Source organism: Opisthocomus hoazin, chromosome 5, assembly GCF_030867145.1.
Source record: "Opisthocomus hoazin isolate bOpiHoa1 chromosome 5, bOpiHoa1.hap1, whole genome shotgun sequence".
In the NCBI taxonomy this organism is placed as follows: domain Eukaryota; kingdom Metazoa; phylum Chordata; class Aves; order Opisthocomiformes; family Opisthocomidae; genus Opisthocomus; species Opisthocomus hoazin.
Window position 1 is genome coordinate 85,223,703 of NC_134418.1, and position 106,164 is coordinate 85,329,866.

At 44.3% G+C, this 106,164-nt stretch overlaps 4 protein-coding genes across 18 annotated transcripts; 2 read left to right on the top strand and 2 right to left on the bottom strand.

Annotated features, from left to right (window-relative positions):
• Positions 1–20,730: 20,730 nt before the first annotated feature.
• SPATA18 (spermatogenesis associated 18) lies at positions 20,731–40,351 on the bottom strand. Of its 2 annotated transcripts, XM_075422002.1 has the most exons (12): positions 40,131–40,351; positions 36,457–36,562; positions 36,230–36,345; positions 34,618–34,745; positions 29,657–29,791; positions 28,759–28,996; positions 27,580–27,738; positions 26,853–27,028; positions 24,823–24,946; positions 24,403–24,471; positions 23,535–23,580; positions 20,731–23,206 (listed from the first exon to the last, which is right to left on the bottom strand). In XM_075422002.1, the coding sequence occupies exons 1-12, from the start codon at positions 40,215–40,217 to the stop codon at positions 23,199–23,201; spliced, it is 1,392 nt and encodes a 463-aa protein (XP_075278117.1). In that variant the 5' UTR covers positions 40,218–40,351; the 3' UTR covers positions 20,731–23,198. The 2 variants fall into 2 exon arrangements, with proteins under 2 accessions (XP_075278117.1, XP_075278116.1); XM_075422001.1 differs by lacking the exon at positions 20,731–23,206 and having other exon boundaries at positions 23,518–23,580.
• Positions 40,352–40,426: 75 nt separating this feature from the next.
• Positions 40,427–49,929, top strand: SGCB (sarcoglycan beta). Of its 2 annotated transcripts, none has more exons than XM_075422003.1 (6): positions 40,427–40,506; positions 43,279–43,488; positions 44,400–44,585; positions 44,698–44,889; positions 46,102–46,233; positions 47,108–49,929. In XM_075422003.1, the coding sequence occupies exons 1-6, from the start codon at positions 40,483–40,485 to the stop codon at positions 47,309–47,311; spliced, it is 948 nt and encodes a 315-aa protein (XP_075278118.1). In that variant the 5' UTR covers positions 40,427–40,482; the 3' UTR covers positions 47,312–49,929. The 2 variants fall into 2 exon arrangements, with proteins under 2 accessions (XP_075278118.1, XP_075278119.1); XM_075422004.1 differs by having other exon boundaries at positions 40,428–40,506; positions 43,282–43,488.
• A 161-nt stretch (positions 49,930–50,090) lies between these two features.
• LRRC66 (leucine rich repeat containing 66) lies at positions 50,091–62,192 on the top strand. 3 transcript variants are annotated; one of them, XR_012764115.1, is made up of 7 exons: positions 50,091–50,194; positions 50,404–50,904; positions 53,851–54,020; positions 54,557–54,890; positions 56,997–59,551; positions 60,929–61,162; positions 61,706–62,192. XR_012764115.1 is itself a non-coding variant. In XM_075422000.1 (6 exons), exons 2-6 carry the CDS (start codon positions 50,409–50,411, stop codon positions 61,001–61,003), a joined length of 3,630 nt encoding a protein of 1,209 aa, XP_075278115.1. In that variant the 5' UTR covers positions 50,091–50,194; positions 50,404–50,408; the 3' UTR covers positions 61,004–62,192. The 3 variants fall into 3 exon arrangements, 2 of the variants coding, with proteins under 2 accessions (XP_075278115.1, XP_009938889.2); XM_075422000.1 differs by having other exon boundaries at positions 60,929–62,192; XM_009940587.2 differs by lacking the exons at positions 60,929–61,162; positions 61,706–62,192 and having other exon boundaries at positions 56,997–59,963.
• Positions 62,193–63,946: 1,754 nt separating this feature from the next.
• On the bottom strand, positions 63,947–101,683 carry DCUN1D4 (defective in cullin neddylation 1 domain containing 4). 11 transcript variants are annotated; one of them, XM_075422006.1, is made up of 12 exons: positions 101,584–101,683; positions 93,146–93,216; positions 92,169–92,208; positions 86,185–86,214; positions 84,822–84,936; positions 74,517–74,608; positions 72,047–72,117; positions 70,354–70,445; positions 69,507–69,615; positions 65,815–65,919; positions 64,941–65,043; positions 63,947–64,799 (listed from the first exon to the last, which is right to left on the bottom strand). In XM_075422006.1, exons 1-12 carry the CDS (start codon positions 101,606–101,608, stop codon positions 64,744–64,746), a joined length of 909 nt encoding a protein of 302 aa, XP_075278121.1. In that variant the 5' UTR covers positions 101,609–101,683; the 3' UTR covers positions 63,947–64,743. The 11 variants fall into 11 exon arrangements, with proteins under 11 accessions (XP_075278121.1, XP_075278131.1, XP_075278130.1 ...); XM_075422016.1 differs by lacking the exon at positions 101,584–101,683 and adding an exon at positions 100,906–101,016; XM_075422015.1 differs by lacking the exon at positions 101,584–101,683 and adding an exon at positions 100,879–101,016.
• Between the last annotated feature and the right edge of the window lie 4,481 nt (positions 101,684–106,164).

The window sequence follows — 106,164 nt, forward strand, 5'->3', positions numbered from 1 at the left end:
TTCACTGAAACATATAAAGTCCTCAGGAAGGAAGTTCAGAGTTGAAAACACAGATATGCTTTATAGCTCGATAGCTCTCAGTAAGGGCTGTTTTAATTAGAGTGTGACTTCTAGACTTTGTTTTGCTGGAGTCTGGCCAAAACCAGAACAAGAGTACCAAGCAAATTTTAATCTGTTTTCTAAAGAAAACAAAAGCCTAGGGAGGGCAGAATTATTAGCTGTGGCCTAATATCTCAAAGCAAATTAATAGAAAGTATGGTCATTGTTCATTTCTTGGGAAAGAGTAGTACTGTCAACACAAGCACCAGAAAAGAATTCATCACCAGGATTATGATCACTAACTCATACAAACCGTACCAAATGACTAATGCTGTTATTAGCCCAGCACACAAAGAAGAGTCTGACTTTAAGTCAGTAATGACAGTAATGAATTTGGGGTTGCCGAACAGCCCGTAGGATGTTGGCTTATGCCATGGTTGGGAAATTGGTAATATGTGAAAAACGGGGCTGGCAGGAGATTCCCTGAATTTTACCTTCCTAGGGCTTGAAGGGGCTGATTTCTCAAAGCCTTATTTCACGTGGGATAGCTTGGTTTGCAGATCCCAGAAGCTGCAGGGGTGTACAGAAGAAGAATCATTCCTCTTCCATGCCCTTTCCTTACCCAACTGCTCCGAGCACGGTTAAGAGGGAGACCAGCTTGGCCTTGGTTTCATCAGGTGTAGCTGTTCTTCAGCTCCTCCCCAAACACATAGCTGAGGATGCTCACGTAATCATAAAACTCCTCAATGATGCAGATGGACGGATGCTGCTGAGTAGCTCCACATTCACATATCTTTCTATCCTAACAGTGTCTTATCATGAAGTTGAAGACAGTTGTAGACTCCTGTCCTTAAGACAGCAAGCACTGTTTCATTTCCTGAAAACAAGTAGTCAACAGAGGTCACCTGAAGCCTCAGAGAGTGTCTGCCTGCCCAGGAAAGGACACAGCAGAGGTTACTCCAAAATTTGAAACATGTGGATGTAGGGGCTTAGCATTACCGGGGTGTTACACAGGCAAAAGAAGCACCAAGGGAGAGAAAGGGAGCAGCCATAATGCAGGCACTGTCACAGAGTCACTGGTGTGTGACCCTGGGAGCAAGCCACAAGAGAGTTTTCTGGGATAAGTGCTAGAAAACGTGGTTTGGGACTGTAAAAAGAAATAGTCATCTGTTGTTGGACTGCTCTTTTGTTGAAGCCGATGACCTTTGTAGGCTCTTCAGAAATAAGGGGATTTCACCAGAGCAAGCAGTAAGGCAGGTAGGCGTTATAGCTTTCTATATTCGAGGAGAAAGGCAAATCACTGGCATGATCAGAGACCTAACTGTTGAGGAACAGACCTTCCAAGAAACGAAGAAGGCCAGGAACTTCTATGTCAATATGGAAGTTGCTCACAAGAGTCTTGCTGGAGTAACTGATTCCTCAGGCAGCCCTTCCTCTACCTTCAATACAAGGAGAAATCCTCTGCAAAACAGCAGCTGACTGTGACAGCAATGGCAAAATTAATCTTCTTGAGAGGTTTCTGTCTGCCCAGACCCTGTCTCCTTGCTCTGATCTTCCCTCTTCCCGCCTTTGTGCATCAGACTTTCCTGAGCCCACTGACTGAGGCTCTGTTTAGCCTTTACTGCAGCATCTAACACCCTGGCCTTCAGGCTGAATGCTCACCACCTCCTTGCTCTAGCCGGAGCTCACATCTCTCCTAGTCTCCCTGCTGCTGTCTTCATTACCAATTCAACCCCAGCCTGCCTGTTTGCTGGGCTGCTCCGCACGCAGGCCAGAATTGAGCTGCTGGTGAGATGATGGAGCTAAGAGGCGTTAGATCTGCAAAGAAACTGAAGTTAAGGACCCCAGTCAAAAGTCACCACCTGGGTAATGAATTGGACCCACCAGAGAACTTTGGTATGACAGGAATTTCACAATCTTTTTGTAAACTATAGAGATGCAGAAAGTAGAGATCAGATTGTTGCAGCTCAAATGAGCAAAACATCTGCTAGTTTAAGGAGATCATTTGCTAAGAAACTTATTTCTCTCAGTTTGTCATCCAGCCCACATAAATTACTGGGTAGATGAACAGAAAGGCGTTTCCATCTTGAAGATGTCAACTCTAACAAATGATAAAGGAAAAAGAAGACAGAATATTCCAGGGTAGAATCTCCCTGAGTTTAGACTCAGTTTGGCTCAGTATAGCATGGGGTGAATCTTCAACAAATGTCTTCAAAGTAACTTGAAGGTACTTTTTGTTTAGGAATTGTCCTTATCTCAGATATTCTCAACCATAGATAGAGCATCCATCCAGCAACAGCTGATGCAGAGGGAAGAGGCTCGGTAAACAACCGCTTATCATTCGGTAACTGCAAAGGACAAAGTCATCTTACAAGCCAGTAAAAATTGTTCCAAAAGCCTTTGGCCGTTACTTTGCAAAGAGACATCAGAGAAGGTCTGGGGCTGGCCACAGAGAAGTAAGCAAAGTCACTATGAAGGAATCGCACCCTGCACCGCACATGGATGCTACCCTGGGTGCTGTGGTGGACCCACTTGTTCTTCCATGCTGGATTTTAAAGGCAAGTAGTAACAAGTGGACCCAGAAGATAGGGGAAAGCCTATAGCACGGGGTCTGAGCCAACAGAAAAGACCGGTTGCGACAGCTGGTGGGGCACAGAGATCGCTTTGGAGTAGCTGACAGACCTCTCTAACCAACTTTGTTGCATCTAAATTCTAACTTGTGGCCAGCTTGAAAAAAAAACACATTCGGAGAAGTATAATCAGCAAGGAGGGAATTTCCAGCAACAAAAGCAAAACAAGACTGTGCAAAACCGGCCAAATTTCCAGCTTTACTCATGTGCAGAGCTTTGTAGTGCTCTGCCATGACAGAAAGTTCATGTGGGGCTTTCACAGGATCCTGGCAAAGCTGCACACACTTAGTGAAAATGGGAGAGCATTCCTCTGGTCGCCTGAGTGCACTGGAACTTTTCTGTATCTCAAATCTTCTAACACTGGACACTGATGCTGCTGCGTATGGTTTGAGGGCAGCATTATGACAAAACACAAAAAAAAAACCCCATGAAAGAACAGTGGACTGGTACAATCAAACCTAAGACCCTGCAGATAAATAATTACGCCAGCGATGAGAAGCATCTGAGTATAAATTACCCTTGGCACATCTTTCCTGGAGCGTCTTCTGTTCTGGACGGAGTCTCTTTCCCTGCTAGGGTTCTTTGTCTTCAGAACAAAGGGACAACTTGCAACCTGTCTGGAAAAGCTGGAGCATTCTGATTTTGGGGTCACATAAAGGCTTTGTTATAAGCAGAAGCAGCCATACAGTGCCGGTAAGAGCTGAGAGTGCTTTTGCAGGAGGGAAGGAACCGATAGGTTTCTCAGAGGAGCAGGCAAGCTTGAGAAGAAATGGTTCCTCTTTCCCCTGACGCTATTTGTAGAACTAGAAATTGCTCCTGGCAATTGTTCCTCTGGTGCTTTCTAGTAGGCAATGGGCTACTTCAGAAAAAAGCCTCAAGTACTGAAATTGGGAAATAGACTCTGGCAGCAGCTGAAGTTCCCGTGAGTTAATGCTGTACCTGTCCCAGGGTCCTCCATGCATTCTCCCTTGGTCTGTGTGCACACTTTGCATTTTAATAGGCTTATAAAACTTGATGATTCAGAAACCTCACAACTTCTTTTTGCTCTAATTATTTTGCCTCAGAAGCCTAACAATGCACCCAGAATCCAAAGGGAAGTGGTCAGCATTCAGATCTGAGCTGTAACCTCCTGCCATAGCGTTTCTCAGTGATTCATCTCTCTGACCAGCACTCTGCACAGCTGGCTTGCAGTAGGTTTGCAAAGCGGTGACACCAGGACCTCTTCTGCCACAGCAAGGACCAAGGGCAGGACGCTTGAGTGGTTGGATTTCCCGGGAACTGCTGGAGCTTCGTAGGAAACATCATCTTCATGGGCTTCTAAGAGTCTTCCTGACGCACCCGGCAAGTCAGGGCTTCCGGAGGATGTTCTACAGACTTCAAGGTTGTGAGCAGTGTAAGCCCACCATGAAGACACCCTCTCAGCAGTACTTCTAGTTACATCAGACCATCTGTTCTGCTAGCAACAGCTGAGTTTTCAGCATCACCACAGCTTTCTTGACAACGCTGCCCTTGGGCTGGTACCTCTCCTTCAATACCCGAGTGCAAGCAAGCGGAGGGGGGACAGAGTTTTTGCTCACAGAAGAAAAATGCTGGGAAGGAATAGGTTTTCAAATGTTCTGACTAAGCAAGTTTTAACAGCTCTGCTCTTGTCAAAGATAAGACATGGGAACTTCTTTCATGGGGAAAAACAGATTAATAAAAAATGGCATACCTCTTCATTCTCATAATACTGCAAGTTTTACGGAAAAGACAAAATCATTTCTTTCATGTTGCTGAAACCATAAAGTCTTTGTTCTTTCACTCCCCTAAACAAAGATAGGAAAAAACATATCAAAAGACCTGTCTGCGTTGTCTTCGGTCTCCAGCATCTTCCCCTGCTTCTCTGTCTGCGGCCACGTGGAATCCCGCTAATCCAGCGCTTTGCATGGAGGTGAAGCGATCATTCATAACCATGCACTTAGAGCAGCCCTCTCAGAATTTTTCCAGCAAACCATTCACTATAGCCCTCTGAAAAAAGGTATGAAATAATCTCCCCATGTTAGTATTACATTATTTATGCTTCATTCCAGCTATCTGCTAGTTTCCTGTAGACAACATGTTGATTTATTCCTGCTGTCAGGCAACCTCCTCTGACTGTGTTTCCAGTAAAAAACTGAAAGGGAGATTTAGCCGCCTACTCCCCAGATGTGCAGCGGCTCCAGCTCTATGGCATCTGTGTAAACATCAGCAGTAAACTTCTGACTTTGAGATTAAATAGGGGGAGGCTTTCCTTTTACCCCGTGTTCAGGCGCCTTGCTTCGAAACATTTTAAAGGCATCTTTGGCATATTTTGTTATGAAAGCATTTTGCACACTATTCATCAATGAATAGTGTCCCCAGGAATGTCCCCAGGAATCCAGCCACCGCTGGGAGACGTCAAGCCATAGGACAACCCCATGAGAGGTCAAAGCCGTGATGTTGGCATCGCGGAACACGCCAAGGAAGGGCACAGCTCTGAGCTGCTCAGGTGTTAAACAGGGCTGCAGATGCCTGGTTGGGCTGTGGAGGTCTCACTGGCATCACGTAAATGAGCATGCGGTAAGAGGGGTTATACTTGGGTATTTAAATATCGGCAAGATAATTATGCTAATTCACTAACAGTAATTACTTAAATATAAGAAGAAAAAAGCAAAACAGAACAACAAAAATATCACCAACATGATGCTTATCAACCCAGTGATTAATTCCCTGAAATCAGTGATGTAGTTTAATATTTCATAGGAGTCGAAGCAATGCTTCTGTTCAACAACGTACTCCAGAAATGGCCCAGAGGAAGGGCACCAGTGGAGCGTAGCTGCCTTCAGTGGGAAGTGCATGGCCCGGAAAGCTCCTTTCCACATGAGACAGGGTCAGTTCATTACCCTAATTACCCTTTGTCAGCGAAGGACCCTCTGTTACCTCCCCTATCACTCACTTCTGCTGGAAACGGGGGCTCTGGCTGGGGGCTGCGCTGGCTTTCCTGATGCTCGAGTGCTTGGCTTCTCAAACACGGCAATATTCTAATGTATTTTAATATAAGAGCTGGAGCAATTTCTCATTAAAACCCACTGAAATTGCTCTTCTCCAATGATGAGTTTAATCCTTGAATTTTTAATACCCACCAATAAATGGCTGTTACTGCCCTGAATTGGTAGCGCTGCTGGAAGAAGAAAGCGCTGCCTGAACAGGCAGACAGACCAAGGGCTGTAGACTTAGCTTGTGTGGTTGGCTTTTCAGCTCAGCAACAGCTGATTTCAATCACTTCTAAACAAACTTCAGAAGTATTTTGTATAACCAGCTAATGTCGCCATAAATATCGTCTGTTTAACTACGGACAAATTATCTCCCAGCTTGAAAAGCTAACCAGGGTTTGTTTGAGGGGGCGTTTCCTTCATCTGTCTGTGACAAATAATTATCAATAAAAGAGACAAAATGTTGCTTTGGAGCTCACCCAGCTGAATCCCACCATGTGTGCTGCGTAGCTATACGGCACAGAACCACAGTGTCCTATACAGCTTTCTAACTCTGGAAAACTTTAGGAGCTTTACAACTAACCCGCCTGTCTTGCCAGGGGTTACTTTCTGAGTCAAACCTCGAAACCCAAGAGTGCCACAAACCTCCAGTTAATAAGAGAGGAGTCTTTTGACCCTACTTCACTTTAGAGCGGAATCCAAGTTCTCGTGCAAGCATGGTCTCCTTGAGCCAGAGCACGTCCCTGGCCGGCAGACCAACCCGGCAGAAGGGGCTGCTCTCCATCTGCATCCCGTTGAGGCCCGTTGGGAATTATGCGGGATAATGCGCTTCCCTGAGTTAATCTCAGTTCTGTGGAGCAGCCCCTGGGCTGAAGCAGGGGCTCCTGGGAGCACTGGACATGCTCATCCCTCAGCTGTCCTCTCCCCACCCATGTGTCCATCCCACAGGACACCCCAGCACTGGGCAAGCTGTGATCAGGAGTTTTCCCTGAAGACAGGGAGCCAGGATTTGGCTGGCTGGTGCTGGGCATGTCTCAGAGCCCAGCTCGGTGGCCAGCAGCCATGGTGACCTGTCCCCTTTCACAGCCAGAAACCTGCTGCTTGTACCGTCCCGGCAGGAAGATTCCCGGTGGGAAAGGGAAGATGATGCAAGGCAGGCAACAGCCTCCTGCCACCCCTTTGCATTTAGCCTTGTCCCCCTCTCTCCCCTCCTGTCGCGTCAGACAATACAACATAGGTCAGACTTTCCAACTCAAACACAAGTTTCCTGGCATGTTTTGGAGTAAGCAGGATATTTAAAACTATTTTCATAGAAGCTGATTTGGCTGTGAGTGTCGTTACATGTTTTATTTGAGTGAAAGCCATTTCTTCCTCCTAAGAACTTCTGGTAAACAGAAATGTCCTTCTAAATCCTGATGGGAACTACTGTAAGGACACTGGTGCATGGCACATACCAGCCAAACCAGAAGGGGCCTGCACAACCATGGCTCCGAACAAACAACCCAAACCATGGCTTTCATGGCCACTGGGAATGGTGGCTGCACCATAGAATGTGGCTCCTGACAAAGGAATTCATCATTAAGGAAATCCACTACTGGAGCTAAAGTCTGAGATAAAATTAGATATATTTCTGTCTCTCCTAAATTCAAAATACATGGTGTTTTGAACGTGCCACATCCAAATATAAAGGAAATGTCAAAATCTCGATTTATGCTATAGTTAGACCCATCTTTGGAACATCTGCCTGTCAATGGCCATATCATTATAAGCAGATGCTGCCTTCAAAGAATTAGACAACGTAGAGGAGGAGATAGTTCTTTTTCTCTCTCTCTCCTGTGAGTATGTTTATGTACACACATACACAGCAACCAAGAGAAATTGCATTTGAATAAAAATATGGAGCTGTGCCACATCACCCTGGCATAATAAACATATATATGTCTGCAGACATCCATTGCACACGGGAGCTATGGAATAGGTTCATAACTTTACCACCGTGCAGTTCCCCTTGATTATACTGACAGTCCTAACGAGTTCCAAAGAGTTTGGCCTTCGCTATATCCTGCAGCTGAAAAAGCTTGGCAAGAAATAGCTCAGCAGAGAACTTCAATTTTCCCCTACATATACCTTACTTTAAAAAAAAAAAGAGAGAAAGAAAGAAAAATAAAACTTTGGCATAGTATCCAGGTTTAAAAATAAAATAGCATAGCAGTAACGAAACCTATGTCTTGCTGTTATCCACTGGCAATCAGACAGAGGTAGCAAAAATAGAGTCTGTGTATGTATCACCTTCTGTTTTCCTCCTTTTACAGACGTGTAAGAAAGACAATCCTCCCAGTAAGACAATAAAGAAAAAACATTCCTGAAACTCCTTCATTTCAAGCCATAAATTCTCATGTAGTTGAAAGCTTCTGTGCACTATCAGTATCTAGAATTTTACTAATATTATCACTATCAAAGAGCTATCTGAGGAATGCAGTGACTCCCAAGCAGCAAGGAATACATCCGGGGTACGTCTAAATAAAAACTCCAAAAACCACATACCTTGATGCTCTGTGTCCACAGAATCACAGAACTGTAGGGGTCAGAAGGGACCTCTGGGGATCATCTGGTCCAACCCCCTGCCAAAGCAGGGTCACCCAGAGCAGGCTGCACAGGACCTTGTCCAGGCAGGTCTCAGTCTTCTCTTCTTCTGGCTGAACAAGCCCAGCTCCCTCAGCCTCTCCTTGTAGGACAGATGCTCCAGTCCCCTCATCATCCTCGTAGCCCTCCGCTGGACTCTCTCCAGTAGCTCCTCATCTGTCTTGAACTGGGGAGCCCAGCACTGGACACAGCACCGCAGATGGGGCCTCACCAGGGCAGAGCAGAGGGGGAGGAGAACCTCCCTCGACCTACTGGCCACACTCCTCTTGATGCACCCCAGGATCCCACTGGCCTTCTTGGCAGCCAGGGCACACTGCTGGCTCATGATCAACCTGTCATCCCCCAGCACACCCAGGTCCCTCTCCACAGAGCTACTCTCCAGCAGGTCAGCCCCAGCCTGTACTGGTGCCTGGGGTTGTTCCTCCCCAGGTGCAGGACCCTGCCCTTGCCCTTGTTGAACCTCATCAGGTTCCTCTCTGCCCAACTCTCCAGCCTGTCCAGGTGTCGCTGAATGGCACCACAGCCTGACGGTGTGTCCACCACTCCTCCCAGTTTTGTGTCATCAGAAAACTTGCTGAGGGTACAGTCTAACTCTTCATCCACGTCATGGATGAAGAAGTTGAACAAGACTGGGCCGAGTACTGACCCTTTCTTGTTGTCTTTGACATCTCTTGCCAGATTTAATTCCAGGTGGACCTTAGCCTTCCTCGTTGCATCCCTGCATGCTCTGACAACATTCCTGTACTCCTCCCAAGTGGCCTGTCCCTCTTTCCACAATCCATACACCTTTCTCTTCCACCTGAGTTCCACTAGAAGCTCCTTGTTCAACCATGCGGGGTCTCCTGCCTCCTTTGCTAGATTTCTTGCTCAGGGGAATGCACTGATCCTGAGATGGAGGAAGTGATGTTTAAACAGCGATCATCTCTCTTGGACCCCCCTGCCTTCGAGAGCCCTGACCCACAGGATTCCTCCTTCATTCCTTGAAGAGGCCACAGTTAGCTCTTCTGAAGTCCAAGATTTTGATCCTACTTATTGTCCTGCTTCCTCCATGCAGGATCAAAAATCCGTGGGGTCCTCTGTGTAGCCAGGTGCACATGGACGTGGAATACTCTCCTGTGGACCCATTTTTATGGATATTCTACCCAGCCAAATTTTTTGCAAATGAAACCCGTAATATATGGAGTTCCACTCTTTCAACATTATTGGAAAATGGCTTTTCTTTTATTAAACAATAATAAAATGATTTGTGCTCTCTGTGAGCCTGCATTATACAAAGTTCAATGTGCACCTGTAAAAACGTCTTCTGCTCTCTGTACTGCCCTGGCATCTTGAGCAGCGAGAAGGCACCAGAAGCCAGGCCATAATTCAGTCGCTGGCGAGACCCTTCAAATGTTGACCAAAATCATGCATCACTGGGCACTACAATTTTAATAAGTTTACATTTTATTCAAGTCCAGCACAACAACCACCATTAAAGCTCCTAAAAGTTTATGCAACAAAAGAATAACACGATTGCCTCTGTCTGACTCTTTTTTCCTGTCCCGAGTGTAAGGCAGTCTTGCTAAAAAGCCTTCCAGAAGGTTCCAATTATTTCATCTTCTACATGGAGAAGTAAAAAACCCCTACCAAATCCTGATGTTTTTCAGTCAGCTATTACTATCACTTTGTCTGCTTATAACTGCAAAAAGAGACAGAAATTCCTGTTTCCGAGAGTCATCGTGACAGCTCTAAAACTGGACAGGCTGAAAGATTAAAATGAAAGCCTAAAAAATGATGCTGTATAAATGGTCCATCCAAAAAGACTTTAAAGGTGGCTTCAGAAAAGGTCAACACATCCACATTTTAGAAAAATGATGAAAAGTCTAAGTATCTAAAAGCTTTTGATTTATACTCTGTGGGTGTTCTTATGCCAAAACTGGATATTACTCATAAGAACAAGAATAAAAGACACTTCCATACTTTTAAAGCAAGATAATGTTTTATCTATAGACATCCACCCTTCTAAAAGCAAGTTTTACCGTAATGCTCTGCGCTGAGAGACACCAAACCTGGAAAACATATCAAAAGGTTACCACATACTAAAAAAAAAATTTCAGTGATAATGCTCTGCAGAGAGCAGTGAAAAAAGATTACTGAAGACAAAATACCTGACCCCATGCAGTGAATGACATTGGTCTGTGTGCTGGCTATGTATAAAGTAAGAAGCACAAAAAAATTCCAACGCCTCTCAAAACATCTCAGACCCTGAATCAAAACCATGGATCTGAACACTCTGAAAGAGTGTCCATGGAAAAAAAATCACAGTCTGACCTTCCCAGATCAAGTTTTTCTTTACCTTCCACCCAGTGCAGGTCACCAGATAAACAAACCAACCCAAACAAGTTCGTTACCAGTCATACACCCACCCAAAAAACCCTACGGTGATCGAATGCGACCATGTCAGGCAATGCCACAGCTCCATCTCTTGGTCCTGTCACTGCCCTCCATAGGAGATGTTCTCCTGCATCCTGTGCCAGAGGGACTTCAAATACCCCCAAACCCAACAGCCCAACGGGACATGTTCCGCACCATGGTAATGAATGGGCGCTGGTTTTGAAAGAGCCAGAGAAGACAATTTTTTCTCTAGGATCAGACATTTCCTTCCAGACCACTGGGAGACAGCAGAGAGGGGGTCTCAAATCCCCGTGTCAATAGCCACCCTTTGGACAAGCACAATGTTTGAAGGAATCTGAGCCCAGGAGCTGAAATCTCTCCTCTAGGCAAATTACAAAAGGTGGCTGCAAATAATGTGGGGTTTTTAGGCAAAGGCAACCATCATCAACCCTAAAATCACGAAGGCAACACAGTAAGTGCTAACCTGTGGCTTCAGCATGGAACAGCTGGTCTTTATCAAAAGGCAAAAGGGTGAAGAAAACCAGGTGGACCACACTCTGCAAGCCGTGGCCAGTGCTGTCTGTCTTCTGAAAGGTGAGAGTTTCAGTCACGCAACCATTTAACAGAGAAATGGGAAACACCGAAAGCTAACTTCGAGAAACACCGAAAGCTAACTTCGAGAAACTCCCAATATAAAGCTGCTCGAAGCTCTCTCCAGCTTCAGACAAACAGAACGTCTTTGTTAGAAGGTGAAGGAAGGCTAAGCACCCTGATGCCTCCCAGATGGGGACAGGATTTTTACCATTCCTCCAGCTTGGTCCAGTTCTCCAGATTTTCTTTCCCTTCCTCCTCGTTTTGGGCAGAGTGCCTTCTTCACAGCACCTTCACGCCGTCTGGCCCAGCCCGAAGGTACAGCCCTGCTTTATCAGTTCAGCACCTCTTTCCACATGTCACTTGAAAATGCACATCCTAGATAAGGAGAAATCTCTTCCAGATGTCAGGAACTGAACATGAACATATCCTTGTACAGAGGGAGGTAATATGATGTGACGGGAACACTGTGGGGTAATTAGAATATAGTCTTCTCCAGAGGTCAGTGTTTAACTCTCCGTCAAAAGATCTGAAGTCTCCAATGTCTCCGCAGTATTCTTTACCCTAATCATGCCATCCAGAATTTGTCTAAATAAAGGAAATCTCGGGCACTTGGCAGAAATATGGTCTGTGCATTGGAGAACGACAAACTGTGAAGGTGGTAAAGAAAAATCTCCTTCCAATCCAGCCTGGTCCTAGAGTTTGCGCTGTTGAGCTCCGAGGGGGCACCTTCCCCTAAGCAACCTGGGTACCCCTCACCTCGAGACATCAACTCAGCCTCCCCTCCGTGTTGTAGCTACAAACTCCAAGCCACACATATGGGGCATTTTCTAGACGCAAGGCGTGTTTACTTGGCTCCTCGCCACTACAACTTTCCTCCTACAATGGGAATAAAACAAATGCTACCCTTGTTCCAAAATCCAAGCGTGGTAAATGCACATGGTTGAGTGATTGCTGCCATAGCAGTGGTTTATGACTTACTACATTTAGCCCGGTTCTTTGTAGCTGTGTGAATATATATGATTCTGCTTCGTGTAAGTCTGGTTTTGATTAGGTTTGTAGAGAGCTGTCAGAAAGTCAGACTGGAGCAAATAAGCCCCTGTAGGTTCAGTTGGAAAAGCCTATAAAATGTCTGCTGTTCATTTAAATTAGGCTCAGAAAGAAACACAAACCTGAAAGCTGCCAGTGTTTATATATTTGATTCAGATTTTTTTTTTTCTTGATGGGCAGAGGAGGCTGGGGGAGGAGTCATTCTGGGAATGAGCCTCGTCAGAGAGCAGTGGGCCCAGACCCTCATTCCTGCACACAAAGCAAAGTCAAAACCGGCTTACGCGGGCACCCTGAGCTACAGCATAGCCAGAATAAATCCCTCCCTTGAACCAAAGCCCGGCAGTGGAGCAGCAGCACAGCTACTCCACAGTCATTTCCAAAACCATGCGGTTGCGGCAGTGGCTAAAGCAAGTTCTGGGAATACTTTCCTACACGGGGCTCGCTTAATTGCAGTTTTTCTACATATTTCTGAGCCTGGGTTGAGGAAACAGCACAGATCTGTGAGCCTTGGAGGTACCTCGTCCGTGACACGTGACGTACGTGTATTGTGGAGATGGCAGCGATGGCCCTCAGCAAATTTTAGAGATGGACAAATACGGCTGAGAAAAAAAAGCATTTCTGAAGAAGTGAGAGCCACGTCATTGATCAGTCAAAAGGTCAGGAGTTAGATGACTTATAAAACATTTCAATTTTATTTTAAGCTCTTCCTGCGAATCATCAGGTACATCAACCACATTCCTTCCAGGAGGAATTTCTAGGATTTCATTCTGTTAATACCGACAGGGACTTTCTGCCTGTTGAACGGTACCCAACACTTCAACAAGTTTATGGCGATGCTCTGAGCATTTCTTCCTTCTCTTGGCAAAGTGGATATAAACTGAGATAAATAAGCTATTTTCCTTTCTACCACCAAGCTCCAGGCAGTTTCTTTTGTCGCTATGAAAAATCTGCAAGGTTGATTGGCCAACTCTGCCTTAAAGCAAGGCAAGGCCCTGGGGTAGTTTTTAGTAATGGAGGAACAAACCGCGACGCATTACAGCACAAATAACCATGCCACCCACATGAAAGGCATTTCGAGATGGAAAGTCAAGAGCCCACAAAAAAGTATGTGGGTGAGTCGACGTTCTAGGGGGAAAAGGCTCATCAGTCTGAAACAACTGAGGGTAATAAAGCTTATTAATTGATCGCAGATATTGAGCCGCTTCCCACAGAGACGCTACAATGGCACAACAAAGCTGATAAATGCATGACACGAAGCTCTTGCCAGGCCTTCTCCTGAAAACAGAATCACACAAAATGGTCAGAGTTGGAAGGGACCTCTGTGGGTCACCCAGCCCAACCCCCTGCCCAAGCAGGGTCACCCAGAGCAGGCTGCACAGGACCGCGTCCAGGCAGGTCTTGAATATCTCCAGAGAAGGAGAATCCACAGCCTCCCTGGGCAGCCTGTTCCAGGGCTCCGTCACCCTCAGAGGGAAGAAGTTCTTCCTCATGTTCAGCTGGAACTTCCTCTGCTTCAGTTTGTAACTGCGCAATACGTCTAGTCAAGCAAGATGGATGGAAACAGAAATCCACCCAGGGCCACCCAAACGGGATAATCAAAGGAATGAAGAGCCTCTTTCTTCAGAGGAGATGGAAAGATTTGGCTTTTTTAGCCTAGAGACACAAAAACCAAAGAAGAGATGATTACTCTCATCAGCAGGGCAAATACCGAAGCAGGGAACAAGGACTTCTGCAGATAAAGAACGATACTGGCAGCAGAACAAAGAGATATAGCCTGGAAGTGAATAAAATCAGGCTGGGAATCGGAAAAAAATTTCCACACATCAGAGAAGTGACATTCTAGAATGCCGCCGTAACAAGAGATAGGCCGTGGTGCAAAACAAACTGGTTTTTAAAACAGCAGTTAATAGGATTGAGAACGTGATTACCCAAAGCAGTTGCTGCGACAGCAGGGCTCCATCCAGCTCTGTCCTGATGGTTCAGATGTGACCGACCCTGTCTTTGACTGGAAAATCAACCAAAGGTGCAGCTAGAGGCAGGGAGCATGTCCCCGATTCTGTGACTTCGCAGGATCTATTAGGAAAACACTTCTTTCAGCCATAGACAAAGGGAAAAGTGAAGCAACTTGCCAGCCAGCCATCACAACCGACCAACCTCTTAAAACAAAACAATTTTGCAAACTGACACTTTTTTGAACTAGAAATAACAAAAAATGGACACTTGTTACAAGTAGCTAATTTTCATTGTGATTTTCAGTTTGTTTGTTTGGTTTTTTTTTTATAGTAAAAGTTCTTTGAGAAGATCGGTCAGAATATGACCAGGCAAACACCATTCACTTTAGAGAGCCACATTAATCGTCAAAAAATTGACCCCAAAAAGCCCTGAACTCAAATCAGTTTCTGCAATAACGGATCGATAGCGATGTTCATCTCACCAGCCATATGTCAGGATTTTCCATGTCCTTATCAGGCAGCAACCTTGAACGGATCAACCAGCAAGCTAATTCCCCACTTGGCATCTGTTGACACCGCTCGGATCTGCAACATTTACACATTTATTTGCAAACATCTCTCTGGCAAGCGGCTTTTGGAAGTGCAGCTGAAGCCCAAAACTCCTTTTTCTGTGCATAAGCCAAGAGTGCCATCTCGTGGGAAACACTCTGCTTCGGGCCGTACGGTGGGCAAAGCACCTTGGAGCCTTTGTTCACGCAAACAAAAATATGTTTGGGGTTTTTTGGTGGGTTGTAGCTTTTTTTGTTTCATTTTTTTTTAAGCTTGTTCCCTCCAGTTAGCACCTCAACATTCACCTAAAATGCCCACTAGCCTTTTTTAGGCGTTGTGATGTGCTTTTGTAAGGTTTTTGCTCCGTTCCAAGCTGTTCTCCTCCAAATCATGGCCCAGCACCCTGCTTGGGTGCAGCCCTGGAGACCCCAGGTCCCACACCCTTCCGGAAGGTCCCATGGGTGAGATGGAGAGCGCAGGTCTCACACCCTGCTGGAGGCTCCCACAGGTGGTATGGAGAGCCCAGGTCCCATGCCCTGCCGGAAGGTCCCACAGGTGGGATGGAGAGCCCACGTCCCATGCCCTGCCAGAGGGTCCCATGGGTGGTATGGAGTGCCCATGTCCCACGCCCTGCCGGAGGGTTCCACGGGTGGGATGGAGAACCCAGGTCCCATACCCTGATGGAAGGTCCCATGGGTGGGATGGGGAGCCCAGGTCCTGCGCCCTGCCGGAGGGTCCCACGGGTGGGATGGAGACCCCAGCCCGAGCGACGTCACCCAACAAGACCAGCCTCGCTGGACAAGCACTTGCCACCAGTCCTCGGGTCCTCTGCATTACACACACATGATTGCCGGTCACACCTCACCCCTGCTTGGCCTATTGATGTTTTTGGCCCGTTTTATCCGATTTTGTGCCTCCTTACCTTTTGAATAGCGTTTTCCTTCAGCCTCTGCAGAGCCAAAACACAAAGAGCACATCACACACCGGGAAGCACTAGAAACTTTTTTTACATTTAAAGCGTCACCCGTCCTACGGAGGGGTTCCTTCCACGAGCAGCGGAAGGTGTGCCTGGACCAAGCCCCTTTCTTCCAGTGAGCCCCACGCGCATGGCTCCGTGGTGAAGCAGGGAACCAACTGACCCAGCTCAGCGTCCTTTTACACAAAGCAGGGGCTGAACAGCAACTCCAGCTGCCCTGCCATGAGTCCTCAACGGCGTTAAGGGCTCTCCTGCCAAAATTCCAGCAGGCTGTATCCCCACCTGGGCTCTGCCCAACCTATTTCTTTGTAAGCAAATAAAGGTAAATCCCAGCACAGTTTTCCTAGATCCCTGATAAAGGTGGGGAGTTTTAGAGCCATCAGATAGCTATTAACCAGAAATAGGAATTAAGTAGAACCCTGTAGTCACAGCAAGCTTCCTTTTGCAGCCTGCACTCAAGACACGCTCAGGAATGAATCTCACAGAATCAGGAATGAACTTCCACGATGCCGTCGGTTCAGCATTACCAATGAAGCCAAGCATCAGGAAAAAAGGTAAAAGATTACCTTCATTTATCATTTGTACACGCAGTACCTATATACCTGCCAGTATCATGGAATCATTAAGGCTGCAAAAGACCTCCAAGATCATCAAGTCCAACCATCAACCCAACAGCCCCATGCCTGCTAAACCATGTCCTGAACTGCCACATCCACGTGTTTTTTGAACCCCTCCAGGGATGAGGACTCCACCACCTCCCTGGACAGCCTGGTCCAATGCCTGACCACTCTCTCAGTAAAGAAATGTTTCCTAATAGCCAATCTAAACCTCCCCTGATGCAACTTGAGGCCATTGCCTCTCGTCCTATCGCTGGTTACCTGGGAGAAGAGACCAACACCCGCCTCACTACAAACTCCTTTAAGGATATACAAATAGTAAAATAAGGAAATAAAATAGGATAAAATAAAATAGAATAAAATACAAACAGGAAATAAGGAAAACACAAATAATATACTAGTATTATAAAATGAGAAGAAACTGTCCCACCTATCTGTTTTGCCTTCCTGGACTAGGTTCAAGGCTTTCCCCGGACTGTTACACATGTAGTGTAAGACACACACGCACTCCCAAGCTTGAAATGTCCATGACGGACAATCTATGGCAGTTCTCGATAAACTGTGGCAGCCCAGTTACAGCAGTATCACCAACAGAAGACCACAAGCTTCCAGAGAACAGATGTCACTTCGAGGTTCAGCATCAGACGTCCATTTGCAGCAATTGAGACCTGGTTTAATGCGGTTCAAGCTGAATTCAGAGCAGGTCAGGTGCTGTTAGTGTAAGATGCAAAGCGCCTAGGCTTGGTATTTTATTAAGTCTTTAATGAAATAACCAATTTACAATATAGTTTTGAGGTACTAGTTTTAACACCCTCTGTTTATTCAAACTAATTGAAATGGACGTTACTGAGATTGTATTCAGTCACCCCTGAAACTCCAGCCTGGGTGAGATAGACTTATAGCACTAACTGGTATTATTCAACTGAAAATAGTTGAATTCAAAATTTCATATGCATTTCATTGATTTAATAGCTGAAAAATGTGAAGACAGTACTTTATTTAAACCACGAGCTCTTCGGGTCGAGCAACACACCATACACTGTCTGGAAATCAAAACACTAATGGTATTTCTATATTAAAGGATTGGCACAGCTCTGTCTGCGTCTGGTTTTAGCTGGGCAGATTCCCGACCAAATTACAGTGGCATGTGGGAACAACGGAGTTTCTTTTTCTGAGCAGAGCTGGGATGCTCAGCGTAAAGTTGGAGGCAGTGCCTAAAGTGCTTTTAAAGAATAAAAAATTTTATTTCTGATCGAGACATAAAACTATACATAGAGGTTCAGGGGAAATAAAGTCTGGCTATGCAACACACACTAAATGTAGTCTTACAATATGAACAAGTTACCTTGAAAGCAGTCGTAAAAGCTTAGCCCTGGGAAATAGAAAAAATTGATAAAATAATCCTTCAGATTGTCTTAATTGTACATTTGCATCACAAGAGATTCTGGTAAATCCCTGCTGTAAGCTAGTAAACATGAAAACTGAATATTGCAGTATTTTTTAAAAATTACTATATTCATTTTACACAATAAACTTTGAGTGATTTTCCCAAACTGCAACATTTGGCCTTATTTTTTTTCATTAACTACATACCCAAGAACCACACTTTACCAGAAAATAGACAAAACCTGGAAAACTACTTGTCACTTGTTTAAAACTCTGTTTATTTTTTATTAACTAAAACAATTCAGCCATGAAAAGTGCAAACTGTAGAAAAGGTCATAGGGCAGAATGGTTTCTGTGACCAGAAAATGCTGCTTCCAAACCGTGTTTGCCTTGTCCGCGCTGTCCCGGGGGTGCGGGTACCATCAACAGAGAGAGGTTCCCATCATGGGGCCTGAAGGCAGCTTACAAAGGTGCAGTGTTACATCTGCTTTACGTGATTGATGCACAAGGACGATGGGGCCAAACTCTCTTCAGTTGTGCCCAGCGACAGGACAAGGGGCAATGGGCACAAACTGAAGCAGAGGAAGCTCCAGCTGAACCCGAGGAAGAACTTCTTCCCTCTGGGGGTGACGGAGCCCTGGCCCAGGCTGCCCAGGGAGGCTGTGGAGTCTCCTTCTCTGGAGATATTCAAGACCCACCTGGACAAGGTCCTGTGCAGCCTGCTCTGGGTGACCCTGCTTCGGCAGGGGATTGGGCTGGGTGACCCACAGAGGTCCCTGCCAACCCCAACCCCGACCAGTCTGTGATTCTGTAAGACTGAATGCCAGCTACTGTGAAGAGAAGGAATTATCCTAAAGAGATCTCTTTTCATCAAGTTTTTCTTTTAAAACAACGAACACTGAAAGCAGGCCAGAGCCCTTTAGGAAAAACCACTTTCATGGGAAGCAATACGAACAGTGGCAAACAGCATCTTTACAGCCACGTGTTACCCCCAAACAGGGAGCGTTCCTTCTCAGAGGAACCTTCTCGAAGCCGTACGAAATGATGCACACACCGCCCACTGCACCCGTGCTCACGCTTTTGCCACCACGTGCTCGGCGTTTGCGCTCCGTCTACCGAGCGAGAGGTTCGGCTTCTACACAAACACCACACCTGGGTATCAGCAAGAGCCTGACAGATACATGAGCTGTTTTAAACTCTCAAAAGCCTGTTTCCAACTTCTTAACCATCAAATGAAATGTGCATTTCTTTAGCCTACTTGATTAGTATGCTGCATGACTAAAAGAAATGTAGGGCTGACATTTTAAAGCATTCAGTCTGAACATACGCTAATATAGCTGCAAGCCACAACAAATGCGTTTTCATTTCCTTAATAAAAGCTTAATGCTACAGTGAGAAGAATCACCTTGTAGTTAACACCAATCAAAAATGGCTTTCAAAGGTTACATAAAGCTGAAGGACAGTATTTAACTCTGATGGCACTTTTACAGGATGACAAACTTCCAGAGTACATTTATGCAATATAAAAGTAAAGTTAAAAGGCTCAGATCCTGGAGGATGTACAGGAATATGTTTTCCAGGGAGCATTTTGATAATTTTTGGCCTTCACATTAACTTTTTTCAGGCTGTAGAGTATCTTTGGTTTAACTTCTCACTCACCTCCACAGCCTCCTACAAGACTGAATCAGCACCACAACTCACCGACAGCCAGATTAGATGGGAGGACTCCACCAACCTCCTGCTCCCAACCTTCGTTCTCCTATCAGGATGCTGGGAGAATTCATCTCAGATAATTTCTGAATTTAAATCTCCATCGTGCAGTAGCAAATTCAGCTGAGCCATCTACCCTCAGCATCTGCTAAGTCTGCATGAGCGTCTACTTTATCTTATTGAGCTGCAAACACTGAAGAAGGAAGACCAAAGGTATTTTGACAACACTGTATTTTCCCAGAAATAGGTGACAAAACATCCACACATTTAGACTGACTCCAGGACAGCCTCTGAATTGAGGCAAACCTCAGCAGCCTTCAGAAAGCTAAACACACAGGAGCCATTCTCCAGCAATCTCAAAACCCCTCACAAGCACGGGCTGTTCTACATGAACACCCTGGCCCAGACGTGGGGTGTTCTTACATCCCGTGCGGTCTGACTTCCATCAGTCCATCTGCAAAGAGTTTACACTAGCTCAAAATCTAGCCACCTTTTTCCTGGTATTAACACTTCAGTCATGATCATACTGTTCTAAAACTGTCTTGTAACAGAAGCCTTGCTGGCTTTTTTTTTTTTATTATTATTTGTCACATATGAGAATCCACCCTTGCTGTTTCCACTTTGCTGTATTTACAAGTGTGGCATTACCCAGGCTTGCGATTTAGAGAAGAAAATAAATCTTACTTCAGATCTGAAAAACTCTTCTTAAAATACCAAGTCATCAATTTCACATTCCTGATCCATTCTTTCATGGGGTCTTACAAGCAAGTCCCTTTTTATAAGTTATTTTGCATTGGCTGGTTAATTCCATCTAATCTTTGTCAGTATGCATTCTCTGCACTGTTGTCATGTGGATAAAAAGAAGCACAGGAGCCATTAGCCTCTAACTTGACACCAAAACCAATCTTTGGGACTGGAGCATCTCTCCTACGAGGAGAGGCTGAGGGAGCTGGGCTTGTTCAGCCTGGAGAAGAGAAAGCTCCAAGGGGACCTAATAAATGCCTACAAATATCTGCAGGGTGGGTGTCAGGAGGGTGGGGCCAGACTCCTTTCAGTGGTGCCCAGCGACAGGACAAGGGGCAACGGGCACAAACTGAAGCAGAGGAAGTTCCAGCTGAACAGGAGGAAGAACTTCTTCCCTCTGAGGGTGCCGGAGCACTGGCCCAGGCTGCCCAGGGAGGCTGTGGAGTCTCCTTCTCTGGAGATATTCAAGACCCACCTGGACAAGGTCCTGTGCAGCCTGCTCTGGGTGACCCTGCTTCGGCAGGGGGGTTGGACTAGATGACCCACAGAGGTCCCTTCCAACCCCAACCATTCTGTGATTCTACCTGACCTATAGATTTAATTGGCTCTAAACGAGCTGCGCAGGCAATCAGTGCAAAATAGTATATTCCTATAAGGAGGCTGCAGAAGACATACCTGAATTAGTTAAAGACCCCTGAGTAGAGGAAGGCATGCTTAACTAATTCAGTGTGGCCACACTGTGGACTGACTTCCTATTTTGCTGAAAATGGTTTGCTCTGGAACATCACGCAAAAAAAAAAAACCCTAGAGTTGCCTTCTCATTACCAAAACAAGTCACTGGCTGTCATCACACTTCATTAGTTTTCTCTTTTATTTTGAGACTAACTAGTTCTCTAGGCACCTGCTGGGGGTGTAAGATGAGATGGTCCACCAAGCACTGCGAATTTGTCTTTTAGGGCAATTTTAGATGTTTGACAACACTCGTTCCTAGCAGCATCACAGGTGTGTGCACATCTGGAACCACCCTGCCTCTCATGCTTGTCAAGAAAAACATACTTCCTTGATGAACACTTAGTTTTCCCACAGTTGGTATGGAAACTTACTTCAGCTCAAATCACAACACAGACGTGTCTTGGCAATCACATGCAGAAGACAAACATACAACACCTAGTTTTTAAAAATCCTACATCTCTAGCCCTTGGTAGATTTTGAGAAATCCTTCATTTTTCTGCTCAAAAGCATACTCGGGATATCTAATTGTCTTCTGTTGCCACGCAAGTTGCAGGTGCTCAGTTTTCCCAGAACCGTGGTATTTTTAGTCACAGGATTAGTACAGAAATATGCAAGTTTACTCCAAGCTCAGATCCGTACCTGTGACCAACAATCAAGTTCTTAGAGGAGGAACTCTATTGGACCTCATTTTTGCTCTCATTGGTTGTTAATTGGCCTAATTCCAATGAAAATACATCCGTAAAACTAGAGTCGCACCTGAGCCATGGCTCACGGGGACCAGCGCTGAAGTCTGCCTGAAATCTGGTCAGGCCTTGTGCCAAAGTCTCAAGCCACACAAGAAGTAGAGGGAAAGAACATGGATGTGTAAATCTGCACGAGATTCCTGGAAAGGGTTCACAAAATCTGCTTCTGTAACTTAATTTTCAGGACTAAATAGTTTCAGAACTAATATTTTTGCTCATGTTATTACAGTAGTACTAATGAAATGCCAGCACATCGGCTGACTAATAGGAGGCAGAAAGGAGTTTTTCCTCCTTCTGATTGTTTATATTCCAAAATTGTGGAGACAAATCTGGGGAAAGCTTCACATAACTGTGAGGCATCAGGTATTGGCTGGAATGAGATAGTGGAGTCACCTCCATTACAACAAATCCTGTGTTTTGATGCAAAAGCACAAGGCCCCAAGCAGTCACTTGTGCGGCTCGTGTTTAAGGCTGGACCCTCAGCATCAGTTCTCTCAAAAACAAAAACGCTGGTATTAAAATAAACATTTACAAGGGGAACAAACTATTTAAAGTGCCAGAATAAAATCTCTTCAGGTCTATAATTTTTATGCTTAAAATGTAATAAACGCCCACAGTAAGAGATAACTGGACCGTGGGGTTTTTTCCACTGTGCTGAAAAGAATTACTAAATCTATCAATCTGGTATGAAAGCCCATTAAAAGTGAGACCGAACAGGCCACCTCAAGCAAATATTTCAACCCTACAAATAGTGGCACACTTTTAAAATATTCGAAGTTTGAAACTACAAATTTTTATGATATTCATTTCTAAGTAACATTGAATTTAACAAGGACAATTACTGCCTTGCTAAAGCACACACGTGCTTTCGTAAGTAAATGGTAATAAAGCCCTGAGGATTGCTAGAGTATGGGTAGTTTATGACTGTTCTGTGCAACTTGTGTTGTAGTTAGAAAATTCAGTTTACCGCAAGGATGTATTTAAAAGGATGCTGTGTGAGACTGGCACATCCTAAGATTATTGCTGTTGTCTAAAATTGCAAATAAGCAGCAATTAACGAAACTGTTTTCAAGTAACAGGTAACCTCAACATTCTACAACATACATAACATTAGATGAAACATCCTATCAGGATAAACTGCTTGGTTTGGTATCTGTGGAAAACATTCTAGATGCAATAATTCTATCTCCACCTGCAGGATTACAGCATGGGTTCCTCAGCACTCTGTAAATTTTGCCAAGTAAGTATGATCCTGTATTGCATACATTTTCTTTTTTAAATCAGAAGGGTTAAATTAGTTTCTAAGATCATAAATAACCCTTCTATAATTGTATAAAAACCACACTGAACACAAACTTCATTTGGAGTGACAACTGCCGTTCACATTATTGTGAGGTTGGAGGTATTCTTGAAGAGAAAAGGCACCAGTGAGTTGTTGGATCGGGATGTGCTGAATCACAGGAACGTGTTCAGTTAACACCCTGTTGAAGAAAAAAAGACACATTTCAGTGCAACTATTTTTTTCTAAATCTCTAAACTTACTTACTATAGAACGGGCCACAATAAAGGCAACCAGCAGAGAGAACTCACGACAGCAGTCTGAGCAAAGTGAAGAATAAGCTCTCCTCCAAGTCGGAAATTTCAGCCTTTTTCTACACATAGAAAAGAAAGGGGCTATCCATTTTAACAATAAGACTTGGACAAGTATTTTAGAAAGACCTTCAGCACGTTTTTTTGTCTCTTCGCTCAGCCGTTCAAGGGCTTAATGTGATAAAACACGAGTCATTATGAACTAATACGCCCACTTACTTGGGCTTCCACTCCTCAGTGGTGAAGGACTGCGGCTTCGAGACAGCTGCAAGCCAAACAAAAAAAGGAAATTCAGGTGTGCTAAAAAACTGTACCCAAGAAAGGCACCTGGGGACCCATCAACATTCAGAAAATTTGCACGCGGTACTCTGTCCATGCAGCTCCGCTGCTACAAAGTCAGATTCAACAGCTCTCTAGATTTTGTTTCACACCCTGCGCACACACAAAAAAGGGAGTCTCAGCCAAAGCCTCTCACATCTCAATATTCATATTTGAAGCTGAGGGCACCTATGTCAATTTAAGAAGATGGGCTAACAGTTAGAGAAATAAACATTATTTTTACCGAAATAATTGAAAATATTGTGTAACTATACCACACGCAAAACTCTGTTAAGGTTTCACTTCTTATTAGGACCATCTCAGCTCTTCCTCTCCTACCCACCCTACACTGATTTTCTCCTCCTTTAAGGCATTAGAGGGCAAATTTAGATTACTAATTCCAGGAGGCAGGAACCAAGTGCTGTATATGTACTGCGAGATGACTTCCAGATGATGCAGTTCATGATCAGATGTTATTCAGAAGGGTACTAAAGCAAGGGGGAGTAGGAGGAAAGCATTCACAGAATCACAGTTGATACTTCTGAGAATTTAACTATGATCTACTTCTCACACAGTGCCTCCACTGATAATTATACCAGGCAATAACTATCTGTCAGTTCAGCTTCATCTCATTCCAGACCCAGAAAAGGCATTTATTCCCAATGCTAAAACATACACGGGGCACAGCAGCATTTTTAAAAGGTTGCCGACACTCTGAGTTTAAAATACCTGATGCTGTTTATACTACAAGCATTCAGCTGGGGCTTACGTGATGAGACAGAAGAGGACTGGTGCTACGGCTGCGGCTTCTGCTTCTACTTCGACTTCTGCGAGACCACTACAAGAGAAGAGTTTGGCAAACCTCTCTTGAGAGAGGGCATTTAATAAAGACAGACTCGGCAAGCAGACTTGCCATGCTGGAGACAAGGCTTGAGGACTGAGAGTAAACACAGTCAACTTTCTTCTTGGAACAGGCTCTGCCAACAATCATCCATCTGCATAATGAACACATTAAGGCAAATGGAACTATTCATCCTAAATACAGGATGAAGCACTAAAATCTAACTGGTATTTGATATAGGCAACTCCAACCATATAGGAAACAATCAAGAATTTATCTTCTTAAATTTTAAAACAGTGTTTAAATCCAACGATTTCCCTTAACGTGTTCCTTGACAAAAGTCCGTACCAGAGCTCCTCTTTTTGTGACTGCTTCTCCCTTGACAATTACAACATCATTTTCCATCAGAGCAGGCCATACATGATAGGCCACCAAGGCAGCTGTGAAATCAGAGTCAATACTACGATGGTACCTGTTGAAACACAGAGCACAAGAAATGCCTGCGTGTAAGTGCCAAAAGATAAATATGATGCTTCAAGTCATCAATGCTGATAAAAAGCAGAGTACTAGTCACAGCTTATAAACATCTTTCTTGACAATATTTCCATATCACAAAAATAAGTACTCCTTCAGTGAACCTGTAGGAGAAATGCATTTGTAAGACCGACTCGGCAGAATATACCGCCTGCTTGTACTCAGAGACACTCCCATAAAGCCATCTCGCACTTCAGAAGGCCACTAGACCACATTCTTGCATAAACCCCACACAAGTCACGTTCCTTGGGTCCACTGACAGATTAAATCTCCTGAGCAGCGCTTTGGCAGGCATAGTCACCCCATTTTCCTGAAATACCCTGCTAAAACAAGACCCCTACAAAGGATATTACAGAAATACTCTGTCTCAACTATAAAGTCACATCCTAGTATCTTAGGAGACATAAGAGGCAATTTTACTAGCAAGATCCTCAGATATTGATAATGAAACAGTGACTTCTTAGCAAAGAAAAATTATTTTGAAGGCCTATATTAACATGCCAGATATGTATTACCTCCCTAAGTCGGCAACACTGGCTGAATAATACGTGTCTGGTTTTGATGATTCAAATTCAAAAAAAATACCGGATAACTGAAATTAAAAAGAGCAATGCATCTACACATTAGTAATGTATATACAACAGCAATTTATATAAAACAATGCTGTAAACAGAGGCATGCATGGAGGAAGGTACAGGGTATGACAGCCCTTTTGCAGAATGATATCACACAGAACTAACAGAGCTATTTCAATTTCTACAAATCTTGCTCCATCTCTGCGTACCACATATACATGCTATACATGTAAACATACATATGCCACATTTAACTACATAGATGGGCAGATGTGTGTATATATGTCTCCCACAGCAGCACATATAAACACATTACACCTGTTTTTTGAAGGCCACACACATCAAGCAGGTGGAGAAAGCACCCCCAGCACCCACAGCATTGCTGCCTCCTTAATTCAGCATATATCTGTGGGTATCAAACAGCCAACTGCCCAGTGTTTGGACTAGGTTTTTAAGTAGTCATGTATGACTTTGTACTCTCCTTTATCTGCTCTATTTCTCTCCTTGGCTTCTCAAGCTCTTCCCCACCTTGGTTCCATTCTATTTTAAATCATTATTAGAAACCTCCTTATTGGTGTGGTTTTTCTTGCTTTTGAGGGCAATTTTTTTTGGAGCTATCAATCCCGTGAATTTTCTTGAAGGCATGGAAGTACCCTACAGTTCTCTGGCAGCTAACAACGCAGTCAGTCCTGACCCTATGGAAAAAACTATGTTATGGTGTCCACTTTTTACACTAAATTCCCATTTTGAAAAGGCATTTTTCTTTTTGTTTAGCTCTAAACCAGAAGAGATGGGAGTGTATGAAGATCCATATGCTGTACAGCAGCCACAGCCTGGAGGTCACAGCACGCATGTTGACAATCCTGGTATCAGACATCAACTGCCAGATCTCAGTAAACCTGACTTTTACTAAACGGACCAGCAAGGAGGAACAAAGATGCACACATTTTACAAACACTGGAGACAGAGAGAGACTAAACAAGGAAAGGAAAGCCGATGATAATTTTCCTCTTAAAGGATAAATTAAATATGCTCAAGAGACTGAAGTTCATCCAGAAAATTGCTGTTAACACTGGTCTGTATCCCAGCACTTATATACCATCATAAACCTTAAAGACGTACCAAATTCACTACAAATCAGGAGTGTTTGCCCCAAATTCATCTTCAGCATCAAGCTTAAAGCTTTACATTAATTAGGAAGGAAGAAGACTATACAACCTGCTGGATTTTTTAAACAGTAAGAATCTGACTGAAAATAAGTGTTCTTACTTGGTCTCACTGAAAAGTTCTCCATCAGTACCGATGGCAACATCAAGAGGAGGAACAAGAGTCTGCATTGAAAAAGCCACATGGCACAGTGCTCGAATCAAAGTGCTGATCACAATGAAATCGATTTCTGGTGGAAATGAAATCTTTGGGCTGATGTTCATGGAGCGAATCACTTCCTGGAAACAAATACAATTGAATCATTTGAGCTCACCAACACTTTTATTCACAGGAAAGTAGGGAAACCCCTCCTTAATATGCCTTTCAGCTTTCTACATTTAAAAATCAGTATGAGAAGCTCCCAGCAATGTTGTCTTAGGCTATCCCAGTAAATATTCACTTCAGAAAGAATATGTTGTTATTTTACAAATAAAGTATGAGCTATATCACTGACATCAATCTTAGGAGGAGATTCGTTTTTTTCAGTAGAGCACAGAATTTAAGAAAAATAAGAAATTTAGCTTACATTTATTTGATTAAGACGGTTACACTGTATTTTGCCAAAAATACTATTCTGGCAGACAGACATTCTAGTCACAGGCAAATAAAACAAGTGATTATTGGGCCATACCACAATAGTATTTCAGAAAATAAACTGCTCCAAGACATAGAATCCTTGCAATAAACTTTTTCCTTCTTCAGCTTTCAGTGCATTTCTAGTTTACACACTCCAAATTTACTAGCTACTGAAATAGATCAACACCTCCCTTCCCCATTGCCCTTGACTTACATTGACACTGGCTTGAACGTCATACAGGTCCTCGTGGCGAAGTATGTAATCCAGGACAGCATCTTCAAGCGACTCCGGCCCCGAGTGACCTAGAGACAGTGTCTCTCTCACACGTATTTTGAACTGCCTGTAGGCCATCTTTGCTGCATGAAAAGACTCCTGCAAACATAAAGAACGTCTAGTTAAATCCGGGAGACTGAGATTAATTTTTTCTCAATTATCTGAGAGGATGAATTAACCCAGTATCATCATCGCAAGGAGGAATATAAAACACTGCTGTAGAAGTGAAAGTTAAAAATAGTATTCATCTGGGAGGACCTCTCCGATTAAATCAAGTGTGATTTATTTGCAGAAGACAGGACTGAAAAGTTTCCCCACCTAACCTATTTTTATGTAGGATTCCATCACACACCCACGATCAATGGAATCGCATTCAAAGATATCAAGAGCAGAATTCAGTAACAGCATTGTACGTGCCACAGCCTAATGTGTCAGACAGGAGCACCTCATGTGTGTTCAGGAAGAAAGGTTGAATTGGAGAGTGTAAACTGAATGACAGTTGGGGGGAAAAAAAAACCCACTCCAGTAAGTTAAATGTGCTTGGGATCACACACCTTGAGAGACACACTGCCTCTCTGACACAGGTATGTACTACATCAATTTTATAGGACAGAAGATTAAGTACAGAAAAATTAAAACAAGTTTCTTCAGACTGAGCTCACAGTAAACATGAGGTATCTCAGTAACTTCAAGAGATCCAATAGAACTAGAAAAGCACATAGCTACGGGCAAGAGGGAAGCACGATACAGAAAGATTTTTAGCTTTCTGAAATGCTGTATTCCCAAAAGAATTCATCTAAACAAGGCAGTGTGGTTTCGTGCAGGAACCATCTACCTTTCAGAGCCATTCAGTCTTCTTCTGCACCCCTTTTAGCACCCGTACTGTAGATCACTGACCCTCTTCTAATGTTGGGACAGGACAGTCAGAAGAGGACACTAAATTGAGAGTTCCATGTAAAAGTGTCAGGGAAAGAAAGGAAAATAAAAAGGGAGAAAAGCAGCGAAGCTTTCTTCTCCATACCTCACAGAAATGCCAATTTACACACAATTTCATCCAGTCCAGCCATAATATTTTATAAAACACTTCTGGCCTGTAAAACAGGACGTTTTTTTTCTTACCAAAGCTGCAATGTATATTATCCTCTGCACCATCTCTGTGTCACTGATGTATGTCCTCAACAGGGTCTCTGCATCCAAGCGTTCTTGAGCATAGATGTCACCAAAGCGAGCTACCAGGCAGGCGCGACGCGAAGCATTCATACGCCTGGCTCGGCCAGGAGAGCAGCTCCTTGGGTGAAGTGGACTAGGTGACAACTTCTCTCTGTGCCTTGGGGAAGGAGAACGGCTCCGTGCAAGCCTACGACAGACGTATAAAGAAGCGTGAGGTCACTGCACCGTCCTCAGATACTTTTGCCAAGTGCACAGTGTTTTGTGTCAATTTAATTATCAGGGAAAGCTGAGATTTTTGAGCCAATATAATTAAAGAAGTAAAGCTGCAGCTGGTTAGTCTAATATGAAAGCATTTGTGTCAATACATTTTATGAGTCTGAACAATAAAATTAGAATAATTCCCAAAAGTGTGTAGAGCTAAGCAATTTGTTCTGGGGAAACACACTTTTAACAAGTAATACTTAGGAGATGTGTTCCTCTTTCAGTACCACTGAAAAGTTGTAAAGTCAAACAAGTGAGAATATAACCACAAGCTCTGCCCTGTAATAGTACAGCATTCAAAGAGGACTTAAAAAACCCTAACCATCTCTTTTTATCTCGTGCATTTGCTTTCAGTGTATTTTGTAAAGCTGCTCTCTTTGCTGTTTTGCCAGAAACTCAACAGAGCTGCCTGAAATTAAAATATTTGGGCACTAGGAGAAACCAGTTAAAGAGTTTATGTTCCTTCACAACAAAGTACAAAAGCTTAGCTTTTATTTATACTTGAATTTCAAATGAGGTGGGAATTGATTCTAATCAACATGAACAACTTCTCTGATTCAGTGACGTCTCTGAATAACGCCTCTACCTGCTCTGGAGAACAGACTTTTGGGCATCCAGGATAGAAATCTCATCCCGCAGTATTTCAATCTGCTGCTCATAGTCACTCAGACGATCTAACTTCCTCAGGGCATCCTTTCCTTGGGCACGGGAAGTCTTCAGCCTTAACCACACAGAATAAAGTCAGTCACAAGGTGTCCTTCTATCAACGCAAACCACCTATCAATTAATCCTCATCATCAAACAAAAAGAACAGAAAAAGAGGAGAAATATTGAGCAAGCTCCTTATGCCGAAATACAGGGAAATCAAGAGTTTAAAAAAAGCAGCATACTCTCAATTACACTTTAAAATGTGAACATGTATTGTGGCAGGAGACTGGATACACCACATTACAGGAGAGATCACTGGTTAATATTTGGTGTCCTTGCACCAGCTCAGATGCTGAGGTCTCAGAAAGAAACCAGTTTCTTTCTTATATTCAAGATGTTAACCAAACCAGCTCAGTTTTCTCTCCTACAGTGTAAGACTCCAGGTATTTTCTTACATCAGGTCCTCTGGTTCTTTTCTTTGCTGAAATATATTAGTCAGTCAAAGGATATCACCAATGACGTTATTCAAGTATTGCCAAAAGGCAACGTTTCCTCCCCTGTTCTCCCCAAGAGAAGCAGTGCTTCTTAAACATTGGCAGACAACAAGATAAGCAAGTTTATCTTCTGTCCTTTACTCTTACTTAATATTAGAAACAGTGTTTTTAACAACAACATCTCTGCTTTCCCTCCTAACACAGATATTACTGTTGTTTTCCTCAAAAGGAAAAAAATAAATGGATGCTTTCTATTAATTTTGGAGGCATTCAGTCTGTCCATCCTTTGCATTACAGAAGGACCCCAGTGAGATTTTTGAGGACCTGAACCAATGAAAGCTGTAACACCTATCAACTGACAAGTTTTCTGTTCCAGCTCTTCAAGGAGTAGGCTGTCTGAGAGGACCACAGGTAATAAGGCCAGCACATCTACTAAAAGCAAAGACTGTCCTCCTAATCCGGGTGGGAAAAGCTGCAGAGACTATTACAATCCCATGGACATCCTTAGCCAGCTCCTCCAGCAAGGTCTTCTAGCAGAGAAGTAGTAAAAGAGGGCTAAAGAATTCTAATATCATGAACAACAAGGAAAGGAAAGTAGATTTGGGAAGACGAGTTCTAGAGATAGAGGAAAATCATTATGTAAATATAAATTATCATTATATTTACAGACACCCCCCCCCCTCAAAAAAAAAAGGTGGAAAAAGTCCTATATAATATACAATGCACTAGTTAGGCTTGCCTTAAATTGCCACAACAGACAATGCAGTGTCAATAACTACCGAACAGAAAGGATAAATAAACTGTAATCATTTCACTACTGCATTATTTTCTTTTTGCCATTTAACCCTGTTCACATGGGGATGTTTCAGAAAGTGTTAAAGCACTTTTTGATGGTCTTTATGTCACTGTTGCAAGATCCACAAAGCTTTCATCTTTTCATCGTAACAGCAGATAATGATCACAAACACAGCCAGATGTTTAATTACAGGTCTGCCTTTCTCAGGAGAGGGGAAAAAAAACAAAAGCAGGAGAGCACACGACCGACTGAAAGCAGCAGCAATACCTGCGTCTTTCATTGTTCATCACAAGTCCTATGGCTAGTCACAAACATAAGAAAAGCCACCACTGAAAGTGAATGTTTCTTTCTTTGCAAGAAAAACTAAATACCAAAAGGAAAAAAACAACTTTATCACAGATACGTTTACAAATTACCAATGCTGATTTTTGTAAGCCTTAACGCTCATCCTTTCCATGCTAATCCAAACTATGTAGTAATTAGAGTTTCCCTGGTTTTATTGTTCATTCAGTCTACTGCCAAGTATTAATCTGAAACAAAAAGAGAGCACTATGACTTATCTGTTAAAGAGACGTAGATGCTACAAAACAAATAATGGGAACAAACATAGCAAACTAGTTCTTAGAAAAATCAGAACAGTTTTTATAACCCACTTTCATTTTAAAGCTGTAACTAGTGTTTTAAACTCCACCATCTAAACATTTAAAACTAAAATAGGCATCTTCGGCCTGTTTCTCAGGAGAAACTACAACAGCCTGGAGAATTTGTGTCACGTATCTGCTTAATGCTGTTTGGATAAAGCAGCCCACCACTACCCTCCAGTTTCAAACAATTCATTAACGACAAAGTCCCTCACAGCTCTCCCAGCCCTTGGGTTGAGCCCAACTCATTTGGTCACATTGCCTTGAAATTCAAGGCAAGAACAACTCCACCTGTGTAATTTTTGGCCAGTTGCCTGTTTAACTTATTTTTAAGAGCCCCCTGCACCAAGGACACTACAAGGTCTTGAGGTAACTGATTCAAGCTACCATATTGGCTTTTACTAATTACAACCATGTTTATCAAAATCTCTTCCTGCCAAGCTATGTAACAGGTCCTCTGTGCAGAAGATCAGAAAAAGTCCCCTTGACCTCATTTACTTCAAAGGGAGTCATTTGGCTTTGTTAAGTTTGATTAGACCTTGGCACAAGCCTAAACACCCTAGTAGCAAGCTTCCATTTAGAGTAGTACTCCTATAACTTTTCTCCATAGTTAGAATTCTCAACAGAAGACAACCCCTTGACTTATTAAACCTTCCAGGCTGGAATTATTTTGCAATATTACCTAATTCTGGCAAACCAGTTGAAATGCCAAGAACAAAAAACCTCTCTCTCCCCCAAATGTTGTGGGGTCCTTCTCTGTCCCACCTTGTCCCTTTCGCTATTTAATGTATACTGTGAGATCAAAAGATTTTATTGTCCTCTTATCTTCTTTTCAAAGGGATGCACGATCTTTAACTCAGAGTTGACTGAGAGACTTTTTTGATGGTGACAAATTAGAATGCCTGCCTTCGTCCAAGATGAGACATAACAAATACTAAAATGCATTGGTAAATAAGGAAAGAGCAACTGATGTCATCTGCCTCGCCTTTTCTGTATGGCCTTTGACATGGTCCCACACAACATCCTTGTCTCTAAACTGGAGATATGAATTTGATGGCTGGACTAATTGATAGGTAAGAAATTGGCTGGACTGTCATGCCTAAAGAGTTGCAGTCAACAGCTCAGTGTCCAAATAGAAATTAGTGACAAGTGGCATCCCTCAGGGGTCTGTATTGCGACTGGTACTCTTCAGTATCTTAATTAACAACACTGGCGGGGGGATTGAGTGCACCGTCAGCAAGGCTGTGGGTGACACCAAGCTGAATGGGGGCAGTTAATACTTTTGAGGGAAGGGATGACATCCAGAGGGACCTTGACAGGGTCGAAGAGTGAGTCCATGTGAATCTCATGAACTTCAACAAGGCCAAGTGCAAGGTGATGGATCTGGATCAGTGCAATCATCAGTATCAGCACTGACTGGGGGAGAACTGGATTAAGAGCAGCCCTACAGAGGATGACTTGGAGACCGTGGTAGATGAAAAACTAGAAGTGAGCTGACAATGTGCATTCGCAGCCCAAAGAGCCAACCATATCCTGGGCTGCATACATAAGCACGGCCAGCAGGTCAAGGGAGATGAGTCTCCTCCTCTACTCCCCTTTTGTAAGACCCTACCCAGAGTACTACATCCAGCTCTGGGGTCCTCAGTACAAGAAAGATATGGACCTGTTGGAGCAGGTCCAGAGGAGGGCCACAAAAGTGATCCGAGGGTTGGAACACCTCTCCTATGAAGAAAGGCTGAGAGATTTGGGGTTGTTCAGCTTGGAGAAGGCTTCAGGGAGACCTTATTGCAGCCTTTCAATACTTATAGGGGGCTTAGAATAAAAGCTGGAGAGAGACTTTACTTTTTACCTCTGTCCTAGTGATGGGACAAGTGGTAATGGTTTTAAACTGAAAGAGAGGAGGTTCAGATTGGACATAAGGAAGAAATTCTTCACTGTGAGGGCAGTGAGGCCCTGGCCCAGATTGCCCAGAGAACCTGTGGCTGCCCCCTCTCTGGCAGTGTTCAAGGCCAGGTTGGACAGGGCTTGGAGCACCCTGGTCTGGTGCAAGGGGTTCCTGCCCATGGCGGGGGGGTGGACTAGATGATCTTTGATGTACCTTCCAACCCAAATCATTCTGTGATTCTACAACTCTTCAAAAGAGGGAGATATCTGCAAGATTAGGATACAGGATGAAGTATTCTGTCAAACCTCTTTAATCTACCTTCACAGTTCTGAGAACTTGATATTCTTGGAATCGCTTAGTAAGAGCATTAAATTATATCACTTATTGTATTTGACCCGAGAACTGCAAACATCTGCTGTTCTCACACTAACAGGATGCATGAGAATGTCTGTCACTCAGAGCTACCTCTGAAATGGCTCTGGAACTGTCACTAACTGGAAAAATTTGTTTCTGAAGCAATTAAGTCACATCAAGACTACAGTGCTCCACAAAATGTGTTTTATGCAACTGGACAAAACCTGTTCAGTCCTAGTCACTTATTTGAAAATCTGTCTCTCTTCCTCCACCTTACCACAGTAGTTTTGATCTTCTCAGACGTTCACATACCAATTACATACCATAACTAGTTATGACATGTTGCAGGTCCTTCAATAAGTGTTGCACTATAGCTGCTCAATCGATTTTTATCAAGGTTTGCTCAGCATGCAACAGTTCATTGGCCACAGTTCCACTAGGATGGTCATGCACTACACAAAACCCTTTTGTCTAGAATACTGGCATGTTTTCCAGCTCCTCTGTCAGCAGCAAAACCTCCCAAGTCAATTTATGAACGTGGGTATGAGCATATCGTTTGCATCCCACTTTGGACACACACAGACAATCCAGAACCTAGATGTATTCCAAAGCTCTGATTTTAAGCCAGAAATGAAACATTTTACAAATCTCCATCAGTAGTTAGATGTGAAGAGAAAAATACTGCTTGTTGAAAACCAAAAACAAGCAAGAATCAGTTAGTTCCCCTACTCTTGTTGCACGTGGTTGAGCTGCAGACGAGTTGAAGTCAGTTCTTCCTGCAGCTCCTGCAGCTGAAGAGTCTGATTGCTGGCCAGCTCTCCCAGCTCTCTCAGCTGCCTCTCTTTCTCGATTGAATCCTACAACGAAACACAAAATCACACTGCTTGAATGTTCCACCTTACAGCATCCTTCAGCAATGTAGGACAGCATTATCAGCAGCTGTATTTCTAAACATTTCAGTAAAGGCCATTTCTAAAGTAACTGGAAACAAAAGCAACTGCATACCTTCTAGAAACATAAGCGATGGCTTCCAGGCACAGAAAACAAAGACTCAATTATAAATATTCATTTCATTTGCACCTCATGATAGAGAACGTGGAAGGTCTGCACATGCAGACTTACTACTTGTATACACCTCACCTGAATAAAGTGTTCTTGCAGTTGTGTTCCATGGGCTTTTTCCCAGTCAGTCATCTTCTGACTGACTATATCACAAAGTAAAGTTTTTGGGAATTCATGCACACAAAGTAAGATAAAGTTATTAGAACAGAGGAGGCAACTTTTGTCATTGCAGAAAGCACACTATCACACATGCAGCCCTGTCTTTAACAGTCTACAGATTTGCTCGGTACTACCAGAATTAAATAAGTAACTGTGCAGCAGGCTTTTCTTTAAATTTTGAATTTCACATGCAATGACAAATCCATAACTGGTGTACCAGGTGTACTGTCATTTAGTAACAACATTTTGTGGGGTTTTTGGCTGAAGCCTACTCCTGCAATACACTAGAACCTGACTGTTAAGGAATATCATTTTTCATTTGTCTTTATGTTAATTGTGAAAGATTTTGACAGAAGAGGTATAAAAATGAGAAGTTGGAGAACACGAAGACATCATTGTCAAATCTCGAAATCTTCAATATTTTCCCCTAATCTGCCTCAACCCACGCTCTTATTTTCTTTCAACCCACGAAGCCCCAGCAGATCTGTCTTTTCTGCCGAACTGTTAGTACTACAACCCCTTCAGTAAATGCCAAACACCTACAAACTCCAAACATCAAGTCAGGTGTATGGTGGTATCACGATGGACATGAGCACCTTCCCCACCCCCCCACCCCCCTTCTGGAGATACTATAATACTCAGATACAAAACAAAGATATTTTTTTTTTTCTTAAAAAAAAAATAAATAAAAGGAGCTCACAGACAAATGCATGGAGTTTATACAATCTTTGGCTTACACATGTATTTTCACATAGCATTAGGTTTTTATTAATAGTGATATGGCATAAATACCTCTGTGATGCCTTTGCAAGTGTAAATGTAGTGTAATTCTTTACCTAGAAAAGCAAAGCAGTACAAGAACGTAGCTTCTCTTACAAAGAAAATTCCTCCATGTTGTCACTCATTGTTGTGAAACAGCACAAGCCCCAGAAGGCCAAAAGTAACTTTAATGACCTCTTTGATTTCCCTTTCAAAGGAAATGTCTCCATGAGTACCTAAGGACATATTTCATTAAGCCAAAAACAGGGAGGGAGGCTATTATTAACAGAAAGTCATTAAAGCTCTCCTGCAGGTACAAATTCACACCATTCTATCTCCTTAAAATCTATTTCCTACATACCTGAGCAAGAGAGAAGTTGGTTTCAAAGGGCCTTCCTGAAGTAGCACAGGAAAAACAAGTCCCTAGCCATGGCAGGAGACGAGTTTTTATTGTTTCCACACCTGCATAATGCCCACCTAAGAAAACACACATGTTAGGAAATAGTGATAAAACGTCCAGAAAGAGTCAGAGCTTGAAAAGATGACACATGTCAAACCTGTTAGTAGTAAGACAAGGCACTGATTTACCTTCTCGAGATGTTTCATTGAGAATTGTGAAGAGCTGTCCTTGAATCTCAGAGGTCAATTCTATTATTTCACAGCATCGGTTCAGATTCTGATCGCAGGAATTAATCTGTAAATGAATGTGTATTAATACATCTGCCTGGGCTTTCTTACTTAAAATTATTCCTTTTATGATCATGACTTTTTTCTCCTATAACTACATCTTCACAACCTTTTCTTATTGCATCCGCTAGAATATTCATCTTTAAAAGGTTCACATTGTTAATAGGCAAACAAAGACATCAGGACTTCTACCACCCAGTTAATTCACTACTTGAGAAGACTTATTTCCTTCCCCATTCATAAAGGAGATGGAAGCACAAATATCTCTAAAAGAAGAATTATAATAATCGTGGATCCGTGTTAAAATCTTTCAAGAGAGTTTTTAAAATAAGATAGGAGACTGTTAGATGAAAAAACATGTTAGTCCAAAATCTGATTTTCCATATTAGCTGAAACAATGCATATATGGTTATTATCTTGCTTTGTCAACAGCCACATGAGGCCTTCATCCAATTTCATCTGATTTTTGGGAGTTACCAACTGAAACAAATACTCCTGAAGAATGGGCAAGATCCAGCATTACACCTAGGAAACAAAAGAACAGCAAAACTACACCACTTTCAGCAAACACAATTCTGAAAAGGAGGAGCTGAGGGGGTTAATCTGTCCACGATCCTACCGCACCCACCAAGAGAGAGCATGCTTCGTACCTGCTTCCTTAATCTTTGTCCGTAACCTGAGCACCATCTTCAGCATAGATCACCCTCTAGGTCTTCAGGCTTTAACGGCTCCATATGGTTTTTACAAGCTTCCAAAACAGCTAAAACTCCCATTCGTGCCCCTGTCAGCTTGCATTCTGATTGTTACAGCACGCTGTTCTCTGGCCTCAAGGAGCACAGCCTCGCCCTGCTAACCTCCACCAGAACACCACTGCAAAGTGCATTTTTCCAGCTCATTACACCGACACGACACCCACGGTGCTTCCATCTGCCAGCTCCTCCTGCTCTGCAACAGCAGCCTGAAGCTGCTCACCCTCATCTCCCCAGAACTCAGAGACTACCCTCACCTCACTCGTCACGGAGAGTTCAGCTCCCACCATTGCTCAGCCCTCCTGAGCTCCAGCTCCACCAACCATTCGGAAGATTTTGAAATGAGTGCCTCTGTTCTACATCCTCTGGTAGCTTTACAAGCTACCCCCATACTCCTCCTTAAAATTGTCCTTTGCCATGTATTCTGCAGAGAGTGTGACTGGCAATTAATACGCTGTAACTCATACATACGATGAAGTAAAAACCAGAACTGACTTCCCTTGAAAACACTGCACTCTCTGCTCAGCACATGGTAGATGGTTACAGGCTCACAACCAAATCAGCTCTCCTGAAGCTAGTGAAACCTGGGGACACAGGAGCAAGAACCCTGCCAAGATTTTCTGCTGAGAAAATTCACAATTGTCTAATCTCGGTTTCCTTCATCTCCTCTTTCCTTAGATATTACCCCTTCTCTCCTGCTTCCATTGTTTTGTCTCCTCAAGTCTCTTATTACCTCTTCCTCCTTCACACATTCCATTGCATCCTCGTCCAGCATTCTCCTCACCCGTACCCACACCTCTCTGCTCCCACCTGCTTGTGAAGACATTCTGCAGCCATACTGTCTCACAGACTGGTCGGGGTTGGCAGGGACCTCTGTGGGTCACCCAGCCCAACCCCCTGCCCAAGCAGGGTCACCCACAGCAGGCTGCACAGCACCGCGTCCAGGCGGGGCTGGAATATCTCCAGAGAAGGAGACTCCACAGCCTCCCTGGGCAGCCTGGGCCAGGGCTCCGTCACCCTCAGAGGGAAGAAGTTCTTCCTCGGGTTCAGCTGGAGCTTCCTCTGCTTCAGTTTGCGCCTGTTGCCCCTTGTCCTGTCGCTGGGCACCACTGAAAGAGTCTGGCCCCGTCCTCCTGACACCCACCCTGCAGATATTTATAGGCATTGATAAGGTCCCCTCTCAGCCTTCTCCTCTCCAGGCTGAACAAGCCCAGCTCCCTCAGCCTCTCCTCGTAGGAGAGATGCTCCAGTCCCCTCCTCATCCTCGCAGCCCTCCGCTGGACTCTCTCCAGTAGCTCTTCATCTTTCTTGAACTGGGGAGCCCAGCACTGGACACAGTACTCCAGGTGGGGCCTCACCAGGGCAGTGTAGAGGGGAAGGAGAACCTCCCTCGACCTGCTGGCCACACTCCTCCTAATGCACCCCAGGATCTCATTGGCCTTCTTGGCAGCCAGGGCACGCTGCTGGCTCATGGTTAACTTGTCATCCCCCAGGACGCCCAGGTCCCTCTCCGCAGAGCTGCTCTCCAGCAGGTCCGCCCCAGCCTGTACTGGTGCATGGGGTTGTTCCTCCCCAGGTGCAGGACCCTGCACTTGCCCTTGTTGAACCTCACCAGGTTCCTCTGTGCCCAGCTCTCCATCCTGTCCAGGTCTCCCAGCAGCCATTCTCCACGCTAACAGATTTCCCACCAGAACAGCTGGGAAGCTGGATGACCCCATTTTCACCTTCAACACCTTTTTTCCCTCACATTTTGCTGACCGTGCCCAGGCAATTCCCTCTGAGCACACACGCCCTCATCCACAGCCCCCCCATACGCTGCTCTTTCACCTAGCACGCCCCAACAAAGCTCTTATCTGACCCACACTCGGTCCTTACACCTCAAACACCTCAACGCCTGGTGGATGAGAAGCTCAACATGAGTCAGCAATGTGCACTTGCAGCCCAGAAAGCCAACCATACCCTGGGCTGCATCAGGAGAAGCGTGGCCAGCAGGGCGAGGGAGGGGATTCTGCCCCTTGACTCCGCTCTCGTCAGACCCCACCTGGAGTCCTGCGTCCAGCTCTGGAGCCCCCAGCATAGGAAGGACATGGATGTGTTGGAGCAGGGCCAGAGGAGGGACACAAAGATGATCCGAGGGCTGGAGCACCTCTCCTACGAGGACAGGCTGAGGGAGCTGGGGCTGTTCAGCCTGGAGAAGAGAAGGCTCCGGGGGGACCTTAGAGCAGCTGCCAGTGCCTGAAGGGGCTACAGGAAGGATGGAGAGGGGCTTTTCACGAGGGGGTGTAGTGATAAGACAAGGGGGAACGGCTCTAAACTAAAAGAGGGCAGATTTAGATCAGATATGAGGAAGAAATTCTTCCCCATGAGGGTGGTGAAACACTGGCCCAGGCTGCCCAGAGAAGCTGTGGCTGCCCCCTCCCTGGCAGGGTTCAAGGCCAGGTTGGATGGGGCTCTGAGCACCCTGGGCTGGTGGAAGATGTCCCTGCTCATGGCCGGGGGGCTGGAACCAGACGATCTCTAAGGTCCCTTCCAACCCAAACCATTCTATGATTCTGTGAAGCACCACTTCTAACTTCCCACCCTCACATTCAGCAAACCGGGTCATGAGGAAAAACGGGGAACGGCTGCAGCCCTGGGATCAACTGCTGCAAAACCGGTCCCCTGCGCGGCTCAATGGCCCGAGGGGGCTTTTCGCAGCCCCGCTGCGGCTCTCGGCTGCGGTGGGGTAAAGGCTGCTCCTGCCGTCACCGTGAAACCGCCTCACGACCCGGGCACCGCGGCCTCCCGCTCCGCCCCCCCGCTCCCCCCCCGGCAGATGCGGCCCACCTCGTAGTCCCGGTACCAGGCCTCCAGCTTGTCCTGCAGCACCCGGCCGCTCCCCGCGCCCGCCAGCCTCCTCAGCCCGCCCGCCATCGCCGGCTGGCAGCCCGCTCCCGGGGGTGCGGTGGGCCACGCTGGTCCCCCGGCTCCGGGCCGCACCGCCCTTATAGCCGCGGTTGTAAGGTAGGCCCGGGCCCGGCGCGGCGGCGGTTGCCATGGCGACGCAGGGCGGGGCCGCGCGCGCCTCCGTTGTGGTAACGAGGCCGCGTTACCGAGCAGCGACGCCGGGCTCGCTCCCTCCCTCCACGCGCCGCTAGGGGGCGCCCGAGGGCTCCTCAGGAGGAGGAGGAGGAGGAAGATGGCGGCGGCCGCCTCCGAGCAGGTCTGTCCCCGCCGGGACGCGGGCAGGGGGAGGCGGCGGGGCCGCCCCTGCCGGGGCGAGGAGGAGGAGGAGGGAGGGAAGGATGAAGCCGGGGGGCGGCGAGCCCTACGAACACCCGCCCCGCCCGCGGGGCGCTGCCTGGGGGGGGGGCGCCATGTTCCCGGCGGTTGCTGAGGCCGGGTTTGCCGGCCGAGCCCTCGGGCGCGGAATCCCTGACAGGAAAAAATAAAGAATAATCCTTCCCGTTGTAGGAAATAAAGCGTTCCGCGCGGGAGTGTGGCTGTCTTGCGGCAATAGGCACTTCTCGCCGCTAATCGGTGAGGCGGGAGGCAGCTGCCCTATTTATAGGGCACAGCCCTCAGCCGCCTCGTTGGGTATAAATAAGGCTGGAGCTCGGGTTCGGGCTCAGCATCCGAGGTCTGGCGGGGGGGTGGGAGCCGAATCGGGTGTCACTGTCACCCAGACGGAGGGCTCGTCGTTGTCAGCTCCTGCGTCTCCACGGGACTTTGGGCCCGAGTGGGTCTGGAAGCCCAGGCCGCTGAGGGGTCCCGTGGCAGCCCCGTCTCGGTGCCTCAGGAAGCGCTGCCGTTCTGCCTGGGTGCTCCAGCGCTTGTTCCAGCCACCACCGCCTCGACCGTGTGCTCCCAGTCCTGGTTGTCCTGCCTTTTGAGGTGAAAAAAACACACTGGAGATCTGTCTTGCCTTCAGATCCGCTCAAGAACACGTTGTCCTCTCCTGCTGCATGAGATTTCTGTTGCCTTTTCCCCGGAGCGCAGGTCTCTTCTCTCAGTTTCCCTGCCTAGCCAATGCTGAGTTTGTAACATCGTCGAGGAAGCCCTCCGTAAACCTGTTCAGGTCAAGAGCCTTTCTCAGTACCATTTCCTCCTTGTTCAGTCACAGAAGAGAACAGAAGACGGTTTTAACCATTACATCAGTGTTGATGCGTGCAAGTGCAGTAAGCTTAAGGTGCAGCTTCAGCATTCATTTTGGATGAGCAAACCTAATCCCATCAAAACCATCAAACCCCTCCTTTGAAGAACTGAACCCTTAAATAGCAACCTGTTCCATTCAAAGGAGGTGAAACAACATTTTGGACAAAGTTACAAAAATATATCGGAGATTTATTTTCCCTATGAATACCTACAAGAGTTTCTTCTGCGTGTTAATTTGTCACATTGAAAGGATATCCCTTGCAATCTAGTAACTTCAGATGATTAAATTAAAGCTGGGCTGGCCGAGTTCGCTATGCCAGGTTTGAAGCCTTAGAGTATGCTGCATGCAAGTAATAGAAGTTGAATGCAAACCCTGTGCTATTAAAAGTCACTTTAAAACCATATCCACCGCACTCCTTTTGGATAGATTCATTGAGAATCCATCCTGCATTAGCATGGAGGGAATTAAAATCCTGTATATTGGTGACTGAGCTGCAGGATTATGTTCTGTTTTGTCCCCAAGAGGTAAAAACTTGATGAAGTTCTTTGCAGCTGATTTTTCTTACTGCAGCTATGACATTAATGATTCACCTGCCACGCGTTCCCCAGGACTTGGTTTTGGGGCCAGTCTTGTTTAACATCTTTATCAATGATCTGGATGAGGGGAGTGAGTGCTCCCTCAGTCGGTTTGCAGATGACACCAACCTGGGTGGGAGTGTCGATCTGCTCGAGGGTAGGAAGGCTCTGCAGAGGGATCTGGACAGGCTGGGTCGATGGGCCGCGGCCAACTGTATGAGTTTCAACAAGGCCAAGTGCCAGGTCCTGCACCCGGGTCACAACAACCCCACGCAACGCTCCAGGCTTGGGGAGGAGTGGCTGGAGAGCTGCCCGGTGGAAAAGGACCTGGGGTGCTGGTCGACAGCCGGCTGAACATGAGCCAGCAGGGTGCCCGGGTGGCCAAGAAGGCCAGCGGCGTCCTGGCTTGGATCAAGAATGGTGTGGCCAGCAGGAGCAGGGAGGGGATCGTGCCCCTGTACTGGGCACTGGTGAGGCCGCACCTCGAGTGCTGTGTTCAGTGTTGGACCACTCACTACAAGAAGGACATTGAGGGGCTGGAGCGTGTCCAGAGAAGGGCAGCGAGGCTGGGGAGGGGTCTGGAGAACAAGTCTGATGAGGAGTGGCTGAGGGAGCTGGGGCTGTTCAGTCTGGAGAAGAGGGGCTGAGGGGAGACCTTATTGCTCTCTACAGCTCCCTGACAGGAGGGTGTAGTGAGGCGGGGGTTGGTCTCTTCTCCCAGGTAACCAGCGATAGGATGAGAGGCAATGGCCTCAAGTTGCATCAGGGGAGGTTCAGGTTGGATATTAGGAAAAATTTCTTAGCTGAAAGAGTGGTCAGGCATTGGACCAGGCTGCCCAGGGAGATGGTGGAGTCCCGATCCCTGGAGGGGTTCAAAAACCATGTGGATGTGGCACTTCAGGACATGGTTTAGCAGGCGTGGGGGTGTTGGGTTGGAGGTTGGACTTGATGATCTTCGAGGTCTTTTCCAACCTTAATGATTCTGTGATTCTATGATTCTATTGTATCATTGTATAAAAACTGTGTAGAAAAACATGTCTGGAAATACCTGGATTTTAATTTTAGTCATCGCATTAGCAGAGATTGCAGTGGTTGTAAATGTGTCTTCAAAGTACAGAGTGGCAGACTGAAATATAATATTGAATATAATATGTAATATATTCCACTAATCAATTCAAATCTGTGTTTTTTTGCGTACATGTATGTGTGTCATTTTGGTGGATTTACATGCCTTGTAACAGCTAATCCATGCTTGCTATTATAGCAGAGTTCTAACGGCCCGGTGAAGAAGTCTATGCGAGAGAAGGCTGTGGAACGCAGGAACGTCAATAAGGAGCACAACAGTAACTTTAAAGCGGGATACATTCCGATCGATGAAGACCGTCTCCACAAGACAGGCTTACGTGGCAGGAAAGGCAACCTGGCCATCTGTGTGATTGTTCTTCTTTTCATTTTGGCTGTCATCAATCTGATTGTGAGTATAGTACTTAGGCTGTAAGCAACATTAGGATGTATTTCATTTTGACTGTTTATTAGAGAAATAAAACTTCTTCCGGTATGACTGAGAAGGACTTTAAATGTCCCGAAGGAGGTTTCTTATTCTTCTCCTCTCTGTTTTGTTCTTTCATAGTCTGAGCAAGGTTAGATGGAACAATCTGACCAGTTCTGTCATGGTATTTCAGTTATCGTGGTCCCAGCAAGGAACCTACCATTTATGCAACACAGGAGTAGGAACCTTGAAAGCACCTGCTCCATTCACAAAACTCAACAGCAGCAAATGTGCAAAGTGTTGTTAGTGCGGTACAAAGGCACTCGGGATAAACTGTTACGCCAGGAGCATTTTACATCTAGTAACAGAGCTGCACGTGAGCATTGAGAATTAACCAGCCACTGCACTTCAAACCTTCATTGTTGTAACTACTATGTCTTTATTGCTCAATCAATGAGAAGTAATGAATTATTTTTCATGATATAATTATTTTTCATCCATATCAGCTTTCTTATAGCTGAAGAGTAGTACATCCTGAGCTGAGCTACTTTGTTGAGGAAATTTGTTTACCTTATGATACCACAGTTACCCTTAAACAGGAAAAAGATTTAATTACAGACATTATTTAACTTTGAATATATGTATGTTTTTATATATGCAAATTATTTTAGTTACCATTTCAGATGAGTCTAAAAATGCAGAATGCTTTTCATAATTAAAAGTATTCTGATGTTTCCAGTAGGAATTGAACATACTAAAGTAAATACACACCTAAAGCTCACTTAATGACCAGCGTTAATAATTATGTCAAATCAAACATCCATTTAATACTATACTTGTGGTGGGAAGATCCAAACGATCAAAGTAATCTCTGAAAATGTGGGTTTGTCTTTCAGATTACACTGGTTATCTGGGCAGTGATCCGAATTGGTCCCAATGGTTGTGACAGTATGGAGTTCCACGAGAGCGGCTTGCTGCGCTTTAAACAAGTTTCTGACATGGGCGTTATACATCCATTATATAAGAGCACGGTAGGAGGCAGACGTAATGAAGATTTGGTGATCACTGGAAATAATCAGCCTGTAAGTGCCATCGTGAATTGAAAGTTTGCGAGCAGTGCTATGGAATTACGCTCGCGTTATTAATAAGCGTCCTGTTTGCAACGTCATTAACTTAATGACTTTGTTTCTGAAGATTGTATTTCAGCAAGGAACAACCAAGCTTAGTGTGGAAAAAGACAAAACTTCTATTACCAGTGATATTGGGATGGAATTTGTTGACCCACGGACACAGAATACCTTGTTCAGCACAGACTATGAAACTCATGAGTTTCATTTGCCAAATGGAGTTAAAATCTTGAACGTGCAGAAGGCCTCTACAGAGAGGGTATGTCTCTCTTAGCTACTGCTTACTTTTCGTAAAAGCTCGTTACAGAATTGCCATAGCTGTAGAACAAGAAAAAGGTTTACTAATACAATCTTGCAAGCATATTTAGAAATTTGACTAAGCATAGATAAAAATCCCACTCTGATAATGTAAATCACCCTAAAAATTAGAACAGAAGTGAAAACTGGTATCATTAAATGAGTGTAATACCTAGAATACCATGCCAACTAGGCCATTGTGTCGTTTTATTAAGCATTTATCCATTTGTTTGTGCCTAGAGAACTGTTTCAGAAATAAAATTTCTATTAAAAGCTTTTCTGTTTCTAGTAAGGACTAACAAAAATATTACCAGAACTTCATGTATCGTTTTCCTTCTGTTGGAGCTAGACGTTAACACAGTCAGTTTCAGAAGTCTAAGTAAAAGTGTGGAGAACAATTGCATCATTGTAGGAGTTCTGTCCGTTCATGGCTTCTAGGTTAAATAAGTTCTTCTTTCGTTTCTACATTAAATATGCTTTATTTATCAGAAAACTAAAACACCTCAACGTCGGTGTGTGTATATTTAAAATGTTGATCTTATTGTCAGACTAAAATTTCTTTCTTGCATGTCATCACTTGTAATGAAGGCTTTACAGGTAGAGTACAGTGCGTAGTTCTTTTGTATAGCTGTAGTAGAGTAGCATCAGTGGTTTTATGGAGGGTTGAGTGTGCTTTAGGAAGCACTGAGCAGTCCTGTTAAGAATGAAGAGAGTTTAGTGTGCTCTTCTTCATGTTTCCTCTGCAAGGCTAACAGTTAAACAGTATGTTCCAGAAAAAAAAAAAACCTCAAAACTATAAACACAGAGGAGGAACAGATTAAGTGAAAGCAGAGGAGTAAGTTTACATAATCAGTCCTAACAGGAAGCCTGTATTTGCTACAAGTGTTAACTGTCTGTCCCATGAAATTGTCATACGAATTGTTACTTTTATCACAAAAAAGAAAAAAACTTTACATACCTTCCAAATTAAGTAATCCTTGTTTTTAAGTGTGAATGTTGAAAGTAACAAGTGGGCAGAAGCTTCTTAGGCGTAATGGCAGAAAGGCAAAAAGTACATTGAAGTTTTTTATTAAACTGTGTAGCAATATTTTCAAGGCAATTAAAGTTACTTAGACAAACCCAGGTGACACATGTTCATCGGTCTGTAATACTCTTTTTTTGTTCATGTTCTTAGATTACCAGCAATGCGACCAGTGATCTAAATATAAAGGTCGATGGCCGTGCTATTGTCCGTGGAAACGAAGGTGTTTTCATCACGGGCAAGACCATTGAGTTTCGAATGGGGGGTAACATGGAACTTAAAGCAGTAAGTATTTCAAATCAGCATTTTTTTAACAGCTTAGGTTCAAATTCAGGCTGATAATAAATTGATGTAGCTTTGTATGGTTTGACATTTTACATAAAGTAGTCATGCGTAAAAGTTTAGTTGCAGTCAGCGTGTTTAGTAGGATTTTAAAAGGTAGTTTATTACTTTGCTGTTAATTAGTAGTTCAGTAGTTCTTGGGGAACGACGATTTACTACTGTGAAGACACTAAAAACCCACAGTGCAATTAAAGCCAAGCTGTTGGCCTCTGCACTGAAACGAATGCCGAAGGGAATTAATCTCCTCTTGGGAAGGCTTTACTGGGGTCAGCAGCCTTTGCCAGAGGAGCAGAGCATACCGTTCGGAGCGCTGCCTGCTGTGCCGCCGCAGTACGACTCGCCAGCGTTCGTCTGAGGTTTCTGGAGATTGTTAAGATGGCAGGGCGTATGGCATGATGGAAAAGGTTGCAGGAAGTTAAAAAAATAGAGATGCATGCACTTTTATTTCATGTGTGAATGAATTTCATGTATGAATTCAAACACTGATTCCCACTTAATGTCCTTATTTTTAGATTTAATGCATTTGCTGATAGGTCTGTAAAGAGAAATGTCACACTAGTGCTGTCTCTCTCAATATCGATCTGCCACTGGAATAGCAAAGTACATTGCTGACTATAATTGGGAAATTCATGGGCATTATTCACAAATTTAATTTAAAAGTGAAACCTTGTCGTTTGTACTTTTTTTATTCTGTTGATTTCTGCATCCCCGCTAAAGATGTCATTTATTCGTTAAACCAGCTTGTCATTTTCAAAAACAGCCTGCCTTGTTTAAATTAGAAGTTGTACTTTTTTTTTTTTTCCCCCCCTCTTAATAGGAAAACAGCATTATCCTGAACGGAACAGTGATGGTCAGCCCATCGCGTCTGCCAAGTTCTTCTTACGGGGAACAGTTTAATAATGGGAACTGGCTGCGTTTCAAGCTCTGTATGTGTGCAGACGGGACGCTGTTCAAGGTTCAGGTGACAGGTCATAACATGGGTTGTCAGACGTCTGTCAATCCCTGCGGAGCCACGCACTAAAACACAAACATATTTGTATGAAGTAATTGCATGCCTTCAAGGATTTCTGGTTTTACAGCAGTTTCTACTAGCATTTATTACCTAATATTTTTAAGCAAAGGCTGTTACGTTCAGCAGTATTATGTCATCATCCTGTTAGCCGCAGCAGCGGCACTGATTCAGCGAGCTTTCAGTCTACATGCGTACTGAAGTACCTTCCTGAATTGGGATCAAGATATTTAAAGAACATGAATCTTGGCAGCAATCCTGACTGCCTGCAGTTGCCTTTAGAGGAGGTTTTCGTCCTACGTCCCAAGACCTTGAGGGCTGCCAGGAACACAGCTGCGGTCTGGAGTACTTCAACGGAAACGTCGATTTGTTGTGGGAAGTGGATTTGCCTCGGATGGCTGAAGTGGCGGATTTTTGTCTTCATTTCTTGCCAGAGGTTGATATAATAATTTCCCCCAAAATGACGTGGTTTACCGTATGTGCATTGAGAGGAGTAGTGGCAGATTTGCTTTGAAATACTGCGTTATTTCTGCCATATATTCTGATGTAGGTAAAAAAAAATATGCTAGCATAACTGATATTTGCAAAGTGATATAGAGTGTGGAAATGTAACTACAGTTTTGAAATAGTCTTGCGATTATCAAAGGGTTGCTTGAGCTCCCATTCTGTGCAGTTTAGGCATGTGAAGTATTCCTAAAACGTGTTTGTATTAGAAGTACATTTTTAAGGATGTACTTACTATTTGTTCACTACCCAAAAAATGTGTTTTCCGAGGTGCTTTAGTGCGGACAGTATAGGAATCCGTTATTCAACAGGTAATCATCTAAAGCATGGCTGGCGCAGCAGTCTTGGAGATCAGATCTCTTTTTCCCCATAAATGTCAATACTGATGCCTCCCTGAGAGCCTCAGAACTAAATTCTGAAGTTAAACTGCAGGTCTGCGATTCTAAACGTGACGGTGTTGGATCCTGTGATGGCAGGGTGAATGCGCGTGTATCTGAAGTTGTCAGCAGTGAAACTGTGCCTGTGGTGACCTGGGGGCTTATAGAAACGGGTAGAGCTCTGCTTTTGCAGAGGTAAGGTGTTCTGTCCGAAAAACAGACCAGCTCATTGCAAGGTTCCTCCTTCCCCCACCCCACGTGTTTCTTCAGTTTAAAATAGTTTTGATTTGCAGTAGCACCGAGTAACGTTAGCAATGGAGGCCACAAAGGTGACTCTGCAAGTAGCTTTTTGATGAGTTTTTCTACATAAGCGCACACTTCCCTGCCTAAAAGTTGTGCAAATGTTACACATTAACTTCAGAATTGGGCATCTGTTATGGGAAGATAAACTACCTACCCATGTTTGATAGCTCTCCCAGTGCACAGAACTCCACAAACCGTTGGCTCCTGCTGCAACCAGAACTCCCTCTCTAAGGTCCCAGTGCGTGCAGTTGGTTGGAGTCAGCGCGTCCTCACGCAGGGTGTGCACTGGGGGAAGTGATGGCGAGAGGGGATCCTGAGGTCGGGCGTGACGTCACCCGCGAGGTCAGAGGGGTCACGTTCCCCTCACCGCTCGAGGGCAACGCCAGATCTTGGTGCTCAGTGGTCGGTGGGGTTTTGGGGGTGGACAGCAGCGGAGCTGTTCTAACAAACACAGAATAAGCGGAATAAAATGTAGCAAAAGCCATTGAATTCCTCACATTAAAGATTATAGGAAGGTAGTAACATTTTGCATACTGCCTTCGTGAACTTCGTCATTTTACCAGAGTTAATAATGATTAAGCACTTCAACACACATTTTGCTGAAAACAGGCACACATCTTTGCTGCTGGGTAGTGCCTCAATTCGTGTCTGTTATGGTTAAAAGGAGGAAATTAACATTGTTAGAATTTTCACTGTCATGCTAACAGAAGTTTGGTACTATATTTTTATATACATAAATACACACAGGTATAAAAGTACAAGCAGTAGCATCCTCAAAGCTGAAACAGATCTCGAAAATGACAGATTTCAAGCCTCAGGCAAGTGGATGACACACGGAGAGCGTATTAAATCTCTTCTCTGGCTAATACTGACATGCCGACATGGTAGTATTGGATTCTTGTAATTATCCAGAGTTCTTTTTAAAAACACTATGTAACAGAGCTGGAAGGTTTGTCACAAAGGTACTCTTAACTCATGGTCTGGAGAACTGGGTTTGAAGCGTGAGGTTTTTGTCAAAACAAAGCAAAACCCATCATGGAAATACTGAATGAAAGAAATTATCAGCATTTTAATCACTATTTATGTATTGTTAATATATTTTGTTGCTTTCACGACACCATTTGAGAAGTGTTGGCACCACACGTGCCTTGCGTTGTGCACTTGTTTGTTGTTTATCTTCTAACTGCCTACGGTATATTTTTCTATACATATTTAAAACAGCGTGTGGCACATTATTTATTGCAATCCCACAGATGCACTTCAGATTCTGTGTGTTCAAAGTACATTCTCCATGCCCCTGTGTAACATACCCTACGGGGTACGTTGAGGCAGCTGGCATGTGAAGAGCTCTCAGTGTATGTAAAGGCGGTGGTTGTTTCAGTAGGCGAAAGACAATGGAATTTTTAATCTTTGTTTTTGAAATGAAACAATAAATTCTAAGATGCAGCCGTGGTTCAGAAGTGGTGTTTGTACGAATGTCGTTTTTCATTAAAAATACATTGTTGTGTTATCAACAGGAAACAGTGTTTTATGAACTCTAAGTATGAAAATCATTCCACATCAATGTGTCACGGATTGTGTCTGGCGGACTTTGCTCCGCGGTAATCGTGTACGATACCTGAAGGAGAGTTCAAAAGTCTCCACCGTTGTTGGCTCACGAGCTCCTGAGCAGCTGTGCTTCTCGACCGAAGGGCTGGAAAAGGAAGAAAAGGTTCGGATTGTTCTGGGGGAAGGTGACCAGTTTAGGGATGTTCGTTTTGAAAAACACCCCAGGCTCCAAACCTGAATGCTTTAAGGCAGAGCGTTGGTAATGCTTTGGGCGTTTGTTTGGTGTTGGGTTTTTTCAGTGTCAAAGTATTTCCGCTTTCTGTTTAACTCTGGTCGTGCTGCGCTTACCGTCATTTTACCTTTTACCTGTAGGTACGATGGCTGACCTTCACTGGAGTGTCATAGCTGTGGTCCTTTACTTTCATCTTCCTGGATCAGCGGGAACCGAGTCACAGCGGATCCTTCGTGACACGCATCACCATTCAGACTGCCGGTGGGACGGGGAGTGCTCACTGAACTGTTCTTTTACTGGAATATCTGCTGTTCCAGAGGACACATCGCAAACAGCAGTAACGGCTGATTTCAGTTACAATAATATTAAAACCTTTGTGTGCGCTGATGGAAGAAATGAAGACTGGGTGGTGAAACACCTGAATCTCAGTCACAACCTGATTTCTGAGCTCTCCCTAACTGCTTGTCGGAATTTACCTCTGTTAGAGACCCTAGACCTGAGCGGTAACGCCATCCGCACCCTCACCCTGGGCAGACCTACGCCTGCACGTGCGTCCAGAAGGCAGGGGCCGGTCCATCGCCTCCTGCCCGCTCTGAAAGTGTTGTCAGCTGAGAGAAACAACCTCAGCAGAGTTCCAAGAGGTAAGCGTTGCGGGATCGGTAAGGACCTCGCTCCCAAGGGGTGAGCTGCCTTCGGATGTGATTCGGAATGTGACTGTCTCATTTAGTTAAGGCGAGGGAGACTTCCACCTGCGTGCAGATACAGAGGCTGAAGGAAATGGGTCGTTTCAGATTGGGTTGGACTTTTTAGTACAGTGTTTGCAATCGTAATGCCTTTGTGTTGGTCAAATATAGCCAAATTTACCCTCTGAGAGCCCAAGCAGTACTTTTCCTTGTTATATACAACAATATATATCCTTTTATACAAAGCAAAATAAGGGTCTTTGGGAAAGCACCAGCCTCCACAACCCAGTCGTGAACCTTAACATCAATGAAATAACAGATAATGAATTTCGTATGGCTCTTCAGAAAAAAGTCAAATGTCTCTCAAATAAAACTTGCTCCCATTTCAGTATTTCACAGGTATGTTTTGTTCAGTGAGAACAGCTTTGCTCTACGCCAGCTGGCACCCACCCCAAGCGACACCTTCTAGTAACACGAGAGGGCTGTGAGGTGTGCGCAGGCTTTCAGAAAGCGCGCGCTGGTCACGGCACCGTGCTCGGCATCGCAGCCTTCGTGACAGCCTCTGTCCTCACAAACGCGATTCACATTGGCCAAACAGCGTGTAAATGGAGCAGAAGCTGCAGTACCAGCAACACTATCCTATGTATTGTTTGCTGAATTTAATTGATCTCTGATAACACCATCAGATTCATTAGCTCTAGATTTTGAAAATACTGTGTGGGACAACAGCACCAAAAACCCACTTACCTCACAAAATCAGACAAAGAGAATGATTCTGCACCTACACGGGCTCCTTGATGGTCTATATTTTCTCCATTTTTGATACTAAATAGCTCTCTGGCGTGCGGGAAACCGTTTTGCTTAATGATATTGTAGCATTTGTAAGGTTCCCATATACAGCATAGAAAAGCTTACATTATAAAATACATCGATGCAGATTTGATAGATAAATGTAACTCCACATTACAGGGTGCCTCAGCGGGTCAGACAGATCAACCCTTTTCTCCAAGAGACTCAATTTTTAGATGTTAAAAGTCAAATTGCTATGCATCATACCACCATACTTCAAGTTGTACTTAAATCCCATATTCATTCAAATACACGCTCAGAACTTTGTTTTCCTCCTCCAAAATACTTCAGGCCGACAGGAAGGATGGAGAGGGGCTTTTCACAACAGTGTGGAGTGATAGGACAAGGGGGAACGGCTCTAAATTAAAACAGGGCAGATTTAGATCAGATATTAGGAAGAAATTCTTCCCCATGAGGGTGGTGAAACACTGGCCCAGGCTGCCCAGAGAAGCTGTGGCTGCCCCCTCCCTGGCAGTGCTCAAGGCCAGGTTGGATGGAGCTCTGAGCACCCTGGTTTGGTGGAAGATGTCCCTGCTGATGGCAGGGGGGTTGGAACCAGATGGTCTTCAAGGTCCCTTCCAACCCAAACCATGCTATGATTCTATTCTATGATTCTAAACCCCAAACTGCCATTCGGAAGCAGCAGGAAAACCCTTCTCCCAACGGCCACCCCCCTACCAGCCTGCGGCTTTGGCACAAATGCAGCTTCAGGGAAGCAGCCGCACTACAATTCCTCTTGCAGGTCCAAGGAAGAGTTTGAGAACTGCCGGAGCGTCCGAGTGCCTTTCCTGTCAGCTGCCTCAGGTTTTACAACAGGAAGGAATCGCTCCCTCTGCTTTTCACAGCAAACCCAAAGATCAATTACTCGGCAAACTGGCGTAAGAGATGTCCAGGAAAACAGATGACACCAAGGGCAAAATTTTTAAGCGGAAGTAGAAGCTTCTCAACAATGCTGTATGATCAAAAACCACTTGAGAGCAACGTTCGGGTGTTCGGAAGGGCGGTGATGCCGAGCGTTCCGGTGCCTGCCTTCCCACTGGAAGCGGCAGGCTGGGGCTGCCTGCGCAGCGCCTCGGAAAAACGAGGACCCCCCCCCCCAAGCATGCGAAAGGGCAGCTTACGGGGGCAGGTGGAGGAATATACCGTCGTGCTTGGTAACTCGCCGGCAGACAGGCACAGGCAGCAGCGTGTTTCTGCTTGCAGTCCCATTTACATCCTGTGACTGCAGTTTGAATAATCCCACACACGGAAAGCTCCCGTGAACTCGCAGATGGCAGTGAATAGGAGATACTGCCTTGCTTTTTGCAGCTTTTTTATTAACAATTAACATATTTGGGTTTTATACCCTGGGCGTATTCTACCCTTTCCACACTCCTCCTTTCTTACCTCCAGTTCTCCAGAGAATCACAGAATCACAGACTGGTCGGGGTTGGCAGGGACCTCTGTGGGTCACCCAGCCCAACCCCCTGCCCAAGCAGGGTCACCTACAGCAGGCTGAACAGGACCTTGTCCAGGCGGGTCTGGAATATCTCCAGAGAAGGAGACTCCACAGCCTCCCTGGGCAGCCTGGGCCAGGGCTCCGTCACCCTCAGAGGGAAGAAGTTCTTCCTCGTGTTCAGCTGAAACTTCCTCTGCTTCAGTTTGTGTCTATTGTCCCTTGTCCTGTCGCTGGGCACCACTGGAAAGAGTCTGGCCCCGTCCTCCTGACCCCCACCCTGCAGGTATTTGTAGGCATTGATAAGGTCCCCTCTCAGCCTTGTACAGAAATCACAGCCGGAAGGATGCTGACAGCACAAACTTCACATCTGTGATGGAGATGTGAATTGTTAAAGTGTGCCTCGACAGGGGATGTGTTCCTGTGCCTGCTGTCGGTGCTACGCCGCTTCTAGAGTGGGACAGCCACTGCGTAGGGAAGGCACCACAACTCACAGCCCGCAGCCGCTCGGTGCAGCAGCCAGGAAGGGGAGGAATTCTGCTGCAAAGAATTTTAAAAAGCTGCTTGGCGCAGCTGGGTAAACAAGGACGTGAAATGTAAAACAGTTTTGTTCTCCCCAGGACTAGGCCTGCTGCAGTCTTTGCAAACTGTCCATTTGTCGTCCAACGGCATACGACAGATCGATCGGGAGGACTTTCAAAGCTGTTCACAGCTGAAGGACATCGCCTTGCAAAACAACAGGATAACTAAAATTCACCCAGACGCCTTCAGGGATCTCAGCAAATTACAGGTTGTAAAGCAGCGTTACAACTGTTTCAGTGTTTTGTGTTAATCACCATTTAAGATATTAATTGTCAACTATTCAGCATGATCATATATTGGTCTTTGAGTATTATATCAGTATATAAAAACTAAAGCAAATGGTGAAAATAATAAATATTTTCATATAATATATATTTGGTTTTCATATATAGGAAACACTCTTGTAAATATACAAAATAGAACGATAAATTCACCATTTAGCCATGCCACAAACCAGTCTGTAACCGGCTTACACGCTCACGCGTCGTTTTGTACCCCCAGCCCTTCCACGGCGAGAGCCCTGTGGCTTCCCGTGCACACAGAGGTGGTCTGCAATGGGAGAATTCTAAATATACCACAATTTAAACCTTCCATTTAAATTAAAAAGCTTAGAGCGATATTCCTGAAATCCTAACCAGATGTATTGTAAGTGCAAAAGTGCTTGTATAGTAAAATAAATGTTATTGATGATATTGCAATTAGGATTCCATTGTAAGTCTTACCAAATTAATTATTTCCAAACAGGTCGTGGATCTCCGTGCAAATGCTCTGACAGCCCCTTTACCTCAGCTGTTAATCAGTTTGAGCTTCTTTCAACTTGAAGTGGATTTGTCAAACAACGCCTGGCTATTTAACTGCAGACTAAATGCTTTCAAACATTTCTTTCATTTTATTTTTGACTCCGCGAGGCAAAAATGGAGTATTATTTCATACAACAAATCTGCCAGCAGCTCACAGACACCTCTGCTGTACCTTTCGAGCTCCCGTGTAAGCTGCAGCGGCGACGTTCGGCTCGAGAGGGCTGTGATCCCACCGGGGAGGACGTCGGTGCTGAGTTGTGACTTGGCCAGCACGAGGGGTGAGTAAAACAGGGACTCTGTCCGTACGCTGCTGAACTCCAAACGCACGCAGAATGGTCAAGGAAATCGGGTTTAAAAAGTGGATTTCCAAAGATAGTGTTTAAACTTAAGTGAGCAACAATTTAACATGCAAATTCCTTCATTAGAAAGCAGAGTACAGGTTAGAATATTTCAAAGTCACGTTTCCCAAAAAAAAGTCTTCATCTCCTTCCTTAGATTAATCTCATAAGCGATGCCAAATTATAGACAAATAAATGTCAGAAAGCAGTACATTGTGTATTTATCAGTTGATTTTGGAATGCGAACACAGGACAATAGCGAGGTGGCATTTCTGGGGCATGCAGAAAACTGAGAAGGATACAGTAGTGTTTCTAGTATTCACAGCAAAATGAAATGAAAATTTATTTGCAGAGGAAAGGATTTATATTTCTTCTTGCATTTACGGCTGCCGTAGCACACAGGTCACTGAGGAAAGGAATTCAGCGTTTCCAGTTAACAGAGAGCACTTGATTTACAAGTGACAAAATCCACAGAGCTCGGACTTCCCAAGCGGAAGGAAAACTACGACCGGACTTAGCGGGGAAGGTGCATTCGTCACGTGCCGTTCGGTTCGACTCCGAGGGACGAACAGCACGGGGAGGCGGCACGTCATCCCCCTTGGAACACTTCATCCCCCAGCGACGATACGCCGGGGCGATCAGAAACGCCGCCGGCTTTGTCTGTTAGCGGGGAAAGCCACGGAAGGTCGGATCGTGGGGTTCAGATCAACACACTGGATTGCACCAAAGCTCAACTGGGGACGTGAGCAGATCCCGAGGCAGAGGCGTACAGACAACCTCGAAGCACGTGCCACAAGCCTTGTGTGCTGGCAGCCCAGAAAGCCAGCTATATCCTGGGCTGCATCCAGAGCAGCGTGGCCAGCAGGGCCAGGGAGGGGATTCTGCCCCTTTACTCCGCTCTCGTCAGACCCCACCTGGAGTCCTGCGTCCAGCTCTGGAGCCCCCAGCATAGGAAGGACATGGATGTGTTGGAGCGGGGCCAGAGGAGGGACACGGAGATGATCCGAGGGCTGGAGCACCTCTCCTCCGAGGACAGGCTGAGGGAGCTGGGGCTGTTCAGCCTGGAGAAGAGAAGGCTCCAGGGTGACCTTAAAGCAGCTGCCAGTGCCTGAAGGGGCTGACAGGGAGGATGGAGAGGGGCTTTTCACAAGGGTGTAGTGATAGGACAAGGGGGAATGGCTCTAAACTAAAAGAGGGCAGATTTAGATCAGATATTAGGAAGAAATTCTTCCCCATGAGGGTGGTGAGGCCCTGGCCCAGGTTGCCCAGAGAAGCTGTGGCTGCCCCCTCCCTGGCAGGGTTCAAGGCCAGGTTGGATGGGGCTCTGAGCACCCTGGTTTGGTGGAAGATGTCCCTGCTCATGGCAGGGGGTTTGGAACCAGATGATCTCCAAGGTCCCTTCCAACCCAAACCATTCTGTGATTCTATAAGCCAACCACCAGCCACGGCCCGACGCCTGCTAACGTTCAGAACGATTGCTTGGGAGACACAGATGTCCTTGGGTTTGAAGCTCTTTGCTGCAGTCACAGCAGCAGCGACAGGACAATCAGAGTGGTTGGAACACCGACAGTTCACTAGTGAAGTTTCATCTCACCGCTGCACCCCGTGAGCACGGCCACGCTGGAGAACAGCTGGCTTGAAACATGGACCTTCCACGGGGGACATCAGCCGGCGGTTCTGGTGTGACCCAGAACAGACGCAGATAATGCCAGTGACCTCCCCCCTCACCCACGCCACTCAGCTGCTATTAAGACCCCCTGCATACCAGGTTTTAAATGTGGGGGGCAATAGATGTTGGGTTTTAAATGTGGGGGGCAATATATGTTGGGTTTTAAATGTGGGGGGCAATATATGTTGGTTTAACAGGTACTCGGTGCCGTGTAAATTGACTATGGATGGGTAACAAGAAAATGGCTTTTATTATAACAAGTAGTTCAAATTATTAAAGATAGGTCAGAGTATGTTCTGATAGAAATAACGTGACCCTGCAAACCAAGTATCCTACACTTTTAAGAAAGATTTCGTTTGTGTTTTCTTTTATTTCAGGTGATGGAGTCTCTTGGTGGACACCTAAAGGCAGAATTTCGAAAGGCAACAGTCTTCCTCATATGGCACTGGATAAAAGGAATAATTTAGTGATATACAATGCTGATAAGACTGCTGAAGGGTTATATTTGTGTATTCTTAATACAGCAAAGGAGAAACATCTCATCTACAACATACAGGTGAAAGAAAGGGTTTCAACACTTTTGGTTAGAAAAGCCCGGGACGCTACCACTGCTTTTAGACAAGGCAGAACGGAGCAGGACCTGGCGCTGGCTGTCTGCCTCTCCGTGCTCGTCACATTCGTCTGCGCCTTCTGCCTGGGCGCTTTCGCCAGACCCTACCTGGTGAGCCTGTGGAGACTCGCACGCAGGACCAAGCGCTCCGGCTCAGAACGTGCCTACGCTAATCGAGGTTTTTCAGATGACGCCTTGAGCCGGGAGCGCTCTGCAAGCGAGTCAACAAATCCGCAGCGCCACTTGTTCATTCGTGACGAGCATGCTTCAAGAAACACGTGCGTTCTGCCGACAGAAACCTCTGTTTTGCGTGGAAGCGGTGTGCACGCACCAAATACTGAGGAAGAGTACCAGAGACAAAGCAACGAGGAGACCCCCGTGAAGAAAAACCCAGTGTTTTCAGACACCAAGACCAGTATTGGCAATGGTGAAAATATAAATGTTGATAATAACGGACTATTCTCTGTAAGGATAGATGACACGATTGGCGGTGAAGTAATGGGAAGAAAATTAATCAGTAATGACATTTCATTATGGGCAGATTCAAACCATGCAAATGATGCAGGCTCGGAGAAGAGCAGGCTCCGTGCCACACCGCGGAGATCGAGTGCTGACGCTCGCTCACATCACACGGACACCTCAGGTTCGGTTTTATCCTTCATGGGAGAATCCGGCTCCCCGTTTTCCACGACACAAACCCCCGCAGCTGCACGGGATTCTCGGAGCAGCAAGGTAAGCGACAGCTCTGGTCTGCTGCGGTCTGAAAGTGCAAAGGCTACACCAGAAAGAAAAGGTATCGTTTCACACAGCGAACCCACAAGCGCTACGGAATTCATGCCTGGAAGGCAAAGCTGCGATGAGCAACTTGGTCTAAACAGCCACATAAATATAACCAGCGACGTGGGGGATTTTGTTTTACCCAGCAGCAGCAAAAGAGATACAAATGCTGAGAATTTAAGCGTCTACCGACCAATGGAACACCCTCCTCTTACAGGGTACGGCTGTAAAATGGAACTCACAAGTGAAAACGGCGCTTCAGCAGATCTATTTGGTGATAGCTCTTCAGATGAAGGGACTCCGTTCACCATGAGTGACTGCAGCTCCCTGGAGGACTTTGAGCTGGAAGAGCCCCGTGCTAGCGACAAAGCCGATACAAACAGTGGGACGGAGAAGTTCTCGACGCCGCCCGAGCCGCCAAACGTTGCTGCTGGACATCAGCGTATTGAGGAAGATGAAGAGGAGAACAAGGTGTGTTGTGAAACTGCTATTCGTTACGGATCAGATACCACCATGCCTGAAACAGCACCGCCTTACGCTGAGAAACGCAGTGACCGTGGAAGCATGTCCGACTCGGACGCAGTCAGTTCTTCAAGTCATGAGGTTCTTGATCCATTTGATTATTTTACTAATGAAGAGTCAAGAGGACAAAACTCTGATTCTCCCCACAATCCAGATTTTGGCGATACATTGCTTTCATTAAAATGTTCTCCCACGTATGACACCGATACAGAGAACACTCCTGAAGAGGCCGAACTGCAGCTGTACCGGCTTCGCGCTGAGCCTCGGCGTTCCCTCAGATTGAGTCCCACTGAACAGAAAGAAGATGCTCCAGAGGGAAGTCCAGACGAGCCCATCGACGGGAACTCCTCCGACCAGGATCGTGGTGAGGGGGACATTACATTGAGCAGAAACACGAGTACATCCGAGCACGATGATTTTACTTTTGCTCCCAGTGATATTGGTTTGAATGAAATTGTTGCAGCACCATCCCTGCCGCGTCCCAGCACCGAGTCATCTCTTCAGTCCCTGCCTGAAGACACAGCTGAAAAACGTCTTGCAGTTGTTACCGGGGAAGAAGACCCGCGACCCCAGGAGAAGCAGGTGAACACAACGAAGGCTCGCGCAGATGAAATGCAAAGAGGTCTTAACGAGAAAGACTGGGCTGGCTACACAGCCTTGCAGGATGCCAGCACCTTCCGCCTGCCCGATGGAACATGGTCGCGCAATGCCGTGGCAGATTGGCTGCACCCCGGCTCTCCTGGGAGATCAGCGTCGGTCTCCAGCGCAGAGGATCCTTTTCAACGGGATGGGAGCGACGAGGATGCACGTTCCTCCTCGGTCCCGCAGGGCTTCTTCAGCGAGAGCGCGCGACACAGCTCACGTTCATTCCCACAAAAGGCCACCCAAAACGCGATCTCCACAAGCAGCGATTCCAGCGAGGCGGAGCATGACCCAGCTTCGACAGCGCTGGAGAACAATTCTGCGCCAGCCGCCAACCTCCCACATTCAAGTGAAAAACTCAGCCAACGAGGTCAGACCACGGTAGGCCAGGGCCACTTTTTTGTTAAGAAGAAGAGAGCATTTGATGGGTTTGCTAATATTCTGCAAAGCAGGAGAACAAACTCCAGTAGCTGAGACACCCAAGTGTAATGCCAAGCTCCCACGGCGTTTATGTCGTGTTGTAGGTGCAAAAATGATGGTGTTTTAAAACGGAGGGCGTAGCTTTTAATAACTGTTAGATACCAAGGGTTGGGTTTGTGGGGTTTTCCCCCCCTCAGTGTTACTCTCTACCTGCCTTTAACTTCAGAAATCCAAGGGACGGAACTGGACTTCACAATGAGATGGACAAAGCCTGGATCCACCCCATTTAAGAACACCATCATTCCAAAGGGTCGTTCAGGCCAGAAGCCACAAGCTGTGGCTTAGAAGGGTGCTTGTAAAAAAAAAAAGAAAAGATTTTATGAAAAACAATTCTAGGATACTCAAATGAGTAAATTGCTCAGTAGTTATAAGTGATAATCAAGCTTTCGCTGAGTTATAGTAATAATATATATTTACTTTCTCATCATTGTTGGTACTAAGATATTAGTTTCCTTTAGAATTTACCTCCGATATGCAGTTTGGTTTCTCTTTTTCTAAAATAAATGTAACACTGAAAATATCAGTACATGATTACTATTAACCATGAGCCAGCAGCGTGCCCTGCTTGGCAAGAAAGCCAATGGGATCCTGGGGTGCATCAAGAGGAGTGTGGGCAGCAGGTCGAGGGAGGTTCTCCTGCCCCTCTGCTCTGCCCTGGTGAGGTCCCATCTGCAGTGCTGGGTCCAGTTCTGGGCTCCCCAGTTCAAGACAGATGAGGAGCTACTGGAGAGAGTCCAGCGGAGGGCTACGAGGATGAGGAGGGGACTGGAGCATCTCTCCTACAACGAGAGGCTGAGGGAGCTGGGCTTGTTCAGCCTGGAGAAGAGAAGGCTGCGAGGGGACCTTATCAATGCCTCTAAATATCTGCAGGGTGGGGGTCAGGAGGACGGGGCCAGACTCTTTCCAGTGGTGCCCAGTGACAGGACAAGAGGCAACGGGCACAAACTGAAGCAGAGGAAGTTCCGTCTGAACATGAGGAAGAACTTCTTCCCTCTGAGGGTGACGGAGCCCTGGCCCAGGCTGCCCAGGGAGGCTGTGGAGTCTCCTTCTCTGGAGATATTCCAGCCCCGCCTGGACGCGGTGCTGTGCAGCCTGCTCTGGGTGACCCTGCTTGGGCAGGGGGTTGGACTGGGGGATCTCCAGAGGTTCCTTCCAGCCCCTACAGATCTGTGATTCCATAAGAAAGCTAGGAAAGAACAGAGAGATGCTGACAGAAGCTAGTAATTTTTTTTAGCTTCACATACTTGGAACTAAAAAAAAGTTTCTGAATTTCTGAAGCATGAACCACAGAAAAACCTGAAGTCAGCTGCTGAAACCAACACAAACGCCGTTTATTTGCGGGATGCCATTTGACATCAACCCCAGCAAAAGACCTAAAAACTAAAAAAAAAATCAACCGGATGAACTCGCATTAGGCAGCGTAACAGCATTTCCGTCCGGTCGCGAGTCACAGGAGCTCCGCGCGCCTCACTTACGGGACACCCAAACAGCTCGGAGAGAAAGCAGTCACAGGTACGGGTTAACCGCTTCCCGGCGACAGCAGTGTCAGCAGGTACGGTTTGGTGACAACACGCGCACACATGGCTGGGGCAAAAAATTTAAAAAAATACAAAAAACCGAACAAAAAATATCAAGCTGAGTTTTGGTCTCAATTACAGACAACACACTATTTAGTTGGTGGATGGATTCCATACGCTTTTACAGTAATATGAAAGGACAAAATATAAGGCCTAGAAAGAGGTATTTCAGTAGTTTTAATTAAAGCCAGGGCACAAGCTAACCTTTAAAGCTGTCGACAGGAATTCCAAGAGCACCAACCGGTTTGTTGGACTTGTGACCAAGGGTCAACAGAAATCTGGGAAAACCTTCACACAAGGGAAGTCCTTTTCTTGCCCCCCAGACAAGGAACTGAACACGTTTCTGTTGACCCTGTTGCCTGAAAGTTACACCTGTAACAGCGAGATTAGAAGGGTCTTTGGCTCTCGCTTCCATTATTGGAAGCCAAATTATTTGGGACGTACAAACCCTTTCATGCAAACCCTGTATTTATTGCAGGATTCGTGCCCATCTGCGCCCACCAGCTTTCTGGAGTCAGCACCCAGCTTAACGTTCAAGAGCAATGACAGCATTTCACTTGCAGCCCCAGCAACCACAACGTAGCCTCACGTTCAAAGTGATATTGCTTCCAAGGTCGTTCTTTGAAGACCTCAACCAGCAGCTCCACTGGTATTTCCTTACGGTTACGCTACGGTAATAGACATATTTACATCAGAAGTCTTAATAAAATGTGTTTTAGTCAGAGGCTTGCTGGAAACAATAAACACCACACTCCACTGCATGAACAGCTTGTGCCAACTGGCATCAAACGTGGAACTCAGGTGATGCGTGTTCGTACACGAGACAGCAATGACTATGTCTCACCACTGTTAACTCTGAAGAGTGCTACTGAGCGTCATGGAAACACAGAATCACAGAATAGTAGGGGTTGGAAGGGACCTCTGTGGGTCATCCAGTCCAACCCCCCTGCCGAAGCAGGGTCACCTACAGCAGGCTGCACAGGACCTTGTCCAGGCGGGTCTTGAATATCTCCAGAGAAGGAGACTCCACAACCTCCCTGGGCAGCCTGTTCCAGGGCTCCGTCACCCTCAGAGGGAAGAAGTTCTTCCTTGGGTTCAGCTGGAGCTTCCTCTGCCTCAGTTTGTGCCCATTGCCCCTTGTCCTGTCACTGGGCACCACTGAAAAGAGCTTGGCCCCATCCTCCTGACCCCCACCCTGCAGATATTTATAGGCATTTATAAGGTCCCCTCGCAGCCTTCTCTTCTTCAGGCTGAACAAGCCCAGTTCCCTCAACCTCTCCTCGTAGCAGAGATGCTCCAGTCCCCTCACCATCCTCGTAGCCCTCCGCTGGACTCTCTCCAGTAGCTCCTCATCTTTCTTGAACTGGGGAGCCCAGAACTGGACACAGGACTCCAGATGTGGCCTCACCAGGGCAGTGTAGAGGGGAAGGAGAACCTCCCTCGACCTGCTGGCCACACTCTTCTTGATGCACCCCAGGATCCCATTGGCTTTCTTGGCAGCCAGGGCACACTGCTGGCTCATAGTTAACCTGTCGTCCACCAAGACACCCAGGTCCCTCTCCGCAGAGCTGCTCTCCAGCAGGTCCACCCCAAGCCTGTACTGGTGCAGAAACCCCAACCTACTTCATGGGGAAAGGCAGTATCTTCTTCTTAGCATCAGGGAATTCTTGGGTTTGTATACGCACGCGGGTTGTGTATTTATCTATACACAAATATACACAAACACACACAAACACACTGTCTTTGGCAGCGGAGTCTGACAAACAACACCCGCCAGCACCCGCATCTGAACACCACTGACCCCCTGTAGCACCACAGTTCCATCCTCCCGGTCCGGGGCGGCAAAACTAAGGTGCTTTTGCTAAGCTAGGTGCTTTTTTGCTAAACTAAGGTGCTTTTGCCAAACTAGGCCTAATCCTGACGGCAGTCAAGTTAACGCCAGCTGTTCCCAACTCCAGCGATGGCGGAACAGGACCTTCAAGACAGCCGAATGTTTCCCATTCACCCTAAACCGCTTCCCCTCCCTCCCCTGGACTGCGTTCTAGAGAAACAACTGCCAGTGCCTTGTAAAACACTTCTCGAGGAGCAATGCTATTCTTCATTCCAAAACATCCACTGGCCCTTTTTTGTTAAATGCTCCGTGAATCAATGTGGAACGTTTTAATAAATCCTCAGGGGTCAAAGTCTCATAGCACCGGATGCTTCAAGGACCCGTTTATAAAAATCGACGCCACATTATTTAATACATAAGGGTCAGGCAAAGACAACATGGCAACACTACAGAACTTAAACGTCATTCCAGTCACTCATTTTCCCCCAAAATTATCATCAGAACTGTCCTCTACAGATAAAGAAATGAGTGAAATAGGCAGTGGCCCCTATTAAAAACTACTGTCATTTCATGCTGGCGTTTAATATGCCCATTGCCCGCAATGGGCGTTCCGCTGGGAAATCCCAATCCCCAGCATGGAAAAGAAAAAAATAATTCTGACTATTCAATATTGTATTTTTAATTACTTAGAAACACAAAGTTAGAGACCCTGGAAAAGACTAATGTTACAAACAAAAAAAAAAAGATCCCAAATCTTTATTACCTATGTGCTAGGGGTGAGCAGACTTTATCCCCAAACCACCCCTTTTAGCTAGAACTTCCCATTTCACAGATCCACCACTCCTGGGGCACCAGAAATGAACAGGAGTACGGCAAAGGCAACTGACGGACGTCTAATCCCCATTTTCAAAAGGTACTTTAATTTGTTCATTTGTACCTGTAATGACTACCGCAGTTTTAACATTAAAAAGTCAGTACTTTTTTCTTCAAATGCAAATCATCTGTGGCATGTACAGCTATTACACTGTTTTAATATTTATATGCATGTATATATATATATTTAATTTTTTTTTTAAGACACCAATGTTTCATTCCTATTAAGCAATAGGTCAGGTTTGGCGAATTCCGGTGAAGAAAGTCACAGCATGTCTTCTCCCCTCGGAAGCTGGCATCTCGAGTGGCAACATTAAAACTGACAATAGTTCTTCCCGTAACTACACCCGAGCGGTCTGTTCATTTCATTTGCTGAAATGCTACATTTGAGACCAAAAGAAAAACAAAACAACTCAAGTTTCAACAAACGTGTAAGTGGTGACTAGAAATATGCCACAAAATTATTTTTACAATACATTTCGGCAGAAATAATCCCTAGGTGAAGCTTTAATTTTTTTTTTTATACACATATACAAAATTTAGACAGCAATATACACATCATCACAGTGAAGACGCTGGCAGGTTCACCAATTCGTAGTGTAAATACAAAATGCAAAAGCAGCCTCCCAAGAGAACAATGCTACACAGCAAGCACAGCTAGCTTGGTAAAGAGCAAACATCGAAAGCTCCCCGCCGCCGGGACGCGGCGCGAGAAAAGCGGCATGCACCTTGCCACCAACAGCAGCGCGTGGCTGATGGCTGACGGAACTGCCGTAACAGTGACTCTTCCGCGGCTGCGCACAGTTCCACTCCTATGTCATCTGTTTGCCTTTATACCACTCCACAAACTCGTCCAGCAACACCGGCCCTGCGGAGAGATGGAATCACCGTATCTGACACCATTCCGGGAAAGGACGCGGAGTTTTACACCGGTCTGCAAAAGGACGCCGGAATGATTCAGCTCGGAGGAACAGATTATTTTCGAGCACCGACAGATGGTTGTACTCACAGGCTCCGTCTTCGTCGTAGTTGCTGAGGTCAAGGTTAATTGTTCTGCTGAATTCAAGAACGTTACACCATTGGTCCTTATTGATCACTTTGTATTTTGATTGCTGCTTAAGGCAAGAAACCGAAGTTACTGAAATGTATCTTCAACTCCCTCCAATTCAGATTTTCTTACAGTAAATTTAAACCTTGTGATGAATTATTATTTTCATCTGTATGCTATCTACAACTAAACAAGATGGGGACAATCTTTTTAGTAGAGACAGCAGTGACAGGACGAGGGGTAATGGTTTTAAACTAAAACAGGGTAGGTTTAGGCTGGATATAAGGAAGAAATTCTTTACAATGAGGGTGGTGAAACACTGGAACGGGTTGCCCAGAGACGTGGTGGAGGCCCCATCCCTGGAAACATTCCAGACCAGGTTGGACAGGGTCTGAGCAACCTGATCCAGTTAGTGGTGTCCCTGCTCGCTGCGGGGGGGTTGGACTAGATGACCTCTAGGGGTCCCTTCCGACCCAAAACTTTCTATGATTCTACAAACAGGATTAAAGAAACCACTAAGTAGTCAAACTAGTGTTGAATAATTCATGTTTCTGAATCAGACGTCCTTTATTGGACAAGCACACAGCAGTGAAATTAAGTCCAAAAGCAAATCAAAGCATTCTACACTTTGTCCTGCATTAAATAACCCTTAACAGCGTAGGGATTTGGGGAAAAGGAAGAAAAGCAAGGTAACAAGTCACAAGCGCTGCTTTGGGGGTTAGTATATTCTAAATCAGAACAAAAAATTCTCAGCTCTTCATTCTGCCTCCAGTTAAAGTATCGGAAAGGAGAGACATAAAAAAAAAAATATGCAATTCTGTTTCCAACTTCATACCTCTAGAAACTGGTGAAATACTGGAAAGAGGGACCATGTTTTTCCTAAAAGCAGGCCCAACATACACTTGGCAGTATTGATATCCAAGCTGCGCTGGTCCTTTTCCTGCATGAAAAGGAAAAGGTCAAAAAGAAAAAAAAGAAAAGAGCGTGATTTCAGGATCTGTCGCTTCCCTCACCGCCTCTACTGCGGCTCACCCGTACATAAAATAAATTAACGCATCGATAATAAACAGCAGTCTCTAGCAGTGGGTTTTAATAACACACAACTTCCTAGCAAAGCTTCTTTCCTCACAGCTGATGGCTGGCTGCACGGAGACGCCGCTTTCTACCGACTTTCTCAAGAACCTGACCCCGCCGCCTGTGCCTTCAGACCCCCTTTAGTCCAACGTAGCAGTAGTGTATTAAGGCTTAAGGGGGGATTGGTTTTTTTTCGTTTCTGCTAACAAAAAGCAGCATCATTTGTACCCAACAGATTCGCTGCATCTCATCAGTGGCAAAGTTAATGTATTTGATCACACGGCTTCTGAACATCTCGAAAGTAATGCGTGTACACGTAAGACTCCATTTTGTTCTTTTAAGTAGTTCGTCCATCTATGTTTGTTGTCTTGAAATTAAATTTTGGTGAGAGACGGGACATAAAACCACACCCTTTTATGCCTTGGTTATAGCACTGAACTACAAATTCAAGAATTAATGAAATCACAAAAAATCAAGTCCCACAGTAGCTACCGCAGACCTCGATCTCTCTGTATGTACTCGTGACTGCTGGCTGCAAAGTCTGAATGAAGAAAACCCAGGGATGTAGGGGTATCCGGGACACAGGGGGGGCCTCGCAGAACAGTGCAGGAGAGCTACCCAAGACAAAGGGAACCGAGCCCCACGCCTCACCCCTACAAGGGCAGGTGGGTGCATTACAGCATTCATTAAGTAATAAAAACCAAGCTCAAAATGTAACTGAGTTGTCTTCTGTCATGTAGGAAGGATGTGACAGAGCGAGATCCCAGTTCTTGGACAGCAACTGAATGCCTCAGCCACGAGGTTATCCTCTCTGCTCGAAGCCCATTTCATACACCACACACCTCAACGCTAAAATGGTGTGGACACAACTTAATGCAGATTTGTTCTGGAAGGAAAGTGGCGAGGCCAGCAGCTCTGAAAACATCAGAAGGGGTTTTACATTCTGGACACTAAATCCAAGAGGGACTTCACTCAATCTGATCCAGGGGAAAAAAGTAAACTCCGCTTTTCAATTAGTATTAAAGCCAAAAAACAAACCTGCAAAGGCGTTTTTCTATTAATATGATACAATTCTTTCACTTATTTCCAACATCAAATAGTTCTAAAAACTAACCCTTTTTCCAAAGCCTGTTTACACCTCCGTCACAAACGCCTTTATGCAGAAACCATACTGCTGTGAGAATACATCTTATTTTCCGTACTGTTTATACTCTGAATTCTTCCCACACACTCAAGTGCTAATGAAGTCCCGCTTTGCTGCCTTTACTTTGGCCACGCTGGTTTTACAGGCCTTACATTGTTCAAGCTTCTACATTCTCCCTCCCCGACTGCAGGGAACAAATTGTTCAGCTAAGCCCTCCATACCCACCTCCAACTGCCTAACGGCACATCTGCCATGACAGATGCTCCAGTGTCATTCTTAGCGTACACTGCAGACACCTACGTTCTCTTTCTTGGATACAGTGGAGAGAACATATTAGCAAACTCTAATAAATATCAATATTTGTTTTGCATTGGCAACAGAAAGTCTGAGATTCTCTCCCCCCCCCCAGTATTTCAGTTAAAAGACCTGTTTAAGCCACGAAACACATCCATCTACCCGAACGTTCCTCAGATTTGGCAATGACGGTGGCAAACAGGGAGCAAGGAATGTATCTGTGCTTAATGCCAGCACACCGTGTTTTAAACTATTTCCTCAAATCCATGCTGACTTAACTCATGCATGCCACATAAAACCTCGATGATACTTATTTTTATTGACAAACTAAATACTGAATCACAACAGAGGCTTTCAAAAATTCTCTCTTAAAACTTCAGAAGTTTAGACAAGTGGTTTTTGCCACGGAGCGCTTCCCTGAAATGCCTACCCTTAGGATGGAAATCACACAATCTTCTGAATCAAAACCCAGAACTGTTCCCATCAGCTTTTTTTCTATCAATCACTTCAATTATTCTGATAAAAAAAAAAAAATGTACAGATTCATCTGCCACATCTAAATGTATCAGTCTTTGTCAGCATTCATTTCTGGTCTTACTGGATGCCGTTCTCCTATAGACTTGCCCTGGCTCCACAGTATTAAAAGTTCAATAATTCTATGAATCTAATCTTGTTTTGACAATTCCCTATTGATATGCCTTTGACTTGCAGTTCTACAATCTGGGTTTTTTTTGTCAAAAATGATCTCACAGCACCTGTGTCTCAAGGTTTAAATTCTTTGTCAAGACCACTGTTTGTCACACCAATCTGATACCTCTTGAAAAAATTCCCCCCACCATCCTCTTTTGAAGTTTCTGCACTTCCTTTCGGCAGGCCATGGGCTGGCGCAGATTTGCTACTAGGAAAACATTTCTTAATCTGTTCCAGGTATTTCACCAGTATCTTGGACTTCTCTGGCAATGTTAGCTACTTCCAGCCGTTGCGTTTTACATTGAACGAAACTGGCAGAATAAATCTTCACACAGCAAGAATTCAGATGACGATAGGGCTTTTCTTCCCCCTCTCCTACTAACTAACACCAAGCATTCTGCCATATCCAGATGTGGGTTTCAAACTCTGCACGCTGACGCACAGAAAGCACTGATGCACCACAAATCCGAGTCACTTCAGACAGACTTCACGATCAGAATTTCTATCGGTTCAATTTTTTCTTATTTTTCTTGTGTTACTTTCTTTGCTGCAAATTTTCTTGGCGACTTTGGTTCCCCTGCACTGAAATCTGAGCTTCAGTTTTGCCTGAGATCATTTTTATGTTGAATCTTCTGTACATTCCATCATGTTAGCAAGATGGATGTCCAAATTCCCCGTCAGAATGCTAATGCAGAAAATTACAATTCTTTTATTGTTCCCTTTAAGTAGCAATAGTCTTATACATACTATGGGTTCCAATAACAGGTACATTTTATCAATACATATATTATAGTAGGAAGACTGAAAGCAGGATATTATTTAATAAATACTGAGATCATCATTAACGACCTTCCAGCAGTCTTCTGAACCAGTATTTGTATTAGATCATATCCAGCTGTTATCACGTTAGTTGTTTTTACCACCTGCAGCAATGCCTGAAGCGCCTTCCTGTTTGAAATATGTTTATGCTCCCAAAATTCAAACATTAAGAAGAAAAACCAGGGCAATTACAAAGCCAGCGGAAGTAAGCGGCAAAGCCCCAGTACGCAACAGAATAGGGCCTGAATGATTTCCCTGAGGTCACGAAACACCTTGAAGCAGAGAGGTAACAGAACATGTCGAAACACTAAACCACTGAGCATCAAGCATCCTATCACTTTTCCAGTTCTGGCATTTTGCATGTCCTTTTTTAGAACACAAACCGTTCCATTTGTCAGAAGCAAACTTGAGCGGCATCTTAAGAGAAACAGAAGTATACAGTCTTTCAATTATTACTTAGGAAAGTAAAGTTTTAATTTCAGATGCTGGTCTTCCACAGCACTTACCCGTGCAAAGTCAAATGCATATCTATAAATAAGTTTAAAATTGGTAGGCTCATTTAATAAAGATCTCAAGTAATCCAGAGAATTTCTCAATTTTTCTGTAGTATCACATCTACAAGAAAAGCACAAAGGGAATTTAGAGCCTGCCTTCTTACACAGATGTCTGATGTTTTAGAAAAGAATCTCTAACACGTATCCCCATCCATCTCTTCAAATTTACATCACTCTTTACAGCGGCACATTTGTGAGTTTGGCTACATAAAATGCCTTGATTAAACCCACAGTGTGAAAAGGGTTTAGATAAAACCGTGAAGTTTTACACTGTTACTCTAATAAAAATCTGTTTGGCTTTGTAGGAAATGCACTCTCCAACAGATTAAAACTAAGAGCTTGTCTACACACGGCAATCAAGAAAACCACAGCAGGGAACCAAAGCTTCTATGGCTGTGCTGAAACTATGGAGCTGCCTACACAGTTCCAGCAATTCTCTTCTGGAAGGTCAGTCAAAGCACAGTTCCTTCTCCAACTCACTATGCAACATGTGATTATTCAACTACATTTACGTTAATTATGCCATGAATATAAGCTCTCAACTGGAGAGAGCAACTCTTAGAAATAACGTGACCATGCAGAGTCACAGAAAAGGTTTGTATTATTTAGCATTTTGAACTACACGTGCTCTAACAACATACCAACGTCCAACAGACAGGTCCAATCCAGTAACAAATACACGTGTCCTGGGGGACAGAAACGCTCTCTGCTTTAGGCGTTATGAGTCAAAACAAAGTGTGGTTTTTCTAAAAAAATGGGTTTACTCTAACAAACTTAGGAGGTTTTTCAAAGCACTTACTGTAGTGATGTCATTCCTTTTAACCATTCTTGTAACGTGAAGTAGCCCATGTTTTGTGCATCCAACTTCCATGCTAGTACAAGCATAACTACCTGCATTTAAGAGGAAAAAAAAAAATCGAAGACTGAAAAGAATTAACGAAAAGATCCACACATTTTTAAAACAACTACTGTTTAGTGGGCTGCAAATGCTTTACTCGTATACACGGGATGTTCACATCTTTGCTACACTATTTTAGAAGTTAAAAAACCTGAAGTGACAAAGCTACACAACCCAAACCAAGAGAAACATCACAGGCAAAGACACAGAGTGAGCACCCACCCAAGTTACCAGCAGCCACCTTACTTCAAGGGAGCATGCACGGTCATCTGGTGAGCAGCACAATGAGGAGGACGAGTTGGTGCAAAAGCTACAGAAAAGGTTTCCCAGAAGACTACAAAATTTAAGTACCAATTTGATGACAAGTTACATTTAACATTGGTTAAACTCTCATCGAGATGAACATCGGTTGCACTCCATAAGCTCTGTGAAATCCACTTATTCCAAAGCTAAAAATGACCCCCCCTGAATCCAGTTACCCCAGGGTACCGCCAGCCTACTGAATTTTGCAGGTCTGAACATGCAGGGTAATTCAAGCAGATGTTAAGCAAAGCTTAGTGAACTAACACTAACACACGTCAAAATAGAGGCTGACGCACAAATAATTCAGTTTTTGCCCAAAAGGAAACTGAGTCCTTTTCACATCTCACACAGGAGACTGAAGCAATACAGAATTTAGATAAAGCGATACTGTAAGATTTTATTCAGGAACTTAAGAAACCACTTCTGATAGATATATTGAAAAACTTGCAGGACAACTGACCCTGCAGACTAGGAGAAAAGAAAATAATCAAGCCATTTAAATTTGCAACTCAGCCACTAGCTAGCTAATGTTACTGCAGCTCTACACAGTTTTTAATCTGGAATCAGAATAGCTACCAATATACCCAAATGCCTGCATACATCTCAAGGGTTTGTTATACTAATAAAACTCCAAAATTAGCAAACTGCGTCTTTTATTTCCAATAAATCTTTCAAAACCACAACTCTCATTTTACTTAGTCAGAGATGATGCTTTATGAATTAAAGAGCAAAAATTAGGCACTAGGAAAAAGCCTGTAAAAGGCACAACTATTCCTTTTTAAATTTTATTTACTTCTATACATATATACATATATTTTTTATATATGTAATTATATATATTCCTTATTTGTGTTCTGACATGGCATAATGGGAGTGCTAATATTGGTCACAATACTTTAAATCCCTTTCTCTCCTAGAAAACCCAAAGAAAACATTACTCTGTAGTTTTGTAATTGCCATTAACTAAATCTCCAGTATTGTCTCATTGATTCAGAAAAGATAACCATCAGCTTTTTCTTTTTTCCTTTAAATCTCTTTTTTGGGGGTGGGAAAGTGAAAGAGGAAGAGTGGCAGCAAAGACAAATTGAGGTTTTATAGGTTTACAGTTTGGGGGTTAAAATAAAAGCAAGTCTTTGCCAGATTTGTATATGAACCTCCCTGGTTTGTGTTGCTTTAATTCTTTTTAAACTCCCACGAATTTTTTAATTCTTGATAGAAAAACAAGAGCTACAAGACTGGCTCTGGTACATCATAACAGATTAAGCATCTTTTGAATGGACTTTGAACTCACATTTTCCGGTTCAACTCCAATGTCTTCACAAAATTTCTCCATACCTTCTGGCCCTACAATGTCATCGGTGCCTGCAAACAAAACACGTTTTACTTCTCTCTGAAAATTCAAACAGTCTGACCTTTACAGCACAAGAGAAATACAACAGCAGTGCAACGTGAACTTCCATACGGCTGGTCGGTTGCTTTGACATGCAATAAATATTTACACACCTACTATCAGATAGTGGTGGATACACTGAAATCTTTATCTCACCTTTGGGAACAGAGACAGAAAAACTCTAAGGCAGCTTTTCATCCCTGACAATGTCCTTTATTCTGCCCATTTACTGAGATAATCTCGGAAGAGTAAATTAATAAGATCTTTGAGAACGCACTTAGGACTAGCAGACCGTCCACGTCGCATTGCCATGGTTAAACCAGTGGATGATGGTTACTGAAACTCCGTTCCTGACTGGAGTCTCTACTGTTCTCCTAAGTTCAGATCACATAAAAATCTGATGCACAGCTATACCAGATACTAGACCTTATCATTCCCAGAATCTCCTTCCTTATTGTCTCATATACTATCTTTATATAATGTTACCTACAAAAAAGAGCCTAAAACAAAAATCTCGTGCTCCTTTTTATTCATATTGCTATACTATGGCCATATATTATCTGAATTTTAGTAACTACAGGGGAAGGAGAACATGAATTACAGCTATTTCGTTGTCAACTTAAAGGGAAAAAAGATTCAAAAATATAGATGCTATTAAAACTCGCTACTATTAAAACATGCTGTTAAATCAAGATATGTGTAACTTCTACAATACTCTATAAAAAAATATATAGGCATTAACAATTGTACTGTGCAATTCTATTCTTTCGAGTACATTTTAAGTATTTGGACTATTTATTTTACTCATGTTTAAGAGGACTCATTTGGAGAAAAAAACACGAGAGGCTGAAATGCCGACTTTCATCCAATATAAAGATCACATATGCAGGAAAAAGAGGTGTTATAAAGGGAAGATCTATCTATGTTTTATTATTAGGTGGCCTACTATTCTAGAAATAACAAGGTTTAATTATATCTTTTCCCATCTTGTCACGGCATCCTCTCACAGTTCTCTGAGTCTACACAACAGTCTTCAAAAAGACTCATTCTGTAATGTAAAGACACACTAGGGAAAAAAAAAAAACAAATGCAGTGTCAACCATCTGCATATATAAAGAAGACTTATGAAGCAAGAACACAGAAGAGATTATTCTTTAAAAATTCATTTTTTAGCATGTTACTCAATACCATAAACAGAATCATACTCTCCGCTTTTCTCTGTTTTATCTTGGTGTATGCATCCAATGGAAACCCAAAAGTTCTATCATATACAGCCTTCCTTTCATCCCTTCTTTCCATGAAAGTCTTGACAAAAATGAGTTATCCCTGTTGCTAGAGTAAAAAAATAAATCAAGCTGGTCAGAAAGGCAGAGAATCAAAGAGGTTAGAACTGGCTTGAATTTGTCTGAATCTCCTCTCTCAGACTGCCACAGACAAGCGAGATCTCAAAGTATTTAATTTAGTTTCTATAATTTTATTAGAAGAAAAAAACCCTTATTTTATTACATCAAATTAAATCACTACTCGTTATGCATAAGAAGTAGACAAAACAGAACAAGCTGTGAGCAATGTTATCTGAGACAGCATCAGAAAACTGCAAGATGACCTTATTTTCTCTGTCAATCACCTATTTCATTTCCTCTTGGTCTTTACAGTCCTGAGATCACTTCTCCCCAGACTTCAAGCTCTCCCCTTCAGAAAGGCACATGTGAAAAATGAGCACAACGACCAAGTTCACTATTAAAGGATCATCTTTTGTGACCACAGACCATAATGACCAACCCTAGAAGTAATGCCTGAAGAAAGTTCTCACACACAGGGGCAAGAATAAATAATTCAGTCTATCTTCAATGTACCTTGTGCTAGAAAATTGTGTAAAGACAAGACTAGTATGGGATACTTGAATTTATTCACTGCTTTCTTCAAACCATAAGCACCAGATTCAGCAAGAACAAACCACATGTTACTACCTCCCCCACCTTTTTTGTTAATTAAAGACCGACTTCTCCTGAAGCATAATTCTGTACTATTCAGCACTAACATGGCAGATGACAGAACTTCTGAGGCCAGAGAGGTAACAACGGTTTGGACAGAAGTACAGCTTTAGCTGTAGATTTGCATAGTAAAGTACACATGTTCCAAAATGTTTTCAGTTACACACCTTCTGTACTCTTTTTATAGAATAGAGACAAAAGACAAAATTGCCCCTTGAACTCTTCAACTTCATGCTACACAGAACTTCTTTAAGCTTCTTCAAGACTTTTACAAAAAAGCTTCTATACTCAGTCTTGGAAAAGCTCAGTTAATGCATTTTTTATATTCCAATAGAAATTAAGTTGTTACTAGCAGGAAATTTGTATTTCACTCTTACCTGCGTATTCATAGAACCATTCTAAGCATCTCTTACTTGAAAAGACTTCTTCCTCTGCTTTTATTCTAGTCGAATCATATTTTCTATACATACTTCAAAAAAGAAAGAGAAACAAGTAATTAATTCATCAAATTTTTTTAAAAGCAATCTTCTAGTCAACAGTCGCTGCAAGCAGCAACGTTCTTCCTTTCATGAACCAGTTCACCCAACATTCTGCCCTCCTCTCCAGTCACTTGGGACACTGCTCAACAGAGTAAGAATCACTGAACCTAAATGCTGTTTGCTCAGCCTGTCACACTTCAACTGACTCATCCTCGTTACCCACGTACGTGACCTCTCCTTGCACTGAACACAGATTGGTTCAAATTCAACCCCAAACGGCTCTGTGTAAGTTCAAGGGAGACTTGTGCACACCACTTGTTACTATGATCAACTGATGGGCTGCAACGTGGCCATGGGTCTAAACCCAGAGGAATTCCACCTCATGGTCAACGCAGGTCCTACCTGTAGGCACACACATACTTTGTGCCCTTGGAATTCTTAACTAAAGGAAACTGCACATGCTCTTATTGCCTCCTAAAAAAATCCTCTAAAAGGCACAGAGGCCAAAGTAGACATGACCTACACTTACATTATTCCAAAGCCAGGAAGCTCATAACACAAAAGAATCATAGGGAACAGGTTACAGGTCCTCACTGACAGCAGCTCCAGGAACCTCATCCATCATGGGGTAAACAGTTAGCTGCAAAGCTACCTCCACAGCACCCCTTCCCCCAGAGCTGACCGCACGGTCATGCTCTCCTGCCACAAGAAGCATAGGGAATTGTAACTACAGTGGGGAAGCCACACTGAAGCACCCATCTCCTGAATTCAGTATCTGAAATGCCTACAGCACGGTGGAAGTTGAGGAGTTACTCTACACTGTTCAGGCTGTTCTGAAACAGAGTTGGTATCATCTGTGCCCGTGAGAGGACGGAGACTCGGCAGCCCCAGTAAGATGCTCACTGCTGCAAATGCGTCCTCTGCTCCACTTCCACCACTCTGCAGTAGCTCGGGCTCGTAAAGGCTGAATGGACCTGCCCCACAACTGGCGTGGACTCGAGGAGGGAGCCAAGCAAGCTCCGTCCACGTTCCAAGCATGCAGCCCTTCCGCTCAGTGCCAGACCCCGCCGGGGAAGGACAACAAAGGGGCTGCCTGGTCAAGGAGAATGCTGAACCGAGGAAATTAATGTGGTGTTGCCTTCATCACCATTTTGTCCTTCTAGAAAGACACCTAAAAGATCTCTATTCTTCTGAGCTTGGAGTACAGCCTGGCTTGGCTATCGGCTGTGAGGAATGGTAGCTACAAGTTAACAGCACACCGATCGTTCTGACAGTAATTCAAAGAACTACTTCATGCTTATGGTCATAGTTCCTTTAAAGAAACTAACTACCAGAAAAGTAATAGTAGCCAGAGCAAAATGATAAATTGCTAATTGGAAGACAAATACAAAAGAGGGTCTTCAGAAATTTCAAGATGGGAAGAAAAAATGAAGACTGTATTGAATCGCCTTGATCTGCAACAAACTGAGACACTGCAGAAAAATGCCAGCCATGCATGCCTCGGAATCACATCTGTTCACATACCCACAATGTGTAGGGTTTTTTAAATTTTCATTTTGATAACACTTTATTCTATTTGAATTGCCTACTTTGTAGAAGCTTTATTGCAGTTGCAAAGGAACAGGCTGGCAGCACTGCCCTGTAAGTAAACTACTAAGCCAGCAGGTGTAAGTCACAGTTGGAACAATTTTATTTTTTTAAATAAACAGGTCTGATAACATTCTCAGACTTGCAGAGTGAACTGTGATTACAAAAGACCTACCCAGTATTTTTTAGGCTACGCTGAATTCAGAGGCATTCAAAAAGAACGTCTTGCGACAAAGAAAGGAGGCGTTCTGCCACTTTGGCAAAAGTGTAGTTATTCAGCATCCCCTTTTTTGTAGCAAATAAACGTGACAAACACCAACTGGAACACCAAGTCGAAAACCAACTGTAGCAGGAGCTAGTCAACACCTTTATTCTAGTCTATTTATTCAAGCAGTGTGCGAGAGCACTGCTGGGACCCAGGACATGCCAAGGGAACGCAGTTCCCAAGGACAGGCACTCATCCCAAGACTCAGTGTTTTTTCTTACGAAGGGACGGTAAGCAAGTGCCTCGCCCTGCTCATTCATGTAGCTCACCAACACATCAGCTGTCAGCGGATTTGGGAAGGAACCCTCGAGAATAAATCTACTGACAGAGCTCTAGGTCGTGCAGGTATTTCAGAAAAAGGATCCCTGCACCTGCAAGCGGCAGAGCTGAATGCTGCAGCCTGAACCCAGACACCAATGACAGCAGTAGGTGTAAGAATCACAGAATGGTCGGGGTTGGAAGGGACCTCTGTGGGTCACCCAGTCCAACCCTCCTGCCAAAGCAGGGTCACCCAGAGCAGGCTGCACAGGACCTTGTCCAGGCAGGTACGAAGAATGGTGAACAAGAACAGAAAAAAACAGCCCTTTTTATACATTCACTGCATCTACGCATAGCCAGGCTTCATAGGACTGATATGGGACTGAACATCATTTGCCCTGCTTAAGGCTAAGGTCATTGTTTAGGAGCTGCAGGAAACAGCATGTTCATTAGAAAGTCCATGTGCCCTACAGCCAAGTAACTCCAAGCAAAATGATCAGACCTCAAACTTCTCATTGTTCAAAAAGCTCGGTATCTGACCACTGGAGTTTGATTTTTGAGAAACCAGAACCGATTACAGATCTGCGGAGAGGGACCTGGGTGTCCTGGTGGATGACAGGTTGACCATGAGCCAGCAGCGTGCCCTGGCTGCCAAGAAAGCTAACGGGATCCTGGGATGCATTAGGAGGAGTGTGGCCAGCAGGTCGAGGGAGGTTCTCCTTCCGCTCTACACTGCCCTGGTGAGGCCCCATCTGCAGTGCTGTGTCCAGTGCTGGGCTCTCCACTTCAAAAAAGATGAGGAGCTACTGGAGAGAGTCCAGCAGAGGGCTACGAGGATGAGGAGGGGACTGGAGCATCTCTCCTACGACGAGAGGCTGAGGGAGCTGGGCTTGTTCAGCCTGGAGAAGAGAAGGCTGAGAGGGGACCTTAGAAATGCCTCTAAATATCTGCAGGGTGGGGGTCAGGAGGACGGGGCCAGACTCTTTCCAGTGGTGCCCAGCGACAGGACAAGGGGCAATGGGGACAAACTGAAGCAGAGGAAGCTCCAGCTGAACCTGAGGAAGAACTTCTTCCCTCTGAGGGTGACGGAGCCCTGGCCCAGGCTGCCCAGGGAGGCTGTGGAGACTCCTTCTCTGGAGATATTCCAGCCCCGCCTGGACGCGGTGCTGTGCAGCCTGCTCTGGGTGACCCTGCTTGGGCAGGGGGTTGGGCTGGGTGACCCACAGAGGTCCATTCAAACGCCTACCATTCTGTGATTCTGTGATCTTCCAACCTTTGCCAGTAAAATAAATTCCTTCACAAATTCATAAAGCAAAATCAGAAATGATATAATCTTGAGCTATCCCAGTCTCTGCTACAAGCTGATTAGCCAGACATTCATCAAACGTGCAGGTGACACCGTATCACATTTGTAGCGAAAACAGACTATGCATGGCCAGAAGTGTAAAACCATGCCCCAAGAACGGCTGGATGAATCTCAGGCACCCTTCTCTCAGCCTAAAGGAACTAACAGCAGATCCCCCATCCTGCAAGACAAGGATGACTTGAAAAGGAGCATGGTAGAAACCAGCAACACCAACATGGACCTGCTATTAGCAACCTCTCGTGTAAAGATGAAGCCTGCTCTCTCCTTGTTTACTCCAAATCCCAGCTGAGCTCCCGTCTAGCCAAACCATCTAGTTCTGTTAGCAAGAGACTCCCGATCCCTGCAGCGCCTGGTGAAGCGAGGTGAGCAAGGAGAGACAAGCAAGCAAGCAGACAAGCATCTGAGATTACAGCCTAGGACAACTCGGTTCAGCTCTCACAGCAAGCCCAGCCTGGCAGCACAGGTGATGCCGAAGACTGTGTGTCCTCTGAACTACCATTAATACAGATTTGGTTGTCTCAAGAACCACATGTGCAGAAGAGAAAAACGCAAACTGCCAGAGACACCTGGCATCCTTTTTGTATCCTAGAATATTTCTCCTGTCTTTGGAATTTCTCTGTACACAGTGCAAGATGATGTGCCTTGTCTTTGTGCTAAGGAGCATATCTCTTGCTGTGCAAATACAAACTCTCAGCGCGCACAAGGTAGGTATGTGAACACTTTGGGAGCAGCAGACATCTACTGAACAGATCCAAGCTTCCACCAGCAAGTCCTCAGGGGCTCCCAGCTTCGTCAAGGTGACCAGCACCAGTACCTTCCAAGAGATGCCCAACCATTACGCTGACCATGCTGGAGTCTGGTCATTTTCTTATGGTCCGTAAGAGGAACCCGCAGAGTTTCAGTCACACGCCAGAAGTGAAAGAACACCCTGTGCAGAGCTTGGAGGAGAAAAAAAGAAGAGAAACAGGGAAAAAAAAAAAAGCGAAAACTCCACAGAGCCCTTCCATAAAGGAAGGGCAACGAGCCTACCTGGTACTTTTGGTACCAGACTTTGTAGCACGGTCAGAGAATGCTGACACTGGAACAGGATTGCTAACGGATGTTTCCTCCATCATCAGAGCCAGAAAGGTGCATGCAGAGCTTTTTCCCAGAGTGTCTGCTATGCCTGTCACTACCGGCCAACAGCAGACTCCGGGCCTCTGCAGTTAGAATCACCCTGCCTTTTCTGAACCTGACACGCTGCCCATCAGCAACAGCAAGGAAAAAAAAAACCAATCACCTATGGGCAAAGGGCATGTATCTGTGTCCCAGATGAGACATGCATGCAGGCACAATGACTCAGATAAATCGTCACCTGAGAAAGAATGGGTTTTATTAGTTTAGCATGACACTGTCATTCTCAGGACAGTGACAGCAGACTTCAAAAAAATGTTTCTTTATATTATAACCATTATTCCCTTAAGAAGCATTTAGCTTTATTATCTAACAGACATTTTACCAAACTAGAGAGAGGCAAGAATGTGGGACCGGGCAGGGAAAAAGCGACATGAGATTAACCTGCCTCAATTTTACAAAAGTGGTATCAACTATTTAACCACATTTAAACAAAGATATTTTCTCAGAAATGCTTGCTCCTCCACCATGACCTAACAGCTGACTCATAACATCCATTTCTGAACTTATCTCTGAAATATTCTTACAAGCTAGGGAATTGTAATATCCCTGCAATAAAGGCAAGACAATGTAGTTTATAATTGGAAGTGCTACAGGTAGATGTAAACAAGCTAATTAAAAAAAGTGTCTAGGCCTTTCATGTTTCTTTAGATACATCATCACCCATCTCTTTTCCAGATTATTTTCCTCTGTTCGTAACTGATTTGGTGGGAAAGTAAAAGCATGGAAATTCCATCCAGCTATTATGGGGTGACTAGGCAAGTCATGGTAAGAGCACACGGTCGCTGCCAGCGAAAAAACACAAGGTCACGGTAATTCTCTTCAGCCTCTTGCAGCCTTCAAAGCTGGGTGTCTGCTCCTGCTCCGAGCGCGCTTCAGCTGTGCTGGAATTCAGCAGAGCTCCAGCTACCGCAGCAGCAGCCCTGGGCTGCACGGCTCCAGAACATTCAAACTGAGCTCAGTGAAAGCACGGAGTGTAGGTCACACACAATATTCTCTTCATTGTGGAAACTGATAATAGCTCATTTAAGGCGAAATAAAAGGAAAAAAGAAACAAAAAACATACAATTTATTAATTGTAAATAAGTCAAAAGTTAACCCCTCGTGAAGATTCACAGCCTGCTTCTTTCAGATGGTCAGTGCTTGCTGAATGAAAACGTTCAGAAACTTGCCAACAGTAGCTTTGTTCCTATGCAACGAGAATTTCCTCAAAATCTTTACCTCATTTTGTTTGAGCTTCAAACTAATTGCTTTGGGATTATTTATATTTTGAAAGACGCAAACTTTTGATTGAAGAAGTGCCCCCTACTACTTCCATTAATTCTAATTAATTCATTTAGAATTTTGGCTGAGAATTTTCATCTGTGCAGCACAATGAAAGTATTTTTATAAACCCTTACCTATTCATTTACAATTACAATTTTAGCAATAGTTTCATAAATACTGTAGTAGAAGCAAATGGGGGGAAGAAAAAAGAGAGGTATTTTACAATGGGGGGAAGAAAAAAGAGAGGTATTTTACAATTTCCAAGGCACAATAAAGACTGTCTAAAGCAGCCCTTGGGACACATTTACTTGACGGGTAAGTTTTATGAATGAATGTGTCTTATCTCTCCCTATTTACAGACTTACAATCATCTCTCAACTTTTAAATTAATGTTTGGAACTTCATCAGGGTTACTTAAGGAGCAGTGTGTGCAACAGCATACGCGCTGATAGTCACATGTCCAGTTTCAGTTTCTTCAGAACTGTTATGTGAAGTTCACTGAAAAGGTACAGAAACATGGAAAATTATACCTGTGCGTACTTGCAAATGTCTACATCAAGGAAGAAGGTCTAGACATCTGTGACAGTTGGTAATGCAGGCTGTCTGCACGGGGCAGGACCAAACCAGTCAGTAAATGACAACAGAATCAAAAAACCTCTCAGCACTACAGGTTTTGAAAATGTCCAAGGTTAGTATACTCCCATCTTACTTTCCTACGTTAATAACAGCGTGTTGACTGTGTATTCAAAACTTACATTTTTCCACTATGGAGCTTATTACTCAATGAAGAAAATCTGTTTTTTCATGTTAATAGGCTCTTCTGTGGTCCATACACACATCGAGGACAAATCAGACTCTAGATCTATCCGCTCCCCTGAAAGTTATGTTTTCAAGCAATTAAATATTCCTAGTTTTCATCCTTCTAATGTCCAGATATCCATTACTATAAGATTTTTGCCCTCAGCATGATTCTGGAATAAGGAGCAGAATTACATTTTAAATGCGACTATCAGAAAGAAGGTAAGACATTATGTTATACAGCTCATTCTTCCCTCAGGAAAAGGCCAGTATTTGGCTAGAAACTGTGTAACAGATACACAGCATGAGATAACTATACAGTGAGGACTATTCTTACCTATCGGGTATCTTTACGTGAAACTTGCTTTACCTTTCCTAAGGCCCTTAAGAGAGTGATGGAAGAGCAATGTACGGAAAAAAGTATTTTTAACTCCAATTTGAGAATACCCCATACTGGGAGAGTTGTAAGTACAATAAAGTACTGTGATACTGAGGGGAAAATACAAACTAAGTCTTCAAGTCATTATGTTCTGGTGAGTGTGGGCTAAACTGTTTACTTCCAACAGCTACTCTTTAAGACAGGGTAAGTCTTACTGTAATCCAGAAATGAGTAAACCAAGTTCTTTTCATTATACATCATCTGGTATAAAAATTCCCTCCCACTGAAATACTGCATTCATGGCTCAAGCTGATGTTATATGAACATTAATTAACAGAATTCAAGCTCTTCGTATATAAGGGTGGGATGCCAAAGAACACGTTTGGAATCTTTGTTTTCCATAATCAGTGTATGCATCAGATCAGCGTTTTCAAATAACACTGACAACTACATTTGTTCCTATAAATGTTTCTCCTCAATAGCCAGTGTCATTATTCCGCTACTCCTTCCAAGATGAGGCTGTATCCCTAACAGCCTGGAACTGAGGATGAAGACTATCAAAAGCTCCCTGGTATCAGATGTGTTTAAGAGTCGAAGAGCCTTTAGAAATCATCTTCTCTTTCAGCACAGAGTCCTGCTGAAATAAACTTTCTGGAAAGAATAGCTCAAAATTACTATTGAAGAGATTACAGGAACACACCACAAACAGTGAAGACTGAAAAGATCACACAACAAAACTATCCATGTAAGGATTAAAAAAAAAAAAATTTCCTTTGTGTGGACAAACCAGGAGGAATCACCAACATCTGGTCTCAGCTGCGATAACACCGCTAGCTGACACTCCTTTGATCACCTTCAGACTACTACCTGACATTCTGGCACTGCAAGCAAACAGGAGACTCGCAATTACTGAATTTATTTGTTAATGTTGCTCGCCCCTCTAAGTTTCCCACTGTAACTGAGAAACATACAAAACTTACATCACTCCATGAGCATCTGCAGGGACGAGTCAGCTCTGTTAGGAAATACAGGCTCCTCTGGAGAGCACGCGTTGTATTGTTTCATTGGAAGCAGACGTTCAAGAACAAACACTGACTGCCTTTTCAGCTAAATACAGAATCCACACAGGCTAGTGTCCCTTGAAGGCGTACCCTGGGTTACACGTACGCAGCTTCCAGGAAGCCTGCCTCTAAAGCAGAAGCACTGGTAAAGAACCGGGCCTAGAAGCCCCATGGTCCATAAACTGGCACTGCACTGTCCATACTGGTTTTGTAGTAGACAGCATCCTCTGCATACAATGTGTGAGGAAATGGCTTTGCAAATACCTAGGTCTGCTACGGCACACTGCTGTAGAGGTTCCTGATTTCAGGCTGATTTCTGCTTGACCAATTGAGACGTCTGACCTGCGAAGACCAACCGTGACAGGCACGAGCTCCGCCTGAAAAACAAGCACGGAAGCAGGAGACAGCCTGCTCTTCGGCTAACTTGTTTGCAAAAGGTTACAGGGGCATAAGCCAAAATTGAAGAAATCCTTCCTTGAAAGAAAACGGAGCTCCGAGACTGAGCTGCACGTTCAGCAAATGATTTCGTATTGCCAGCCATGCTGAAATAAAAACTGCTTTCCTGAAGACCAAGCAGAAACTTACACACTGGGAAGCAGAACAAGCCCAAACACCTTTAGAAGTTAAGAAGGAAGACAGATAAAAATTGGAACCACGTCAGAGAGAGATATTCCCCTGTGGCCCGTGACTGGCAGATCTGGTTTCACCTCCACTTCTAAAAGCAGGCTGAGGTCTTCCTTTTAACAAAGCCTTACATGGCAGCAGAATGAAGACTAGATCTATTAGGTATAAACTGAAAGGCAGATAGAAAAAAAAAAATCCTTCCAGTTACACTTTCAAAAAGCTCTTAAAAATTATTTTATATATATACATACTACTGATAGAGTAAGAAATAAGTTTCTCAACATTTTCTTGTATGAACTACACAAACCAGCATCTCTTACTCACAGACAACCTTACTGTCTAGGGGTTTGGGGTTGTTTTATCGCCAGTGTCTTAGCAAAGGGAGGTAGAGTTAAGTTTCATGAACATCTACTTAGATTCTAGAAACATTCTGTCCTCGTTTTCGCTTCCATTTTGTATGCATAACTTTGAATAAGCTGTAATGTCCTCTATCAACTATTTAGCTTTTATTATTTCTGTAAAGCAACAAAAAAATATGAAGAACCCGTAGTGCTTTTTTGTTCTTGCTAGTGTTAAGTATGCAAAGCAATGAAAGGGAGAGTTGAAATCTCTTTCTTCTGCATCAACAGATCATTTAATAAATTCCAGTGCAGCTATAGTTGTGCAACCCTATTAGACACAATGGAGTTACAGAGGCATAATCAGCAGCTTAATTTGGCTACCAGCATTCTTCTTACTTGTGCCAGAGAACAAAAAGGAAAGCACCCAGCCTGATCTCAGGCTGACAGTTCGGAGAGAAATGCATCTTATTACCTTCCTGAAGTCTCAGCTACGCAACACCTACGCCAAAAGCGTACACTGCTCGTGCACACCTGCACAGCCCACTCGTGCTCCCGCTGCCCAGAGGGAAGCTGAGCAGCACGCCTCAGTGCCCGCTCCACCACCAGCCATCACCTTGCCTGGGCAGTCCTCACCGTCCCCTCACACGATCAGCATCAAACCACGGCATGGCAGGGAGAGCCTGGCAGAACTTCACGGGAGAGCTCCGCGGGCTACAGCGACGTTTGCTTTTCTGACAGGCTCTAGACTGAGAGCACCCAATCCAGATCTTACGGGTGTACATTGGAAGATATTATCGTGTCTCTTAGGAGCTGGTTTTGAACAAACAAGTATGGCTACTTTGACAGCTGGCAAGCTAGAGCAAGAAGTTCCCTACAAGCTTCTTGTACGACTAGAAAAAGGTGAGATGCAAACTGAACCTAGACGTGCTTATCAATATCCCACAGTTCAATCACAGGCTACGGTTCCACACTGAGAAACCAAGCAAATTTGAATACCATTTCCATATAGTACTTAAAAACACAATCATATCAGCTATTCAACTTTAGATATTCCATCAGTCTTAGCTCACGGTAAGATGACATACCCATCATGTCTACTTTTCTTAGCAGATAAATCATCTCCTGCTGCAGGTCTCCTCTTTTTCCTTGGAGGCATCACTTTACTAAAGCAGTCTGATGAACTGCAAGACCGGAGACTTCCTACAGAGGGAATTAAAAACACCAGTACAAGAAATGAAACTGTTGCAGGCCAGTTAAACTGCGTCCACTAATAGGCATATTTCAAAGGGAAGGGAAGGGAGGAAGTTAGGGGATTTCAAAATTACAAAAGAAAAGATCTCCTTTCAATAGCAAAATCCATCTCACTTCCACACGGTGTTCTACGACCAGACTTCAGTTAGGGCCACACGTACTATACCAAAATGGACAGCAGCGCTAACAAAAGGCAAGAACTGAGACTATCCTGAAAAAGTATTTGAGTCCTCAAAAAGGCATCCTGATTTTTAGGCATTTATTCAAATCAGAACTTTTTGAAATACAGACGTGACTCAAAAACTAGAGCACCTACCTCTAGAAAACGGAACCTTTTTAAGCCCCAAGTTTTTCAGGATACAGAGAGCAAGGGGTAGCAAAGGTTTTGTTTGTTTGTTCTTTGGGTTTTTGTTTGCTTTCTTTCTCCCCCATTTTTTTTTTTCCCCGGGGCAGGGGAGTGGGTGGTGTGGCAGCAGAAAAAGTGGCCGGCTGTATCGTTTGGGCTGGACAGTTCTCAAAGAATGAAGGTCCCCAAGTAGGAAAGAGCCAATTCAAGACCCTGATGCCAATCGAGTGGCAGTCTTTCCCTCCCCTGCTCTCAGCTACATACTCCTGTGTCTCTGGTGACTCTTCAGTGTGCCAGTCCAGCTCACCAAACCTGTAGATAATTAACCCAAGCAAAAAATAACAACTTTCTGTACATTAGCACAAGAAAGAGCACAGGACCAGCCCTTCTGACCACAGCCAGTCGTTACGTTGTCTTTGCTGTCTCATGAAAACAGTAGGCTAACACTCCAGGCAAAATTTTGTCCTACTTTCATATCCTGAAGACCACATGGACACCCGAGCAAGGTGTGTGTAAGAGCAGCTCAAAGAGCTATCAAAGCTCTAAGTATTACGCAGAGAATTTTAACAGGAAAGGAAGAGAGAGATGAGGTATAAAAACGGACACAAAGCGATGCCAAAGAAACTTGCAAGAAAATATGAAGAACTCCAGCATGCCTAAGCTACCTTCCCTTAGCTTCAACAGCATCCAAGTTTAGCTATGCTTTATTAAGATGCCCACAAAAAATCTTTTATTTCAAACCACAGCACAGAAGCAAGCAACAAAACTTTCACTGCTTTTCAACACCAAGGGAGCAAACTGAAATCAGAGGCCCAGTTCCCAACAAATACTAATGGCAATCTTTTGCTTACCTATTCTTCGTATCTTTGAAAGTCTCTCCCCTGTTATAGGAGAAACACATGTAAGGAACCTTACAGCCTCACAGGCTTTGCTATATGCACTTATTTCAAACATGCACTGAAACTATAACACACATGAAAGTGTGGACTTTTCTAGTATTAGGCAAGGTGTTCAGACCAGTTTTTACACCAAGATGAACTAATTCGGTTTCAACTAATAAAGCTTTTGCACTTAGTATGAATTCTTTGGTCTGACCTTTATGTTCATTTCTATTAATAAGAAAATTAATCTCTCTAGTTCAAGAAATACTCTTTCCGATTCAAAAATTCTTCCTATATATTCCTTTTTATTTTTTACCCTGAAGCTCCCCGACCCCAGCACCCTCCCAAGAAAGCACGGCCATATCTACACTGTCTTTTAGAAAGTTTTAAGAATATTACAAGTTCAAATTATAATTAAACTAGTTATCAAAAAAATTTCCAAGCATTATGCTCTGTAAAGTACTATCATACGAAAAATTCGTAACGACTGTGTCAGAACAATATACTTCTAGAAGCATTGTCCAGAATACATTAGAAAAGGAAATGAACAATAATAATATTTTTCACCTTCTCACCAATACTAGATGCACTTCGCAGTACGCCCAATGCATTTCTCTACCCAGATCAGAGAAACTAAGGAACCTGACCTGCTGAATGTCATTTGTTCCAACGGAGTACGCCTGCAAGTTAATGCTACTGCAAAACCGTATTCCCATAAGTTACTGAAAGTGGGATGCTTTACAGCTTTTTAGATCAAGTTGCTGAAGACTCTGTCAGAAAGTATTTTTTGAAAACCTGCACAAACTAGAAACGCTAAAGATGACAGCAGAACTTAACAGATGGCTAGAGACAGCCAAGAGACTCAGACACACACTAAACTTCATAAATGACAATGTGTGCTAATGAACACCTTGTTTTGGAAAATATGTATGTACTTGAGTGCAACCTGTAGCTATCTCATTCTTTTGAGAGCAATTTGATTGTTTTTAAATGCCTTTCTATTTAAAGACAACAACAACAAATCTATTTATGATGGCCACGGGCACTGGATGCTGGCAAAATGCAAGAAAAACTGCCAACCCCCCCCACAGGGTTTGATTGGGAACAAAAATATGCAAGGCCTCTGTGAGAAGCACAGCAAGAGATGAAAATAAAATAAAAATAAATGAAAATAAAACAGTTCTAGAACAGGAAAATCATTTTGTCTGCTCTGCAACCCCATTCAAACCAAAAAAATTTAACCCACAAATTCCTGTTTGAAGTCTTTTCCTCATTAAATGCTAGGACATTTTTAGGAAAATTGCTGAACTTGTTTTAAAGGCTTCAACTGATAACAGAATTCACCATAACTCAATTTCTCCAACAGCTCACACAAGAAACTTCTACCGTTTCTTGGTTTGAATGTGTCTAGTTGCAGCTCTCAAACTGACAGAAAAGGGAAGAAAAGAGATAGCTCAGAAATTGGTAAATGGCCATTAAATGCACATGTACTCCCCCCTCACGCACAAACATAGACACGCAGACACCAGGTGGACAAACACATTCTACATGCTGCCAGAGATTTAAGGTCCTAATAACTGAGGTTTGGACCAAGCCCTCACTACGTTTTAACTGCTGAATGATCTCTGAACTACTAGAAAACACTGCACAAGGATGTTACCTTAAAAGTATTTCCCGCTGTTAGTAGAATCAGAATATTGAATTGGAAGGGCAGTTATAATTTCCATGGAATAAACTCTGAAAGTTAAACCAGCAGCGTACTTCTATCTTTTATTCCCATATAAAGCTAAACACTATCAGAGTTTGGGGGTTTTTGTTTGTTTAAATTCTTGCAATTTCTTATTTTATAGTATAGCTCACTAAGTAGCATCAATATTAACCTTTCCTACACAGAGCTTTCCAATTCTAAATGTAATTTCTAGGCCTAGCCTTTCACAACCGATTTCACTTCTCAAAGGTCCGATCGAACAAGCATGCAGCTCCCTCTGACTTCATGCAAAGTTTGACAGGAACTTTACTTACCGAGTGCAGCTTCTCTGACGGGATTATCTTCCGAGTTTCTTACTCCTGGGTCTCAACTCAAGATTGGCAGAACCCTCCTAGTTCTCACTGTTTTTTTGACACTTGAAGCTAGCATTTGCAAGGTAGAGCCTCCAAATGGCTGCTGAATAGGCCACCATCAGCCAAAAGCCTGCCGAGTATAAATGTTGTTTGCCAAACGTTCTATTCAGGACTTCCAAATGTGCAGGAGACAAAGCTACCAAAGGGAAATATCAACTCAAGAGCTAAAATTCACCCTAAGAAATTTGCAACAATATGCAAGATAATCACCACAAGGGAGGGACACTCCTAGAATAGCAACAAAACCAGAACAAACAAACAAGAAGAAACAGAGGTCAATAAATAAGAATTCTACAAGCTGTGTCCCTACAGAAGTGGTTTACAGACATGTAATTTTCACCTTCTCTCTAGATAATGCCTGTGAATAATCCCGCTCTTCCGATGCTTAAGTAGAAGGATGTTGAAAGGAAAAATAATTAGAAACTGTGAGTGCTGAATCATTGGAAAGATATAGCTGCTAGCTTAATGATGCAACAAGACCACCACAAGCACAGTTAACAGTCGTAATTTTTCAGATACAAGATGAGAAAACTAAGATACTCATCGAAACGTCAAACAACTTGCAATCTTGTTGTAAAAGGAAAAATCGTCTTCTCTATCTTGAATTCCACGCTACAGAACTGCTTTGGACTCAAGCGGGTTTTCTTCTCTAAAACAACAAAAAAAATAGAGGCAAAACTAACATCCCCCCACCCCAAGCCTTCAAGAACAGCAATGAAGCCTTGCTTTTGTTGCAGACATTACCTCCTCCTTTCGAACGAGTCAGGTGACAACAGGAAGTGTACTTTTACTTTTAAAGACATTTTAGAATGGATAGGTAAGTCAGTCACAATTTAACAACCAAATCGTGACTTTAAGCTATCAACAACTTGCTAGATTTGTAGTTACGACACGAAAACAACTATTACCTCACATTCTAGAGAGAGAGTTTTCCAAGTCAATGCATATAGACACTAGAAGAACCAGAAATTGTTTACAGAATCTGAATGCCTGCTTTTCTCACCCCTGCAAACAGCTGGAAAGGCAAAGGCCCATGCCACGTTCGTAGCCTACCTTATTTTTCAGATACATACGCACGCTGGATGCTAACACATTTCATGAGACTGTAATCATTATAGGTGACTGGAACTTGAAAGCGAGGTTCTTCTTAGCTCCCAAATCACTGTAGGAATTTAAAAACTGCCACCCTCTAGCTCTTAGATATTTAAGATCAGAAAAGAAATCTGGCTAATACTTAGAAAACATGTAATTTGCTTCAAGTAATTTAGATGTCCAGTACATTTACTGTTAGCACAGAAACAACTGCTTTGAAATAAATGTAATGTGCATTAAAGGTTCATTATAAACATTAACCTAAAATTGAAATACTCAGGGTTTTTTTAAATAGCTTTTAGAAATCTCAGCCAAATTTAGAGATGCATTTATTAAGTCATCCCAAAAGCAGGGCCCACAATGTAGTAACATTAACCAGGACAGTTATGTCAGAAAACGAATAGTGATCTTTAAGGATAAGGCTTGCTCCAGAAGATTCACTGAAGGAAAAAAAAAAAAAAAACATCTCAAACCTAAAAAAACATCTTTAGATGGGTTTGGCAACACTCAAAGAATGTTTTGTGACAGTTATTAACATGGCTATCAAATGAGTTCTGGACATAGAATCTCAAATTCACAGCACCTACGCAGGTCTATAAATTGTGTAACAAAATTAATAGGTCTTGACATTTCTTAGTAAGCAGTCAGGAATATTGGAAAATAGAAGTTCCAAAAATTCAGGCGTATCAAAATTAAACAATTTGCAAAAATAATTCTTTTTAGATTGACATAAGGCTCTTCAGTAAAATGTTTCAGCAGTGTCGAGGCCCACACAAAATGGACATGGGAGACCTCACTGTATTATATTCACGACGGCCCAAATAGCTCCTTGCATGTGTATTTGTCCTCAAGTGAGGAAAAACGAGTGCACGTTTTGACTGAATTTGCCTGAAGTTACGCAAACGTTGGGGCTTCAGCTTCTTCTACAAGGAGACATAAAAGGTCAGAAGCATAAGAAATACTGGAAGGAAATGTGAAGATGAGGAGCCTGCCAGCATCAACCTCTGCTTTCGGTTCTCATTTCATACTTGTTCCTGGTTTGAAATGTTCTTTTACAACTACTGTGAAAAATTACACTCTTTACTGGGATACAGACTCATTCAACGGGCGTGTTTAAGCTCTTGAAACAGCTCAATTGGAACACCACAATGCAGGCAATAGGACAATGATGAGAGTCAGTATAAAGCAGTTTATCAAAACCAGTAACACGCTCAAACATCTTCCAACAGAGATAATGAGAGCTCTGAGGCTAATTTCTTATACTGACCTTTATGAGAGAAGTGCTAGGCGAGGGAAGCCAAATTCCAAACACCTTAAGCACACCTACTCTTACTGATTGATCCGTGACAGAAGGGGACTACTTCAATGCTTCGCTACAGATTTTTGTGATCAAAAGCAAACAAAGGCTATGGAATGTATTTTCATAGGGAAAATCAGCATGTATCTGTGTTTAGTCCGAGCACCTGGATCGCAAAGGGGAACAATCCAAATCTCCATCAGGAGACGGGAGAGAACATCAGTTCTAACCTAGGGACAAGAAGACCTCTGACTGCCCTGAACTACCTGCCGCCACCTCTTTTGCAGAGGTTTTTTCTTTACATGATCAGCTAACTTCCAAGTATCACATCACTAAGCACACTAAAGGAAGATATTTGATAAAAGCTTTTTGCAGCTAGGGTAAGACAGTTCAACTGTGAAACAAAGTCAGCTGCCACAGTATGAAGGAAGGTACACAAGCCCTACGAGAGCTCCATCCGATCCCACACAACGCAGCACTATGCATCTCTCCTCATTGCTTCAGGCTAAGAGTGTGCTAGATTTGTAAGCGTGTCCCAGAAATCTCCAGGAAGAGCTGACAGCTCTCTTCAGCGCTCACGGTAACATCAGCAAACACAGCCAGCACCTCAGGACAGAGAAAAACTTGGAGACAGATGGTAGGACAGATACGGTCAGTTTTAAAGAGTAGTTCTGCTGAGTGATCAGGGCTTGAAGCCAGGAAGTTATTTTCCTTTTTCCTTAGGTATCACGCCTGAAACACAAAAAGGAAGGAAGAACAAGAAATCAAGGAAGACGCCAGCTCGTAAGTAACAAGCACCAAAAGAGGTAATGAATGCTGCAAGATACCGAGTAACCAGGCACAAACGCTGACGGATCAAGAATGGCAGCGAGCTAGCACCAGGCACCCGAGATGAAGGCCTCGAAAAAGGATGACTTTTTATTGACCAGAAAACAGATCTGGACTAATAAATAGCCCTTAGACACTGAAACTCTGCACACGAAACGGGAACAACCCGCATGGAAACCGCTCGAGACAAAAGCGGTGTTGTTTGGAGCACAGCATTTAAACTCAGGCACAGGCGTCACAACAGCCACGAGAGGTCTTGCTTCTGCTCTGTTCTCACTAACGCTCTTTCAAGAGTCAAAACCCTGCAAGAACACGGATATTCTGCTAGTCTAACAGGTTGAGTCCAAGGAGTGAGAGAAGTTTTTCACCAGCTCTTCTAAAGTACTTAAACTAAGAAATCGTAAAAGGACAGATACTGCTGAAACCTGCGCGAGTCCTTCACGACTGGATAAATTAAAAGCACGTCTATTTTGAAGAAAACTTTAAAAAATCCTGGTACTTGTTTTCTAAAGCTCCGTTAGCTTTCTAAAATACAGTTTCCAATGTTAGAGAGACTTCTTTGACAAAGCATGCTTAAATAGATTCAATCTATTTCTACTACATCCCTATTCAATACCTGTCTGGTGATCGTCTTGACCAACGTCCTCTGTCAGATTCTGCAAGAGAGCAGGAAGGACACAGTTAAACAAGATGGTGATCTTCATTGTTCAGTAATGTTCTTAACCTTTATTTGACATTAACAGTCATCTTAATTACTTAAGGAGCATCTAGCTAAGACTGCAGAGCCTTTGTGTTTGCTGTTCGTATTTATGTAAAAAAATCACCCTTGCAAATTTATCTAAAAAGTTCAAGGCTAAAAAAAATTCAAAAACATTTTTCAAATTATTTGAAGATTATCAAAACCATATCAAACTGTTTCAAGAGTGGAAATAACTATCCATTGGATGGGGAATTTTGCATTGTTGCATTGAACAGTTACATTAATAAATGCAGCACTAGAACGACTGAATTTGCCATTTGCCACCGAAATGGCTTTCCTTAAGGATAAACACACATGCATGTTCTAAAGAAAACTGCTTAAAAACCAACTGAAATCTGGGAAATAAGTTATCCCCTTTTTCAGGCAGTACCTCTTCCACTAAGTTTTTACAAACAGAAGCCAGATTGGCATTTCCACCTATGGCTGCAATAAAACAAACAAACACGCAGCAAGCAAGCAGGGACACTCTTTAAAAAAAAACATCTTGTTTCACTCTTTGCCTGGTTGGAAGAGGGCAGCTTGCTCACTCAATGTGTCTTCCACAAGCACCGGAAGCAGTTGGGTAACGCTGATGATTACCGTTATTTGATCTACTGAGGAAAGCTGCTGTGAGGCAACGTCTGAATCCAGTGTTGCGGTGAAGGGCGCTCAACCCGGAGCACAATCTGTCACCTTTTACTGCTTATCTCCCGGCGGATTCAAAACCAACAGCGTCCCATACGAAAAAGCAGTCACAGTTTTTAAAAGTGTAATCACTTCATGATTTCAACCACCAAACGCTCTGGACTAAAGCCCTAGCTATTCTGCAAAATGAGAAAATGGCAAGTCATTACCAGCCTATTGAGGGTGTGGTAAATCTTGTGAATATTTGCCAGTGTTGATAGGTGAGAATTCAGTTGAAAATCTAGAGGGAGGGGAAAAAAGAAAAAGTTTTAAGCTCTCTGGTTTCCAGCTGTAGCAACCGAGATCTTCAGATGCTCCGGTCATTTAATAAAATCATCACACAACTATAAAATAAATGCCATCCCAACACTTTTTCAGCATCGACATTTTCAACACCGACTGGAATCAGTAAGTGAAGTCTGTAAAATATATCCTAAACGTGCATTTTTCTGAGGCATGGATGACCCTCAGCAAAACCGAACTTCAGCTGACTACAGAGAAGTACAAAATTATATTTTAAAAAATAAATATTTACAACTTTTTTCCTTTAAATTTGAAACCATTCTAATTTCCACGCTGTCCAGTCCTTCTGTTCCATCTATTCCAAAACCAATTTAAGTACCATGTAATATTCTAAAATAATTACTAAAAAATTCTAGTTTTTAAAAAAGATTATTTTATTAATGCACATGTACTTGCCTTCATACTAATTTCATTGCAAAACTAAGTGACTGGACTACACTTACACCACTGAAACACGACTTCTGTATGATGAACCAAAGGTCACAATACAGCAGCTGTTAAGACCAGAGCCAGTAAAACAGAAAATAAAATATTCTGACACTTCATGAAAGAAGCCACAGCATAGATGTTAGCTTTGCTTCCATGCTCCAAAAATAAAACAGAGTTTGCTTCAGATGCAAAAAAGTGACAAACTCATTTTTCTCTATTCTTTTAAATCCCCTGTTTTTACTAGAAACATGTCGAGGACAAAACTGGAAAATAAGTGATTTACAAAAAAGATCCACTGTGGTCCAGCCAGAGAGCGTGCAGACCAACAAGAATCTCGGAAGCTGGACACAGACCAGCCGACAGGGATCAAAGGCAGCCAGCTACTACTCAATATTTCCATTTAAACTACAAGTAAGTCAGCTACCCCACTAGGACTCGTACACAAACCCATTACAAGGAGAGACATGTACGGTGTGACAAGCAAAGTATTTCAAGCAAAATTCTTCTGTACATGAAAAGCTGTACGTGCCCAGTGTCACCACCCAGTTAACGCATTAAGGCATTTCACTGCGAGACATTTAATTTGGCTTCGCCCAGTAGCTGATACAAATAAGGTCAAAAACTCAATTCCCTCACTCCCATCCCTAGCATTTCAAATGCATGCTCTCAAAATACACTTCAGATGACCCAGAATCTACAGACAAACAAAAGTCAATATTAAATATCACATCCCCAAGGCAGCAAACCACGCTGCTGTGGAGTTAAGGAGTGGATCTGAAGGAAGTGCCTGCTCCAAGTGTACTTGCTACACAAACGGTTATGGAATTCTCTTGTCACAGTGAATACAAAAACAAAACAAAAAAAAGATACCGTTAGGAATCATACATTTTATTTATTATGTTAGCTAGAGAGCTGCATTTCACTAACTGCTACCTATTTCTTATTGTCCCCAACCCACCACCACAGCAACACAATTTCTGTAAGTCAGCAGCGCCAAAGATGGAGTTTCCAAATTTCGATATCTATATGAAGTCAAAGATAATCCAGACCTTCTTACCAAGATAGGATAGGAAGATCTTGCATCTGGAACAGGTGGCTAGATTTCTTCCTGCATTAAATGCTCTATAAAGTTCCATATTTGCTAGTCAAACCACACTAATCAGAACCATTCCACAAAAAAAACAACACCAAGTTTCTTAAGTCAACCTTCAACTCAACATAAAGGAATTAAAAAAACAAAGAAGGTGGGGGACACAAGACACATAAAAGCCTTTCTGACAAGGGCAAGATTAAAAGGTAAGATTTATTTTGTTAAGTGCCAGACCACAGTAAGCTTTCTGGAATATGAATTTTAAAATTCCCCTTGTTGCTCAGCCTGGAGTCTACAAAGAACATGAGTCTTTAGAGAAACCAGCTATACCTGGAGGTAACAAGCTGAGAACACTGAGCAAATATTTTACTCTAATATTAAACAATAATTTTAGATGGTACTCTTAAAAACAATAGAAAAATTATTTTTAAATTAAGATTATATATATTAGGTATTGCCTTTGAAATAAAACATTCCTAGGGACTTCGAAACGCATCATTCATACCTGTATGTTTCACACATCCACTGGAAATATCCTTAGAATTTTAAGCTGTTACTTCAAAAATACGTTATTCTGATGGCCTTCGAGGGGTTGCACAAATGCAATGGAATGTTTGCCAAGACTTTAAGAGGTGCATGTCAAACAAGCATATGTATTTTGTTGATTAAATAATTTCTCATGCAGATGTTAGCTTATCTTTAGCAAGGATTGAACCAATGGAAATTCCAAATGGCATTAAAAACTTTGCAATAATTCAGAATGCAACAGCTAAAGAAAAAAATCTGAGTAAAAGAACTGTAAATCCAGAATCTGGAAAGGAAAGAAATGCCAGAGCCAATCTAATATCATGGAATTTAAACTTTGCGTGCATTATCACTAACACTTAAGTGTTAAAGTTTGGGTTAGTCAATTAGTCACAATCATACGCAATTTATATGTAAAATGCAAACAGTTTAAAAATACCTTTTCAAATATTATAGATTAAGCTCTACACTATGGACCTGACAGTTATGGACAGGCAAAAAAAGCAACAGCCAGCTGGGCTTGCTTCTGTAATAAACTAGACAAAAATCGCTCTACACCCCCTCAATGAAAGTGAACATATGAAATGCAATGAACAAACAAAAAAATGCAATATATCTTAAATATAAGCAAATGACACAGGTGAACTTGAATACTTTCCTATCTGAAATGAAAAAAACTTTACAGGTTAAGTTTTTTATAGAAGGGAACAATGTGTTGCTAAACTATTTAAACTAAACCACAAATGAATACCTCAAAAAAAAAAGTCTTTTTGCCTACGCGCCTACTCACACATAAACACATACCTGCCTGAACGAAAACTTTAACTTAGTTCCTGCTGTCAAAATCATTGCTTTCAAGCTTGGAAAAAACATGGCTGCAGGGTGCACTACAATCTACTGAAAACCTAGTGAAAAATCAGCACCATACTAAACCACATCAAGCAGCTGACTCCAAGTTTCCTACAAAAGCTTCTAGATTATTTCTCTGAGCAAACAGAAAATCTGCACAAAATCTCACAGCAACAGTAGGTCTAAAAATATTTATCCTAGGCAGACATGCCATAGAAATGCTACAGATACAAATCTGTATTAACAGTTCAGTACGGAAGTAGTGATTTTTATTACTGCTAAGATACATCTGACTAAGTACAAATATCATGGGTAACTTTCTGTAACCTTCTCAGAAAAAAATTACATAGAAAACACATACTGGGCAGACTCCTTCCTAAAAATTAAAATGGAATGTTTATGCTTCTACTTTTATTTAATTGGTTTCCTTGGTTTCAAATAACGAAACTGGAGAAAACTTGCAGTAGTACTGGAAATAACAGTTCAAAGTATTGTCTTCTTAAATAGTTTTAAATAAACTTTACTTGTCCAAGAAGAATCATTTAATCTTCTACAAACTACAGCATTTCATGCTCTGTAGTCTGCTTACAGAATCACCCTAGCAGGGAGACAATTTATATTGGTTAATGAACTTAGAAGTTCAGATCTGAAACAGACATTTGGTGAAAGCCTTCAGTCCTGATGTTCAGGCAGCAGAAATTCCGTATTCATTACTGAATGCAGAACAAGTTTTCTCTTCTTTTACACAAACCCACCACGACACACCTAAAAAGCGCGATTCCCAAACTGCAGCAGAGAGCAGCTAGGAGCTGACCCTGCGTCCTTGTCCAAGAAATCCCGCTCCGGGGTGTCCACAGCCGACCCCATGCCAGCCAGGCAGCCGCTCCCAGCAAGCACGCGGGCAAGAGAAGGCACGCAGGAACAGCCTTGAAATTAGGGTCTCCCTTCATCTGGTGGGGTTGATGGCATGATTCACAAAGAAAGGAAAATAGAAGGGAATTCCAGCCTGGACAGCGAGGACAGGCAATTAAATGGCAAGCGAGGCGAGACGATCTGTCCTAGCTTGAGGAGCAACAGGACCTCGGCGTTCGAGCTGCCCAAGGCTTCTCCCGCACCAAGCTCAGAGCCACTGCCGATGCCGGCAGTATCCAAACCCACAGCTGTGAATCTGCGTACCTTTTCCAAACACAACAGCCTAAAACGTTCTGAAGCAAAACACAGAGTGATTTAAGCTATTAATAAAAAAAAAAAGCCTATAAAAAACCTCCAAACAACAAAATGTGGTTGAAATGAAAACACAGTAAAAAAACCACTTCTCATTTGCAGGTAAACATTCACATTCAACTCTAACATTTGGTATTACCACATGTAAACAGTCACTCACTCTACCTGCAACAAAATATTTAACATTACTGCACGCTACATAGATAGGGAAAAGCACTGATTTTTTTTCCCCAAAAAGGAATAAATCCTTATTTTACCTAGGTATTTAAAAAGTACCCCAATCTGAAGGCTTCTTTACAAAAAGAGCTACTGCAGTTTAAAGTTCGCTGAGAATTTTAGAGCAATTTAAGCAGTGCAAAAGTTGTGTAGCTGTTAGTTTGAATGCACTTCTATTTACCTTAAACAGATTCTGAAAAAATAAGAGCCATGCTAACAAACATATAGGTTAAAAAAAACCCTGCACACTGGCTGCTGGGGGTTTTCAAGGTTTGTTGTGGTTGGCGGGGGGAGGTGGTTTTAGTTGGGTGTTTTGTTTCTTTTTTTATAGAAAAGACCTAATACTAAGTGTATTTCTGGTGCAAATCCTCTGCTTCTGTTGCTGCAAATAGCACTTGTGTAGCCACTAAATGTATGTGATTAGCATTCCTAACGGAGATTCTTGCCAGAATATAACAAAGCTGGAGTGACCAGCCGCAGTTGGAAAAGACTGAGTAACAGCAGTGGATAACTCGAGCTCATTTAAATCTATTTCTAAAGCATGTTTTACCAAATCAAACAGCATTTCAGTGATTTTGCGTCACTCGGGCTGTAAACAGGCTTTTTTTTTTTTTTCAGCCTACAATTCAAGAACATAGGAAACTGAGCTGCAAAGCATGTAACCCAGAACCAGTTTTACACCCATTTGATGCAAAGTGTTCATCGAGTCTTAACTCTTACTCTGCCATCAAATTATTTAAAAAAAAACCACAACTGTCAGTGAGTTAATGTTGCATCATCGGCCGCTACAGCCTGAGAGTTCTTTGCTAGCACCACTCAACTCCATGCCAGATCAGGCGTCACCTGCCACCCTACAAAGGGCATAAAGCTGCTAAAAACCTTGCGTCTCGCTCTCCAGCGAATTCAGCCGCAACGCAACCCCGTCAAGTACCACGTCGCGGTCTGCAGCAGCCCAGGAGCAGCTACGCCTGCCGAGAGCGTTACTGGTCCCCAGCCGCTGGCTTCCCCCGCTCGGTCAAAAGTTATGGACCTGCAGGTCACTGGGGCCTTCCCTCAGCCACTCCAGGCAAAAAGCAGCTGCGTCAGGTTAGGCAACGTCAGTGGTAAGGGCTAACCCAGACACGTCTGACCGAGTGCATGAGAGAATCATAGAACCACTAAGGTTGGAAAAGACCTCGAAGATCATCAAGTCCAACCATCAACCCAACACCCCCATGCCTGCTAAACCATGTCCTGAAGTGCCACATCTACACGGTTTTTGAACCCCTCCAGGGATGGGGACTCCACCATCTCCCTGGGCAGCCTGGTCCAACACCTGACCACTCTTTCAGTGAAGAAATTTTTCCTAATATCCAACCTGAATCTCCCCTGATGCAACTTGAGGCCATTGCTTCTCATCCTATCGCTAGTTTCTTGGGAGAAGAGACCAACCCCCGCCTCACTACACCCTCCTTTCAGGTAGTTGTAGAGAGCGATAAGGTCCTCCCTCAGCCTCCTCTTCTCCAGACTGAACAGCCCCAGCTCCCTCAGCCACTCCTCATCAGACTTGTTCTCCAGACCCCTTCCCAGCCTCGCTGCCCTTCTCTGGACACGCTCCAGCCCCTCCATGTCCTTCTTGTAGTGAGGGGCCCAACGCTGCACACAGCACTCCAGAGTGCTCCTACAAACCGGTTCACAGCGGAGCAGGGGAAGCAGTCATCGACGGCTAACGGGCAGCAACGAGCAGCTGCAGCTCAGAGTCCCACAGCGTTCGCAGCCACACATCTGCATGGAGCCACACAGCTCCGTGTGTCACACCAGCTGTTCCCCAGGCCAACCTGAAGCCTCGCAGCTCTAATAATATAGACATACACACACACAAAAATGTGTGCATACATACATATACACACACAACTCTCTCTATAAAAAATTCTGAGCAATCCGGTAGTTATTTCTATGTCTTTGTGACCCAGAAGTAGAAATTCCGCTCAACCTCAGACCTATGATTTCATATAAAACAAGTTAATTGGACGGTGTAAGAAAAATGCTGGCACAATTAAAATAAGGATTGTTAGTAGTCTCACGGTAGAAGAAATAAGCACACTATGAAATGCTCTATATTTAAATTGGATACAAGAGTTGTACATTTTCATGGGATGTACTGTACTTCCTAGTGCAATGCTTCTTGGCAAGCACAGGCCAGACAAATTAAGCAAGCTTTCCTCTTCTGCTTGAAGACACAAACAAAACTAGGAACTCATGCTTTGGAAAAACCCAAAGTCTTTGTTTTCAGTATCTCCAAAGCGAGGAGGGGAAAAAAAGTAAAGAAAATACAGGATTAATAATTCACTTAAAGTTAGCACAAAAACTACTCAAAACCAAATTTAAATCAAGTGTTGAAATCACACAAATGAAATCTCCTCCAGATACAAAGGAACGAAGAGCAGCAGCGAGAGGAGGATGGTTTACTTGTCTAACCCAGCTCACTGCACGGCCTTGCACAGAGAAGACATTTCCAATTATAGTGACTGGAGCTGCAAGAGGCTTCTCAGCAAACGTTTGCAACGGAAAAAAGGAAAGTTGATGTTTCTCATGGAATGGGAAAGGTGTACCTTCAGTCTCCGAAACCAAAATTGAGGCTGAGCAAAAAGGTATTAATGGAGCTTATATCATGAGAACAGAGAAGAACCTACGCAGGATCAAAAGGAAGGCTCAGAAGAAATGTACGGTCAAGAAACAATCATGAGCCAACTTCTGTATGTGTAAAGATATGTTACCGACACCTCTTGTTTCAAGCATTTAAATCAACAAGGAAAAAAAACAACTACTATGAAGCAGATAATGAAGTAAATTAATTTAGGAAAACATTCCTGTTTAAAATAACACATCTACAAGGCCATGAACTGCCAAAAAGAAAAAAAAAAATAGTATTGAGATGGACGATTCGATCATTCCAAGGGACATTTTTAAAGAGAAGCCAGCTGAAGGCTGAGAAACAGCATTCTTGTTTTCTGCAGAGAAATTAAGAAAAAAAAAAAAAAAAAATCAGTACATAGGCTTCAGCACCCGACAGGAGGGAGCACTGGAACGTCTGCAACCGCAGCTTAGGTGCGCGTCGCGAAGACCTGGCACCTTTCTTGGGGCAGGGCACCGGACAGGGAGAGCGAGCAGAAGGCATTTTCTCGAATCGTTACCCTTCCATTTCCAACACCGGGCGCTTCTTCGTGCTTTAATGGCAGCCGTCGCCACCGACGCCTCCCGACCCGCAAATACAACGGGAAAACAAACCCAGGAGCACTGAAGGGACTGCGTAACCTTGCCAGAGAGCGCCTTCGCCGGGCCTGCCGCCGCCTGCCTTCTGGCTTCCAGAAAACCCGGGCCTCACGCAGCGCCTCTCCCCCCGCAACCGCTCCCGGGGCTTTGTCCCAAATGCCAAGGGCGCCGTTCGTTAACGCTCCCATCTCCCTCCTTTCCCCCCCGCCACCAGCGCGTCCCGAAGCCGCAACTCCTCACGCAGCCGGTGCCCGGCTCCGGGGGGGCCTCTCCCGGAGCCCCCCAAAGCGGGTGCGGACCCCCCCGCACCGCAGGGACAAAGCGCGCCCCCCCCCTCCCCTCAGGCCGCCTCCTGCCCCGCGGGGGACCGCGCTGCCGCAGTGCCTGCTGGGAGTTGTAGTCCCCCAACCCCCCCCCACCGGCCGCCGAGACTCCGCCTCTCCCCGCGGCCCCCGCAGCCCGTTCCTCCCGCACCGGCCCGGTGGAATCCGCCTCACACCCCCACCCCTCGCCGAGGCGAGGCCGCCGGCGCAGCCCCGGCTCCCTCACAGCCAGCCCCAAGGATCGGCCGCGGCCTCGCCCGCCGGTGAGCCGCGGCGGGGAAACTGCGTCACACCGACGCCCCCCCCCCTTCGCTCCCCACCCCCGCCGTCACCGGGAGCCCCCGCGGCGGGGGGGGGGGAGGGGGGTGCGGCCCGGCGCGGCCTCGCCGCTACTCACTGACAGCAGCGGCATCCGAGTGCATTTTCGTGAGGCGGCGCGCACCCCGGCCCGGCTCCCTCTGCCCCTCTCCCAATCACAGAGCACAAGCGCGGACGCCTCGCCCGCCCCGCCCACCGGCGGCGCCCATTGGCTCGGGTTGCCCTGAGAGGCCGCGCGTCCCGCTTTCCTACTGCGGGAGGCTCCTGCCATTCTCACTCTGCCTGCCCCGCACCGCCTTCCTCGCCGGCTCCCGGCCTCCTATTGGGCCGAAGGCTGAGCCGACCCCGCCCCCCCTTCACTCCGACTGGGCTTTGCCGGTGCCACTTTTCCCCGGCCTCGAAAGCGCGTGCAAAGAACACCACTTTGTGTCACCCGCGGCTCCGATTGGCTACGGAGCCCAAGGGCCGCGCCCACGCCCTGACCCCATTGGGTAAGCGGGGGAAGAGGGCGGGCCCGCCGAGGCTGACACTCCCCGCAGAGGGCCGGCGGCTGGGCCAGGGGGCGTGGGTGCTGTCCGGCTGTATCTGAAGCCACTGGGGCCTAAGGAAAGGTGCCCTGGCTGCCGAGAAGGCCAATGGGAGCCTGGGGTGCATGAGGAGGAGTCATGGCCAGCAGGTCGAGGGAGGTTCTCCTCCCCCTCTGCTCTGCCCTGGGGAGGCCCCCTCTGCAGTGCTGTGTCCAGTTCTGGGCTCCCCAGTTCCAGAAAGATGAGGAGCTACTGGAGAGAGTCCAGCGGAGGGCTACGAGGATGAGGAGGGGACTGGAGCATCTCTCCTACGAGGAGAGGCTGAGGGAGCTGGGCTTGTTCAGCCTGGAGAAGAGAAGGCTGAGAGGGGACCTTAGAAATGCCTCTAAATATCTGCAGGGTGGGGGTCAGGAGGACGGGGCCAGACTCTTTCCAGTGGTGCCCAGCAACAGGACAAGGGGCAATGGGCACAAACTGAAGCAGAGGAAGCTCCAGCTGAAGATGAGGAAGAACTTCTTCCCTCTGAGGGTGACGGAGCCCTGGCCCAGGCTGCCCAGAGGGACTGTGGAGTCTCCTTCTCTGGAGATATTCCAGACCCTCCTGGACGCGGTGCTGTGCAGCCTGCTCTGGGTGACCCTGCTTGGGCAGGGGGTTGGGCTGGGTGACCCACAGAGGGCCCTGCCAACCCTGACCAGTCTGTGATTCCGTGTTTCTGTGAACGGGGGAACGTACGCTTCAGCCAGAAAAGATCTGCCCCGTGACAAGGCCCGTTACAACACGCACCCTCGTCCCGATCTCAGGAAGGTAGAAATGTCCCCTTTGTTACCACCAGTTGTAAACCACCGCGCAAGTCTCCAGGCTGGCAGGTGTTATGAAATCACACCCGTATTTTCTTTCTGAAGCCCCAGTTTACAAAACGCAGAAATACTTTGACACAGAGCAGATCGATCAGGCCGTGGGTGACGGAGCATCGGCTCAGGGACAGCTTCTGCCGTTCCAGCACCAGCCTCTCAACCCTCGCCCTCCTGACATCCTTTCTTTTGCACCCGTGCAACCATTCAGCTAGACAGCAAAATAGATCAATGAGCAGCATCTCCCAAAAGCAAAAAACCCCAAAACAAAGGAAAAAAAAAACCCTCAACACTTTTTTTGGCTTTGTTCGTTTGTTTTCCCAGCCAGGTGAAATATCCTGATCTGGCTCGCTACACCTACGTGTAAATGCTCCCATCGACAGGCAGGAGAGGAATCACAAGCCACAAAGCGGCAGGAAACGCGTCACTGCTAGATCAAACTTGAAATTGCAACCCTTTCTTTAAAAAACAAAAATGGAGAAAGACTGTCCTTGTTTGTGTTGCGTTTTTTAATTGATAGCTAAAATGGCAACTGCATAAAAAAGCAGCACAGACCGTGAAAAACACTGGCTAACAGGAGAAATGGGAGCCATTCACTTCGTTTTATCTTCTCCACTATCGGAAACACAGTGTAGAAGGGGTCTCTGAGAAAGAGGGTCCCCTCTCTTTCCAAAGGGTATCGACTCCATATTGCTAAGGCCACTGCGTCTCTCAGACACCTTTGTTCATCTTGCTTTGCTTAGAAACAAGCTCGAAAGTCAATTTAAGGCACCAAAATCACAACACATTATGTGTTTTACAAGTCAGAAAGGGAAGAGAATGATACTGAAAATAAACACATTAGCAAAGTGGAATTTGCTGGACAAAGCAGATCAAGCAGCGACGAAGCAGAGCACAGGGCACTGTCAGAGAAGAAGCCAATGGTCTACCAGCAGCCCAGCAATCACAGTTCTAAATCATCTGCAGATACGAAAAAGTAACTGATACCCAAGTCACGGCAAACAGCTTTACGTCATGCTTCTGGAAAGGTTCTTCACCCTCCGCGTCGCAGTGAAACACCTCCACTGCGCGTTATTCTTGCGTGGCACCAGCAGAACAGTACTGATGGGAGATGAAAGAGGACCTCAGGTGGCAGAAAGGAGCAGCTGCAGTTTATATAACTGCTGTCGAACCACTCCTCATGGAGTAATTCCGCTCATTTTAATTTCCCTGTCCCACGGACTCACGCTACGCTCCTTGCTTAAATGAAAACGTTTGGTTTGTTACGCTTGCACCACAGATGTTTGACTGACTCTGAGGGTCCTTTTGTAACACCCTGCAAACAAATGGAATTTTACATACGTGAGAATAAACATATTTCAGGGCTGCTGGTAGCTCATATTTAAATCCTTAAATTGGATTTATAGGGGTTTTTTCAGCTTCAGCTCAAAAAAAAACAAAGAAACAGAAAAATCCTGCTTAATTCATAATTACAGAATCACAGAATCCCAGCATGGTCAGGGTTGGCAGGGACCTCTGGGGGTCACCCAGCCCAACCCCCTGCCCAAGCAGGGTCACCCACAGCAGGCTGCACAGCACCGCGTCCAGGCGGGGCTGGAATATCTCCAGAGAAGGAGACTCCACAGCCTCCCTGGGCAGCCTGGGCCAGGGCTCCATCACCCTCAGAGGGAAGAAGTTCTTCCTTGGGTTCAGCTGGAGCTTCCTCTGCTTCAGTTTGTGCCCATTGCCCCTTGTCCTGTCGCTGGGCACCACTGGAAAGAGTCTGGCTGCGTCCTCCTGACACCCACCCTGCAGATATTTATAAGCATTTATAAGGTCCCCAGCTGGGAAGCTCTAAGCAGCCAAGCTTGAGATTGCAGCTCAGAATTTCTGCCTGCACCCTGGAGGTGCATCAAAACACCCAGCACCTTCGTCCGGGGCCACAAAGCTCCCTCGCTGTCAGCAGAGGACGCCAAGCATTTTCGGCCTTCTGTTTCAGCAAGACATGTGGGAGCAGGTCACCCACACACGCTGCACCCAACTTTTTTCAATAACACCAACTCCAGTTCAAGACCAAAGGCCGTGCCCAAATTTTGTCTCATTAGCATGCAGCTGCAACACTGTTTTTGCAAACTGGAAATGAAAATTTCGGGTCCTCGTTAGCCCAAGGGGTTTGAACTGCAGCTCCCAGGTTTCAGAGTACAATTACTCTCAGAAGTTGCTCTCTTACATGTTACCTAGAGTCCTTCCTTCTTATTCAGATACACACTGGCAGGCTCCTGAGGTACTGCTGTCTCTTCCTGCATATCCCTAGAACTTTAACTGACCTGCACAGAACGTCAGAGAGGATGGAATTAGGAGTACAATGGAATACATATTATTTAGAAGTCATATATATATTATCTAGACCTTTTATCACCAGAATAAGATCAAACCTTTAGAAAATAATGTCTGTTTTATACATTGGGTCTTTTCATGCCGTCCCTGAATGCGTAGTTACAGATACCCACAAACTTTTTCTTTCCTAACGTACTATCTTATGCAAGCTGAGATGAAGAGAGTATGATTAGAAACAGCAAGATTAGTCACACGGCCCTGCAGCAGGGCCTGTTCTAGCACATTTCTTTCGTAGTTTGAAGCATCGTGATTACAACCGAGAGATGTACCGCACGTTTTTCTAAACCCATCAGATACAGGGGATTAGATCAATGTGCAGATTGAAGGACAAATCAAGTGTAGTTTTAGATTCCCAGTTCTAACCACAGTAGTAGAAGCAGTATACAAACAGTTCATGTCACAGGTTTTCTTAGTTGTTCTGACAAAATAACACAAATGTCAACCAATAGTTGCTACTCATGACCTTTGCATAGAGTGTTTTCTGATATTGGGCATTATGAGACGTGGATCCACACCAGCTAAATTACACCAGCTACTCAGAAGAAGAGAATATTCAAACTTTAGATTTTGTCAATGGCTATGTGTACGTTTCTAATGGGGTGGACATCTCTAAATCCTGTGAAAATCCATCCAAGTATGCTCACAGACTTTGAAGATTACACACAGAGATGACATACAGTCTGATCTGTTACACAAGGCACGCTTTGGTGTCTGACTTCTTGAAAAATACCCTGATTCTGTTTTTTAATTGTTAAAAAAATAAAGGGTTTTTCAAGCTTTTTATGTTTATGAGCATCATTTCCTGCATCTCACACGAATAAACTGCTCACATTACAAGGGATTTGCAGAGTCAGCCTGTGGAGAAATGTTAAGTGATGTGGCAAGATAATGTTACGGTTTGCACAG

Coding starts and splice junctions, on each gene's coding strand:
- SPATA18 (XM_075422001.1), bottom strand. CDS start 40,217: ATGGCGGGCGGGCTGAGGAGGCTGGCGGGCGCGGGGAGCGGCCGGGTG. Junction 36,346..36,456: donor CAATGAAACATCTCGAGAAG/GTAAATCAGTGC, acceptor GTGTTTTCTTAG/GTGGGCATTATGCAGGTGTG. Junction 34,746..36,229: donor CCAACTTCTCTCTTGCTCAG/GTATGTAGGAAA, acceptor GTTTCGTTGTAG/GATTCAATCGAGAAAGAGAG.
- SGCB (XM_075422003.1), top strand. CDS start 40,483: ATGGCGGCGGCCGCCTCCGAGCAG. Junction 44,890..46,101: donor AGAAGGCCTCTACAGAGAGG/GTATGTCTCTCT, acceptor TCATGTTCTTAG/ATTACCAGCAATGCGACCAG. Junction 46,234..47,107: donor GTAACATGGAACTTAAAGCA/GTAAGTATTTCA, acceptor CCCTCTTAATAG/GAAAACAGCATTATCCTGAA.
- LRRC66 (XM_009940587.2), top strand. CDS start 50,409: ATGGCTGACCTTCACTGGAGTGTCATAGCTGTGGTCCTTTACTTTCAT. Junction 50,905..53,850: donor CCTCAGCAGAGTTCCAAGAG/GTAAGCGTTGCG, acceptor TGTTCTCCCCAG/GACTAGGCCTGCTGCAGTCT. Junction 54,021..54,556: donor GGGATCTCAGCAAATTACAG/GTTGTAAAGCAG, acceptor ATTTCCAAACAG/GTCGTGGATCTCCGTGCAAA.
- DCUN1D4 (XM_075422006.1), bottom strand. CDS start 101,608: ATGCACTCGGATGCCGCTGCTGTCA. Junction 69,616..70,353: donor AAAGGAATGACATCACTACA/GTAAGTGCTTTG, acceptor CTTTTCTTGTAG/ATGTGATACTACAGAAAAAT. Junction 65,920..69,506: donor ATGCATTTGACTTTGCACGG/GTAAGTGCTGTG, acceptor CTTTTCATGCAG/GAAAAGGACCAGCGCAGCTT.